Genomic DNA, 144,179 nt, shown 5'->3' with positions numbered 1-144,179 from the left:
CGAGTTGACCCCTTTGACTTAGGGTTTTTCTTTCCTTTCTGGGTCTTCTATATTCTGGGTGTTACAGAGTGTCCCTAACAGGGCTGGCAAGGGAGCGCCAGGCGAGGCTGGCATGCTAGAGCTGTGTAGGCCATGCTAATGGAGCATATATCATCACCATGCATATATGTAGAAACTAACAAGAATGTTGTTGTCATCTTTGTGTTGTATGTTGATGAAATAGTTCTCATGGTAAAGAGTGTCCATACTTTGCAAGGAGTAAACTCTTGGATACAAAAAAAGTATTTATATGAAAGAGGTGAGATAAGGAACTTACATATTAAGCATCAAGATCTATAGAGATAGATTTAAAAAAATGTTATTGGTTTAAGCTAAAGTACATACATAGATAAGGTCTTCGTAAAATTCAAGATGAAGGATTCCAAGAACAGGTCCTTACCTTAGGTATAATGGTTTGGCATTGAGTATATCTCACTGTCCTAGTTCAACTGAGGACCAAGACTAGGTGAGTCGAGTCCCATATGCATCAACTTTGGGATGGATCATGTAGGTTAAGATATGAATGAGGGCTAATGTGTCGTATGCCTTTAGCATGACGATTCGATATTAGGCCAATCCCAATGAGGCTCATTGGATGGCGGTTAATAGAATTCTAAAGTGTTTGAGAAGAATTCAAGATATATTCTTGATCTATGGAGGTGGGGAAGATCTTAAAGAAAAAGGTTACACTGGTGTTGGCTTCCAAACTGATAGAGATGATTCTTATTCATAGTCGGGATTCATGTTCTTATTGAACGAAGGAGTTGCAACTTAGAAGAGTTCCAAGCAAGACACCATAGTTGATTTGACAATGTAACGAACCAAAAATCGTGATAAAATTTTTCATTTTTAAAATCAACAGTTTCGATCATCAAATTGTTCCAAAACATCCACAAAATACAATATCAAAATAATTAGTGTAATAGTATCCAAAAGATGCATAAATCATGAGGGGGGGGGGGTGTTGTGCCATCACGCCAGACTCTTCCCCTTCGTACCAGAAGTACATGAAATCATAAACATAAACTGTAAACCCAAGGCTTAGTGAGTCCCCCCCGAAGTACCACATACAAAACATATAACTGGGCCTCGCCCTGGGGTATATTTCAACCCAATAAACAAATATGGGCCCCACCCTGGTGTATATTTCAACCCGACCATGCCATAGTGGGCCCCGCCCTAGGGTGTATTTCAACCTGACATGTAATAGTGCTCCTCGCCCTGGGGTGTATTTCAACCCGTACATGCCATAGTGGGCCCCACCCTCGGGTCTATTTCAACCCGATCACACACACACACACACACACACACATATATATATATATATATATATATATATATATTACATAATAGCTAGCATTTTACATAATAGAATAATCGGCCGACATTAGTGCCTTCGACCCATGGATATAGTGAGGAGACTTACCTCACGAACAGATGAAATACCTACAACAACACATTGCATCGAATACCGACTCTACCGTTCACCTTTATAAAACACAATGACCACTACTCAGACTACAGTTCAAAATACCCAAAATACCCCTAGGTCAAACTTAGTCAAATCCTGGTCAAAGTCAAAAGTCAACCAAGTCAAATCCATCAGACAAAAACCTAATATTGGGTCTCACGTCGTGACCAGTCCATGGTCATGTCGTGAGATTCGACCAGGTCCAATCCCTACAAATCGCTCCCGACTCAGATAACTCAATCATGGATTTCTTACCGGGCTGACCTCACGACGTGAGAATCACAAAGTCACATCGTGAGTTCCATGAACTCAATGATTTGCAGGCTTAATTGTTGTCACGTCGTGAGACCTTATATCTCACGTCGTGACTTCATTCTGAAGCCAAAAGTCAAGGTTTTTAAGTCCTTATTTCATTAAGCCATTGAATCCATCTCATATGGAAGCTAAAGGAGACCCATAAGGTCCGTAATTTTTTTTTGCTTTGTGGTCATGCTTGCACCATGCATGACCCAATCCAATCTAGGTCAAAAAATGAAAAAATATGCATCAAACTCTCATGCATGGCTCTCATACCTTACCAACTTCCAGATCTAAACAATGTGATGATCAAGGAACCCTTAGAATCCATAAAGTTGTTAACTTTATGGATTTACTTTACTCAAGAATGCTTAACATGAATAAGTACAGACGAAACCCTAGATCTATCCATAATATGCAATAAAGTTTGAACCTTTGATACTTATAAAGGTCCAACAGCAAGAAGAGATAATGATGATGATGCTACTTTGCTAACTCCATCACTAGATATATAACACCCTGATTATGAGATACTTCTAATTTTAACCCTGTAATTTATTTATGTTGCATTTTGGTCCCTAAATTCAAGAATGAGTGCAAAAGGGCACTATTGGCATTTTCATAAATTTAGCCTTGGGGGAGTGTACTAGGGCACGCCCTAGTACGTTGGGCGTACATCACGTACGCGAGGCGTACTTGCTAGAGATGGAAACCCTAATCTTTTGGGGTGTAGCTCATATTTAAAACCATTATAGCCTCCTTTCCCCTCACTTCATTAGCCCCCATCCTTTTAGAACGTTTTGCAACCCTAATTCACCTTGTGAAGCAATTCCAAGCTTAAGATAATGTGTGTTTTGTGTCTTGAAGAAGAAGGAAGAAATTAGAGCTCATATTGGAGGAGTAAAGAACTTTGGATATGGGATTTCTACCTCATTTGCAACCTTTTGAAGGTATAAAGCTTGCAATTTTACCCCTCCATCATATAGATCTAGAAATGGATGTTTTAATGATGCTTTTTGGTCCCAAAATGTTAGAACTTGATCTTGGAATGTTATTGACCCATTAAGTTGTCCTTTCAGACCTTAAGAGGTGGCTTAAGTCATAAAAATGTAGTCCCGATGGTTGGTTTTGTCCCATGTATGTTATGGAGAGTCTTAAGGCATTAAGATGTTGGGTTTTTATAATACAAACGAAAATGGAAACGGTGTTGACAATTCAAACCGTAGTAACAACCAAGGGAACCAACGAATGCCAGTCATCAAAGACACCCGAGACCACAAACCTAAGAGCAAGAAAAGAAAGTTTTGGAACAAAAAGGAGCGTAAATTATCTCAAAGATTTGCCAAGAGATAGCAACGTGTGGTAGCGTCTGCAATCACAACATCTGACACTCCAACACGAGCCCATCCATATGCTGGCATACTTACTAAGTGTAACAAGTGCAACTTCCATCATAAAGGAGTTTTCCATCATAAAGGACTCCGACTCAACACATCACATCAACCACCGATGTTGGTACATGTCAAGTATGCCATGCATGTGGTGAAACGGGACATTTCAAGAGAGATTGTCCAACAGAGAGGAATGATGGGGGAGTGGGAAGAATTGTAACATCTGCTCATGAGGAGACAACGAGGGACTACACTGAGCTTTTTGGTACGTGTTTTATTAACAATTCATATACATACATACCTTATAATAGAGATACGAAGAGGAGTTTCACGAAACACTAATTTCAAGGAAATATTCTGTTAGAAATTATAATCACTCATCGAAACACATACAATAGAATTAACAATTAATAGAACCAATAACATTAAAGTAACATATACATAGTATACACCCCAACACTAATGCAATCGATCCTTTAATTCGGCCTTATATCGACTAAAATGGGAGGTTTGACTAAATCCCTAGTGCATTTTAATTTAGTCCCTATCGTACTGATATCCCGTGATACAAGAAAACCATTCAACTTAACATACCAACTAACTAAAATCCTTGTAATCCCTAATGATAAACTCGACACAAACTTTCGAACCGTCTTTTACAAGCAAAACCCCAGGAATACCTATACAAAAGGTATCACGCCTTCTTGGTCCATGTTGTGGATGAGAAACAGGAAGTGAAAATCACCAAGAATATTCCAGATGGTAGGATTTCCCGATGTAACCGCAGAGAACCTCCAAGAATATCAATTGTATGACCAAGGAATCAGAATTGTTTTCCTACCCAATTTAACCATTTCATTTGCGTAGGATCTATGATCCAAACTAGTAAATCTATGATTACTAAGTGTATATATTAAAGTCATATATAATTAAGATTCTACAGGCTTAGAAATCGATGATTCTATTTTAACTCCTTTTCCTTGTTTGGATGTGGGCTTAAAGCAGAATCATTGATTCGACTGCCTTTTCCATCGTAATTATATACGACTTATATACATAAGGTGATGATAGATGAACCAGGCATGGATCATACCACGAACTTCACAACAAGTTACCCGAGACAACGAGTGGATACATTATCTCTTGAACGATTGTAAACAAATTAACCTAACCCACACAACTCCTCTCGACCAAAACCACATAGAGAAAGAATAGTTGACAGGACCTTACCACAAGGAGATTGTGAAACTAAATAGTAAGCTATAGTCTACCTTAGGAGACATTCAATTTGCCTCACAGTTTCGACAGTCGTTACAGAAGGTTTTGGAACTAGGCTGAACATGAGTACAACCTACCATCCACAACCCGATGAACAGAGTGAGAGAAGGATTCAAACATTGGAAGACATGCTAAGAGCTTGTGTGATCGACTTTGGTAACGCATGGGATACCTATTTGCCACTATTCAAGTTTTCATATAACAATAACTATCATACTAACATTAAGGTTGCTCCATACGAAGCCCTCTATGCTCGTAAGTGCAAATCAACTCTACGTTGGGCTGAAGTGGGAGACACGCAACTGGCTAGAGGCCAAGTTCCTGACAGCACTCTCACTGGTATGGAGATCATTCGAGAAACTACTGAGAAGATAATACAAATCTGGGAATGACTTAAAGCTTCCAGAGACAGACAGAAAAGCTACGCAGTGTAACGCCCCTTTTATTAAAATAAATTAATAAATATAGTTCTGAGAATAAAATGTGAAGAATTTTAGAAGTCGGGGGTTAAAAGTGCAAGTTCCAGATTAGTTTTGTAATTATTTAAGAAGGTAGGGACTAAATGGTAAATTATGGGACTTCTTATGAAAACAACTTAGAGGTTAAGGGGGCTAATTGGTAATTTCGGAGTTTATTTGTAAAGAAATTCAGAAGATGGGGTTAAAAAGGTAAAATTGGGACTTAGATTGAAAGGAATAAGTTAAGGAGGGGCTGGAATGGTATATTATGAGAAGATTTGAAGTAACCGGGTATATAACCCGTCACCACTCCCCAAAACCCTAAAAACCTATGATATTTCATCAGCCGCCACTTCCTTTCTCTACCCCTCTCAACCGCCGCTATCAGCTCCGGCCATTAGCGCCACCGAGGAACGGAAGCCACCCAGCCGCAGTTGCGTGTCGAGGATGCTACCGCCGTCCTTCGCCATCGAAGAGCCACAATGTCGATACCGGAGACGCCGAAGATTGAAGGGCCGAAGATCCGGTTGTTGGGTGTCGGGACAGAAGAGGATGAAGAAAGAACCACGAAGTCGCCGTCATCGTTTCCCGGTCGGAGAATCGCGCGCATCCCTCGCCTCCATCCTTTCCGCCTAGCGACCGTCGCTGCTGAAGACGAGAACGGAACACCTCCTGCCATCGCTTCTGTCGCTCACGGATCCACGACCCCCCATTTCGTCCATTAGCTGGTGACTCGTTCCAAACTGTGGTCGCTGTCTGTCGCCGCTCAGATTGGTCACCAAGGGTGATGCCAACCACTGGACCGCCGTTGTCGTTTCTGCCTTTTTCTGCCGCCACCAGCCACCGTGGGAGATGGCTGTGGGTGTAGTTTTGGGTGTGTATTCATGTGTTATCACTATCCCAACAGTTATGAGATTGTATGTGTTGTATGTAGTTTTGTTTAGTCGGAAACCCGGGAATAGCCACCGCCACCACGAGCCACCGCCAGCCACCACTAGGGTGGTTGTGTGTGTGTTAGAATAGTTAGTGTATGTGTTTATTTGTGGATTAAAAGCTTGTAATTGTAATTAGCAAAATATGTAATGAAAAGAACCATAACCACCACCGTAGGGTGGTGGCTGCCGTTGTGAGCCGCCATTGACCACCACTACCCGAGGCGGTAGTGGGTGGTGCCCCACAAGCAAACCCTAATGGGACTAACAAGATACTAATGGTCTTAAATATTAATTTTGGGCCTATTGGGCCATGTTTGAGTGGAAACCCTAAGTAGGGTTTAGAAAACCCTAATTGTGAGTAATTGGGCCTTAGACTTATTGGACCCATCTTTGGGCCATTGGGATTGGAGTGTGTATTAAGCCCAAATCACTCCATATCACTTATCTAGTAGAGTAAAGGACTTAATGGATTAAGTCCTTAATGGGTTAAGTAAGAAACACTTAACCCTAGTTATCATTTTATGTGAACCCTAATTTCACTTGGGCTTTGTGTTGGGCCGTCCAAGAACAAGCAAATGGACTAGAATAATTAGTTGGGCTTTAGAGTAAGGCCCATATGAAGGATTGGGCCCAATTTGGAAAATTGGGCCATAGATGGGCCATAGTTTGGGCCTAGATGGTTGTATGATATTGGGCCCTTAGAATGAGACATGTTTGACTGGACTGAACAATTGGGCCTTAAGGGAAATCCATGTACTCCCTCCGTCCCAAAATTATTGTCCACAGACAAAAAACACATAAATTAAGAAAAGCAATAATTAATTTTGTTTTTTTGAGTAAAATGACTCCCTTGCCCTTTTTTAAAACCAATGGGAAATGTGTATTTGTAATTATTATAGTTTACTTTATTAAATGTTAAGGGCAACATGGTAAAAATGTATATCTATTTTTGGTAGTGGACAATAATTTTGGGACAAACTAAAATAGTAAGGTGGACAATTATTTTGGGACGGAGGGAGTAGAGGTTTGGGCCCAATTTGGAAAGTTGGGCCATAGGTTGGGATTTGATCCCTAGTTGACTTTGGGCCTATGGATTGGGCCTTGGGCTTAGGTAAGCCAAGCTAGGGGTAATGTAGTAATTACCCAAAGTATGTATTTATAGTTATGTGTTAGAACCCAATTATTAATTGGGTGTTATTTTGGTGTTGAGAGTTCGGGAATCTGTCATCCAGCAGCTAAGGCTGAGTCTGCGGGACTTCAACAGTATGAGATTGTGTCTGCGGGACTTCAGCAGTGTGAGGTGAGTTTTCTTCCAGTAGGAACGGGTCTACGGCCACAATGCTGGCCCATTTAGTTAGCAGTAGTTCCGGACTACAGTCTGATGCAGTAGTTCATTATGCTTGGTGTCTTTGTGATAAAGATGAGTTATGTGTTCCGGACTATGGTCCGATGCAATATGCAATATATGTGTTTATATTATATGCTATGATTATGTTATGCTATGTTAAGTTAATTCCGGACCTCGGTCCGATGCAGTAGTTAGAGTGCTTGATGTCTTTGTGATTCAAGCATGTTTTGTGTTATGCGTTCCAGACTCTGTTCCGATGCAGTATGCAATATATGTATTCATGCTAGTTGATATGTTTATGCTATGTTATGTTCAGTCAGTTCCAGACTTCGGTCCGATGCAGGGGACAAGGTCCCAATCAGTTCCGGACTTCGGTCTTATGAAGTTTGTTCCGGACTTTGGTCCGATGCAGAGGGCAAGGCCCTAGTTAGTTCCGGACTCCGATCCGATGTAGTTTCCGGACTTCGGTTCGATGCAGTTTTCGGACTTCGGTCCGATGCAGTGGGCAAGGCCCAGTAGTTGCTTTATATGTTATTGTATGGTATGTGGTAGTTTGGGGGAGCTCACTAAGCTTCGTGCTTATGGTTTTCAGTTTTGGTTTCAGGTACTCGTGTACAAAGGAAAGGAGCTCGGGAAGATTGCAGTGCACACACCATTTGTTTAGGCTGGGATGTTTATACTCTGATATATTTGAAAGTTGTTATGATATTTTGAGATACATTATTTATGATTCTTATATGACGTTGATGAATATGGTTTTATTACTGATTTAAAACGAAATCTTCAGACTGTATTTTTGGGATGTTACACGCAGATAAGAGAAGAAAACCCTGGAAGGGTATGATACGCTTCGGAAAGCGTGGAAAACTAAATCCAAGGTACATCGGACCATTTGAAATTCTTGCTAGAATCGATCCAGTAGCTTACAAACTCAAACTACTTCAAGAACTCAGTAACATACATCCTACCTTTCACGTGTCTAACCTAAAGAAATGCTTATCCGATGCGACTCTTGTTATCCCACTTGATGAAATCTAGATATATGCGCGCCTCAACTTTGTGGAAGAACCAGTAGAAATCCTAGATAGGAAAGTCAAGAGAACTAAGCAAAGTCGTATCCCGATAGTGAATGTTCGCTGGAATGAAAAGCGGGACCTGAATTCACTTGGGAGCGGGATGATCAAATGAAACAAAAGTGTCCACATCTTTTTTCCCTTGTCATAGGGTATCTCTATTGTCTTAATTTTGGGAAGAAATTCCCTTTAACGAGGGGATAATGTGACAACCCGTTATTTTTCAATCTTGTAAAAGTCAAACAAAACCAACCAAAGTAAAACATATCAAATTAAAGTCAACTTTGTGTTTTGATTAATTTAATAAAGTTAAATTAATGATTTTGGTTAGGATAAATCTTGTGTTAAAGTGTGTAAAGTTAAGAAGGAAAACCACCCATGAAACCGAGGATTCTCGCTCCGGACCGAAACCCGGAGGACCGAAAACCGTTTACGGCCGATAACCACAAACCGCAAACGTGCGAGGCCAAGAATTGCCCGCAACAGAAAACCACTCCGGAAGGTTTCCTCTTTTCGGCCGACAACCTCGCATCTTATCCTCTTCGGACCGCAAACTCCTTACTCGGTTTGTGTGTTGGGCCGAAACTCTTAAAATATCTAGATATTTATGATGAAAACCGTCACATATTACCCTATATATATATATATATATATATATATATATATATATATATATATAGACCAAAAACCTTCCTCATTCTTACAAGATTCAGCCAAAAACTCACCCTTTTCTCTCAAGAACACAAACCGAAAACCTTATTTCTCTCTCAAGTATCATGCGGAAAAACACTTGTATCTTTATAGGATCATACTGACTTCATCAAGTGTTCTTCATACTTTCTAGAAATCATCATTCTATCTCCTTAAACCCAACCGAAAACACCATATTCCTCCTGGTTTCACCAAGAACACAAGAACACAATTGAATCATCATCTGACCGAAAACGCCAAGGCTTACCTAAAACTCCCAACAGACTCACGATTTACTTCTCACACGCCTTATTTGTAAGTAAATCTTACATCTTAGACTATTTCCTTAATATGATTTCCACTATATTCGCTAATTATATATATATATATTGCGTGAGCATACTATTAGGACTCGGTTTTGTTACGGGATCTAACCGTGGAAATAACTCTACCAGTTCAAATCTTCACTAGAATACTCACATAAGGTGAGTTAATACCCCTGTGTTTTTACTATTTTTCACTGTTTTAGAGAGGTGGGGGGGGGGGGAACATAAGTCTAACACAAGGATATTGTGTTTACAATTATATGATTTCTAAATATTACTTAAACGATTTTTAGGTTACTGAAACTCTTTTAAATATTGTCAAATTCCTTTAAATGTTTTAAAAACTCTTTTAAAATTATATTTTGCCAAAATCATATATATATATATATATATATATATATATATATATATATATATATATATATATATATATAAGATTTAAATGGCTTAGGACTAATAATTCGCGTTATTTCCTTTTCCTTGTTTGGTTGTGGGCTTAGGGTAGCATTATTTGTCCGAATGTCGTTTCAATTTTAATTATAAATGTTATATATATATAAAGTTACTTCAATCAGATTTATTACCCTTTGTAACATGCCGAGCAAAGGGGTACTTTCACGAATAATTCACATCAAACAGAATACACATATAAATTATAATAGGTATAATTTATGGAACTCTTACACTATTTTCGCTAGTCAAGTATACAAGGTTTAACTACATACTCTCGTACAAATTACTTTACATTTGAAGTATACTAGAAAAAAACATGCTAACAGTTCAATTATTTACCTAAAAGATATGAACAATACGATTAATGCATGAAAGTTTACAACAAAAGGGGTACAAATACAACGTACCGGGTTTACACTAACGGGGTATAAATACAATGTACCGGTTTACACTAATGGGGTACAAATACAACGTACCGGGTCACATTAAAGGGGTACAAATACAACGTACCAGTTTACAACAAAGAAAACATAACAATATAGAAAATAGTCTTTTTATAGTTTTATTGTGAAGTAAAACTATGTTATGCTATTTTATAGTACAAAAATATTTACACATAACGGTTTTATGGTATTAAAAACTATTTTACAGTTATATTAGAATATATTGGATTTCTGGAACAATAAACATACTCAATATTTCAAGAAACAAATGACATGCTTCTAAACATAAATACTTATAAACTCACCAACTTAAATGTGATACTCTATTTTTCAAAACACTTGTATTCTTAGGGAACCAGTAGACAGGTACATCCTCAGGATTTTGAGAAGACGGTGCAGTATAGAATCATGTCTTCTAGCTTTTTGCTATATATCTACTTTTGATGTCATATATACAATGAGTTGAACACTTATGTAAAACTTATACATTATTAATTCAATGGTTGTTATACTTTGATTACTATGATGCATGTGTTGTGATACTTAAACATGAAGTCATCCACCCCCAGACGTTTCCGCCGTTCAGGTTTGGGGGTGTGACAGATACCAACTTGCAACGTCCCAAAAATTCATAGCAAAATTTTAATTTTTAAAGCAATAATCCATACAAAAAAGTTGTTCCAAAACCGATCAAGGTGAGTATATTATTGAAGCATCAAAGTAAATATTGAAAACTGACAATGCGGAAAACTCTGGACGATGCGGTGCAGTCACATTGAGTCATTCCCTTCTGAACCAGAAGTACCTGAAACCATAAATATAAAATATAACCACAAAGCTTAGTGAGTTCTCCAAATTACCATATACCACACATATACAAATATCACATGTAGCCGTGTCGGGTCCGTATCAACCCCGAGTTCGTAATGACTCTATATAACAACTTAAGGTCCGTATCTACCCGTTGGTCCATTTCAGCCCTCATACATAAGCATACACATATATAAGCATGGGTCACATAGACACTAAACACATACAGGAATATCAAAAAGTGTCACAAAGACAACCATCATCCTATAATCCAATGGGTCAGCATTGGTGCGTTCGATCCACGAGTACAGTGAAGAGACTCACCTCAAAGTCTGAAAGAATAGTTGCACCGATCACTAATCTAAAGTATATCTCTACCGGTTACCTATTCAATTAAAATGAACCCAAATATAAAACTATAAATCAATTACCCAAAATGCCCTTAGGTTAAACTTGGTCAAAGTCAAAAGTCAACCGAGTCGATCGGGTCAACTTAGTTGAGTACGCTAGGTGTACTCAATACATACGTGGGGCGTACTACGCATTGACCAGAAGTCGAGGGGCTAACCATGTACGCTCAACGTACCATTTGGTATGCCAGTGTACGTGGTTGCCATCCACCCAATCCGTTAATAACTTAATCCTTTAAGCTATTTCGTCCAAAATCCAGACCTAACCCTCAAATTATATCCTTAACCATAAAGTTTCCAAATTTATGGTCTTCCATGGCTATTAAGTCTTCAACATCCAAAAACCCTAACTTCTTAACCCATTAAGACATCTAAGACCATGCATGGAGGAAAACTAGCGACCAAGGTCACATTTTTATTGTTCCTAGTGACTCCATAATGGATAAAGTTTCCCACTTTATCCATTAGAATGATCCAAACAACCAAGATCTAGTACTTAAGTCTCAAAGGGACCAAAAGTGCATCTTTTTCAACTTAATCCATAAAGTCTAAGTCTCCGAGCCTTAGATCTGAATCAATATGATGTTTGGATGGATAAAATTTCCAACTTTATCCATAACAAGGTCACAAACTTTCAAGATCTAAAATTTATGCACTAAAGTGACCAAAAGCTCATAACACCCAAAACTAGCTAGATCTAACAAATGCATCATCAAGATTCGAGCTTTTTAGAAGAAAGATCAAGGTGAGCAAAGTCTAGATCTACAAGCTTCAATGAAACCAAAACTACTCCAATGAGCTCCTTCTTCTCCAAGATGCACCAATAACACTCCAAAGCACTTAAAAACATATTCTTTTTGCTCATAAGGCTCAAACTAGGTTAGGGTTTCAAGGGAGGGTGTTGGAGAGGTGGAGGTTGATAATGGAATGGGTTTGGGGAGTTAAGGAGTTTAAATAGGGCTCATACCATGAAAATAGGGTTTGGGAAATGATTTCATACACCCAGTGTACTCCAGGTATGCCCAGCGTACTCCAAGAATGCCTAGTAAGCCCAGCATACAAGTTGAGTACGCCCAGCGTACGCAGCTTAACCCAAAACCGCCTTAACTTCAAAAGGTCATAACTTCTTCGTTTCAACTTTGATTTCGACGATCCTTATATCCAAAGAAAGGTAAAGAGAATCTCTACAATCCTATCAACTCTCCTTTGCCTTAAACGTTCCAAACTTAAATCCAAAATTCATAAAAGGCCCGAACTATCACGTTACGATTATACTCTCGGGATCCAAAATACCAATCGAACTCTTGGATCACCTAATCTACATTACCCACATCCAAAGGGATCTAAATCTCTCTTTCCCCCAAGGCCTGAAGCCTTATGATAACTGATCTTCGAGTCACGACCCCAAATTATGAAACGATTCGAAATATGGTGTTACAGTTTTCAACCCACAATAATTAAGTTCTTCAATTATATATTTCATCAAATAACTCACCCGATTACCTATTACCGTTATTCTCACATACGAATCCAAAAATACAGATCTCAAGGGACCTATGCTAAGGATCATCATTAGCAATTGGTAGACAATACCGCTTGGGGGATTCATTTAGCAATATATGTCGGTAAGGTAATCATGGGGGATAGAGTACATGAAATGAACAAATAGGTCATTAACACCTATAGGTTGTGAGCCTGACAATGTTCAACTGGACGGTGTAGAATAGTCCATGGTCGTTATCTATACTCTTCTAGATGAATGGTTCATCAATAGTCAATGTATATTATCATCATCTCATCATTTCATATTTCATCACCCATCACTACCCAATATATATATATATATATATATATATATATATATATATATATATATATATATATGAAAATACATATACAATTATAACCAATAAAATCATTTTATTTCATCTAGCACAAAACACAGATAATTGGCACACATAGCATTTAATCATTTAGATACTATATATATATATATATATATATATATATATATATATATATATATATATATATATTTGAGGTGAAAGTAATTGTACACTCACTTGATAAAGTGGGTGACCGGAAAGTTGGGCAGCGCTTCGCTTTGGCACTTAGCTTTTCCTTTGATATGACCTAGGTTCATATCAATAACTCTTAGTTTATTATTTATTATGACTAATGATACTCTAGATTCCTCAACAATCTCAATGTCTACATCAAGTTCTATCAAGTAAGTAGCAACTAGGTAAGATTATATCGGCGGTAGGATACGTTTGGAATACAGATTATACTGTTTGAAAATCCCACATTAAACACCTCACTAAATCTAGCCTAGATATCACCTCATTAAGTAGATTAATCAGTATAACGAATTATAATTTCATAACAATGACTACAAATATAAAGATAAGTTACACTAAAAGCAATATAAGTATAGCTCAACTTATAGAGATTTTCCTAACAAAAGTACGAAAATTACACTGCTAGAACTTCGACTCGATAGCTTCTATTTACCAGGATCTTAGGGACCTCAAAGCTTCGCCATTTAATCCTAAATACTAAGAATTTATGAGCCAAATGTAGAGAAATTCGAGAGAGAGAGAGAGAGAGAGAGAGAGAGTTAATGGAATGATGTGGGGGAATAAAATGAGCATCAAAAGGTATTTATATGCTGAAAATATGGGAGGGACTTCGCGCCCTGGCTCTGGTCGACCGCCCTCCCCGTGACACGTGGCGTTCGTTGGTTGGAGCGGGGCGGAGGCTTCTAGAAGTGCGCGTCGTGCAGTTTGGAAAAAATCAAAAATCCATAACTTCTTCATACAAACTCTGTTTTTTACGTTCTTTATATCCATGCGTAGATATCGACGAGATCTATAACTTTTGTTTAGACTCTGTCGGCTAATTCTCACTTTATTTTTTGTTCATTATTTTTCGAAGGCTTAGACTACTAAACTTCGTTTAAAATTCAATTTTTTTTTCATACGACATCCGTTCTCGGCTGCTTTATATCGATAAACTCTTGTTCATGAGATCTTCGATTCTCGTTTAGGTTATTTAGACTAAAACTCGACCAATTTGAATTTCGATTTTTGTGTCCGCACTATTGCGCTGAAACTTTGAAAATTTATAATTTCCTCATATGAAGTTAGATTTGGACGTTCTCTATATGCACAACTTTGCTTTTACGATTACTTCGACTTTCGTTTGGATTACCTAGGCTCATAAGTAACCTACGTCCAATTCACTAGATACGACGTACTTTTTTGTATCGGGTTGAACACAAAACTTCGACGAATCATAACATCTTCATACGAAGTCAGATTTAAGCATTTTTTATATTCCCCAAATCCTCATCTCAATTACTTCGACTTTCATCAAGGTTGTTTATCCTAATTAGTATATATTTTTTAATATTTGTTTTTGCCTTATTAAGTTTTCACCTAATATTCTATACACATAGTACAAACACAAAATCACATAGATTCAAACAACTTCCTATTATTTATTCATCAAATGATTACAATCGTTGACCAACGTCAATTACACATATTATTAATGTCTAGCAGGAAACACAGATGTTACAATAAAGTTGTTTGAAGGACATTTCTAGACTTAATGAGGTGAAAATAGAGTATGTATGAGCTCTCTTTGATCCATGCAAAAAAACTAAGGGTGGCAAATCGGGCCATCGTGTCGTATTTTTGTCTGACACGACGTGACACGACAAGGTTTTTTGTAACACGAACACGACAGAACACGATGTCGTGTTTTTTTCAACCAATACGAAAACGAACCGATTAAAAAACAACAAACACGATACAACACGATAAATATGCCATAATATTACAATTAATTTATTTAGTTAATATTTAATCATACATAACACGACAAACACAAAAAACGTGAATGACAAATGCTAAATCGTGTCAATTTCGTGTCAAATTTTGAACACGAACACGACACAACACAACACGTCGTCGTGTTTTTCATACTTGACACGAACACGAATCCGAATTTCAGTTTTGTCCCAATTTCGTTTCGTGTCGTGTATTTTTGTCGTGTCGTGTCATCAATTGCCATCCCTAAAAAAACTCTAGCCTTTTTGGCTGTATTTTGGATCTACGGATGGTGTTTAAAATGTTAGAGGTCCGTATATGGTTAAAATTTATTAAAAACCTCCCTAACTGGTTTATGGAAAGTTATAGTCTCTTAATTAACGAATTAAGCACTTAGTAATAAGTTGTTGTTCCGCCCAAGAAGATCGACGCGACCAAGGCTTGGTCATGGCTATTTTGGATTTTGGTTGTCGGGACACGATCAAATGGTTGGTCGCAACACGTAGTTGTATTGACAGTTAACTTTGTGACTAGTTTGACATTTGGTCAAACTTTGATGGACATGGAGTTTTGGATTGAGGTTGGACCTCTGATTGGTAAGAGTTATTTAGTTGCATCTAATGGTAAATTTTGATGGTCTATGCTAGTATGTGAATTTGATGAGTCTTGCGTGTGAGAGTTGGACTTCTAGCTTCAGGTGAGTTTTCTCACTTATATGTGACATTATATGTCTTTTGTGTGGTAGGATGCATGGGTGACTGATTAAACTGTAGTTGGACTATAACATTTGTATGTTGGTGAAAGACTATAGTTAGACTATAACAATTGAATGAAAAACTATAGTTGGACTATAACATTTATACAAAAGACTATAATTATACTAACATTTGTATGGAAGACTATGGTTGGTTGGACTAAATTATTTGTACAAAAGACTATAATTAGACTACAACATTTGTATGAAAGACTATGATTGAATTATAGCATTGGTATGAAAGATTATGGTTGTACTATAACATTGGTATGAAAGACTATAAGTGGACTATAGCATTCGTATGTTGTTTTGAGACTAAAGTTGGACCATATCATTTGTAAGGGTATGTATTCTATGTGTGGTGAAATATGTGGTTTATTGGGGAACACATTAAGTTTTGTGTTTATTCGTTATATTTAAATATTTTTCAGGTTGTTTTTGTGATAAATAGAAGTGTGTAGCATGACTGTACTCGCATATGGTTGACTTTGTTTTTGAGACTTCTTCTAAATTCTGACTTGATACTATGTTTTTATGATGATCAAAACAAATGGATGTTTATGATACTTTTCAAAAAGATGTTTCGGTTGTTTTGAACATTAATTAAAAACAATGGTTAAAATTAACAATTATACCAACAAGTTTTTTTCTAACGCCATGATACTTAGATTAAATATATAGTTTCATTTTGGTTGGTTGAATTATCCATATTCTTATTCAGCCAACCAAAGGTTTATAATAAAGATGATGATAATTTCATTTAAGAAATTAATTCATTAAATACTAATTTTAGCTCTTATGATTTAGAGACCCGACATCCCATATAAATATTTTTTGAGAAATCAAAAAGAAAAGGTAGAAGAATTTTTATTTTTTCCTATTTTCCACAATTATAGATATTAAAACATTTTCTTAATTATCCGAAATCATGTATATTTTGCGAATAAATGTATATTGCTTAAGAAATCACAAAATTTACTTTTAAAGACTCATATGCAAGTATCGTTTATAAAGAGTCGTGAAAAAGATGTAGGATTCGTCAAACGTCAACGTTTGCATAATGTATTCTTCTTTTTAGGAAATTTTGATACTAGACAAACATCAAACTATTAACTTAAAGTTTAGATACTAGACAAAACATCAAACTGTTAGCTTAAAGTATAAGGGCAAACATCAAACTATTAACTTAAAGTTTAGATACCAGACAAAACATCAAACGGTTAGCTTAAAGTATAAGGGGTTGTTTGTAAGAATAATTAAATATTTTCTTATTTTTTTTTACCTATATTCTTATCAGATGAAGAAAAATATAATAAAATTTTATTAAATTTATTAGACATGACAAATATCACAATTTTAAGTAGATGATAAAAAATGATATTTGATTTAATAATTATAATATCTTTAGAAAAATAATAATAAAAGCACGGAAAAAGAACACAACACATGAAAGTTTTGAAATTTGTCTAATTTGATCACTAAACTTTTTTTTGGTACATTATACCACTAAACTCGTATATGACTTGTCAATTTAGTAATTTTCTCCGATTTTAAACGATTTCTCGGTTGACATTTTATATGTATCAATTAATATTTATTTTTTTGGCTAATCCGATGACACGTGAGATATGTCATGTCAATAAATGATATACGATGCTTAAAACCTATCGTATTCAGCTGTCGAACTTCTTTCGTCTTCATTCTTCAATTGTAAACAAAACTGAGCTAGGGTTTGTGAAACATTTATGTGATCGAGCTGAAGTACCAAAGAAGTCGTAGCAATGACACAATCGGAACCTAATGGACTGTTTGTGATGGTGGGACTCAACTACCAAGGGGTATTTACTCGTAATCCTTTCTCTTACACTGGTGGTGTGAAAACCATGTTCAATGATGTCGACTTTTCTTCTATGACTTATTATGAGTGTGTGACCTTCTTCGAATGTTTCATGCATGAAGATTGTAAAAAGTTATACTACTGTGAACTAGACATTTCCCTGATGGAAGGGTTAATCCCATTTCAGATGATGTGGAATATGTTACTTTTATTTTTTATGCTTATGGAACAGATGGTTTAACTTCAGTTTATGTGGATCATATTGGGGTTGGTGTTGATCGGTGGTTTGATGATGAAGATAATGATGATGATGGACGTGAGTCTTGTATTGATGGTAAAATGAAGATAACATAGATGAACTTAGGAATGTTGAGTTTGAATTTAATGAGGATATAGTGCATATGAATAGGACATTAAATGATCATTTCTTTAGTAAGTTATGTGTTGATGAGGAGGATAACAAAATTATAGATGATGATGATGGGAGAGAATTTGAACCTAACATCCAAACTCATTCCATATTTAATGAGCTATTACACTGGAAAATACAAAAACCAATTCTAGGAATGAGATTTAAGGGTCCAGGGCAAAGTAAAATGAATGTTGTGCAACTATGTTGTGGCTAATAGATATCAACTGTGTTTTGAAAAAAAGAAGATAGGAACAGACTTTTGGTGAGGTGTAGCAAGGGTGCTTTCACATTTAGATTATGGGCTTCTTGGATGAGTGATGAAGAGAGTTTCCAAATCAAGTCACTAAAAGTTGATCTTAATTGTGCTAGGAACTTCAAGTTTGGATCACTGGTGACATATGCATGGATTGGGAGTCCCTATACCAAAGAGATTGTACAGAGTCAAAAATTGAGTGTAAGGAAGCTTAGGGTAAAGGTAATGACCAATTTTGGTATCCAAGTTAGTATGGGTCAATGTAGGAGAGCAATGAAGTATGCACTGAATCTTATTGAATGTAGTCTTGTTGAACATTATGGTAAGCTATGGTAATATGGTCATGAGATTTTAAGGACAAATCCTGGGTTAACTGTAAAACTAGATGTGGAGGATGGACTAGATGGAAAGAAATATTTTAGCAAGTTCTATGTTTGTTTTCAAGGAGTTAAACAAGGTTGGATGGAAGGGTGTAGAAGGATAATAGGTCTTGATGGATGTTTTTTTGAAAGGTGTTTGTAAGGGGGAATTGTTGTGTGCAGTTGGGAGGGAGGCAAATGACAAGATATATCCTATTGCTTGGGCAGTGGTTAGTGTGGAGAACAAGCAGAATTGGAAGTGGTTTTTGGAGCTTCTCATTAATGATCTAAACTTGAATTTAGGCAATGAATTCGGTTTAATGTCAGACCAACATAAGGTTAGTATTTTACAAAGTAATTCATGTATATTTATTTTAGATAATTTGATTTAAACCTTCTTATTAATACAAGGTTTGATAGAGGTTGTTAAATAGTTGCTTCCATATGTAGAGCACATGCAGTGTGCTAGACATATTTGCCAAAATTTGCAGAAGAGATTCATTGGTGCCATATATCATACCTTGTTTTGGAGAGCATCTAAAGCTACAACTGAGCATGATTTTAAAGTTGTGATGAAGGAAATTGAGACATCAAACCCAGAAGCCCATCAATATCTCATGGAGGAAGATCCAATAACCTGGTCAAGAGCTTTCTTTCAACCTGGCAGGTGATGTGATGCAGCTGAAAATGGCTTATCTGAAAGTTTTAATGTTGTAATAGTAGATTCCAGGAAGAATCCCATAATCATCATGTTAGAGGAGTTAAGATTGTACATGATGGACAAATTATACAAAATGAAATTAAAGGGACAACAATGAGGAAATCATATTTGTCCAGAGATAAGGGATAAAGTGAATTTTCTTAGAAAAATTCAGAGGCATTATCAGGTACTACCTAGTGGATTAAACCAGTTTGAGGTTAGGGGAGAAACAGATGCATGTGAGGTGGACTTAGAAAGGAAAACATGTTCATGTAGGTTGTGACATTGAATGGATATGGATATGCTCATTCTGTAGCTAGCATATCCTATCTTAATAGGGATGTAGAAGCCTATGTAGACAACATGCATAGCAACACCGCATGTAGGAAGGCATACAGTTATAGAATTTCCCCCATGAATGGCAGTGATATGTGGCTAGAGACAAATTATACTCCACCATTGCCTCCTATTAGTAGAAGGATGCCTGGTAGGCCAACTACTAACAGGAAGAAATCCACTACATAGAATAAAGGAAAACACAGGGTTTCTAAGGCTAGAAAGAAAATTAAATGTAGTATATGCAAGGAGATAGGTCACAACAATGCCAATTGTCCAGAAAGAAGACCCCAAAAGTTAAATATGAAGAAACAGAAAAAACAAAAAGTTTGTGTGAAGCAAAATGCAGGACAGGTAAACAAATTTCAAATTTAAATTTATTTACATATGATTTGCCACTAACATTATTATATCATGCCAAGTAGGGTAGTAGAAGTGAACCTCAACAACATGAAGAGGTTGAAATGACTCCAATTGAGATGGATACTACTCAAAATGATATGCAAGCTACTCCTAATGATGTTGAATCTAGTAGTGCAAGGGATTTTATTTAGTATATGCAAATTACTCCACATAGAAGTTATGAAGGTGAGGAGGGTGTTGTGGGTGAGGACGTTGTTGAGGCTGAGGAGGCTGTTGGTGCTAATGTTCATGTTGATGAGGTTATTCCTAATGTCCATGTTGTTGCTAATGTTCAAATTCAGGAGGTTGTTCCTATTGTCCAAGTTCAGCGGGGTAGAGTTAGACCAATTTCAGAGATTTTGAAGTGGATAAGGAGAAGAAAGTCAAAGATGATCTTGAAGCTGAAATTAGACAAGACAATTGATGGTGTTGAGGATCCAGGAAATTATAAGGGAAAATCTCTTCTAATTGATTAGTGTTGAATTTGTATTTGTGTTATTTGGATTTAATCTATGTGTAATAGGATGATGGTAGTTTTCATTTGAGTTTAATGTGTATGTATCTGGATTGTTCTTTGAATTTAAGGTAATTGTCTTTGTTATTTACATGTGATGTGAAAAGGTTATGTTGGTCATTTTTATTCCATGTTGTTGTTATTAGTAAATTAAGGACAAAAAAGGGTAGATTGGTAAAGTTTAGAGTGAAGTTTTAAAGGATATTGCATTTTGTAAGTAAACGTATTTTGGTCACTTATGAATGTATGTTCCTTTTTAAGTAAACTCATGACATAAAAGGGTATTTTGGTCACTTATGAATGTATGTTGCCTTTTTAAGTAACCTCATGACATAAAAGGGTATTTTGGTTACTTATGAAAGTATGTTGCCTTTTTAAGTAAATTACTGTCATGAAAGGATATTTTGGTCACTTATGAAAGTATGTTGCCTTTTTAAGTAAATTCATGACATATGGCTTTGTATATTTCTGCATGGAAAAATTTGGAATAATGTGCATGTGAATGTGTTATATGGTCCCGGATATGGTTCTATAATGGGTTGAAAGGTCCCATTTTTCCATTATAAAAACATTCGCTGACTATTAACTGAAAATGGTCCCCATACATAGTGTACTTTCACATGGACCACTTTCTACTTTATTCCTAATATAATACCATGCACTCCAGCCAATTAATTATATATAATAAAAGGAAAATAATCCATGCATGTTTCAATAACATAAACATTTACAACATCGGATTATACAAAATTCCCTACAATTAGGACTTTCAATATGGCTTTACAATAGTTATAAAATGCCCTTTCATTAGGGACTTACAAGCTTCCAACATCAACACACCAAGGTTGACACCCCCAAATTCTAACTAAAAGCAACTTCCAAACATACAAAATGCCAATCATTATTGAGTTTTCTATTTTGCCTTTACACAAACATACAAAATCTTACACCAACCCCCTAACTAACTACAATCACTCCCTAACTTCAAAACACAAAAGACCAAGCTAACAAAACAACAATGCAACTATCATCTTATACCTGCCTGTTTCCTTCCTTGAATCAAAAACATCTTTCTCACTCTTTGCCACCTTACACTTCTCCTGTGACAGTAGGAACTATTGGATTAGGTGTCTAAGCCCATAACTATAATTGGTATGTACTTGACCCGGTGGTAGCATGGTCCTTTTGTGTTGCCTTCACCATAGCAACTTGATTAGATAAATTATGGGAAAAGAGGTTAATTGTGATTTATTAATATATTATATTAATAATATGTTAATTGAGAAATCATATTATTTAAGTAGTATTGATTAAGAATTAATTTGGAATTAATTTTGTGATCAAAAGAAACTAATTAAATTAAGGGGAATGATATTGTAATTAACTGTTAACTGCAAGATGGTATGTGGACTCCCAATAGAAGGGATGGACGAATTCTATGGAATCCCATAGAAGAATTCGTCCATATGGGGCCTTCTGGAAGGGTCTACTGGATTGCTTAAGGCTTAAGCAGTCAAATTAGGGTTTTGACTGAAATCCTAGCAGCTCAGCTATATAAGGAGCCCCTAGGACTCCAGATTTCGGCCACTTGATTCCAAGGAGAACCCTAGCCGATTTTGACTACCTTCCAACCTCTCTCATATTCTTCAAACTTTTTTTTGGTTTTTGTGACTTATTAGAGGTATCGCATTTGAGGTACTAAGCTCTTAAAGGCCAAGGATTACTAGCTACTATAAAAGGTATTCATCTAATCTTTGTTTTATGTTTTAGATCTAGAAAATTATATGCTAGTTAGGGTTCATGATTTGGATATTTAATATTGTATGATAACTTGAGAAAAACCTAGATCCAAGGCATTAGGGTTGCATGTGCACCATAGGATTGTTGTAATGCTCAAAACCCATCAGTGGTATCAGAGCTTAGGCTATTTTTTCTGTTATTTGATGCATTGGTTATTTGTTCAAAGCTGAAAATTGTCGAAATATGGAAATCTGTCTGATGAACTCGACGAGTCCATAGTAGGACTCGACGAGTTGGGGCTACTCGACGAGTCTGTTGCCTGACTCGGTGAGTCGGCTCGTCTGTTGGCAGATTTTTCAGGATTTTGACCAGAATTGGATTAGGATCATTACCAAAAACTGCTTTGACTAATAAAATTCGATTTTTATGATATGGTAATGATTATCCCCGTCCAATTAAAAGATAATTGTTAAATTCTAAGATAATTACTAGATTATATGATAAACTAATTATTTGTATTATTTGATTTGAATTAACTTGCCATGTTAGTTGAATTAGGTCAAATTGGTAATAGATAAAATTTATGATTATTTTATTAGTTTAAAATTTGATCTAAAAGATTTTGAAAAGTTTCAAAATTTTCCCTCAAGTTTTGGAATTTAAAATTTAATTAAAAAATTTTAATTTTGAAATATTTAAATTCTAAACCCTAGAGTTTTAAAAATTTAAAATTCAACCCTTATACTATTATAATATTAAAAGATTAATTATTATATATATGTATAAGATGAGTCAGTCTTACCGTTAGTAGACCTCATTCACGAAGCCGATCTATAAGGGGGTATAAGGAAACTGCCTATAAAATGGCGGTTGAATGGGTGTCCACTCTCACCCACCGCTTCCTTGATTGGTGGAAGGTCGTTATCCGAACAGGTAGGATAGGACAAACTAATTCCTCATTAGTAAGTATAATGGTCTTATAAAGTAACTAAATGTTTTCATAAATTCCCAATCTTAGTTAGTTTAGGAAAAATGTGAAATGGTGTTATTCCATGAAACTGCACTTTGCACCTTGCTAAGTCGTTAGTGGAGCATGTGTGGTTAACCGACACACTAATTTGGACTATCAAGGGTGGCAAAGGGTAGCTCGATAATTATCATAGATCAATGGAGCGTGTGTGGCTAACTGGCACATTGATTAGGTGTTAAATGACATCGAGAGTACCACGCACATTTGCATGGTTATTCACACCTTGTTTGTGATCTTCGGTATCCTAGTCACAAACTTGAAGGGCATAATAGAGATTGAAACATGCCATTAAAAAGTTCAATGAATCTCAAAGAACTAGGAATTTCATAAAACTTAATTCTTTCAAATTACGGTTTTTTGGGTGGTGAAATTGGTAAATCATCATTTACCTCCCTTCAAATAGTTTGCAATTAGATTACGACATCCCTTTTCTGAATTGTGAATTATTGTGTTTGGATCCTAACCTTGATATTTCATTTGGGTGTTATATTACGAATTTTGTATCTAATAAAACTTGTTCTTCTTTCTCAGATGTCTACCTCGAACAACGCTTCAAACTCAAACTCTTCTGTCTCTTTCTCCCTCATGAACTTATGTGGGAAGGTCATTTTTGATGGGTCGAATTTCAATGATTCGATTCGGAACATTCGCATGGCCACTCAATATGAGGAAAAGGAATATGTCCTCGACAAAAAGACGAAGGAAATTGATGAATCTACTGCCACTCCTGAACAGATAGCTGATTTTAGGACTCATGAGAAGGACGCGACAAAGGTGTCATGCATCATGCTAGCCACTATGACTCCTGAGCTTCAAAGTTCCTACGAGGACTTCTATCCTTTCGAGATGTACCGAGACTTGATAGAAAGGTACCATGAAAGTGCTAGACAAGAAAGGTATGAGATCATTGCCTCCATGATAACAACAAAAATGAAGGATGGAGATTCCATTACGACCCACTTGCAAATGATGCAAAGGTATGTGGACCGCTTGCTAAAGCTGAATGTCAACTTTGATGAAGAGTTGGCTATTGATATTATCCTACACTCCTTGCCTCCTTTTTATGATCAGTTCATAATGACTTATCGTATGAACAAGGAGGAAGTCACTCTAAGCAAGCTTCAAGGCCTATTGAGAACTGTTGAACGTAGTTTAAAAGACAAATCTGTTGCACTCACTCCTACCACTGCAGCCCCTATCTTGGTAATTGGACAAGGGAAAGGAAAGAGAGGAAGGCTCCTTCTAAGAGCCACAAGGTAAATTCTCATGATGGATCCTCTTCTAGTGTGACCAAAGGTGGTTCTGCTGCTCCTTCTTATAATCCACAGGATGCAGAGTGCTTCTGTTGTCACGATAAAGGGCATTGGAAACGAATCTGCCCTAAGTACTTGCAGGACATCGATAAGAAGATAAAGCCCACCTTCACATGTATTTACACTATTCAATCTAACAACTCATCACATGCTAGTTCTTGGGTCCTTGATACAGGATGTGGTTTTCACATTTGTTCTGATTTGAATGGTCTAAGAAGAAGTAGGGATGTGGAGCATTGGAAGATAAACTTGATCATGGGGAATAGCCGAATAGGAAAGCGTCGCCTATCACCAAGATTGGAGTTTATTCTTCAATGCTTAGTATTGGGGTGAGGTCTAGAGTTGAATAATTGTTGCTACTTGTTGGATATGGCGAGAAACATTATTTCTTTTCATGGTTTGTATAAACAAGGTTTTAGATTTTCGTTTAATAATGAAATTGGTTCTATAAATGCTTTCTATAATGATAAGTTTTATTTTGAAGCATTACCTTGTAATGGTATATATGAAACTGTGATGGTTGTAGACAACTTTGGAAATAATGTATTGAATATTGATTCGTCTAATGGTTTGGACAAGGCATGCTTGTGGCATTGTCATGTTGGACATGTTAACAAGAAGTGCATAGCCCAATTCCATAAGGATGGAGTGTTGGAGTCATTTGACCTCAAGTCTGATGACGTGTGTAAATCTTGTTTACTTGGAAAGATGACTAAGTTACCCTTCACTGGCACTTATGAAAGGGGTGAGGGATTATTGGATCTCATACACACCGATGTGTGTGGGCCCTTTAGATCCACTACAAGGGATGCAAACCGCTTCTATGTGACTTTTACCGATGATTATAGCAGATATAGGTATATTTACTTAATCAAGCATAAATCTGAAACTTTTGAAAAGTTCAAAGAGTTTAAGCAAGAAGTGGAGAATCAATTGGGCAGGAAGATAAAGATGCTCCGATCCGATCGAGGTGGTGATTTTCTTAGTATCAAGCTCCACGACTATCTTAAGGAATGTGGAATTGTTACATAATTGATGCCACCTAGGACACCGCAGCTGAATGGTGTAGCTGAGAGGTGCAATCGAACCTTGTTGGACATGGTTCGCTCCATGATGAGTCGAGCTTTGTTACCTATCTCATTTTGGGGGCATGCTTTAGAGACTGCCACCCATATCCTTAATCTAGTCCCAACTAAGAAGGCTGCTAAAACACCTCACAAGATGTGGACAGGGAAGGTTCCCTCGATAGCACATATCAAGGTTTGGGGTTGCGAGGCTTTCGTAAGATAAGAGACTCACGACAAACTTGAACCTCGTAGCGAGCGATGTATTTTCATCGTCTACCCACATAAATCCTTTGGATATCTCATATATAGACCGAGTGACAATGTTGTCTTCGTTACGAGGAAAGGGTTTTCTGAGAGTGAGAGAGAGAGAGAGAGAGAGAACTAATATGCCAAGAGGACAGTGGGAGGCAAATTGACCTTGAAGAGCTTCAAGAATCAAATGATGAAGGAACCTCAAACACTAGCGCACAACCCGAGGAAGAAACTCGTGTTGAACCAATTGACGAGTCCTTACCTCTGAGACGTTCCAGTAGAGTTAGTGTTCCACCTGTGTTGTATGGTTTTCATATAACAAGTGACAGTGATACGTTTATCAGTGATAGCACACTGATAAATTTGGATGAACCTAACAACTACAAGGAAGCCACGACGTGCCAAGAGTCTGCAAAGTGGAAAGAGGCGATGGACAGCGAGATTCAGTCCATGTATGACAATCAAGTTTGGAACTTTGTTGACAATGTGCCAGGTCGTAAGACGGTCGGATGCAAATGGATATTCAAAAAGAAGACCGACGTGGATGGGAAGGTACACACATATAAGACGTGATAGGTTGCGAAGGGCTTTACTCAAACTTATGGAGTTGACTAGACGAGACCTTCTCACCAGTAGTGAAGATTAAGTCTATACGTGTTATGCTAGCCATAGCTGTGACATCCCCAATTTTCACGGCCAGAAAAGACCGATTTTGTTTATGCTTTGTTAAAAATCAGAGTACTTCTTTTCATAAAAATGTTGCGGAATTTGTTCCCAGTAAAACATGATAAAGACGTTATCAAAGCTTTTCTGAAGAAATGTATTTTTATTCATTTTAAAACATTTGGGATGTCATCGTTAATACAGGAAGATAAGCATAAACATAACTTATATTTATTTACACTAGTGATCTACATCTCTTTTAAATCTCTCAATGTAAAGTAGCTTCGTATCAACACCTGTGATACAAATAAGCTGGAGTGGTTCAGCTTGGGAAACCTGGTGAGTACATAGGGTTTTCAACCCATAATAATATAATTATTATATTTAAACATCAAACAATCAACCCCATTACCCATTCCCATTATCTTTTTAAGGATTTACCCTAAGGAACAACTATTTTTCATTAATTCATTCCTAAGGAATATGTACGAAGTCCATTGTTTTCAATGACACAGCTGTCAAGCACAGCTGCTAGTTCTATCACTTAGGCACAGTTGCTAGAATTGCGACATTTTCTATGAGGCGCTTCTGCCGGTATTGACCTTTAAACGCAACTTTCATGGTCATAAGGCTCCATATTAGGCGCAGCTGCCGATACTGTCCTTAGAGCGCAGCTTCTAGGACGTTTACCGTAGATCTAAAATATCTACGGGTCATGGCGCATCTGCCAGTGCTCATCTATAGGGTACTAGGTCCATTGCTGCCAATGTTTACCTATAGGGCACTAGGTCCATACTACTAATGTTCCTCTATTTCAGCTTTTATCCCTCATCATTCATCTACCCATGTTTTACCCAACATATTTTGTAGATATAAAATACTTTATACAGTTTACATCATTTAAAACATGTATAAAAATCTTTCACCAGCATAGACATCAAGTATTCAGACAATATGCACACATAGCACGTAATTTACATTACAATACTTCATATCTATGTGTAAGATGAAAGAGACTATGCACTCACCTGGTAAAGTGGTGAGTCGACACTCGGACAACACTTCGTTACTCTTAAAACAATTATCCCTTGACGAAACCTAGTATCATTACCACTAGAGTTTAGTATAACGTTTGACGAGACTAATTTAATAGTCTAGCTATTATTACTATTATATAAGTTTTAAACAATACTTATATAACCCATAATAATAGCCCAAATACTCCTTATAAGGTCCTAATAATATTACTATATTGAAACATAAGCTATACTAAAGATATGGTAGGCATAGCTCACTTACAGCGGGTTTTTCGCAAAAAACGGGCTTCGCTGGAGCAGCGTTCCCGAGCCGAAAGGCTCTTTTCTCGGGACTCCAGGAGCCTCGGGGCTTCCTTCGTGTGCTAGGGGGTTTACCTAGGCTTTTAGGGGGGGGGGGGTTAGGGGCTAGAGAGAGAGTCTAGAGAGAGAAAGAATAGTTTAGGAAGGTGTGAAGAATGAGGGAACCCGACACCTCTATTTATAGGGGTGTTGACTGATGGACTCGCCGAGTAGGAGGACCTACTCACCGATTTGGGGCATGTGGCAGCCTTCTGGTGGTGCCACGTGTCCAATTCTGGTAGTGCCACGTCACCCCTATCACGTATCAGCCTTCAAAATTAGAAAAATCATAACTCTCGCATACTAGCTCCGTTTTTGACGTTCTTTTTTTCAACGTGTAGGTAAAATCAAGATCTACAACTTTCATTTAGACTCCATTGTCTAATTCTCGACCGATCTCAAATTTAACAGTAGGAGGCATTTAGACTTTTAAATGACCGCGAAGAATTCATAACTCCTTCATACGAACTCCGTTTTCGTCCATCTTTTTACCGTTGAGTTCCTATTAATGAGATATTCAACTCTCATTTAGGTCGCGTAAGCCAAAAACCACTCGAACTAAAATTCGAGTTTCGGGTCGTGCACTGCTAAGCCAAATCTTAGAAAAATCATAACTTCCTCATACGAAGTCAGATTTGCGCGTTCTTTTTTTGTATGTTCTCGGTTTAACATATACTACAACTTTCGTTTAGATTGCTTAGGCTAAAAGTCGCTCCATCGTAAATTTACTATTTACGCTTCTCGGTGTTGTGCAGGTTTTGCCGTAAAACTTCGACGGGCCATAACTTCTTCGTTATAACTCGGATTTCGGCGTTCTTTATATGTACGAAAACCTTGAGACATATTCTAAAACTTGGTTAAGACTATTTATTATAAATAATCTTTTGCCGAAAAGTCATTTTCGACACTTATTGTCTCTAAATTGACTAGCCTGGATCTGCGGGCGTTACAATAGCTGCATTTCATGATTATGAAATATGGCAGATAGATGTCAAAACTTCTTTCCTTAATGGGAATTTGGCTAAGGATGCTTACATGAGTCATCCAGAGGGTTTTGTAGATGCGAAGTACCCTAATAGAGTGTGTAAGCTTGAGAAATCCATTTATGGATTGAAGCAAGCGTCTCGTAGATGGAATCTTTGTTTCGATGAGAAGGTTAAAGAGTTTGGTTTTTCGAGAAGCGAGGATGAGTCCTCCGTATATGTCAAAGCTAGTAGGAGTATAGTTAGATTCCTCGTGTTCTATGTAGATGACATACTTCTCATAGGAAACGACGTTCAAACCTTGCAGGAGGTTAAGTCCTGGCTTGGGAAGTGTTTCGCTATGAAGGACCTCGAAGAAGCTGCTTACATTATCCGGATAAGGAGATTGAGAAATAGGAGTAAAAGACTAATAGGACTTAGTTAACGTTTCTACCTGGACAAGGTGTTGAAATGTTTCAACTTGGAGAATTCAAAGAAAGGAGAATTGCCTATCCAGAGCAATACCAAACTAACTATGACTCAGAGTCCAAGTACCAATGTCGATATGGCAGAGATGATTTGAGTACCATATGCTTCCACTGTTGGCTCGATCATGTATGCTATGACATGTACTCGCCCTGATGTGGATTTTTCCTTAAGCATGGTTAGTCGATATCAAGGGAATCCTAGTAGAGCGCACTGGATTGCAGTAAAGAACATTCTTAAGTACTTACGAAGGACTAAGGACTGGGTCCTTACCCTTGGTGGGAGCGATGACTAGAGAGTGATAGGGTATAGTGACGCCATTTTTCAAACTGAACGAGATAATTTCCGCTCTTAGTCGGGCTGGGTGTTTACCTTGAATGGAGGAGCAGTGACTTGGAAAAGTTACAAGCTGGAAACCGTAGCTGATTTAATGTGCGAATCAGAGTACTTAGCAGCGAGCGAAGAGTCAAAGGAGGCAATATGGCTAAAGAACTTCATTGGAGACCTTGGGGTTGTACCTACCATAAAGGAGCCTATGGAGATTTTCTGTGAAAACGAGGGTGCGGTCGCCTTAACCAAGAAACCGAGGGATCATGGCAGATCTGGGAACATCGACAGAAAATATCACTTCATAAGACATCGAGTAGAAGAAAGACTTCTCGTAGTGAAAAGGCTATCGTCAGAAGAGAACCCAACAGATCCCCTTACGAAGGGACTGAGTAAGGTGAAGCACTTGCAGCATGCTAGGAGTATCGGGCTAAAGGAAGATATTAGTTTTAGTGATTAGATAGTTGTTTAGAAATTTGTAATAGATAAAATGTAATTGACATTTAATGATTGAATAAAGGAGTTTTATTTATGAGTAAAGTTACTATCTTGTGTCAATTGTTTACTATTGTTTCATTTTCGCATGTTTTGACTTCCAGAATAATATGATTATTCAAATTATCCACAGTCGATCATACTTTGGAAGTAGGTTATAAGCTAGAGTGTCATGAATTGGTTTGTAGATTGTTTAAGGTGTTAGACAGAGCAAAAGTTTGCTATAACGTTCATGAGTGCTTTTGAAATAAGATTTGAGTATTGGATTAAACCCACGCTCACATGAATCACTTCATGGAATCTATCACGAGTGATTGTGAGATGATAATATCTTATAGACTTTAAACCGAGATATATGAGTTGTTGTTTACGAGTTGGTTGTGCATTGATAATGCGTAAACATGTCAGTAACTTGATGTTATAAAATGTATTGTTGTGTATTATTTAATGAGTAAATAGTACAAGAATATAAATCAAAGTTTAACTCTTCCTTTTTTCCTAAGAGTATTAAAAGCGATATCTTGGGCCCCTCGATGATTTTGTGTTGAATTATGTGTCGGGCCCGGTCAGGATTGAATTGATATGTTCAATTAAGTTCTATGTCAGACAAATCAGAAATCGGGAAACAAACTGCTAGACAATATGTATGACTATGTTCCATGTATTTGTCCACGTGATATCTTGAGAACGGAGGACTATATGATCCCTTATCTAAAGGACATGTCATTGACTAGGTCAGAGTTCGACGACGGCTATTTGAAAGCTACGGTTGTTAATCGGATTTTGAAGTTGCATTGGCAGTTATAGGTATTAGACTTATCCAAGTGGGAGACTGTTGGATTAGGTGTCTAAGCCCATAACTATAATTGGTATTTACTTGACCCGATGGTAGCATGGTCCTTTTGGGTTGCCTTCACCATAGTAACTTGACTGGATGACTTATGAGAAAAGAGGTTAATTGTAATTTATTAATATATTATATTAATAATATGTTAATTGAGAAATCATATTATTTAATTAGTATTGATTAAGAATTAATTTGGAATTAATTTTGTGATCAAAAGAGACTAATTAAATTAAGGGGAATGATATTGTAATTAACTGTTAATTGCAAGATGTGTTGTGGACTCCCAATAGAAGGGATGGACAAATTCTATGGAATCCCATAGAAGAATCCGTCCATATGGGGCCTTCTGGAAGGGTCTACTGGATTGCTTAAGGCTTAAGCAGTCAGATTAGGGTTTTGACTGAAACCCTAGCAGCTCAGCTATATAAGGAGCCCCTAGGACTCTAGATTTCGGCCACTTGATTCCAAGGAGAACCCTAGCCGATTTTGACTACCTTCCAACCTCTCTCATATTCTTCCAACTTGATTTTTGTGTTTGTGACTTATTAGAGGTATCGCATTTGAAGTACTAAGCTCTTGAATGCCAAGGATTACTAGCTACTACAAAAGGTATTTCTCTAATCTTTGTTTTATGTTATAGATCTACAAAATTGTATGCTAGTTAGGGTTCATGCTTTGGATATTTAATATTGCATGATAACTTGAGAAAAAACTAGATCCAAGGCATTAGGGTTACATGTGCACCCTACGATTGATGTAATGCTCAAAACCCATCAGGAACTCCACTTCATCAATCCTTTTCCTCAAATTGTTTATCTGAGACAGATCCTCTTTAGCATCCAGTTTCTGCTTCAGAGAATATAGAAGGTTTTTGTAGTACCCTTCTTCATGTTCATCATCTTTACATTCAAAGAAGTTAAATTTCTTGAACCTAGTCTGTAAATAGCCAATCCATTAAAAATGAAAATGATTTGATTTAGATAGTGAATAAAGATTAAGGAAATCAACTACCTTTAATGTATTAACGAAATGGGTTTGATTCACGATCACAAAGATTCCTCAAGAAGAAAATAAAATTAGGGTTTTTTCAAAATAAAAATCTAGCATGATTGGATTTACACGAAGAAGCACCACATTCAAACCCTAAAATACGAAGGTAGCATGATCAGGATTATCAAGACCTACCAAACTATTTTGACATTTCCAGAAATACCTCCCAGTCTTTGTTATCTTCCAATATGTTCGTTCTTTAGCTGGAACATCACAATCGCAAAGCTGTACCCCTTCTCACACTTGAACATAAGTCACATGTAGCCGATTCCTTGAAGTGGACGAGTTGGAAGACATTGTTCTTGAGGATGGCAAGAGTCGATAGAGAGGATTTAACTTTTCACAAAAGGGTAAGTAACATTTGAATAATGTTATGATTCTTGTTTTCAATTAATACGGGTTGTTGGATGAGTCAGCTTCTTCAACACATCAGTATCCCACATACGTGTTACACGTAAGCTTATTAGACACATCACACAGTCACATAAGCATTGAAACTAGTAAACCGTCTAATTTTTTTGAATAATGGTGTAATTAAAAGATAAAAATGGATTTTAGTGGTCTAATGTACCAAAAAATAACTTTAGTGGCCAAATTAGACAAATACCAAAACTTTCATTTGCTACAGTGTCATTTTCCCTAAAAGCACGGGACCAAGTGAAGACTAGAGACCCCACTACTCCTTCTCTACAACTCTTCATCGCTTATAATTTTTTTTTGTGAAAATCAAACTCTACAATGATGTAAAACTCATCTTAATAAACTGAAAATATGTGAATTATATTTTTCAAAAAATAACTTTTTTTTGTCGAATTAGCACATGGAATTCAAGCAACAATGAACTGATATCATGTAAGATTGTAGTTAACGAAGAACTCAATATTAAATCAAGAAACTCTTGAATTCCGGTGGTACCCAAGAAGTGAATCAATTTGTATGGATAGCTTTATCAAAAGCAATAGACAAGAGTTTAAATAGGAAGCTATCTAAACAAACAACTTAAACAATACGAAGAGATAAAAATGTAAGTATGTAAACCATATCCATGCCATCAACATCCAATACTCCCCTTCAAGATGGAGCATGTGGATTAACAAATCTGTAGTTGAGCTCGAGTTAGAATATAATGAGTATACTTGGAATGAAAGAGTAACAAATTTGTATCTGTAACGCCTGTGTTTCTGGGCCTGTCATTAATGTTGATATAATAGTCTAGGTTAACCTTTGTAACCCGTTTTGAAATAATAGAAGTATATTATTTGAGTATTATGTGTTTTGTGCTTAATTGCTTAATTATGTGGTTGGATTAATTAAGAATAAAAATAAGCGTCAAAATTTAAGTGTAAAATAAACTTGATATCTTTGGATAATGTTGTAGTAGTTGAAACGAGGTTTCCGAATATATAAAGAACGCCCAAATCTGACTTCGTATGAGGAAGTTACGATTTTCTGAAGTTTCGGCTTAGCGGTATGCAGCCTGAAATACTCGATTTGAGATCGAGCGGTTTTTAGCCGAAGCAATCTAAATGAGGATCGAAGGTCTCGTTGTTGGTATCGAAGCGATAAAAAGTTAGGCGAGAACGGACGTCAAACGAAGAAGTTATGAATTTATAACGAAGTTTTTCTGTCCCGGCCTATTAAAAATAAATAATAAAAATAAAGTTAAAATTAGCCGATGGAGTTTAAACGAAAGTTGTAGAGCGTAGTCTCACCTACGCGTGGATATAAAGAACGTCGAAAACGGAGTTCGTATGAATAAGATATGAATTTTCGAAGTTTATTAAATAATTAATAATTAAATTTAATTATTAAATCCGGCATTATCCAAAGAGGAGTCATCGGACTCATCCGAAGTACGCCCAGCGTACTAGCGTACGCCCCGCGTACAGCGAAGCATGACACGCCTCGCACTCGAGTTCTTCGGATACGTAAGCAATGACGATTCTGAGGCAGTACACCCCGCGTAACGCAGTACGCCCCGCGTACTCCGAGGCTCCAGCCTCCTATAAATAGGATGCGAGGGCAGCCGACTCCATTGCTAATTTTCTCTCTTCTCTCTCCCGTTTTGCATCGATTTGCGTGCCAGAAATACCCCGAAGCCCCGGTAATATTCTCGAGCCCCGAAGCAAGTCCCGAGATCCCGAAGATCCCGAGAAGTGCGGTTCCCGAGCCAAAGCTCTGCCCGCGAGAAGTTCGATTTTTGTGGAGATCTTCCAGATCTACCGAAGAATACTACTTCTACAAGCCGTAGTGTTGTCCGATCATCTTCTGATCAAGTGAGTGTATACTACCTTTCATAAACATGATAATAATACAAGTATGGTTTGAGTGTATTAAGTATATTGTTGTTTATGTGTATAATTTTGTTGTTATAAGTGTGAATGTATATTCATTCTCTTCTATCTCATAGATCTGATTTACTTTCTATGAAATACGTGTTATGTGGGTGTGCCTCATCTGTTATGTGGAATATGTATTGAATGAAAATGATATACAGGTTTTAAACTATGTATGAAAATATATATTTTTATCTACTAATATGTTGGGTAGAACATGGGTAGATAGTTGGTGTGTAATAAACAGATGAGAGGCCTCGATGTTGTTGTTGTTGTTGATCTAGTTATTCAGCGGAGTATGGATAACGACCACAGACTCTTTCTAGACAATCCAGTGGAACGCTAGCAGGTTCATAACATGTAGGTGTTGTGAACGATGTGTTCACCGGTGTACTCTATCCCCCTCATGGTTGCCTTTAGGATATCTATTGTTGAGGAAACCCCTTAACAATAATGTCCGTCCCGATGAAAATCCTAGATTAGGTCCCTTGAGATAGATGTTATTTTAGGGACGTAAAGTGAGGATAACGGGGAATGAGTAATCGGGATAGTGATTGGTTGGTGAAATTAAATATAATTTATTTATTGTGGGTTGAAAACCCTATATGCTCACCAGGCTCCCAAGCCTGACCCACTCAGTTTTATTTGTATTACAGGAAGTGGCGCAAGAGCGTAAGATGGATGAATCATCGAGTTGTTTTGTTTACAAGTCTGTATATGTATATATTTGTTGAATGACTTGTAATGTTATCGTTTATGCTTTATGGTCTGTATCGGAACATGACATCCCGAGTTTTGATTATATAATGAAAATGCATCTCTTGATGAAATGCTTTGATAAATATTATTTTATCATGTTTTGTTTTGGGAACAAATTCCGCAACTCTTTCAAATCAAAAGGATTTACTCTGAAATTATTTTAAAAGCATAAATGAAAATCGGTTTTTTCTGGCCGTGATTTTGGGGATGTCACAGTATCAGTGTAAGATACTTCCAGTCCCAAGAAGTAGTTTAAGCGACCAAGATCAGTAATAGAAAATTCCTTGTTTAGACGTGTAATAAAATTGCGCATGATAGAGTGTAACCTACCCCTCCAACACATATCATAATATTGTCCGCTTTAGGCTCCCGGCGCGAAAACTTCCCAGGGGGTCACCCATCCTTGAATTGCTCTCGCCCGGGCACACTTAACTGTAGATTTCTTATGAGATGTATTGTGCTCACGACTTTAAAACGTGTTGTGACAAGGAAGGTATCAACACCCCTTATAAGGAATGCTTAGTTCTCCTTCCCAACCAATGTGGGATCAGGTGTAATCCACCTTCACCCCCCATTATAGGGTTTGAGATCCATGTCGAATACATCGACCCATGTCGCAGTTCTGATACCATTCGTAACGTCCCCCTCTGGCACATATCACAATATTGTCCACTTTGAGCCCCCGACATGAAAACTTCCCAGGGGTCACCCATCCTTGAATTGCTCTCGCCCGAGCACGCTTAACTGCAAAGTTCTTATGGGATCTGTTGCCCTCACGACTTTCAAACGCATTGTGACAGGGAATCTACCAACACCCCTTATAAGGAATGCTTAGTTCTCCTTCCCAACCGATGTGGGATCAGATAGAACCCACTTTCACCCTCCATTATAAGTTGTAATGCCCTGTTTCAGATTGTTTTGTGATTCGGGATCGTGGACCGCAATTCAGTTATATGTAGGCTTTGGGGCTTTTAAGGAAGTAAGGTTGGGCTTGATTGAAATATTTTATTGTTGGTAATAGGATCAAGGCCTATGAATTGTGTATTTGAAACTGAGGATGGACTGAGGAAAGTTATGTGTCAGGCCGCTTACGAGGGTTATGGTTTTAAGTTGGTCATTAGGTGAGCCAAAAGTATCGATATAGAAGTGTAGAGCTCTTCAAGACCTTTCCATGGATATAAAGAACGCCGAATTCGGAGCTGAAACGAAGAAGTTATGACTGTTCGAAGTTGGAAAGGATTTGGGGAAAAAATGAGCTCACGAAATGAGCAGTTGGAGCTCACGACGTGGGTATTAGGAGCTCACGACATGAGAACTGTGCAGCCCAAGCCCACACGTTTTAGGGTTTTAAACATATATAAGGTTTAGTTTCATGTTTTTAGGGCATTTTATGAGCCCCCCTCTCCTCTTCCATCCATTTTATGAGCCCCCCCCATCATATCTAGATCATTTTGACAGAAACTCTAGCCTGTGTTTCACCATTTTGAGCCCCCCTCTCCTCTTCCATCCATTTATGGAGATTCTGGTGCTTTGGAGAAGAAGAAGATATTCTTGGTGATTAGATCCAGAAACCAATCTCCCACACCACCTTAAAGATCATACCTTGGACCTTGGTAAATCCTCAAGTTCCAACCTTTATGTGTTATTCTTCTTGATCTAGACTTTTATGCCTTTTTCTTCATGTTGGAGATGGTTTGAGTGGTTGGATTCCTTAAAGTTGGCAACTTTATGGATCCATGAGGTCCCTTTGAGGTTTGTTATGCTAGATCTATGGTTTGGTTGAGTTTTAGTCCCATGAATGAGATTTTGATATCATTTTCACCATTTTGTCCTAATCAAGTTCAAAACATGCATTGGAAATTCATGCCAATAAAGCTAAAAAATTTATGTTTCTTTTGATGTATAAAAGTCCTCTGGAAAGTTGGAATGGATGACTTAATGGATTATGGACTTAAGACATTAGTATTTAGCATCAGACGGGGCTCACAACGTGACACAGGGAATGTCACGATGTGAGAGTGGTTTTACGCGATTTTTTCGACTAACTGACCTCACGACGTGGCCAAGGAAGGTTCACGTCGTGAGGTCTGCTGAGTGGGTCATCCGGGACCGAGTTGACTAAGTTGAAACGAGTTGAGTTGGAATCTGGCCAAGTGTGTTCTGACGTGACCAAGGACTGGTCACAACGTGAGTGTCAACTGATGGAAATGTTGATTGTTGACTTTGACTTTGACTTTGACTTTGGGTATTGACTTTTGGTGGAGTTGAATTTTGGTTAAATTGCTAGTTATAGAAGTTGGACTAAGGGTTTATCTTGTATGGTTTGTTAGGAAGTGTATGGCATCCGTTCGTTGGCTATGTGAGTTGTTAGCTGTGCATTTTGTCAGCGAGGTGAGTTTCCTCACTATGTTTAGTGGGTCGAAGGCACCAATGGCGACTCATGGTTTGTGATGATTAATATGCTAGTAGTCTGCATGACTCTTGCATGTGTTATGTGCTTTATGTGTACCGAGCGGGGCCCGATGCCAGGCGGGGCCTGATGATTACATTGTATGTAATTTATCCTTGTTATTTGCATTTATCTTTGTGATCTTTGCATGTGTTTATGTGTTTGCATGTTTACCGGGTGGGGACCGATGCCAGGCGGGGCCTGATGACCGACAGATCTGTTTAACGAGCGGGGAACAAAACTGATAAGCTTTGTGCTTACGGTTTTTAGTTTATGTTTTCAGGTACTTCTGTTTCGAAAGGAAAGATCTCAGGATGACTACATTGCACATACCACATTGTTCTACATATTACATGACTCTGATGTAGTTAGATGTTTATTGATACACTCTGATTCACTATGGTTTCATAATATTGTTTTGGATAATAGTTTTGTTCATTTAAAAACCGAAATTTTTAGTCTTGAACTTTGGGACGTTACACAGAGGCATGATTACCAGTAAGGATTATATCATCAATGTATACTAAGAGGTAAAGAACACATGAGTCATGTTTGAAAACAAATAATAAAGTGTATGCACAGCTACAAATGAAACCAAGAGAAACAACAAAGGTTGCAAGGCGTTAAAACCATGCTCGTGGGGCTTGTTTAAGACCATACAATGCCTTTTTAAGATGACACTCATAATTGGGAAATTTGGGATCAAGAAATCCAGGAGGTTATTCCATAAAGACGGTGTCAGTAAGGATGCCATTTAATAAAACATTTTTAACGTCCAGTTGATGAAGCTCCCATTTATTTAGCATAGCAAGTGAAAGAACAATACGCATGGTGGAGGCTTTAACAACAAGACTAAAGGTTGCCGAGTAATCATCCCAAGGACTTGAGTAAAGCCTTGCACAACCAAATGTGCTGTAAGCTTGAGAAGTCCATTTATGGACTTAAGCAAGCGTCTCGCAGATGGAATCTTTGCTTCGATGAGAAAGTCAAAGAGTTTGGATTTGTACGAAGCGAAGATGAATCGTGTGTATATGTCAAAGCCAGTGGGAACATAGTTAGCTTTCTCGTTTTGTATGTCGATGACATACTACTCATAGGAAACGACATCCTGACTCTGCAGGAAGTTAAGTCCTGGCTCGGGAAGTGCTTCGCTATGAAGGACCTCGGAGAGGCTTCCTATATTTTGGGAATAAGGATAGTAAGGGAGAGAAGTAAGAGACTAATAGGACTTAGTCAGAACACTTACTTAGAGAAGGTACTAAAACGTTTTAGTATGGAAAACTCGAAGAAGGGAGAATTACCGATACAAAGTAATGCCAAGTTGAGTAAGACTCAAAGTCCGAGTACCGAAGCTGAAATAGCAGAAATGAGCCGAGTACCATACGCTTCCGCAGTTGGCTCAATCATGTACGCTATGACTTGTACTCGCCCTGATGTAGCCTTTGCTTTGAGCATGGTTAGCAGATATCAAGAAAATCCTGGCAGAGCCCATTGGATTGCGGTGAAGAATATCCTTAAGTACCTTCAGAGGACAAAGGAATGGTTCTTAGTCCTCGGAGGGAGTGATGACTTGAAGGTGCGAGGGTATAGTGATGCCAGTTTTCAGACCGACAGGGACAACTACTGTTCGCAGTCGGGCTGGGTCTTTACCCTGAATGGAGGAGCAGTGACTTGGAAAAGTTCCAAGCAGGAAACCGTAGCTGATTCAACGTGCGAATCAGAGTACATTGCAGCGAGCGAAGCGTCGAAGGAGGCAATATGGCTGAAGAACTTCATCGGTGATCTTGGAGTTGTACCCGCCATAAAGGAGCCCATGGAGATTTTCTGTGATAATGAAGGAGCGGTTGCCTTGACCAAGGAACCGAGAGATCATGGTAGATCACGACACATCGACAGAAAATACCACTTTATTAGACATCGTGTAGAAGAAGGACAACTCGTAGTGAAGAGGATATCATCAGAAGATAACCCAACAAATCCGCTTACGAAGGGACTGAGTAGGGTTAAGCACTTGCAGCATGCTAGGAGTATTGGGCTGAAGGATGATATTAGCATAGATTAGATAATAGTATAAGAAACATGTAATAGATAAATGTAATTAACATTTGATGATTAAATAAAGGAGTTTTATTTATGAGTAATGTTACTGTCTTATGTTAATTGTTTAACGATTGTTTCATTTTTGCATGTTTTGACTTCCAGAATAATTGAGTTTATTAAGAATAATCGAATTATTCAAATTGTCCATAATCGTTCATATGTTGGAAGTAGATATGAATGAAGATTGTCATGAATTGGTGCGTAGATTGTCTAAATGGTATTAGACATAGCAAAGGGTTGTTGCGACGTTCATGAGTGCTTATGAACTGGTTTTGAGCATTGGAACAAACCCGTGCTTGCTGGAATCACCTTATGGAATATGATATAAAAGGGTGATCGCAAGACGATAATATCATATAGTCTTAAAACCTAGATATATGGTTTGTTATTTGTTAATTGATTGTACATTGATAATGCGAAAACGCATCAGTAACTCGGTGTTATAAAACGCATTGTTGTGTATAGTTGATTAATGAATAAGTAAATGCATATAAGTCGAAGTTTATCTGTAACTTTTATCCTAAGAGGGAAAAAGCGATATCTCGGCCGCTCGATGATTTGATTTGACTTATGTGTCGGGCCCGGTCAGAACTGAATTGATGTGTTCGATTAAGTTCTATGTCAAATAAATCGGAGATCGAGAAACCTAAATGCTTGACTAATCATTCCATAGAAATTGTCAGCATGATATCTAACAGAGGACTGTACGATCCCTTATCTAAAGGACAAGATTGATTAGATCAGAGTTTGACAAGCGTCTTTGAGAGCTACGATTGCAAATTGAAGTGTACTTGTGCATATAATTGCTAGACTTATCCAAGTGGGAGACTATTGGAATAGTGTCTAAGGCTGCAACTATATTAGGCAAGTATTTGATCCGATTGTGCATGGTCCTTTTGGGTTGCCTTCACCATAGCAACTTGATAGGATGATTTATTATGAGAGAATAAATATTATTAATATATTATGAGAATAATATAAGGAATAATAATATTGTTATTTGATTAATATAAGTCATAAATTAATTAGTATTAATTTGGTGATTTAAAGAGATTAATTAAATAAGAGGGTATAAACTGTCAATTGTATGATAGTTACACTTTAGACTGTAAATCCTTAAGGGATAAGGAATGGACGGATTCTAGGGCTTAGGATAGCTCAAAATCGTACAAGGCTTATCTAAGGTAAGGATTTGGATTGCTTTAAGGAAAGATTATCCAACTAGGGTTTAAAGGTGAAACCCTAAGGAGTCTACAAGTATAAATAGATCCCTTGAGCAAGGGAAACGGGCATCTCATCTAAAGTAGAGTACCCCTGGCCGAATTTCCTCCTAACCTCTCTCTCAAATCATCCTCCTTGCTAGTTGGTGTTTGTAAGCCATTAGAGGAGTGACAATTGTGACTCTAGAGCTCCAAGACAACAAGATCAAACAAGTGATTCAAAGGTAAACTTCTAGATCTGATTTTGTATTGTTCTTATACCTAATTAGTTATTAGAAGTCTTGGATTCAAAGCATGTTTAATTAGAAAGCCTAGATCCAAGCATTAGGGTTTTGCATGCGCACATAGGAAAGTTCATATGGCTAAAACCCATCAGAGTGGAATACCCAATGAACACACAAGGGGGGCTTTGAGGTTCAAGTTTATGAGTAGAGTAATCTCAAAGATAGGGGTAAACATAACTACCAAAAACTTTGATGTTCTCATAATTTGGTGACGAGAAAAACAAAAGCTCATATGGAGATTTATTATCCAAAATCTTAGTCGGAAGATGATTTATGATGTATGTTGCCGGACTAAAAGCATGATCCCACATGGTAGCCGTAACATGAGCATTAAACATCATGTCAAGATTGGTTTCGATGATGTGTCAATGCTTCCTCTCAGCACACCTATTTTGCTGAGGTGATTAAGGACAAGATAAGAGATGATATGTGCCATTGCTTGTAAATAAGGTGCTTACACGGTTATTAACAAACTCAATGCCTCCATGAACGTGAAAAACTTTTATTTTACAGGAAATTTGGGTTTGAACGAGGTTGACAAAGGCTTGTAGAACCTCATAGGAATCATATTTAGCCTTGAGAGGGTAAAACCATGAGAACTGTGAAAAGTAACCAATAAACACAACATAATAGCGATACCCATCTCTAGAGATAACAGGCGCAAGACCCCATAAAAAACTATCTATTATATATAATACATGCAAGGATCGTTTAGGATTAAGATCAAATAGCAAACGTTTACTTTTAGATAATTGACATGAAGCACAAACAAATGGGTGTGGTAAAATAGAAGTGACAAATAAACATACAATTTTATTAAGTAAAGAAACAATAACAAAAGAAGCATGTCCTAAACGGCGATGCAAAAGATCATAAGATGCCTTTAAATTCCTAGAAGAAATACTCGCCAAAAAAGCATGTTGACCTTGATGTAGCACATATAATCATCCTTACTTTTTCCCTGAGATAAAGGTTCCTTTGTAACCCGATTCGGAATTCTAAACACGCCATTAGAATATAATACATCAACAAGATTATCATTAGTAAGCTTGTTAATCGACATGAGATTTTTGGTAAGTTTGGGAACCACAAACACATCAAGTAAATTTATTCTGGAAGATATAGTGGATGTACCAATATGAGAAATGGAGGAGGAATTACCATTACCAAAAATGACCATGTCATTACAATAATAGGTGGAGACCAAAAATGACCATGTCATGTGTGATGATGCACCCGAATCAACGAACCAGTCAGGAACATTTGTTGAAATATTTCATTGTGCATACGATGATTGGGCTAAATTTTTATCAAGAGATGGAGAACAATTTGAAAATTTGTGCTAATCAGGGCCCTGATTGGCATAATGACCATCCTTTCGGCATAATTGACAATGAGGGAGTCAGCGAGAAATTCCCCAAGGCCATGTCCACTTGAAGATCCTCCTCGTGAAGAACCACTACCATGAGTGTTGGTGGAATAACCACGAACAGAAGATGTAGCATTAAATGTAACATGATAAGGATTTGTTGGAGTAAGTATGGCTAAGAAAAGTTCATGAATTTCAGCCTTAAAAACAAGATCGCGAAAAGAAATACCTCTTTGTTGATAAGAAAGCAATCGTTGTGTAGTGGAGAACATTTCAAAAGAAGAACCAAGACTAGACAAAAACCAATAGAGGAGCCCTTTTGAATTTGATGAAGGGGGTCCCTTAACGTTTGTGTTCTTTCAACCGAGTCATGGTTGTAAGTTCTCTCTAAAGCAGTCCAAACTGTACTGGCAATTTCATGGCCAAAGGTCTCGAGCATGGATTCCTCCGATAAAGATGATTGAATGAGAATAAGAGTGCGTTGATCAACAGCTAGCCAGGAAGTATACGTTGGATTTATGGAGGAGGCGTCATTGGAGCAACACCAAATCCATCAATATAGCCAGTAAATTTTTGTAAGCCAGAAGTGGCAACATTTGGCGCCACCACAAGAGGTAGTTGGAGGAAGAAATCTTAATATTAAGCATGTGTTGAATGGTATCAAGGGGAAGAGGAGCATTGGTTGAGTCAATGGTGGTCATGGTGGAAGACAAGAGACGAAGAAAGCGAAGAAGAGAGAAGAAGACAACCAGAACCTTTGGTTAGGCTGATACCATATTAAGGTTATATAAAATCAACGTGAATGGTATTTGATATATTAAAAAGTATTTATAAGACAAGTTTACAACAATAAAAGGAAATACAAACTAATTTCCTAAGTTATAGGATCTTAAGAATATCCTATTATATCAGATTTAGTTGTTCGTAATGTAATATTTATGATCCTCAGTTCAATCTTGGTGGTCAAATTATTTTTATTTCTACGTTTAAATCTATAAATGACATTAATAAATGAATAAGTTTATTCTCCTATTGACAAGTTATATAATATTAGAAATTTTCATTAATATTATATGCAATATTTTAAAAACTGGTTTGAACCGGTTGGACTGGGAATCGGGAAATGAAGCGGTTCAACTATCACCGATTTTATGTCTATTTCTGAACCGGATCGAACCGGCCGGTTTTTACAAAAATCCTGTTAAACCGGTTAAACCGATTTAAATGAATAAAAACACATGGAATTGAAACCTTTTGCATAATAAATTTTGGTAGTTTTTTCACATTTATTAAAAAATTTCTGAGTAAAAGTACGTGATAAATGTTATGAAGTTTTTTGATACATTTATATTCATCTAGGATTTTATTTTCTTTTTAATGCAATGGATTGATATAAAACTTATGGTTATGAGTTATTTTAATGTATTTAAAATGATCTACAACTTGTTTTCATGTGTATTTTAATGTTTGAACTTGTGGACATCATATTCTTGATTTGTGTATGTAGGTATGTGTACGAAAATACGAAAAAATATGAAAATTATAGAAATCGGTTACTCAGCGGTCGAACCGGTGTTGAACCGGAAATCGGTCACCATACCGATTCAACTAAAAAACCTGTTTTGAAAACATTGATATATGTCACCTATCATGTCGCATATCAATATATTAATTCCCCGTTTTAAATTTTAAATTTCTCACTTTAATTACATTAAATTAATAATTGGTTCTTAATTTCAAATTTTAAATTTTAAATTTCACATTCTAATTACATTGAATTAATAACATTAGAATAAAAAATAAAATTAAATTAAAATATATTATAAGGTGATATAATTTCATATATTTATTTAAATCAACTATTATAATTTTATATAATTAAAAAAATATTTCTTAAATAATAATTTATTTAAAATAATTGATTAATAACTTTAAGTTTTTACTCTAAAAGTTTAATTAGTTTTATAACCATAATTCTAATGGGTTATAAACTAGTTAAGTTAATATTTTAACAGTATTTCACTTAACATTTAACATCATATATATATATATATATATATATATATATATATATATATATATATATATATATATATAACGTTTATGATTTTATAGTTAATAGTGATCCTATTAGAATATCTTGAGAATGTTTTGTTAATTGTGAATTTAAGATACTTTTTTCTTATTTTAATTGTTTACAATCAGGTAAACGGATAATAATATGACGCAAATATAAAGAAAATAAAATAAAATGAAATGCAAATTAAAATTATTAATTTTTATCAAAAAGATAAAGATATATTTTGATCCGCAATTTGATCCAAGTAATAATTTTTTGAAAAGTTTTTTAAAGTTGTAATTAAAACCAATTGTAATCTATCATCAGATTTTTGCTTTACAACCACATGGCCATCAATTACCATAGGACCAACATTATTTGCCTTTTCATCCATTACCATTTAAGGGTCTTCCTTTTTTGTGTGGATTCTAAACGAATTCAACTAACAACAAATACTTTTGTTTAGCTTTAGCCGGTTAGATTTTAGTTTCAAAATTTAGGGTTTAGGTTTAAGGTTTAGGAGTGATGATGTAAAACATATAAATATAATGTTGTTTTGATTTAAAAATAGAAGTATGTTTCTATTTTGAATTAAAAATATAAGAACATATGATATGAGAAATCTTCGGAAAAGTCCCAAAATTTTAGGCCAATTGGACTAGTCTCAAATTAATTTTTATTTACGAAACAATACAAAACAACGGATAATTTATTCGAAAAAAGACAAAATACCAAATAATTTATTCGAATTGACCCATTTTCACCGGTACAACTATTTTAGTCGGTCACCTTGCTTAGGTGGCCTCATTTGTATGACCTGAAACTCGATCTTCATTATTCACCTATACCCCTTTATTTCAAACCCTAGACAAAATGGAAAAGGCTTAAAAAAAACCCTCGGGATTCAAACAGTCAATTGTTTAAAGGAAGTGAAGTTACTGGAACCAAAGTAGCAATCGACAATCTTCAAATGGTAAGAAATTGCAAACACGTCCACGTAATCTTCCATTTTCTTGCATCCTGTGCTTCATTAGTTTAAGTTAATTTTTGTTTAGTGGTGATAATGGAGATTGTTGAAGACTTCGACACGATAGACGTGGAACTTGATGAGCTATTCATAAAGAAACAAACGCCTAGATGCAAAGATGAGTTCTTGAACACTCTCTGTGAAGAAGACCTAGAAGATTGCGCCATCCCCAATGTTTAAATCGATGAAAGCGATGGAGATGAGTCCCATGATTTGAAGCCTGCAGATGAGACAGATGATGAAGAAGGTGCTTTGCAAAAAGGGTTACGTGAAAAAGAGGATGAAGATGGTGCTGATTTCCAATACAGTATACATGATCCAAAGGTGAAATTGAACAAAATGAAGCCATTTTGGGAGAAAGGTATGAATCACCATAACAACTTAAACTCTGTTTAACCAACTACTCCATAAAACAGGTTTATCAGATTAGGTTCGAAAAATATGATTGTGTTAGGCTTGTAGTTGTGTGTGCAAATGAGAAAGTAAAAGTTCAATGTCCCTTCCTGATTAGGGCTTCCTGGATGAGAACTGAAATATCATTTCAAATTAAGAAATTTGTTGATAAGCATAAGTGTGTTAGGACTTTTAATAATGCAAAACTTATGGATCCAACATGGATAGCTAGAAAATTTCTGAAAGAGTTGATTAGGAAACCAAATTTAAAGTGTAAGGAAATGCAGGTCATTATCCAATTGAAATTTCATTTCAAATTGGTCAAAAGCGTATAGAGCAAGATGTAGGGCCATGTCTTTATTGATGGAAAATTGAGTGACCACTATGCTAAGGTATGAGATTATGGACATGAGTTTATGAGGTCAAATCCAGGTAGCATAATTAAAGTTGTTGTGAATGTAAACCCGAATGGAACTACTACTTTTCAAAGAATATACATTGGTTTTAAAGCTATTGCAAATTGATGGAAAATTGGTTGCCATAGGGTGATTGGTCTTGTTGGTTCCTTTTTGAAAGGCCCATGTAAAGGTGAAATTTTAACTGCTATAGGAAGGGATGAAAATAATCATGTGTATCCCATTGTTCGGGCTATTGTTGACATTGAGAACAAAGCTAACTGGAAGTTGTGACAACTCGAAATTTCTATCTTACAACAAACCGTGCATTCAATCAAAGTCAAACTTTCTTTTGCTAAAATTTTAGCAGTTTTGGAGTCAGACTGAGTGTTTTAATCATAAATACATCAGAGGTAATTATAGGAACTATACTCTAGAGTTAATTGTACAACACTTAAGTCTCAAAACTCCAAGAGTTTGGAGTTTACGGCCATAAAATGGAGTTTACGATCGTAAAATCTAGGGTATAAATATGACACTTTGTCATTTTCACGCCTAGAACTCATTCTCTCTCAAGTATCATCCGAGTTCTTCATTAGATCTTCAACTTGGTAAGTGTTTCCTTCCTTGATTAGTTGATATAGTTCAATATCTAGTGTTTGTGTATGATTTCATCCACGAAATCTCTTGATTTGATAGATCTTCAAGTGTTCTTCATTTCACCAAGAACACACACTAGTGTTCTTGGGCCTTAAACACCCTTTCAAGCTTCTATATTGTAAGTACTCTTGTATTAGCTTGTTATATACTTGAATCAACTAGTTTATACCTAGAAATCATCAAGAAAACAAGATCAAAAGGGATTTTACAGCCAAGGAACCTCCTTGGGCCGTTAACTCTATTTAAGGGTGCAAATGAGCCCTAATCCCTTCCAATGCCTTGGGACCAAGTCTAGAACACTTCTAACATGAGATTAGGACCTTAAACTTTGAAATGGTACATAATACCATGAGCTTACGGTCGTAAACTCATGGAGAAATGGTCCTTAGGCCGTAAACTCTAGTTAGTGATGCAATGGTGCCACCATTCCTTCGTAAGGTTTAGACTTGATCATATAACACTTCATATTGACTTGTAAGACCTTATAACACAACTTGGTACTTAGTACCATGAGTTTACGGTCGTAAACTCATGGGGAAATTACCCCTTGGCCGTAAACTCATGTGGTTATTACCATATGGGCCATAAACTCCAATGAGAGGCCCTACACCCTTATATGCAACCCTATGTGGTTTAACACTTCAGCACAAGTGTCTCCTAGCCCCTAAGGTTGTTCCATTACATAATTAGTTATTATAAACACTAATTGTAAGCATATATGTGTCATTATATGTTAAATATGACCCGTGTGTGCTCAAGTCTTCACTTTACACTTAGCATCCTTTACCGATCTTACATTCGCATCACTCACTTCAGGTGAGTTCATACCCCCTTAATCTACCTTTTAAATGATTTTAAATGCTTTTATGGGGGGGATACAAGTAGAAACATGCTAGTTATATAATCAATCACATGTGATTTATAACTGTGTTTCAAACAAGGATTTCATATACTTCAAACTGTGTTTCAAAACAAACTACTTTTAAATCGTTTTATAAACTGACATCAAGTCATTATTTATTTATTGTTCAAAACTCTTTAAATGTATCACAAAACCTATTTTTAACTTATATATACTGTCAAAAGCATGTATATATGTATAATTATATACATAATGTTTAAAGGACTTAGGACTGCTAGCTCGCTTTATTTCCTTTTCCTTGTTTGGATGTGGACATAGGGTATCGGCCAGTTGTCCGAAGGTCATCTAAATATTAGATATATATTATGTATACATATGTAGACATAAAAGTTCTATTCAATCATTTCAGTACCTTTGGGTAGCAAAGGTATACATTCATCTATTCATATACATAACTTACTAGTAAACTATAATAGGTATAGTTTAGGAGAATACTATCATATACAAATACTATAACAGAGAATATTATAACAGAGAATACTATAACAGAGAATACTAGACAGAGAATACTATAACAGAGAATACTATACCAAGGATACTATACATAGAATACTATTACTATAACAAGTATACTATAACAAGATTCATAGATAACATAATGTGAGATACTACTTCATGACACATCGACCATTTCGTTATGTCACGTTTTGTAACCAGAATCTCCTGGAGGGAGAGCGTGAGTTTGCGTATAGATCTATACTGGATTGACTATCCTACACCTTTGATGTTCGCTATAGTGGGATTTGCAAATCTACGGGTGCCAAATGTCATTTCTTCCGACATCTTTCATCGTCGTGTTATAGTCAGATTAGTATGGTAACAATCATATAATATTTTGCCTTAATTAAACCATTGGTTTTAAGGTAGTTATTACTTCAGTGATTAATACAAATAATACTGTAGTACACATATACATTTTCCCACTATATTCAAATTGTGATATTCTCACATAAAGGGTAATATAAAACTATATTTTGGTAATGATAGTCATACTTGGGAAAAGCATTCACTTTTACAAAAGAACAAACATACAATACAGTCGGGTCTTGGTAGAAGACTACTTTTTATACTAGTAGAAAACATAGGATTTTCTAGGAGTTTTCAAACATATACAAATATTTACATTGTTTAATTACAAATATTTTCATCAAACTTATAAAAACATTGACACTAAACACTTATGAACTCACCAGCTTAAATGCTGATCTACACTTTCAAAATAACTTGTATTCTCAGGTCACCAGTAGACAGGTACCGATGATCAGGTTTTGAGAAGACGGAGCATCTTCAAGACTCGTCTTTTATTTTGATTATTCATTTTTGGTGTCTTATTACTATTAAAGAACACGCTTGTATGAAATTATACTATTAATGCAATGGATGATATTGTTGCTTATTTACTACTTTGCATTATTATGATACTGTACATGAAGTCCTTCGCCCCAGAACGTTTCCGCCATTCTTGGTTTTGGGGTGTGACAGAAGTGGTTCTTGGAGTTACTGCATGATGTATTTGGATTGGAAGAAGGCATGGGTATATGTGTCATTTCTGATCAACACAAAGCAAGAATTTTATTTATCTATATTTGTACTTGTATATGTATTTATTTTTATTAACAGTATGTGTTCATGTATTTTATAAGGACATATTGAAGCTACAAAGGAAATCTACAACATGTAGAGCACAAACAATGTGCAAGGCATATCTATGCCAATTTCAGAAAAGTCTATAGTGGATTAGAATTCAAGAACATGTTTTGGGCAGCTGCGAAGTCTACTGTGGAAGGGGACTTCATCATGAATATGGATAAAATCAAGGCTATCAATCCATCTGCTTATGAGCATTTAATTGCAATGGAACCTAAATCTTGTTGCATGGCATACTATCAAGCTGGACTGGCATGTAAGGCTGTTGAAAATGGAATGGTTGAATGCTTTAATGGAATAATAATATATGCAAGGAAGAAGCCATTTATTGACTATGCTTGAAGAGATAAGGATTTATATGATGGAAAGGTTCAACAACCTCAAGCAGACTGCATAGAAACGGAAAACTAAAGTGTGTCATTCATCAATTAAGAAGATGGATGTGTTGGTGAATACCTCAGGTATCTTATCAATATAACTTATGAACTTTTTCATCATCATTAGACTAATGTGTTTGCATTTGTGTTTGTAGGAGTTGGAATGTACATCCTAGTGGTGTATATGCTTTTGAAGTGAGAAATCGATTGCAATCATATGGAGTATGCTTACAAGGGCATTATTGTTGTTGTAGGCTCTGGGAGTTATCAGGGATGCCATGTGTATATGCACAGGTTTCTATTCTGTACACACAACATGATCCGGTATCCTTCATCAATCACTAGTTTAGTAAGTAAAAATTCTTAGCTACATATAACTCTAACATTCTACCTGTGAATGGCAGTAATATATGGGAGCAAACTCCATATACCAAACCCCTTCTACCTATAGGGAGAAGGATGCCAGGAAGGCCAAGTATCAAAAGAAAGAGGCATGTGTTTGAGCATGAAGACAAGTTCTCCCAAGTCTCATCTAAGGGTAGGACAGTCCAGTGTATGAATTGTCTACAAAAGGGTCATAATAAAGTGTCTTGCAAGAATCCCACAGTCACCTATGGACCTAAGCCAAAGAAGAAAATGGGTAGGCCAAGGTTAGACCCTGAATTAACCCATTGGAGTAAATGAGGTAAAGGGAAAAAAAAGGGACTAATAGAGGTGGAGGAAGAGGGACGATAGGTGGTGGAAATGGGCAAGAGGTGGCGAAATAGGGATAAGAAGTGATAGAGGTGAGAGTTCAACTATGCACCAACCAACTCCTGTTATTGAGACTCAAGAAATACACCAACAAACACTTGATATTATGACTCAAGAAATGCACCAACAAGGACCTGATATTGAGACTCAAACTGTGCCCGAAACACATCATAGTGAAGATTTCCAAGATGAAGATGATGGGTGTGATCTTTCTGATATGGATCATGTACTAAAGACAATTAATGATTTGAGATGTTCAAACTACACTAATCAACAAATCATCAGTACTGTAGGTTTAACCGAATCTCAACTTCAGAAATGCCTAGCCTTCAAACCACTCCCTGTGGACTCACAACGAATCAAAGTGGTACGTTTTAACTTTATTTTACATGTCTTTTACAATTTAATGTTGAATAATATTTTTTATGTGAAAGGATCTACATGTGGAGAGTCAAAATGTTCCATATAATGATGTTCAAGAATCAAGAGCAGTTCCTGAAAATCATGGTCTGGAAGATGAAGAACTTGATGCAGTTAAGGAAGATAAGCAAGTTGAGGAAGGTGAGGAAGATGAGGAATAGGGTGTGGAAGACACACAAGTGATAAGAAGGAGACAAGTGCTGAAAACGATAAAACATTCAGAGAGGATCATAGAGAACAACTTGAAAGAAGGTGGCGATGGACAAGTATGGGAGAGGCGTGAATGCAAACAAGCCACTAAATCTAGATTAGGGTGTTGAATATTCCCTTCTTTTGTTAGGACTATGCCAATATGTTGGCTTTTGGGAAAATATGTATTGCAAGCCCCTTTTGTTAATATAGTCCCTTTTGTTACTATGCCACTGTGTTGGCTTTTAGGTGAATGTGAATTGAAATCCTCTTTTGCAAACATCTTGGCTGGCATAATTATTATTTGAAAAACTTTGGCTACATGAATATATATCAACCATATTAACTTAATTATGGCTTCTTATAATGAATTCTATGTATATCTCTTGTTTTGGTCAAGTTTTGTCCTGTAAAATTCAAGTAAAGTTATTGTTAAATGCTTTCAAAAGATAACATTCAAACTACCATTACATCTTCTACTTGTTACTGAGATTACATTGGTCAATTGTAATTTCAAAAGATGAAACCTAAAACACATAATATTACATCATCATATACAATAAAATTGCAAACAATGAAGCCAAAACACAATCATGAAATTAACACCAACTAAGCCATCTTGACGTGCCATAGGAACACCTTGTGCCACAAGTTCCCCCACTACTTCTGCCACATGTTCTTCTACATATTCTTCCACAAAATCTTCAAATCCATTATACTTGAATCCATTTCCATGGTGGTAAAAATCAAACAACATGTCTTTGTACCACTGGTTTGGTAATGCAGGGTCTACCCAAGCAAAGTATTTGCAATCCATTTCAGGGTCATGCATTACACAAAATGAATCCAATTTCAACAGAAATGAGGTAGAATCATGAAAGAAAGAAAACTACAAACCCTGAATTTGGGGCATCCAATAAAACTTCGTCCATGATTTTTATCACTTCATGAAGTCCATTTGCCAACAGGATCTTCACATAAGCATTTTGACCTTAAGCCTCTCCTCACTGATCGATTTCTTTGTCTACTTCCAACATAAGACGAAAACGCCATTTTTTCTTTCTCGGTAGGTTCTAGGGCTTAAAGGAGCATAACATGTGCTTAAATACAACATATTCGGCCACATAAGCAAATCATTTAACGACATTGCATCCACCTAAGCAAGGTGAGCGACTAAAATAGTTGGACAGGTGAAAATGGGTCGATTCGAATAAATTATCCGGTATTTTGTCTTTTTTCGTAAATAAAAATTAATTTAGGACTAGACCGTAAACTGGCCCAAAACTTCGAGACTTTTCCGGAGATTACCCATGAACATATTTTAGTTTATAAAAGATAAAATTGTAAAAATGATCCATATGGTAAGTGGTACCCAGGGTCGGACGCAAATTTTCATAGTAGGGGTGATACAAGAAATTTAAGTAGTGGCACGATATTGGAAAAAAATCGAATTTTTTTTGCATTGCGTATGAAATATCAAGCGGTGTCGGTGCCACTACGGGCACCATAACAAAACCTCCCCTGATGGTACCGACAATCCCATCGATACTTCTTCATCATATATTTCTTGTCCAACCTTTAACGATTCGCCTTTAAGTAGTGAAATGTTTGTACCTATTCCACGTTGTCTAACTAGTTTTTCAAGCAAATGCACACTTCCATCCACAAATGGTGAGATTTGTTCTTTTTGGTGATATGATTGTGCCACTAAAAAACGATGGATTTCGAAACTACTGTAGAAGCTTGAACGGTTAGTAGATCATGGACAATTGCAGTTAGAACTGTAATTTGAGATTCATTTTCTTTCCACCAAGCCAAAACATCCAAATTCTCAAACTCTTGCACACTTATATGTTCCAAAAAATCAGAACCAATGTACCTTTCGAGCTCGCTACCAGGGGTTCTAGACTGAGCTCGTTTGGTATTTTCATTCCTTAAAGTGTTATAGAGTCGAATTGTTTCGTTATTTTGTGAGAAGTGGATCTGGATGCCCCGCATATTGCATAATGTTATGAATGTTTGTTGAACCATATTTTCTTAAATAAAATTTGAAACAAACTTTGGAAACCTTTGTTAAATTCTGAAATTTCTTTTGATGCAAAATATCTATTTTCTTCCGATAAATCCAAATCGTAAGAGATATTCTCAAGTAAAGTCTCAACCCTCCAACATTTAGAGACGGGTTCAAAGTGGCGACGTAAGTTATAATGGAATATATATTTTTTAAATATTTTACAATGTTGTAAAAATCCCGATTAATCCCTGTGCGCTACTCGACCGATTAGAGGACGATTAGCGATTAATCTCTGCATACATAATGAGTGAAACATTATAAAACGATGAAATTTTAACATTTTGAAGAAGTTTTATTTCAATGGAAACTACTTGAGGCATGATTAGTGTTGTATTAATCATATTAACCTATTTTGTTATCATATTAGTGGTATTTACGAACTTTGATATGATATTAGTCATATTTAATTTTTTAAAATTCAACAAATTATCAATTAATGGTCCCCGATAAATCACCGCCTATCCGATTAATCTCTTTACCCCAGTCCACGGACCAGCTAACGTCGAACGTTTTTTACAGCCTTATTATTTTATAAACTTTTTTTTTATCCGTTTCACCATTTGTGCAAACATTTCGCCTTTAATTTCAAACTCGTTTATTTTCGAACAAATTATAAAGATTTGGTTTAAAATTAAAAACTTGTAGGATAATAAACCCCCAATAAGAAGTGGTTGTTTTGTAAAAAAACTCTAAGCATTTCTGAAACAAGTTTGATAGTATGTCAGCTCGACTCTGGATAAGTCGTAACCCCGCAAGGTTGTCCTGAAACATTTTTAAAGTATCTTTTGAATGTAAGGCACATTAAAACATGTTTCAAGTGGAGTTCCATCGAGTAGGTACGTCCCAATTCGAGCCTAACCAAATGGAATTTGCATCGGTACAAAACTTCATATATTTATGATATCAAGAATTACTAGAACTAACATTATATTTTAGCATTTGTATGAAAGCATCTTTTACAAGTTCAATGCAATGTAGCCATCTTGCACATCCAAATTAATGCCACACATTGGCTACGTAAAGAAGCACCGTCGCAAACCAGATTATATTGTAGTTTTTGTTATCCAACCGTGGTGGTGGTGTTCGATGCATTATCAAAAGATATAGAAAAGAACTTTCCATTGAAGTTTATAAGTTTTGATCACATAATCTAAATTTTATATAAGTTATCCTCGATTTGCGGATATCCAAACAATTCAAGTTTAGGGATTTACCAAATGAGTTGTAACGCAAATGTACGAATCCGGTGATCAGTGAGCAACTGTCCAAACATCACAAGTTAAATTTACACCGGTTTCTAGATTTTGAAATCCTAAAATCATTTCATTTTTTGCAAGTTTCCACATTTCGATACACGCGTCTAAGAGAAGTACGAATCACATGACAACATCGCGGTTGGAGTGTATCTTGGATGAGTAAAGTCAATCGTTTATTGTTGAAGTGATCAAAAGACAAGCATTCTTGAATCACGAACCACACCATCTTATCCCTTACTCAATCTGCTTCGTACTTCCACAATGTAGTATCATTCGTCATTGTCGTTTGACTATGCCCCGGCCTCTCCGATGGGCAACTCTTCTTCATATGAGTTTTCAAATTTGAACTCCCGTCTTCCTTGAAAAAAATACCACATTTCGTGCATCATGATTTTCTTGGACCGTTTGACATTATACACAAATCATAATTGCACAAAATCATCGAGTTTCTAGTTTTTTTTTTTGATGCCAATAATGGTAATAGTACTTGATGAATCTCCAACATCAGCGGAAGCTTGTGATTACCCACATCCGGAACCTGATTCCATTGCTTGACTTAAGAGCGTTTTTTCTTAAGAGATTTTTTTAGTCGTTTGATTAAACCTCAACATACAATACCTATATATACTATCAATGAAGGTTAATATGGATAAAAATGACAAAATCGAGCCTAAATCAGTCACAAACGGCCTCATTACCGTTCAAAGAAGATAAAAAACCCAAGCCGGATCCTCAATCAAGTTTACGCTAAGTGGTCCTAAACTGGTACTAACGACTCTTTTCTCGAACAAGTTTAAACTAACTGGTGGTTTCGATTCTTGATCCGGTTTACCTCGAATTGGTTTTTCGATTTTTCAAACCAGTTTCGGTCTCCGAATTGGTTTTTTTGTGCACAACTACTTTTGGGTTAAGTTATTAGTTTGTGTTTTATATTGTTTATGTTTTTGTTGATTATAAAACAATAGTAAAAGGGTCAAATGCCATTTATCTAATCTCTACACACTAGAGTTGCACACTTGGGGAGGCCCATCAAGTTTTTTTCGGACCCAACCATTATTTTCTGTTGATCCATACGATTCCTGCCCACACGTGTTTAGACAAATTTTATTTTTTTTGTTTTCTCTCCACTTTAACAATATAAAATTATAAATAGTTAGTAAACAGCACTGATATATTATTTTAACTATACTTTGAATGTATCATGTTATTCAGCCATCAATGCTACAACAGAATATCGTTGATCAGTTCACAAATCAATGCATATAAAAACAAAATAAAACTAAGTATATATACTATGAACAAATACTTACAAATCCCACTTCCTCAATTATAATTTGTAAACTAACCAATAACCTAAATCAACAATGTTTAATTACATATTTAATCACCAATTCCCTTCATTCTTCCAAAACCCATTTCACATAATCCTCTCTTTCCGTTTCTTGCAAATCCCAAAAAATATTCACTCTTTCATCCTCCTCTCGTATTTTCGTAATTGCTTTAAACTTTTCCGATCGAATCAACGACTCCATTTTTGAAATCTCACAAGTAATCATACAACGTTTCTTATCAAGTTCCTCTTCTCTTTCAATATCTTTATTAATTGTATTTGCTATTTTCCCCATAGTGTCTGCAAGACATGTAACCGCATCATTAAATCCTTTAACCATAAGATCCACTCTCCCTTTTCTCTTGTTATTACGCACACTTGAAGTTTCTTCATATTGCATATTATTCACATTCATAGGTGGAATATGACTAGATGTCATATCATTGGAATCATTACCCAAATGTTGTGTTTGTTCTTCTATGTTCGCCTCCTCTTCCATTTCGACTAAATCTCTAACTGTATTTCCTTCAACCCGATCTTTTCCAAAAACAACACACAGTTTTTCATAGTAAGGGAATGTTTTGTTCCTCCACTTTGATGCCCCTTTATGAACCTATTTCATATAATTATATTACGTATATTAAACTTTAGGGGTTGTTTGATAGTTACTGACCAAGTCAGATCAGCCCTCAGGCTTCCAAGTGTGATATCAAACAGTCTGAATCTGACCTGACCTGACCCAACCTCTTACCAAACCTAGTAAGAGACAAATCAAACAGTCTCTAACATAAGAAATTAAGAATATAGTAATTTCTTTTACCTGAAGATATGATTCCCAAACTTGATCGTCTGCAATCATGCAATGTTTTACAGTGTCATAACTGAATCCACTAGTGTGTGAGCTATTTAACATGTCATGTACAGCTTGCCAATCTCTTTTCATCACTTTTATCTTTGATTCTATATGTGGTTTACCTAAAATACCCGAATTTGGCATTGATTTTTTTAATAAATGTTCAAGATGAGTTAAATATCCAGACTTGAAGCCTTGGTCTGCTCTAAATCCTCCTGTATTCACCATAATTACTAAAGCCTCTACAAGTTTGGTTTCTTCAATATTTGTCCAAGCACGATAATTTCTACTTTGACTCGTCATACCTATAAACATAAATAAATCTTTTATATATATTGTGACTTGAGAAAATTCATTGGATTAGGTTAGGTTAAGCCAGCTCTCAGAAGCCTAATGAAATACGAACTCCAATCTTGTTGTTGTGTTAAATGAACTTTACAATCAACCAGCTATGTTACATTGTCCCATTTAGCATCACCACAAATTAAATGGTCCATTGGATTAGGTTAAGTATTCCAAATTAAGCAACTATAATACCACTAAATTCAACGGCGATCATGAAGTTCCCAAACAAAATTCCGAGAGTGAAAAAAGAAATTTGAACGAAAAAGATATATATGATGAAGTAGGAACACAGACAGATGGAACTGTAATACCAATTGTAAGTCCGGGAACTCGGATAGATTCATACTCAAACATATACACATGTACGTGTGTGTGTGTTTTCTGAAAGAAAAAACAACTAACCTGACTTAGATTTCTCTGCAACGCTATTGGCATTAGATTGAGGTCTCCCTCTCTTCCGAGCATCCATGGCTGGCTTAAGTGAATTATAGTGAATTGACGACGCGAGGTGATACGATCTGAAAATGAAACAGATGGTAACCTCAAATCCCAAAAACCCTAGAGGAGGATTCAAGCCAAAAGGGGTCGAAGAAGCATATCAATTTCCGATTATAGCGTATTTTCATTTATTTATTTATCTTTTATTATAAAATTAATTGTATAACATATCTTTATTATCTTATAAAAGAAATCTCATTATTTCCAAAAATAGATTGAATAAAATAATAATATTTTTGTAAGACGTCCAAATCATTAAGCTAATTGTACAACTAATCACTAATAAAATAATATTAAAATTTAAACAAACTCCTATAAATCTTCTCTTCCAAGGTTTTGACAAGATCTTTTTTCATCCAAATAAATACTCAACACTCTATAATTTGGTCATTTCATGAATTTTCTTTATTTTTAATATGACATGTTTCCAAAAAAAAACTAATGATTGAATTGAAAATAATCATTCTCCATCGAAAAAAATTAATTGTCGAAACAAACTATTTGTCGTCCGCCGCTTTGCGCGGGTAAACGGCTAGTATGTATTAATAGAGTTAATTAAAAAAATTAAATATAAATGTCTAAATATTTAAGAACTTTGAATTTATATAAAGAATAAATGATAATGAATTATTAAAATTTATTTTTTTATCTTTTAAATTTAAATAAATAAACAAAATAAACTAATGAGCTTTAATTTGAAATTTTAAAATAAGAACATAAGTCCATTAATAAAATTAATAATCATTTATTATTATATTTATTGTAATTATTACATAAAAGTATTATGCGGAATATATTAAAATAAAAAAAACTCATAAAATGAAATGTCGAAAATAAATTATTTCAAAATAACCACAAAATGACATTTGGCAAATTGAATTAGAGTGTGACATGTGGCAAAAAAATCTTCATTTATTATAATAGATTTATTGTAATTATTACATAAAAGTATTATGTGGAATATATTAAAATAAAAAAAACTCATAAAATGAAATGTCGAAAATAAATTAATTCAAAATAACCACAAAATGACATTTGGCAAATTGAATGAGAGTGTGACATGTGGCAAAAAATCTTCATTTATTATAGTAGATTTAGTTTTTTTAATCATATTTTTTTAACTTTAAAATCTAATAAATTTAATTATATTTCTTATATTCAACCTCTTATTCATATCGTGAAATAGAGCCCCTCTTTAGTATTCGGACGAAGTCACATATATTTTTTAAATGACTATCATACTTTCAATGCAATGTTTGAAGAAATTAAGTCATCTTTTCCACTTTTTATTAGAATCCGTGGAACCCACGTATGTTAATTTTAAATAGAATTTAAAATTTAATTAATTAAGTAATAGAATAATATATCATTAATTTAGAAAACTTATGAATTGTAATATTGTATTTTTTTTTTAATAACTTTCTGAATTGTAAGTATTTAATTACACGGTAAATTGTAAGTATTTAATTACAAATAGAGATTTTTCAAACCCTTACTTTTGGTGCATGATTCTCGTTGAACATACGGAGATGATGACACAACCACAAAGCAGCGAGTGGGAAGAAAAAAACGTTTGTTGGCTAAAACGTCACTTTTGCCATTATAACTTACAATCCCAATAAATCTTCAACTCTACTGATTACGTGAGATTAATAGAAATTACTACTGTCTTCGTCAGTTTATTTTCAAATTTTTATGTTGATTTACTGCGTCATGTGTTTTTTTTAGGCTTACTGACCATAACCTTGAAATTCGTGCAATGGCGGTGTTTTTCTTAGGATATGTTCTCTATTTTTAGTAACTTTGTAAAATTTAAGTATTTAATTAAAAACGTAAATCCACCTATTTTATAAAAGTCATGACTTTATATAATGCAACATATGTTTGAGTAATGACAAAAAGACACATAAAAAACATCGAAATTGATTTGATACAAAACAAACAAAACATGTCTATAATGAAATTGACATAAAAAAATACAATACATAATTATAAATAAATTAATTAATATGATGGATGAAGTGTGATTTTTTAAAAATGAGTAAAAGATGCTATAAAAAAGTTGGTTATAAATTGTGAAAAACTTCCTTATAAACAACATTGGAAGTTTTATTTGTGAGTCTACCATCTTTATCTAAAATTAATAATTTTAATTCCTCTCTGCTTTGAACTCTAAATAAGGCAACATACAATTGTCCATGTGAAAAAACTGGATCTTTGAGAAACAAACCAACCTTCGATAACGATTGTTCTTGACTCTTATTAATAGTCATTGCAAAACATACGACCAAAGGAAATTATCTTCTTGTGAATTTGAACGGATTTTTTTTTCTAATGGACTTAAAGACATTCTTGGAATAAAAGTCTGGTTTCCAATATTAGTTCCAAATATTATACGTGCTTCAATAACACATTTGCCAAATGATATCACCTGTAGTCTTGTGCCATTACATAAGCCGTTTTTCTTATCAATATTTCTCAGTAACATTATTGGAACATCAATTTTTAAAACTAACTTATGATTTGGTAAACCGGATACTTTGAGACCATTTAATACATCAGGCGAGTATAAATTTGCATCAAACTAATCATGGACAAATTCGGACTCACATATGCTATCTGAACTTAAATATTCAACCTTATTTCCTGGAAACTTCTTAAGCAAAGGGTTGTTTATTTCCTAAACAACTTCATTCTTTGGAACAAGTATCACTCTTTGTTGGAGATAATATGTACTGTTATACTTATACAAAATTGAAGGATACACAAACTCAATTAATGAACCTATAGGATCATCTAGATCGTTAATGAGAATATCGTCCGAAATATCGATAATCATTTTGTCATCGTTCGGACCACTGAGTTTGCCTTCCCCTGTATCCAATAGCCAGTTTGCAAAATCTCTTATTTTTTCTATATCAGATTGATCACTTCCCATAGTTAATCTCATGTTTTTTTTGTTAATCTATAGACTTTGCAATGTTGCCATAAATATGAAGAACTCAAAGAAGCATCAACAATGTTTTGTCTACTGCCACCAAGAACAACAGGTAGAATTTGTCTGAAATCTCCTCCAAAGATAATAACTTTCCCTCCAAATGTAATATTTGAGATGCTAGAATTTCCACACCTTAATACATCTTTCAAAATTCAATCTAAAGCTTCAAATGCATGCTTACGGACCATGGGTGCTTCATCCCAAATTATCAAAGAGGTTTTTCTTAATAAGCTAGCCAACTCACCATCTGGATTTATTTTACAAAGAGAATCCTCTGTAAGTTCAAATTGAAGTATAAGTCGAGAGTATATTGTTCTACCATCGGGTAATAATAACGAAGAAATACTACTTGAAGCAAAATTTAAAACAATATGACCATCATATCTAATTGGTGCATATATTGTCCTCCATAGAAAAGTTTTACCCATTTCACCATAACCATAAACAAAGAAGACATCTCCTTTATTTTCTTTAACAACACTCATGATGTTAAGGAAAATGTTACGTTGCTCATTTGTTAATGCGAGAAACATACGATCAAACTCATTCTTTATAACGGGAATGTTGTAATCTAGCTCATCGGTGATAAGTCAATTGTTTGAAGAAGAAACTCATTCAACATCTGGGTAAGGCATCTTTGTGAAGTTTTTGAGAGTGGAATTGTTTCGAAGTAAAATTTGTTCTATTTCAAAAAAATTTAAGTTCTTAAGTTCATTTCACTAAGGGATAAGTTTGCAGCATAAATTTTAAACTAATTACAAAATATAAAATACAATATTTAATAACATTTTTAATAATTATTTAATGGGTATTGAATAATAAAAAGATTATTTTAAATACAAATGAAGAAAAAAAATTAATACCTGGAGACTTGAACCTTTGTCGTTGGTTATATAGAATTCCATCCGCCAAATATTCCCATGTATTTTCTCAAACGACCTCTGGTTTAGACATACTATTACACATCAACAATGTAACAAATAAGAAGCGTAGATAAAACCAGATCCAGAATGACTTGCTTCTTTAATTGCATCGATGTATTCCTTGTCATCATCTAATAGCCCGAGTGCATAACAAGCATCTCTAAAAGAAGAATGTGTTTCACCATTTACCGTGCGAATTTAATCAAATGATGTCGGACCTTTAACTATATTTAAAAGAATCCTTAAGAAATAAGCTTCACCAGGATTAGGTGAAACCGAATGAATTCTACCAATGGCTTTTCCTACTTTCCTTCGCTTCCAAAACCTACCATTTAATATCCAAACAAGCTTTGTAGGAAATTCAACATATGTAAGTTCCCGTGCTTCACTATTAATTGCATTACACTCTATCCAAGATTTGAACTTTGAAGCAACAACAAAAGGTTTGTCCATAACATCGTCAATATCATCGTCTTCACCATATACAATTTGTTGTTGATTAGGAAGATGAAAAGGTAGTCTGACCGCAGAAGGATACCTGCAATGAACATCATATTTAAATATTCGCTATGATGCTTCACATGCAGATAAATATCTACAATCGTAATATTCAACTATTTCATCGACCGAATCATTATTTTCACATTCATTGTTGGCTCGTACAACAACTGTAGCTCTATCAGGAACCTTGTTTATGTATTTAAACAAATACTTTATAGAAGATCCCTGATTGCAGCATTCAACATTAATATGTGCCCGATATCTTTTCAATAGATATTTGTTGTATGGAACAACATTTCTATTATCCAACTTAACACCCGATTTTTCTACAAAATGACCATCGTTTCTTCTCCTATATAAAGGAAAATCATTTTGATCAACAGACAAATGATTACAGAATTTTTTTGGAAAGTTTTTAGAGCACTTTATATCCACCATGCATGGACAATTGATATTTCAGCTCCACATTGTGACATCTCCTAATTTCTCGGCCAGAAAAGACCGATTTAATTTATGCTTTTTAAAATCAAATCAGAGAAATCTTTATAAAAGATGTTGCGGAATTCGTCCCCAAAACAAAATATGATAAAAGTTTGTCAAAACCTTTCTTTAAGAAATATATCATTTCCTTTTATATCAAAACCTCGGGATGTCATTTTCCGATACAGATCAAAAGCATAAACAAGACATTATAAGCCTTACGACAGTTATTTGTAACTACTGGCCTATAATCCAAAATTCACTCATCATCATCATCCGACTATGCTCGGGGTCCTCTACCTGTAATATAAACAGCTGAGTGGGTCAGGCTTGGAAGTCTGGTGAGCATATAGGGTTTTCAACCCACAATACATAAATTTATTATGTTTAAACATCAATCAATCAATCGAATTACCCCAAACCCCATTATTTTATTTATTTCTTAAGGGTTTACCCTAAGAATCAACTATCACTCCTTCCTAAGGATTCATCCTAAGGAATAGACACAAAGTCAGCTCGTGACCGGGGTTTATACAACGGGCACTAATTCCATAGCTGCCAAGGTTTATTCAACATGTGCTAAGTCCATAGCTCTCATTTATCAACAGTATTATTTACAGGTATTCTCTCCTGCAATACATGTCAATGGGTTTTTAGAGTACAACATTACACCTACAGGTTGCGGGTCTGCTAGTGTTCCATAGACTGTCTAGAATAGTCCATGGTTGTCATCCATACTCTGCTGAATGACAGGGGCCAACAATTTGGGTAAGTGATTCTCTCAAATTTTCACCACTCACCCTCAACTCATGATCAATATTATTGATCATCTCCTTTATCCAACTCACCTTTCATCATACCCACTATTTCATCTACCCATGTTTTACCCAACATTTTTCGTATATAAAAATACATATATAGTTTAAATTATTTAAAAACATGTATAAATCATTCCTTCAGCACCCATCTCAAATAAACAAACAATATATATTCACACAACACATATTTTATGTAAAATACTTCATATCTATGTGTAAGGTGAAAGTAACTACACACTCACTTGATTTAATGAAAACCGGGCAGCAATTCGTTTCCTAAAACGATCGTTTCTAATAAAACCGGGAGTTTTATTGAGAAACCGGGCTCTGCGAGGGTCGAGCTTCGAAACCGAAAAGATAAATTTTCCGGGCTTCTTGGGCACTTCGTGGCGTATTCCGGGGCTTACAATCGATACCGGGGCTTTGGGGGATTCTAAGATGAAGAAAATATGAAGAGAGGGGCTAAATATGGCAAAACTCCAAAAGTAACCGAGAGCCTTCGCAGGTACCCTTCTATTTATAGGGTCTGAAGTCCTGATCCAACGGCTGAGAAGCTTCTGATCCGACGGCTGAGAAGCTTCGCAGGGGTGGCTCGCACGAGGGTAGCATGTGCGAAGGGTTGCTGGCTTCTTGTGATTGGTCTGAAGCGTGTGTCCGATGCGCAGGTGGTCAGCATGTGCGAGGGTCTCGGTGGCACTCGTTGATTGGACCGCGGAGTCGTATCACACATGCGAGGCTCGGAGCTAGGGTGCGAGGTTCGGTCCATATGCGAGCCTCGGATTGGACCTCCCTTCGGTCAAATCAGAATCTGACACGTGGCTTCGCATGACTCGGCAGCTTCGGTGACTCAGCAGCTTGGTGACTCAGCAGGACACATGACACTTTTTCAACGAGGGTGACGTGGCAACTCGTGACTATGCGAATTTTCTCGATTTTCGCGCCAAAACTTTTAAAATCCATAACTTTCGCATACGAGCTCCGTTTTTGACATTCTTTATATGCACACGTAGCTAAAATTACACTCTACAACTTCCGTTTAGACTTCGTCGGTTAATTTTGACTTTAAATTTTATATTATTATTTTTAACAGACCGAGACAGGAAATCCGTTAAAAATTCATAACTTCTTCATCCGACGTCCGTTTTCGTCAGACTTTTTACCGTTGTGCTCCTAATGACGAGACCTTCAATTCTCGTTTAGGTTGTGTCGGCTAAAAATTGCTCGATCTAAAATTCGAGTTTTTAGCCGTCTACTGCTAAGCTGAAACTTCGAAAAATCATAACTTCCTCATACGAAGTCAGATTTGGGCGTTTTTTTATCGAACTTCTCGGTTTAACGAATACTACGACTTTTGTATAGATTACTAAGGCTAAAAAGTAGTTTATCAAAAACTCACTTTTTACGACATTCGGCACCGTGCCGGTTTTGTCGCGAAACTTCGACATGTCATAACTTCTTCGTTATAACTCGGATTTCGGCATTCTTTATATCCCCTAAATCCTTGTTTCGACCACTACAACTTTATGTAAAGATATCAGACTTATCTCACTCTTTAATTTTGACGCTTATTTTTATTTTTAATTAATTAAACCCTAATAATTAAGCATAAAACACATAATTCACATAATTCCTTTTCATTTCTTCTAAATGAGTTACAAAGGTTAACCTAGACCATTATGTCAATATTAATGCCTAGCCTAGAAACACGGGCGTTACAACTCGCTCCCCCTTAGGATGATTCCGCACCGGAATCACACAACGACAAACAACTACGGTTAGCGACTCACTATGTCACTCTCCGTTTCCCATGTGGGATTTGGCCCATTAATAAGTTTCCAACGTACAGGCACTAAATCGACTATCTTACGTTACAACTTCTTAGTCTTACGGTTAACGATTGCCTCAGGTTCTCCAATTAACCTCTTGTTCTCGTCCAACCTTAATTCAGAAATGGGAATTATGCCGGGCACACCTCCCGTGAACTTTTTCAAATAACACATATGAAAGGTGTTATGAATACTCTCTAGTTCTTCCGGTAATTCTAGCTTGTAAGCTTGATTCCGGATTCTCTGAAGAACTTTAAATGGTCCAATACACCTTGGACTCAACTTTCCCCTTCTACCAAATCTTATAAGTCCCTTCCACGACGAGACTTTAAGTGAAACCGAATCTCCAACTTCGAATGATATCGGTTGTCTTTTCTTGTCAACATAGCTCTTTTGAGCAGCTAACATCTTTTTCCCTAATCACTTACAACTTTTCAGCAATCTAATGGACTATTTCAAGTCCCATAAACTGCTTTTCCTCTTATAGACTCCTCCAAAACCTTGAGGTAAAACGGCTGTCACGATCGGATACAATCGTTAATGAAACACCGTGAAGCCTCACACTTTCCTTCACATAAGAATTCGCAAGTTTATCCATAGACCATTTCTCGTTGGCTTCTATGAAATGCGCACTCTTAGTGAAGCGATCAACGACCACCCAAATCATGTCGTGACCGTTCCTTGTTCTGGGCAGTTTAGTCACAGAATCCATAGTGATATCTTCCCATTTACCCATGGGTATAGGTAAAGGTTCTAAACTCCCATACGTTTTCTGATGTTGTGCGTTAACCCTGGCACAAGTTACACACTCAGCCACATACTTTAGCAACTTCGAGCTTCATCGTCGGCTACCAGTAATAGGGTTTTAGATCTCTATACATTTTCGTATTGTCAGGATGAATCGAGTACATGGTCTTGTGAGCTTCTTCCATCAGAAGACCTCTTATTCCTCCCATCCTAGGTACCCAAATCATATCTTTGAATACCTCCAGTCCTTGACCGTTTGTATCAAACACCAACGTTTTACTCAAACGTTCCTCCTTTCGGTCATTTTTCTCTAAAGCTTCCTCTTGAGCTTTCTTTATACTTTTCACAATTGTCAAGACAACTTTAATTCTTAACACTCTTGGCCCTTTTCTTTTCAAGACTTACCTTCCGACTGAGAGTATCAGCAACAACATTTGCTTTACCAAGGTGGTAAAGTATCTCACAGTCGTAGTCCTTGAGTAATACTAGCCAGCGTCGTTGCCTGATGTTCAATTCCTTCTGATCAAAGAGATATTGGATACTCTTATGATAAGTGAAAAGTTTACACTTTGTTCCATAAAGATAATGCCTCCATATCTTTAGGGCGAATACTACCGCTGCCAACTCCAAATCGTGAGTGGGGTAGTTCTTTTCATGCTCTTTCAATTGCCTCGATGCATACGCTATCACCTTATCCCTTTGGGTCAGAACACATCCTAACCCAACTCCAGAGGCATCACTATAAACTGTGAAGTCATTAAATCCTTTAGGTAACGAAAGAATCGGTGCTTCACACAACTTCTTCTTTAACTTCTCAAAGCTTCCTATGCTTCTCATTCCAAGTATAGACAGATCCTTTGTGGGTCAAAGCTATCAATGGAGTCGCGATCTAAGAAAAGCCTTGGATAATTCAGTAATAATATCCAGCTAATCCTAAAAAGCTTCAGATCTCCATAGGACTTTCAATTGTAACCTTCGAGTTACAAAATAAATCCTTATTGAGGACTCCTCCTTCTTCTTGGAATAAGTATTTTCCTTCATTTATTGTAACAGACCGATGGGTCATGTTCTAATGATCTCTCATTGTATACTGCACTACTTAGACTCAGATCTCCAAGGGACAAATTTCAGAAAAAAATTATACCTTCCTTCATGTTCTAATGTGATACAATCACAGTTCAACATGTATCATTTCTAACTACCAACTTCTTTAACAATGAGTGCGATACTTCTATTGATCACCTTGATCATCTTTCATTTCAATCTTCTGGCTTAAGTCAAATGTTACATCGAACTTGGTTCTCTGAACCACATAATAAACTCATCGTAGTCGGACTCAATTTGATATGACCTCTAAGGTCGGAATAACAATCATCTTCTTAGTCATTACCGAAACGATGGTAACGACATACTAGAACAAGACGGAATCAAATAATAGCTTCTTGGTAACCTTGTGACTTTCCCTGATCCAAGTGCGAGTCCTGTGCTTCCAGTAGTATAGATCTCTACTACTATTCACACCTACTCATACTCGTCCCAAGTACTGTCTCGCAGTCCCCAAGTCCTAAAATCACAAAACAATTTAACACATACAAATGTGTCCAATTAATCATAAAATTTTCCTAGACTCTACTAGGACTTCTTTCACGCGTATCTTCAATGATCAACTCTACTTCAACTTGGTTGGTGATGGAAATTCCAGATGATTGGGACAACTTCAAAAAAATTACACCAGCCATTCTATTCATCAGACAACAAAACCAGGGTTTATTTTATTTCCTTGAAACGATTACACAAAGGTTCAAGTTAACCCTATACTATGCCTCTCATAGGCTAAACTACTTGTTACTATTCACATTACTACTTCGTAACTTGATCTTCGGGTATCAAGTCTTGACTTCTACTTCCTAGTGTTATTAATCGCTTCTTCAAGGATATCCTGAAATTCCTTTGGCATTGATGGTGCACTTGGCCTTGTTACTTCATTGTTCTTCGGACAATTCTTAGAAATATGGCCTTCTTCTTTACATCCGTAGCACACCTGCTAGGGAATCGTACACTTATTGGCGTAATGCCCTATTTCTCCACACTTAAAGCACTTCACCTTCCCGTCACAATTCCCAGAGTGTTTATTTTTGCACTTCCCGCACCATTTTCCTTTATCTCTTATTTTGCCAAACTTTGAGGATATGTTGCTCTTGTTGGGCCTTGAAGACCCCTCAAATTTCCTCTTCTTGCCAACTTCAACTTTGTTGGCGATTGTGTCATTGATCATTTCCTCAATAGACTTAGCAACCCTAATAGTTGCCTCAAGAACAGATGCCTGACGTACTGGCACAATAAGTTCATCCTTACTTTGTTGAAGTAAACATTTTGTTTCTTCCATCTGTTCACCTAACATCGTACGTACCATTACCTGCACTCCAGTCATCGTGATTGGCTCAGGCTGTTGATTATCACTTCCGAACCCACTTTGAGTACTCACCATTTCGATCTATACACCAATCGTAGGTGAATTTAGATCTTCATTTTTGTTAGATGTTAAGTCTTCGAAACGTTTATATGTTAGTTCCAATATCCTAGTCATACGTTTAGAATCCTACACACATAGGTTTCCAGATCCGGTCGGCAACAGACCATAGATCCGAACAAATAATAACATCGTTATAGCTATAACACAAAACATTTAGCACATAAAAGCATTTTAGGCATCCTTCCTAAAATAAACTAGTGCTCGTGTCTAAATTATGGTAGACACTCATCTCACAATCATCACTTAGCATTCTAAGTTTAAGTCTAGAAATCGTAGGATATTTCTTAGTTCGCTTAAACTAATGCTCTGATAGCAACTGTGACATCCCTTAATTTCTCGGTCAGAAAAGACCGATTTAATTTATGCTTTTTAAAATCAAATCAGAGAAATCTTTATAAAAGATGTTGCGGAATTCGTCCCCAAAACAAAATATGATAAAAGTTTGTCAAAACCTTTCTTTAAGAAATATATCATTTCCTTTTATATCAAAACCTTGGGATGTCATTTTCCGATACAGATCAAAAGCATAAACAAGACATTATAAGCCTTACGACAGTTATTTGTAACTACTGGCCTATAATCCAAAATTCACTCATCATCATCATCCGACTATGCTTGGGGTCCTCTACTTGTAATATAAACAACTGAGTGGGTCAGGCTTGGAAGTCTGGTGAGCATATAGGGTTTTCAACCCACAATACATAAATTTATTATGTTTAAACATCAATCAATCAATCGAATTACCCCAAACCCCATTATTTTATTTATTTCTTAAGGGTTTACCTTAAGAATCAACTATCACTCCTTCCTAAGGATTCATCCTAAGGAATAGACACAAAGTCAGCTCGTGACCGGGGTTTATACAACGGGCACTAATTCCATAGCTGCCAAGGTTTATTCAACATGTGCTAAGTCCATAGCTCTCATTTATCAACAGTATTATTTACAGGTATTCTCTCCTGCAATACATGTCAATGGGTTTTTAGAGTACAACAAATGAACATATAGTTCATTACACCTACAGGTTGCGGGCCTGCTAGTGTTCTATAGACTGTCTAGAATAGTCCATGGTTGTTATCCATACTCTGCTGAATGACAGGGGCCAACAATTTGGGTAAGTGATTCTCTCAAATTTTCACCACTCACCCTCAACTCATGATCAATATTATTGATCATCTCCTTTATCCAACTCACCTTTCATCATACCCACTATTTCATCTACCCATGTTTTACCCAACATTTTTCGTATATAAAAATACATATATAGTTTAAATTATTTAAAAACATGTATAAATCATTCCTTCAGCACCCATCTCAAATAAACAAACAATATATATTCACACAACACATATTTTATGTAAAATACTTCATATCTATGTGTAAGGTGAAAGTAACTACACACTCACTTGATTTAATGAAAACTGGGCAGCAATTCGTTTCCTAAAACGATCGTTTCTAATAAAACTGGGAGTTTTATTGAGAAACCGGGCTCTGCGAGGGTCGAGCTTCGAAACCGAAAAGATAAATTTTCCGGGCTTCTTGGGCACTTCGTGGCGTATTCCGGGGCTTACAATCGATACCGGGGCTTTGGGGGATTCTAAGATGAAGAAAATATGAAGAGAGGGGCTAAATATGGCAAAACTCCAAAAGTAACCGAGAGCCTTCGCAGGTACCCTTCTATTTATAGGGTCTGAAGTCCTGATCCAACGGCTGAGAAGCTTCTGATCCGACGGCTGAGAAGCTTCGCAGGGGTGGCTCGCACGAGGGTAGCATGTGCGAAGGGTTGCTGGCTTCTTGTGATTGGTCTGAAGCGTGTGTCCGATGCGTAGGTGGTCAGCATGTGCGAGGGTCTCGGTGGCACTCACTGATTGGACCGCGGAGTCGTATCACACATGCGAGGCTCGGAGCTAGGGTGCGAGGTTCGGTCCATATGCGAGCCTCGGATTGGACCTCCCTTCGGTCAAATCAGAATCCGACACGTGGCTTCGCATGACTCGGCAGCTTCGGTGACTTAGCAGCTTGGTGACTCAGCAGGACACCTGGCACTTTTTCAACGAGGGTGACGTGGCAACTCGTGACTATGCGAATTTTCTCGATTTTCGCGCCAAAACTTCTAAAATCCATAACTTTCGCATACGAGCTCCGTTTTTGACATTTTTTATATGCACGCGTAGCTAAAATTACGCTCTACAACTTCCGTTTAGACTTCGTCGGCTAATTTTGACTTTAAATTTTATATTATTATTTTTAACAGACCGGGACAGGAAATCCGTTAAAAATTCATAACTTCTTCATCCGATGTCCGTTTTCGTCAGACTTTTTACCGTTGTGCTCCTAATGACGAGACCTTCAATTCTCGTTTAGGTTGTGTCGGCTAAAAATCGCTCGATCTAAAATTCGAGCTTTTAGCTGTCTACTGCTAAGCTGAAACTTCGAAAAATCATAACTTCCTCATACGAAGTCAGATTTGGGCGTTTTTTTATCGAACTTCTCGATTTAACGAATACTACGACTTTCGTTTAGATTACTAAGGCTAAAAAGTAGTTTATCAAAAACTCACTTTTTACAACATTCGGCACCGTGCCGGTTTTGTCGCGAAACTTCGACATGTCATAACTTCTTCGTTATAACTCGGATTTCGGCATTCTTTATATCCCCTAAATCCTTGTTTCGACCACTACAACTTTACGTAAATCGAAATATTCTCTCATTGTACATTTCGCCCGCTTGCTGTTGGCCGTAAATGACACACCTCTATGAAGAGTGTAAACACTGTAACCATCATCCCCATATGGAAAAAGCAGTGAATATTGGATAAGAAGGTACAAAGGATGCAATTCACTTATACGTTGTAGCAATCTAGTTTTTGTTTGAACAACAATATCCCTCTTTTCAATTGAATCACAAATGTCACCGACAATTAAAGCGGCAACCTCAGAAGCAGTTGGTAGGTTATATGTTCTTCCATCTCGCTCCCTTCTCTCGATAAGTCGTAATTTCATATCAACTTCAGGATTTTTCAGAAAAGTATCTCTTACCATTTTATAAGATCTAACCAATAAATTATTTAACTCCAAAATCACCTTAATATCTTCAATAATATCACTATCAATTGATGTTGATCGATCCTTTTCCCCACTAAAAAAATTGAATTTATACATAATATTAGTAAAATAAAATAAAAATACTATAATTAATTATGAATAAAAAGTTTTAAAAAATACCCAAAGCATTTTTGTCTATTTGAAATTTCATTCTCAGTGTCATAAATGTATAACTGAGAGAATTTTGGTTTCGATCCGTTTGCTAGTAAAAGACTTCCAATGCTATGATAATTTTAACCACCTAGTCTGAAAATGTACGGAGCGTTTCCTCTATTGATTGAAGAATCAATTTTACCGCCCATCGATGTAAAAGAAAACATTGAATTGTAACGTCGAATGTTTTTCATGAACTGTTTACTTTTAGAATATGTTGCTCGAAACATTCCTTCATAACTTGGGGGTGCTTTCTTTAAATCTGGAAGTTGAATTTTGTCATAACCACAACATAATGAATAATCCGTGTTCCATTTTTCTTTACCTCTAATGGATTCATTTCTCCATAACTTTGCGTTACATGTTTGACATACAACATTTTGATCACCATGATCTAAATATTTTGTAAAATAAAAGACGTAGAAAAAATATTAGTTAATTTTATAAGTATATACAACACAATATTCGAATTGTAAAAAAAATGAAAATGAATATTATTATTTGATTGCCTTTTGAGATACCACCTATTAGGTTTTCATATATGACTTGATGTATATTTTTTACATCTTCTGTCAAATCAATCAACGGGATAAGGAATTAATGTTTCGACTTCCTTTTTAATTTATGACATCCTGGATTTAACTTCGTTGATGATGAAGAACCGGTTATTGTAGATGCATTTTTCGATGTCATATCATTTGAAAGTACATAGTATTGTCTTTTGTTTGGTAAGTTGGAAATGTCGTAGTTATCGAAACTAATATTATCTGAACAAAATAAATAATATATATATATATATATATATATATATATATATATATATATATATATATATAGAAAATGGATAATAGTATATTTTTAAAACAAAAAATTATTACCATTTGTAATGTTAGATAGCTGATTTCTAACATTTGTAATGTTAGATAACGGAGTTCTAACATTTGTAATGTTAAATAATGGAGTTCTAACATATGGAAAGGAATGACAATATTGTACTATTGTATTTTGGATTCCAGGCGAATTAAAGGAAATTAAAGGAATTGACATTTTCAGTTTGACGAACAACGTTGGTTGATTGATTTGTAAGTAACAAAAACTTATGAAAATAGAAGACATAATATAAAATAAAGTAATAAGCTGAAATCATCTAATATTGCAGGCTAATAAAAAAATGAGAAATCATATATTGTATATAAATGTAAATTAAGCGTAAAACATGTAATATAAAATAAGAACTTTACGGTTATCCATAGTTTTTAAAAGATGTGGTATTGATGTACTTTGAACGTTGGATCTTGTATTTATTTTCTTCGATCTTTTATTTTCCAAATATAATTTTCTTTGTTTTTTTTAATCTCTAGCTTGAAAGTGGTGCATGTTATTGTTGTTTTCTGCATAAGTGATAATACGATAAGTTATAAAATGTATAATTAGCTTAAAAAATATATTTTTATAATAAAATTGAAGAAATAAACGTACATCAGTAACCAATCTCGAGGAATATTGATTTGCAGCGGATAAAGAATTTGCCGATTTATCTATTTTTTTATGTTAATACTTGTGGTAGGTTATTAAAATATATATTATATGAGTTAAAAGATAAGAAATGATAATAAAAAAAATTTGTATGATAAAACATACATTTGTAAATCGAAATATTAACAGTTGTAGTTATTGAAGATAGATGTGTTGATGTAGTACTTAAATTAATATTATTTGTATTATCTAAGTAAAAACTATTTATGTTTCTAGTCTTTTTAGAAGAAAGTGAATGTATTTATTTATGCAACCTTAACAGATAACTCGAATTAGTTTATAAAATAAGATGCGTAAGAGGTAACAATAAGTAATTCATATATAATGTTTATATGTTGAACAAATGGGTAGAATATCATTTTTTTTCACATATCGACAAATTATGAGTAAATTACATAGAACTAATATATAATCCTATAATATGGTAATAATATGTAATATCTAATTGCAATATTTTTATACAAGTTTGTGATATGGCCCATTAGTTTCACATATATACATGTTCATATATTTTTATACAATTAATATAACATAATAAAAAATATACATATTAAATATTAAATTATGATATGTTTAAGTATGTCTAAGTTATGTGTAAATATTTATAATGAAAATAATTGAAAATAGTGAGATTAGTTTATATTAAATATGATATGTAATAAAAAAATAGGCTGAAACTTCCAGAAAAATAAATTAAAGAAAAGTAAATATATTATACAAATATTGTTATTATATCATATAAATATTGTAATTAACAATTATGTAAAAGATATATAAAATTTTAAATAATATTTATACAATTAGATAAAAATAACAAATCAAAGTCAAATAATTATGTTAGTTATTCATAGATGTATACGGTTTTTATATTTATTTTGGTTGCATTCGTAATAAATATATAAATATAATTTACCATTGGTGATATTTTCGTTTTTAATATTAGAAAATAATTAAAATCATTATTTAAATATTAATAAGTCATATCATTCCCAAATACCCTCAACGTTAGAAGATACATATACCAAGGGTTTGTGGACTTGATGATAAGCATTTCAAAAAACTCTCTTCTTCCGACCTCGTCTCTCTTCTTCCGTCCATCGAACACCAAACCCCCATCTTTTCTGCCTCTGCATCTTTGACGTCACAGAGCACCGGCGACGCCCTCGCACCGCCAGAGCCGACGTCGCACACCATCCCATTGCTGAAACCGAACCTTAGCCAAGCTCTAAATCGAAGCCCCCACTGAGATAAATGGTCGAAATCGAAAATTGTTGTGAGTTTATTGTATCAAATATGAATGCGATTTTCTGAGATGTGAAAACGGAAATCAATTTCATATTCTGAACTATCAAACGCAATTTCCTCCATTTCATGGTTTTCCATTTTTCTATGAATATCCATAAATAAGAACTCTTTGATTCTCTGTTGTCACTTTTAAATCTGAGTATTTGATTCCGTTTTTACTTCATTTGTGTAATTTGGGTTTCGTTCAAAGGTTTATGTCATTTGGGTTTTGTTTAAAGGTTCATTTACTAGCTGGGAATTTTTAAGCTTATCATTATTTTAATTTACATATTTTTTTCTGGTTGAATTTTCAGATACAATTGGATTTTATGGAAGTACTTCTGTGCTCATCTATTTGTTCCTTTTTGTTTATGTTGATGTATGCAGATGAATTTGTTCCTTGTTGTTTATGTTGATGTATGCAGATTTCATCACTAATTATGTAGAGCTTTGAATCATATTTGATTATGCTAATCTTTCTTCATAGACCATCAATATTAATTAAATACATTCATAACATGTTTGTGTTAAACATTGAGAATCAGAAAGTCAGCCTACATTGTATCAGGAACTGACCTTCTATTTTGTTGATTGAATCACAACAAACAGAGTTGAAGATGAAGCTTCCTGGAAATATGAATCTTCTATGAGTTTCACAAAGTTTGCCATCATTGTTCAACCATAATCCTTATAACTTGCGAAAGCTGATCAAAAGGCTATAGCTATATGAATGAACTCAAATCCCCAATATCTTCGCCTGCTTCAAAAATGTTCAACCATGGATCAACTCAAACGAATCCACGCCCAAACCATCACCACCGGACTTGCTCGATTTACTTACATAACCAGCAAGCTTTTAGCTTTCTCCGTGACGTCCGACATCGATTATGCGCACACAATTTTCAACCAAACAAACACGCACACGCCTACCATCTTCGATTACAACTCTATGATACTGGGTTACTCTAAAACCTCAAAACAAGAAATGGGTATTCTACTTTACACTCAAATGCGCAACAATCGTATCAAACCGAATGCTCGTACTTTTCCTGTTTTGATCAAAACATTTGACTGTATATCTTCGTTGCTTCAAGTGCATGGACATGTCGTCAAATTTGGAAATGTTTGCGATGTTTATCTCACCAGCTCGCTTGTTTATATGTATTCGAATTTCAAATCCGTTGAATTAGCTATACAGGTGTTCGAAGAAAGCTCGTATAAAAACGTGGTTTGTTGTACGAGTTTGATAACCGGGTGTTTCAATAACGGCCTCGTTGATAAAGCATGTAAGGTGTTTGACGAAATGCCTGAAAGAAACGATGTATCATATAGTGCAATGATTTCTGGGCTTGTGAGAAACGAACTTTTCAACAAAGCATTCGACTTGTTCCTCCATATAAAACACAAACACAGTGGCTTAGTGAGTCCCAATAGGCCTCTTTTACTAACCATCCTTACTGCTTGTGGTACAATCCGAGCCCTAGAAATAGGCCAAAACATCCACCATCAATTAACTGAAGAATCTTTTACTTTTGACCTCGAGTTTGATACTGCACTTCTAGATTTTTACGCTAAATGTGGAGATATAGAGAAAGCCGAAGATATATTCATCAAAATGCCTTATAAAGATATTGCTACATGGAGTTCCATGATCATGGGGTTAGCTACAAATGGAAGAAATGAATCAGCAATCACGCTTTTTGAAGAGATGACACATAAAGGACCTGTTCCTAATGACATTACATTTGTTGCTGTTCTTGTTGCTTGTAATCACAAATCTTTAGTGACAAAAGCATGGTGTTTAATTGGAAAAATGTTCAAAGTTTTTGGTATTCAACCAGGAATTGAGCATTATGGATGCATGGTTGATGTATTGGCTAGATCTGGACAACTGAAAAGAGCTGAAATATTGATAAATTTGATGCCAATGAAACCTGATGAAGCGATTTTGGGATCTTTTCTACATGGGTGTTTAAGACATAGTGAAATATGTTTAGGAGAAAGAGTTGTAAAACGGTTGATTGCACTTGATCCTAATCAAAGTGGAAGATATGTTGGTCTTGCTAATATGTATGCGGATATAGGAAGGCGGGAAAATGTGATTAGATTGAGGAATATGATGGTAGAGAGAAAAGTCGATAATACCCCTAGTTGGAGTTTTATCGAGGTCGATGGTGTTGTTCATAAGTTTTTTGTTCATGATCAATTTCACCCTTGAGCAAATGACCTCCGTGAAGTCCTACAAGTAGTTAATAAGGTATTAATGAATCAGTAATGGGTCACTACTGTTTACCTGATTGACCCATGACATGATGTTCAGAAGATTCATACAATTTGAAAGGACAATGTGGAAATTAAGAACAGTAGATGAATCGATCTCAGATAAATAAGGAATCAGTGAAATATTTATGTATAATAAGGAATAAGTGAAATATTTATGTATTCATAAGATCTAATTACAATGAAATATGATCATCGGATCTAATTACAATGAAGAAACCTCACATGAACAAGAAAAACTTTCACTTTCTAAGTCTATCATAAAAACGAAAATTGAAGTGGAAAATGAGGCTCTTTTAAGAATAGAAACAACCTAAACTATTTAGTCATTAGGTGTGAGATCTGTATACTACACGAGTATATTAAAAAATAATATCAATGTGTAAACATTAATATTTTTTAAAGGAATAATTTGTACATAAAATACAAATAATATGACAAATATTGACATTTTAAATAACGATATTAAAAATTAAGATAAACATAATATATTTTTTAAAGTAAACTTCCGATAAAAATACAAAGGGAATGATGAATAAGTAAATGCTTCAATTTATATTAATAAAAAACTATTGACATAGTTAAAGAATTGTCGGTAATCACAAATTTCCAAAGACTTCTTTATTAGTATTTTTTAACCAATCTCTTATTTTAACTCTGAATAATAATACAGCATAAAACCGTCGATTAATGAACACCGATTATCTCAAAAAACAATTCCATATTTGATAACCGCCCTTGACTCTTGTTTATTTTCATTGCAGAACATACGATCATTGAAAAATGACATAACATTTAGCAACAACGAAGATTGATGAATTAGAGTACCCTACATAGAAAATCACTTAACAAACCACTTGCACAAAAAACTATTAAAAAATCAATGACAATTACTCGTCTACAATGTTTTCCTAACATGCGCGTACAAGTCCACCTTCTTTGTGAAATATTTATGATATGTTTTAATGAATACAAGTAGAAAACTTATGGAACTAAATAAAAATGATAATTTTGTCTATGTTAAAAATAACATAAAGTAAGTAATTCAACTTGGAATGTTTCTTATAAATGAGGTGTTCAATCCTGGCAAGGTAAAACTGGGAACGAATATCATTACATATACAAAGACATACATTGAAATGACTACCTAATTATAACAATGTAGTTTCAAAATATATTTGCTAAAATAATATATATATATATATATATATATATATATATATATATATATATATATATATATATAATACTAAAATATGACGAAATATAAAATATATGAAAGAATATAAAAGTATGATGATAAAAAAGTATGAAATGTGACTTTTGATAATCTTTATTTGTTTGTATTATAAAATTTTATTTTTAAAGTAGAATGGTAATGATAGTATTTTTTTTTATTTAATTGTTGTACATAAATCTATTCAAATAAATAAAGGTTTTTTTTGTCACATATGACACTCTCATTCAATTTATCAAATGTCATTTTATGGTGATTTTGAATTAATTTATTTTTCAAATGTCATTTTATAAGTTTTTCTACTTTAATAAATTTCACATAATACTTTAGTGTAATAATTACAATAAATATAGTAATAAGTGAATATCAATTTCATTAATGGACTTACTTTTTTATTTTAAAATTTTCAAATTAAAGCTCATTAGTTTATTTTGTTTATTTATTTAAATTTAAAAGATAAAAAATCAATTTTAATAATTCATTATTTTTTTTATTTTCTTATAAATCCAAAGTTCTTAAATACTTAGACCTTTAAATTTAATTTTTTTTAATTAACTCATGTAATACATGAGTCTTACACCTAGTTAAGTATAATAATAAAAATTAAAGCACATTATACTGTTATGAAATACTTAAGATGTACATTATTATAGATACTCCAATCGGTTTTAAGGTATTAATTTTTGTTATTGTATACTGAATCTTTTTAAGTAGATATACATGAGTCTTACATCTAGTTAAGTATAATAATAAAAATAAAAGCACATTATACTGTTATGAAATACTTAAGATGTACATTATTATAGATACTCCAATTGGTTTTAAGGTATTAATTTTTGTTATTGTATACTGAATCTTTTTAAGTAGATATGGGATACAATTATATTTGATAGAATGGAAATGTTTAGATATTACATTTGGATATGATTTTTATTATCTTATTGAAGTTGATTAGAGTCTTAATATTGTTGTGAGTTTGATCCTAAATAAAGTATACAAAATTACATGATAAAATTCATTTTAAGCGATTTGCTTGATTTTTAAAAATCACGATAAGAAAGTCAATACCAATCATATCACAATGCTTTCTTTGGCTTTTTATATAATACTAGATTATGACCCGCGTTAAATGCGGGAACACATAAATAAAATATAAATGTATATAGATATTGCAGAATAATTATAAAAAAATCAGGGTTATTGGTATTATTGAAATGTATAGAAAATACACTGAAATCAGTAAATATATATAGTCGTTGAATGACCTCTTTGTGAACAATTTTTCTGTTTGATTAGTTGAACGACCTTTCTCGTCACAAAGTATCTTCAAACCTTTTTTACTTGTGACACGGAAAACAACTACATATAGCTGACCATGCACGAAAACAAGTCTACGCAAGTATAATCCAACATTTGACAATGTACTTTCAAAATACATTGTTATTTCATGGTATATTGCAAAATAGAATTGATTATTTCAAAAATTAGAAACGTATTTATGTCTATTCGAAATGAACCACATAAACCCCCCACAATATTAAATATAAAGAAACTCTAATAAATAAATATAAAAACAGTTATGTTTGCTCGATTTAGATTTTGCTCGTGATTCATTGAAAATGTCAAAAATACATAATTAACACACAAATTACTTGTTATTTTGTTACAAATTAAACAATAAACACATGAGGATGTTGTTTTTTATTATTTTTTATGATAATGATAAAATAATGGAAAAATGAATGCTTACTTCAAGACATTTGCAGACGTTTGTGTAAGGTCTATGGTCTTAATTGTTGAGTATTCATATCTTTTACATATAGCTATTAAATGGTTATTTAAAGATGAATTAAAATTTCATTTCTATTTCTTGCAGATTTAGAAGTATGTTTCGACCATTTTTGCATCAGATAAAAAACATATAGGTTCTTTTAGTATTACTGCAATCCTACTTTCATATAAATTTACTTTTTCGCATCAGACCAAACTCAGTGTTTTTCAGCATTAGTATCATCCTATATTATACATTCTTGATGGTTTTGAAATTTTCGCTTCAATTTCTCATTTCTTTTTAAAAGTTCATTGTTATTTCTTGTTGCTTTTAGAAATAAGTTTTAGACTATTTTTTGTATCAGACCAAATTTGAAGGTTATTTTTGTATTATTACCATCGTATATGTTCTATTTCATTTTTATTATTTGAATAAAGTTTTTGTAGTTAAAAACCGATACGAATATAAGAATACTGACTATATATTAACTGATTCGCTATAATGTATAATTAAAAATCAAGACAATATAATCATAATTTATTGATGTTAGTTAAAATGTAATTTATTTGACGATGAGGTTAGTTTTTGGTTATTTATTTGGGAAGTATAATATGTATTCTGCATTACAAGTGTCTATCTTTCGAATTTAGCATTTGTTACTTTAGAATTTTATTTTGGCTTTAACATAGGCATGATCATCTTATATTTAATACTTTGTTCTTCTTGCACCTTTACTACCTGTTGACTTGCATTCATTAAATCAAGATTTAACATTTTTTTTTAAAAACAAATATAGACAAGAAACTATTAAACTCAATGGATACGCTAAAAGAGATATGAGATTTACCTTTTGTGAGATCAATAATACCAAATTGGACCATTTTCTACGAACTAATTTTAGAATCGAAGAGAACCTGATTGCCCAAATATCTAATATCATTATTTAAGTCATAACTTGTTATATGCCGACAAAATTGAAAATTTCAGCCAAAACTCTGTTACATGTCATCAAAGTTGAAAAAAGATCATTTAAAGTTAGACGAGGGTATTAATATAAAAAAACTGTCTCTCATTTTTTGTTGGATGTATTTTTTTGATGACATGAACAATTATCAGTCCAAACATAATCCGTAAAAACCATCATAGCCAAATCATAGATTGCTTAATCAACAAAATAAAATATTACAGTCGTAGATGGTAATCCAGTTAGAACATCTTTTTCTTAAAGACCAAGAAATGGGCAATTTATTAGAATCATATCATGCTGATAAAAGTCATAACAAAGTGCAATAGATTGAATCGATAGTTTACAATAAATATACAAAATGAAGCCCTATCAGAGATAGAAAAACTTGAGGACGAAACAAAAAAAAACATGTAACACTACAAAGTTGCAAACATCAAAAAACACATGATGCTAATAAATCTAGAAAAAAAATAAAAGCAAAATTTATACCTGGTTGTAAGATTAGCGTAGAGAACTTGTGTTAGATTCTTTGTAACATTTCGTCAAACACCTAAGGTGCATGTTCTAATAACCCATCTTTTGAATGTAACATGACAAAAAAAATCCAATGTTATAGGAAAGTATAAGAAATGAACTAAACTAACATGTATTTAGATTATGCAAATTATTTTGAACAATCTTCCTTCAAAAATATACTTATTGTTGTTTCATACTTACATACAAAGTTTAATAAAAAAAAATGTTAATTGTAATTATGCAATTTGTTTCTACCATATAAATACAACCACATAGAAAGTTTAAGAATCAAATAAAAACTTTGTCTGTAATACCGTAAATCTGATATTCAAGGATGTTGATATGGTCCATGTATTAATATTTAGAGAAACAGGTAGGCAAGGATGTTGATATTAAGTGTGTTATATTGTTGTTACCGATAAAAAAAAAAACTAAGTTGTAGTTTACATTAAAAGTTCTTATTTCATGGTAAGTATGTTGCTATAATTTGTAAAAAAAAATCACATAGCTATTTCAGTTTATAGAGGTTGTTGAGGATCGAGTCCAAGTTAATAGGTTAAACATTTAATATGAAAAGTTGTACATTGTTGTTTTGTTTGACTTAATCTAGACTGAATGATGTAATATGTTAAACCAAAAAAGCCTTATGTAATGTTTTATTAGATTTCAAAAATAGAAACATAATTTTGTTAGCCATAGAAAACAATCTTTGAAAGGTTGTATTTACTGTACAGAAACATATACAAATTAGAATAGTTATAGTTTAACCCTTTATGGATTAAATTGTTTATAAAATTCATCCCATTAATAGTGAATAAAAGATAAATTAAAAGACATTTACAACACGAAAAAATCACAACATGTTACTGTTAAAAATGGTATAACAATGTACTTTGAATATACATTCCTAAAAATAGTATAATATGAAGTTATTATATTCGAAAATAAAGTCAAAAACAATAGCCAAGTTGAGATAATCAAACAAACATAAATAGTAGCAACAGCCGATTTGATCTATTTTTAAATGAAATTACCGATTTACCCTTTTGATGAACATAGTCCATACTAAATTAATGATTTAGACTTTGGATAAAAAAAGGAAGTATCATGCTAAAAGAATCATTTTAGTATACGTGTCATCTCAATATCTATTGTTGAGTTGCTTTTCCATCCCAATGCTTTTATAGTTTCTTAAGTCGAATTACCCTTTTGCCCTTACGTTTCCTTACTTAAAGGTTTTCTGCATCTAATTTGCTATCAAATTAAAATAAATCACATAAATTTAGGAGTTTATTGATACCTTCAAAAGGTAAATTCGAATCTCCCATCTTTATTCTATCACAAATAAATTTACCTTTCTGCCCCTAAACCTTCAAATCATACTTAACAAAAAATTCATCCAACAATATCAATAACCTTTAGTTATGATTTCAATTTAAAGTTAGAAATGTTGTAATTCAACTATCATATTAGGATATTAATTTACATTCAAACACTAAAAAATATATCTTTATTAATTAAACGAAAGAAGGTACTGACCTTCTAGTGCACAACAACGAAGGTTTGAAGCAGATAATGATGATGAAAGTTATAAACAATAAGAATGATGTTGTAAGAGAATGTTTGAAGCAAAGCAACGATTGAAAATAAGTGTGAGCCACAAATTCAAAGATAAATTGTATATTTATGTCATAATTTGAATTTGATTTTTGGTATTAATGGTTTCCTAATAAAAATGGATTTTATATTAATAGTTTACTAATATAAACAAATTTATATTAATGGTTGATATTTATTTCCTTAATTGAAATGTCTTTTGTAATATGTTTTTAATGTTGACCATTTTAAAACCTTTATAACCGGAATTTTAAGATTTAAAATATGGGAAACTTTTATTAGAATTAAATACATTCCATTTCAATGGATTTAAGTTAATTTTGTTTGACAATTAGAAAGTTTTTATTGGAATTAAATACATTTCATTTGGAGAATATGATGTCATCAATTTAATCTAAGGGTGGAAAACATATGATTGAAATACAATCAATGGTCCAGATTGTTTTAATATATAATAAAGATAACAAATTATTGATATGTTTATTTAATGAGTTTTAAAAAAAGAAAAGAAATTAAACATGTTTGAATTTTGAAGCCAAAAACTATAAATAAGGGAGTTAAATTATAAACAAAATTAATTAGGGTAAATGATGGCATAGATTGTCAAAAGATGGAGATGCTTACTTCGGTTTGTAGAGATTTGTGTGAAGCCAAAACAGATGTGTGATAATTGGAGATGCAAGGAAGAGGCAATACGCAAATTCTAAGAATACATGAGCAAAAAGGAACCAACTTATGGTGCTACATTCTATTATGAACACAGAAAGCATCAATTGAAGCACAACCATTGACATGAGGACAAATAAGATTAGGGAATTATGGTTTAAGAGAAAAAATAGAGGAGAAAGATGGGGCGGCTATTCATGTTTTTGACAAGATTTATGAAGATACCTAATATATAAATAGAATGATATGCTTCAATTGATAACATAATTGTTGGTTTTAAAGATTCTATAATTAAATGTAATTGTGCTCGAATTGTGAAATATATTTTAGAAAGTATGATATATTCTATAATTAAATGTAATTGTGATTGAAATTTAGTTGCTAGATTTAAAGATTCAATAATTAAATATTTGAATTATATTTGGATGAGATGATGTCACCAATTTTATCCAAGGGTGGAAATCATATGATTGAAATACAATCAAAGGTCATGATTGCTTTATTGATGAATTAAAGGTTGTCTTTTAATAATATTTAGGGATTGTCGTAATTTCGAGATATGCATCTTGAATAATATGTCTTCAACAAATAGCATAATTTCCTTCAACTTTGTGAATAACAATTGCAAATTAATTTCTATTATGATTCTATGCAAAAAAAAAAAAAAAAAAAAAAAAAAAAAAAAAAAAAGTTTATTTGTTACTCTGATTTTAATGACCCCGATTTTCCATAACCAATAATTTTTTTAGTCATTTCAAATTTCAATTTAATTTAACTTTAGCAGCTTTAATTTCCTAAGAAGATAATCATCTAATGGCTAAAATACATCCAACATCTTCACATTGAAACAATTTCACATTCACCTCAACAAAAACCTTGATTGATTAAGTCAATTGTCAAAAATTCACAGCAACACCCTCCAGTTCATAGAGTGCACATCGTGGATGTCAATTTTCAAAAATAACAAACAATTATCAAAATTGTACAACACCACCCATCGTAAAAAATAGACGTCCCTCCCTTTCTTTCTAATCCACAGTAATTCGTACGAAGTGTCCAATCTGATTTAAATCTCATATTTTTTAAATGACTATCATATTTTCAATGCAATGTATGAAGAAATTATGTCATTTTTATCACTTTTCATTATACAATAGTACTTACCGCATCACGCATTCACGATGCGTACCCTCAAAGATATAAAGCTGAACACAAAACAATTCAACAATTAGATATATAATAATTTTAAAAACTTATTTTTTTTTAAAAACAATCTAATTTACTCTTAAACTACTCATATATTCACTTAGGTGTTGTTTGTTTTTCTTAAAAACTTCTTCAAAACTCTTATTGTTGGCGCAGCACACACAACACTTTTTGTCCCGCAGCAGTTTGTTTTTCGGAAGTCTTCTGAGCTTAAAACCTCTGCCCGTGTGCTTCTTGGAGAAGCACTTGTTGTACCTCTTCCCACCTTTTCTCACCCCTTCAAACCTAAACTTAAAAAATCCAACCAAAAAACAATAGGCACTTTTTTTTTCCAAAAAGCTAAGAACGATAATACGTTGTTTTTTAGATATTACGTTTATGGTCCTTGAAATATATTTAATATTACATTTATGGTCATTTACTTATTTACTATATTTTATTTTCATCCCTTTAACATTTAATACATTAAATTTATATCTCTGTTTTTTCCTATTTGATTTAAATAAGTTAATTCATTTTAATGTTGTTTTTTAAATTAATTTATTTTAAATTTTTATTGTCTGCAGCAGTATGTAAATGTTAAAAAAAACAAACACGTTTTTTATTACAGTCTGCAGCCGTTTGGTCCACCTCTTCTGCTGCAGAGGTGGTCCGCAGACTTTTTGAATTTTTCCTTCAGAAAAACAAACAACACCTTAGGCCTACTGGTATACAGACCACGGTGGGTCTCGTGGTCTAGCTGGCCACGACCGTGGTCCGTGCACACTAGCCCGAACCACCGTGGTTCTCCGTGCTCGTGGTCTTCAGTGGTGGGCATCACGAATCAAAACGACCAATGAGATTGGATTGCTCATTTGAAGCTGAAACTGTGAAAAAATAGGACTGCGAGCTGGGTATTTTGGTCGGGGAAGAAGACATAGTTTGTATGTCTTAACAAATTTTACCCCTGAGATATAATAAATTGATAGAAAATACCCCTGATTAGAAATCCTTTAACATAAATAGTTTTTAAAATGACAAAATAAACCTTAGATTTATAATTCCTAATTATTTAAGTAATATGATTTATTTAAAATATTATTCTTATTGTTATTATTAAATAACTTATTTTTATAATTAGTATTTTAATATATATATATATATATATATATATATATGTGTGTGTGTGTGTGTGTGTGTGTGTGTGTTTTAATGTATTTTTGAATTAAATTTAATTAAAAAAATGAGGTGGAGTGGTGTGTTAGTGGTAGGTATCCCATGTTAGTGGTAGAGGAATGTGATGCTGATGTGGCACCCACCACATATGCGGTATGTGGTGGGTATAACGGATGGTCTTAGTTTCACAGACGGACTTAAAAAAATAAAACATCCCCAGGTGAACTAAAAAGCCGAACTCAAAAAATTAGAATATATATATATATATATATATATATATATATATATATATATATATATATATATCCAACTTGGCTATTACGTATTACCTTATATCTCATTTGTGAATAGTACTTATTAGCAAAATTTTTGTAAAGAGTAAGGGTGGTATCTGTATATTTGGCTACCACCTTATAAGACTCAGTAGAGTTGATCGCCCAAAAACATCAATCCTTCGATAAAAACGCAGGCGAAATGTCGCTGTCGCAGGCAGTCTTCTCCCCGGGGCATGTGATCATTCCGTCCTCACGTGTCAAAACATCCTCCGACGGCCTCCACCTTCCTTCATCAAATGTTCACTTACTTCGCCGGACGAACCACCGGCGGCTGCCAACGCCTATTCGTAGCTCAACCAATTTTTCCTTTGATCTCAAAGGTAGCAAAGGGTAATTACTAAACTGATCCTATTATTTAGCCTACAGTTTCCTTAGTTGTTGCTTTGTCATGCAATTACAGGGTAATCATTTTTCTTTCTTTAATTAATTGCCACTGTTTGCTTTCGAAATTTAATGTCCATATGAATAATTTTCTATTGGTAGATTGAATCCATTTTTGTTGTTAATCCTTCTTTACAGAATGAGTCAATTTCACGAGATTGAACTCTGGGTTAAAGATTACGAATTGGATCAATATGGAGTTGTGAGCAATGCAGTCTTTGCTAATTATTGTCAACATGGTCGGTCTTTAATTCACATGATTCAATTAGTTATTTAATGAGATTAAAAAGTTATTATCTTGACAATTGTTAAACAGCTCATCGTGAACTTTTGCAAAAGATTGGCATAAATATCGATACAATTGCTGAAACTGGTAACGCGATAGCGCTGTCAGACTTATCACTCAAATTTCTTGGACATTTGAAAGTATGTATTTATATTTTTGATAATTCGAAATTTATTTTCAAATCTCAACTACCCTTAATAGTTTGGTATTCTGGTGAAAACAGATTGGAGATAGGTTTACTATGAGAGTGAGGATATCTCACACATCAGCTGCTCGTGTATACTTTGAACACTTGATCATGAAGATCCCAGATGAAGAGGTTACAGACTTTTATATATTCTTAGTGTATTTGGCTTGTTGCTAAGGTGTTAAAAGACAGAAAAGCCCTTTAATGGTTGTTTTCTTGATGTAGCCAATTTTGGAGGCACGGTCGACCGTCTATGAACCTAACAAACAACTATACTTGAAAAGCCCTTTAATGGTTGTTTTCTTGATGTTAATCCTATATAGTATGTGTACTTTAATAATTTTCATAAGTAATGGTCATCGATCATCATGTAAATGTAGGCCTTGTTCTTATTAGTATATATATATATATATATATATATATATATATATATATATATATATATATATATATATATATATATATATATATATGATCAATCTCAATCTCTCGACAAGGAGAGACTGATCAGCACATATATATATATATATATATATATATATATATATATATATATATATATATATATATATATATATATATATGATCAATCTCAATCTCTCGACAAGGAGAGACTGATCAGCACATTCTACATAAGACGTCTATGAACCTAACAAACAACTATACTTGAAAATAAAGAAGGAATTCAAAATAGTAAAGAAGACTCCAAGAACTAATGGAGAGATATGAAGGGACTTGATAAATTGAAAGAAGTTATATTAAGGTCAAATTAAAACCAATTTTTGCAATAATAAGCCTCGAACAAGAGTACTACAAAACCTTAATTAAGCTATCCGATTTGATTCACAACTTAATAATCTGATTCAAATATGACCTATTCGTTTACACAAGAACCCTAGCTGCCAAAGTTGATTATTCTTTACAAATTTGTAACAATTAAGACCATGTACAGCATAATTTTATGTACATTCTTACTAGTTTTTAAGTTATATATTTAACATCCACTCCAAAAATCAACATACACAAACTTATCCCATATATTAAGGTTAGAATATACTTTAACAATGGCCCCAAATGCTCGACTCTACTTGTTTTAACTAATTTCCTCACTTAATTTGCTTCCAAATAACTACTACATCTATTACTCTCTTCAGTTTAGATAATATGATAAAAATTGGAAATTTGCAGACATGTCCCCACATGCTTTACAATGAGACCTATCAACTTTGCCTAACTACACTTTTGACTCCCAAACTTAAGAAAATCACATGTCCTGATAAAACAAACTTTGGACCAATTTTATTAATTTATACTTAAGTTTTTGATAGTGGATTTGGAGATTTTTGACATAAGTTTTGATCTAATGTATATTATTCATTTAATTAACAAAATGATTTTTTTTTACTATTTTAAACATATCTAATTAAGACTCATAAGTATCAATTAAATACGATAAACAAATAAATAAATAAAAATTTTAGATTTATGGTGAATATATATATTAAAGGATGCGAGCTTAGCAATAGTGAACCGGGGTATTGTTTGGTAGAAATGGTCCTTTTATTATAGGTTACGTTTACCTGGGCATTTTATGGAAATATTTACATTCTTATACACACGTGTTGATCATCGTTCGGATTTATCCGCTTCCGGATTCTTCCCACCGCCTCCTTATCAAATATCTTCGGTCAACCTTATTCATAAGACAAAACTACACAAATGGTCCTTATAGTATGCTGAAAATTGTCATTTTGGTCCAAAAAGGTTAGGTCTAGCACCACAGGTCCAAAGTTTTTATTTTATTGCGAGTTCGGTCCAATTTACTTTAAACTTTTTTGAAATGACGATTTTACCCTTCTTTTTTTGTTTTATCAGTTTATTTATTTATTTATATATTTTTATGATTAAAATATTTAATAAAAAATTACCTCTCTCTCTCTCTCCCTCCCTCCCTCAAGATAACTAGGGTTCACTTCCTACTTCATCCAATAAACACCACAACACTCTATGTACTCTTGGAATGTCCCTTTGTTCATCTTAATATGTTCAGAAAAAAAAATCAATCCCTTATTTTCATCATCTTTCTTTACACATCTCCTTCTCTATCAATAACCCATAGAAGACACACAAAAAAATGACTGGTGTCGTTTGGTAGATTGTTACATCGGAAAGCAACATACGTCGTTGGAAACTATCAAACACCACAAATTGGTTCTTTAAAGTCTTCGATATAGAGAAAATCAAGCATGTCGTTTGGTTTGTGAGTTTTAGATTGGAGCATTTCTCAGATCTGCGATAGGAAAAGGTTTCCAGATAGCATTATGGTTAGGGTTTTTCGTTCTTCAACTAGATCAAAATCAATTGTTGGTCCATCTGACATATAACAGAAACACTAACTCAGATCAATAAGAAGGTATGAAGAAAATCTGGAAACATAAACTAGAGTTCAAGATTCCCACATGATGCTCATACACTTCAAAGAAGAATACCTTTGGGTTTGAACCTGAATTTTCAGTGAAGTCTTTGTGCAACAAAGAAGTTGAAAGCTAAAATTGGGTGTATTTGGTGTCGACCTACATAGCTTACCAGATCCTTGTTGACTACAATGGATGAAGCGTCGTGAAAATTTCTATGAATGATTTAATTTCTCATGATCTGATCGATTTCAAAGGAAACACCAATCTGTAATAAAGGAGATAAGAGACGATTTTTACAGGGTTTATTGGGATTGTTTTGGTTTAGAGTTACCATTTTGTGAACCAAAGGGATGAGAGGAAGAGAAGATTTGGAGAATGAATCGGAAGCCTCCTTGTGGATCTATGTGTTTGTGGAGAAAGAGAGAGAGAGAGAGAGAGAGAGAGAGAGAGAGGTAATTTTTTATTAAATTTTTAATCATAAAAATATATAAATAAATAAATAAACTGAAAAAACAAAAAAGAAGGGTAAAATCGTCATTTCAAAAATTTTTAAAGTAAATTGGACCAAACTCACAATAAAATGAAAACTTTGGACCTGTGGTGCTAGTCTAAGGGGCTGTTTGAAACCCGTATGAGTCAGCAATTTTGGCTGACTCGGTCAGTCGGATGTTGTTTGAAATGTGTTGTTTCGGTCAGCAGGTATAGGTCAATCGGTTGAATAGGTCAACTTGGGAGATGCATCTGACTGGGAAAAAAGACCTCCCTACCCCATGTCTATTGTTCCCTTCGTGACCTAAAAAGAAAAGCGGCAACCATTCTTCTCCCTTCGACAGGTTTCAATCAACACAAGATCACCAGCTTCTTCCTTTAATCGTCGTCTTCTTCCTTCAGCCGGAAAGTTGCCCTCCTTCCGTCCAAGCTTCGTCCGTCTTCTCCGACCAGAATCATCCCATCTTCTCCGGCTATAATCTTCAACACACGTAAGCAAAATCCGAAAACCTCTTAAATAGTTTATGAAATCTGAAAATGCTAGGGTATAACATCTTCTCCTGCTTGTATAATCTCTAGAATCTTAATTGTGTATAGTGTAAGAAATCAGAAAAAAAATTTGTGCATAATCTCTGAAATCTTAATTGTGTATAATGTATGTATAGATTATGAAATCATAATTTTTTTCATTGTATAATCTATGAAATTATATGTATCAAATTGCAGCTAGGCTTTTCTTTCTTGTCTGCCATTGTTGTTCACAAAGTTGCAGCTTTCCTGTATCAAATTGCATAAAAACAACTGAAGAAGAATCATGTGTATAGTGTTGATGATGCATCAAATGACTCATTCATAACATTATATATGTAATAAATGATGAGTAACTTGCAATTATTGTTTTGAGTTGTTGCCCTTTCTGTGAAATCAAAAATCAAAAATTGGTTTTGAAATAAAAAATTGTTCTTGGTCTAATGTTATGAAATCTTAAATTGCTTATGAAATCAGAAATTCATGTTGCTATAATGTTATGAAATCTGAAACTTGGTTGTGTATAAGCTATGAAATCAAAAATCACACTTTTTTTTTTGTTTATAAGCTATGAAATATAAAAGTTATGATGGCAATATTGGTTTGGAACAAAATTTGAAATCTTTTTTTGTGTACAAGCTATGTTGGCAATGCTGTGAATTTTTTTTTTTTTGTTTATAAGCTATGAAAGCTGGATTTTTTTTGTTTATCTTAATAAAACTTATGATAAATTACTTTAAATATTAATGTTTTAGGATGTTGGTTTGGAACGAAAGTGAGGACAAAACTTTTCTTGATGCATGTATCCATGAACTAACTACTAATGGTCGTGAGGGTTCTGGGCTTAAGTCTAGTTCATGGAAGATAGTACGCGAAAAATTGATGAACGAACACGGTAAAGAGGTTGATCAGAAGCAAATGAGAAACCACTTTGACTACTACAAATCAAAGTATGTTGCTTGGGTGAAACTGAAAAACAAAACCGGCAATATATATGACCCTATAAAAAATAAATTTAACCTGACTGATGAACAATGAAAGGAAGAGGGGAAGGTAATATTTCTATAACAAATACTATTATAATTATTTTTATAAAAAGTACTAATATTTATAAAAATTGTAAACAGTTAAACAAATTCGTGTTGTCATTGAAAACTAAACCCCTGTTGTTTCCTGATCTTTGCACCCAACTATTTGAAGGGTCGACCTCAACCGGCTTTCAAAGTTGGGGGCCATCTTCTACACTCCCTCGTCTTGTAGAAGAGTTTAGTGCCCATGATTTTGATGATGATGTTCCAATGGAAACCTCTACACAACACGTAGGTGCAAGTGGAGAATCTTCGGGGAGTTCAAAAAATACGAAAGTTGGTGGAAAAAAGAGAGATGCAAGGGGATTATAAGTTGAAGAGGATATTGTCAAGCTTGCAAGGTCGTTAGTGGAAAAAAATGAAAGAATTGAAAAAAGTGAAATGGATAATGATGTTGATGCGTGTATGGAGAAATTAAACAAAATGGAATAGGGAGAAGAAGATGAAAGACACAAGACCGCTCTTTTGCTATTTGGTGAAAGTGTCGATGTTAGAAAAGTTTGGTTACGACTTCCGCATACTAGTTGTGAGTCATGGGTAATGGGTGCGGGTACGAAGTATGGTTACCTTTGATGATGTTTACTAGTTTTTTGTTGTGTGACTTTTTGTTATTTGCATGACTTTTGGATCCTATGTTTGATGACTTTTTTGGATGTTACTTTGGATGATGTGTACTAGTTTTTTTATGTAACTTTTGTTACTTTGGATGATATTTGGATATTGAATATGACTTTTGTTATTTACTAGTTTTTTGTTATATGACGTTTGTGTTATATGACTTTTGTTACTTTAACATGTTACCTAATTGTTTGTAACAGGTCAAGTATGGTTTCCGGTGGTGAAGTTGTAGCTTTTCTTTTACTTGTGTTTTATTGGTTGAGGTCAAACCGGTGCAGGCTAATCAGAATTCATAGAATTAGAGATAATGATTCAAGCGGGTATGCGTATACGCAAGATTTGATGTATGGAGACCCTACACAATGTTTCGATCTGATGCGTCTTACACAAGATGCATTTGCTTTATTATGCAACCACTTTACCCAAAAAATTGGTTGCAAGCTAGTAGGACAATAAGCATTGAAGAGAAGATGGCTATATTCTTACATGTTATAGGACATAATGAACGTTTCCGCGTGGTTAAGGGAAGATTTCATCACTCCACACAAACGATTCATCAATGTTTTCACGAGGTCCTAACAGCAATGATGTGTTTTGCAAAAGAAATTATAGTACCAACAACTCCTAATCTAACAAGACATAACTCGGAACGACATAGACGGTTAAAAAATACTTTTTCCGGAGCAATAGATGCATTAGATGGAACTCTTGTCCATGCGGTTGTACCTGTTGCTCAACAAACTTGTTATAGAGGAAGAGGAAAAGGAGAATGTTTTCAAAATGTAATAGTAATTTGTGATTTTGATATGATATTCACCTTTGTTTAGGCAGGATGGGAGGGTATAGCACATGATTCAAGAGTTTTGAAAGAAGTTGAATTCAATTCGACTTCTGGATTTCCATTTCCTCCACCAGGTTTGTAATCTTTATATAATTTTATTATCTATCTTCTTTATATAATATGTGTCATTATATAATATGTCACATTCATTTGCAGATAAATATTACCTTTGTGATGCCACATATACAAACACTCGTGAGTTTATGGCTCCATACTGCAATACTAGGTATTGGTTAGCCGATTTTCGAAGCGGCAGACCTTTAACTAGAGAAGAGAGGTTCAGTTATGCTCATGCACAACTTAGAAATGTTATTGAGCATCCTTATGGTGTATTGAAGGCGAGATTCTCAATCTTAAAACAAATGGCTCCTTATCCTTTTACAGTGCAAAGAGACATAGTCATTGCTTGTGTCGCAGTCCATAATTTTATAAGGAAATACAATATAGAAGATGACTTGTTTAGAAATTTTAAGGAGGACACTATGGTTATTCCTGACGTCCAAGGTAGGGGAATTGATAGAGAAAACATACAAGGCATAGAATGGGGTTCAGAAGTCGTTGAATATATGCGTGTTTTGCGTGATCAGATTGCAAATCAACTACTTTCACCTACTTTACATTAAATTATTATGTTATTTTAAATTTCATTATGTTTTTATTTGGATATTAAATGATTTATGTTTAATTTACATTTTGTACGACATTTTTTATTTGTGTGTAATTTACATTTTGTATGATAATATGTATGTTTTTATAATTATTCAGCTACTAACCCATCACTATATATAACAGCAGGGTAAAATGGTCATTTTTCATCATTCAGCATATTCAGTCAGATGTACAATCAAACAATAGGATTTCTTACTCAGTCATGATTTCTTACCCAGACAGACATTTCCCAGTCAGCACTTTCTCAGTCAGCAACTATCAAACGGGGCCTAAACCTTTTTGGACCAAAGTGTCAATTTTCAGTAAATCACAGGGACCATTTGTGCAGTTTAGTCTATTCATAATTATTCAGAAGTTTCTTTCTCTCAACTCTTCGGGGTGTTTGGATAAAAAGTTTTTAGCTTATTGCTTATTTGCTTATTTGCTTATTGTGGTGGGAATAAATATTTTTTTTTAAATGTGTTTGGATTAGCTTATTGCGGTGGGAATAAGCAATAAACAATAAACATTTTAAGTGTTTGGCAAACAAAACAGCTTATATGAGTAAAATGACCAATAAACAATAAGCAATAAGCAATAAGCATCCCCCCTTGCTTAGGGGGTGTTTGGATAGGGAAAAAATAGGTTGCTTATTGTTTATTGCTTAATCCCACCGCAATAAGCAAATTTAAGTGTTTGGATAAGAGTCTTTAAAAATCAGCTTATTGTGGTAGGAATAAGTCAAATAAGCTGATTTTAATAAGCAATGGGGGAATGTTTATTGCTTATTGGTCATTTTACTTATATAAGCTGTTTTGTTAGCCAAACACTTAAAATGCTTATTGTTTATTGTTTATTCCCACCGCAATAAGCTAATCCAAACACATTTTAAAAAAATGTTTATTCCCACCGCAATAAGCAAATAAGCAATAAGCTAATAAGCTAAAAACTTTTTATCCAAACACCCCCTTATTAAAATCAACTTATTTGGCTTATTCCTACCGCAATAAGCTGATTTTTAAAGACTCTTATCCAAACACTTACATTTAGCGGTGGGATTAAGCAATAAATAATAAGCCTCCAAACACCCCCTTCATTTGGTTTACAGCTTCATCTTGATTTTTCTTCTCCTCTCGATCCTTTCTCAGTCTGGCATTCTGCATTGATTAAAAATCCACCACCCGCTTTACTCAGTCAATACCTTCATTATTTACCCGACATGGAGCAATTGTTGTGACAGTGGCCATCGGCGCCGACGTAGGCGGAGAGCTGCTCATCATGCCGAAGAACGAAGAAGCCCCACACCCAACATCATCCTCTCCCACCTCCACCGTCGCCTACGTCTGGTAGGGTTCACCATCTGACCATCATCTCCGTAAGCATTTACTTGGAGTATTCTCTCTGGAGAGGCGTTCAGATCATCGCCGCTCAAGTCAGTCTGTATCTTCTATTTCAGATGCGTAGTCGATTCCCAACTTTGACCGCAGATGGTTTCCCACCGTATCGATGTCAGCTTCCAGACACCCGGATCGAATTTTCCGTTTCTGACTCCATCACCGCCATCAGCCACACCTACAAACTCCATAGATGACTTTGAAGCACCAAAGGAGCCAAAGAAATCCGGAATGTAGACGGACGTTTTAATCGGCCTTCTTGCTCTCTTTCTACCACTTCCCTGCACCTTGGTTTCTTAAAGGTAACTTTGCTCTTTCAATATATGAATTTCTATTTAAATTCTTCAGACTTTTAACCACTATATGAATTTTCTTTTTGTTTTTCTTTTTAATTATTTCCTGGATGGCTATCAAGCTCTACAACTTTTGTTTGCTCTTGTATTATTGCAATATTGGCTCCCATCAATGTCAATCTTCCCAAGGTATTCTAATCATATGTTTCTATAGTTTTTATTATTTTTTTTCTAATAATAAGGATAAGGAGGGTATTTACCTTTTTCCCACAATGTTGAAGATATTAAAAATATAAGGTTACTTTTGCACTATTTTGAGTCGGTTTATATTGATTCATGCTATGCTTCATTAACATAATGGTGAATACATTAAAAATAGTTTTTGCACTATTTTATGTTTGTTGTTTTCAGTAATGTCAAATGGTTTTATGCAACTTAAAACAGTTTTATGTTATAACTTCCATACAAATTATGTATGATATGTTTTGCTGATAATATTGTTCTTTGTTTACTCTATTACAGAAAGAAGTTGCTCAAGTTACTTGTGAGTGTTAAAGACACTTTGGGACACAATCTGGTGGAATGGATCAGGTATATACATATAATATTTCCCATAAACCAATGAACTTTTCGAGTAATTACATTTTGTGGTTAAATGCAAAAAAATAACATCATACTTTCCTTTATAATAAATGAAAGTGGAATGGTATAATGAACGCATAGGAAGTAACTTGAAAGTACAATGTTATAATTTGTATTTTTTTTTATTAAACTAGGTAATATCCATAATGGAAAAAACGGGATTCGCTGACCTGATAGATTTCAACCCTGTTTGTACAATTGATGTGCAACTGCCAGCTGGCAGAACTTTTCTAATTGCTCATTCATTGGGTGAATCACAGAAAGTAGTAATTGTTGCAACAAACTACAATAATTGTGTTGTTGAATGTTGTTTAGCTTCTGTAAGATTAAAGAAAAGTCTTTTTTTTCATTATTTTTGTGTTGCTTCAATGGTTTGTTTGGTTTGATGGAATGGAATGACACAATACATTCCGTTCAACAAAACAAATAGTTTCTTTTCTTCATTCCAGTAGAATGAATCATTCTATTCCTTTTCCAATTTCATCGTCGTATGTCCCTAATTCCTCCATAACAAATGGGGCCTACGTGGCAAGTAGCCGACTAATATTCTATATTTACCTCTCTTACATTCTAATTTTGCTTTTCACTTTCCACCTATTTTCCTATTAATCATTCTATTTTTGGAAACTCTTTATTTATTTATTTATTTATTGCAGATTTTATTGGGCATAAAATTTGGAATGGAACCTGAAGAGGCAATTTAAAAAGTGAAAACCCTTTGTGATGTAGAAGCTTTATGTGTATCCTTTGCTGGGGCTCAAGGGTCTTCCAACCCTACCCTTGTTGTTAAGGTATTCATTCGGCTACCAAAAATGATGGCATGGCATGAGTGTCACCACATCATCATCTAACTCCTATAATATATTTATATTTGACGTTTTGCTTTAAACGGTAAAAAACATATAACTTGGTTGCTATCTTTGGTTAAAAATAAAGTATGTTGCTGTTTTTTACATTTTACCCTTTTTTTACTATGACGGGAATATCTGAAAGAAGAGCCTTATACAGCTAATGAAATTGAGATAATCACCGGTAAAAGCTTGGATTCCATAATTCTTGACTCCGCCTATTCACTGGATGTGATAAAAGCTGCCACGCATTACAAGTTATTCTAGGTAACCTCACAAAATACCAACCTACTTTCTCATGTATTCCATCGGTTACGTTTTTTTAATTTAAAAAACTTTCATTTGTAGTTATTTTTTGTACCACTATATAGTTAGTGTTTTTTTTTTGTAAATTTGTGTTACCAGCGCCTTCCATGTGTACTCGGCACCGAAACGTGTATATGCTTTCAAGGATGCGGTGTCATCAAATTCTGAGTGAGTCTGATTATTTTCTACGATGTTATATTTTTTTATAAATAAACTTTGTTGATATCTTTTTAAAGTCCGGAATATGGGTAATATTGGAATTGTTTTTGCATTGAATAGGAGAAGTTGAAGAATCTTGACGATCTTATGAATGACAATCACCATAGTTGCAGCGGGACCCCAGCCAGGGGCTCTGCCCCTTGGACCCCACAAGGGGCGCTGCCCCTAGACCCCGCCAAAGGGGCACTGCCCCTTTGGAAACCCCGGACCCGGGGACGCTACCCTCGACTAGTCGTCGAACCGGTTTCTGACTCGATCTTATACATGTGTGCACTCCGCACAACCCCGTACATATATTAGAGTACAAATCATGAAGTCCCTTAGCTCACATGTTAGTTCCAGTTACTTAAAATGACATTGTGACACTAAAATCACCAACAGTTTAGTTTCACCGACCGATCTCAAGGGTTTGGATTTGTCATTTTTGTTAGTGAATAAGTTATTAATGAAATGTAATCTAATGGTAAGTTGCATTGTTGAGCTAGTGAAAGATGACAAAAACTACGAACAAATCCACACCCTGCGGTTCCTCAACCTAGTTTAATGTTAAATAACTCTTACTTGGAATTTGAAGAATCATAATATTAAAATATTCAATTAACCAATTTCCAAAATATTAATATGGTTCAGTGTAGATATTTATGTTGAACCACATGAAAACACTTAATTTTTACTAATCGTTTATTTACTTACTAGGTATGAGACCCGTGTATTACACGGGTTGATTTAGAAAAAAATTAATCATTAAATTAAAGTGTAAATATAAAATATTTTTTAATGTACAACTTTTAAAATAAAAAAGGGAAGAAATATATTTATTGCAATTTAATATGATATATATGATATTTAATACTTTACATATATAAGTATATGACTTTAATTTTAAAAATTGAAACAAATCAAAAATTGACAAGTGGATAGTATTTATTTCAAAAATACCACAAAATGATAAGTGTCAAAACTCATGAGAGATTGAAATGTAGCAAAAAAATCTTCATTTATTAAGAAGGATTAATAATAATTGATACTTACTTTTTTTAATATGAGACAGGTGCAAAGCATATAAAATTTGCTACCTAAACATATTTTCTTTTTAGCTATTGTATATTAAAGACTAAACTGCACAAATGGTCCCTGTGGTATGTCGAAAATTGTCACTTTTATTCAAAAAAGTTTGGACTTGCACCACAAGTCCAAAGTTTTCATTTTGCTGCTTGTTTGGTCCAACCTGTTTTGATTTTTTTCAAAATGACATATTTGCCCCTGTTAATATGATTTCTCTTCTTTCTTATTTGTTTTTTTTTTAATTTCAAATTTAAAAAAACAAGAAAATAAAAATAAAAATAAATCTCTCTATCTCACACACACACACACACACAATTTTTCTTTCCCTCTTCGTTTGTTCTTCATGGTCGCCAAGTACCCTTGATCATCGACTCCACCGTCGTCGTCGCTGTTACCCACCACTGCCATCAGCCCCTATCGTCTCCGCCACCGCCAACCTCCGATAAATCTGAAAGCCAACATTACCTACAACAAACCATAATTGATTCCACCACTTCGTCTTCTCCATCGAAAACCATCTCCTTAACCCCTATTTTTGACAGAAACCATCACCAACTTCTGAAACCCTAGCACCGCCACCTTATCTCATATGGATTAGGGTTTTCAACGAAGAAGGACGACGGCGACAGAGGGTTTTCTTCGAAGAAGAAGGATTTGAGATAGACGATACTCACCGAAGAAGAAGAGAGAAACGCAGGCGGCGTTTGTGGCTCGAGTTTCCAGACAAAGCCTCCGTCGAGGTGTGAAGACGACGACGTTTATCTAGGTTTTCAAATCGGGCCTACTGAAGGTTGAAGCCACCTTCGACGTTGATATGGGTTTTCACATCTTCGCCGCCCTTCGTCTTTTTTAGTACATCATCTCCTCCTTCTGTATCTCTATTCTTTCACCGACCGCGCCATCTATTCTTTGGATTACCATCTTGATTGAGTTACGATTCTGCTGAGAAAGATAAAGAAATAGATAGGTGGTGTTGTTCCGACCGACAATAAATTTGTGGTGGTCGGAACCTCGAATCGCTGAAAGTCAATGATGGAGGTGGCGTTAGTTTCTTTTGGTAGCTACTAAATACACAACCTATAAACACCCTATTTTTTAAGTCAACCATTTACTACTAAAAACACACCTTAAATCTGGGAAAATGTGTAAAAAAACTGTAACCTTTGTGAGCATCGTAATCTGTGAATTTAAAAGTAAAAAGACTGAAACCTTTGTGAGCATCGTAATCTGTGAATTTAAAATACAAACAATTATTTATTTATTCCTTAACGAAAAAAACCGAAAAGTCTGAAAAATATGTAGTCGACAAGTTTCGAACCCTTCCCTACTATAAAGCAGGGCTGCGAAATTACCAACAGGCTAAAAAACTTTTTGGCTTTATGAGCTGAAATATTCTATGTAAAGTATTATACTACTAAATCTATTATTAATAATAATATAGTTATTATTATTATTAATTATATTATTTCTATTATTATTATTATTATTATTATTATTATTATTATTATTATATATACACACACAAATAAACATATTTTATAACGTATAAATTCACTCAAAAATGCATATATCTCGTATTTGATGGTATTTGTATCCGTATTTAAAAGTATACTTACTCTTTCAAATATATATTTTCAATATATAAATACCTTATACCTTTAAATTTTATTTATACCTTTAAACATATTTTTATTGTTTTTTTATATATAAAAATAACGTTTTAGAAGATTACCTTTTTTTAATAAAATTATATTTATTAAAAACAAAAACAATATATATATATATATATATATATATATATATATATATATATATATATTAATAAATAGATATTAATTAAAAGGTTAAAAGTTAAAAAGTATGTTTTAGAAGATTGCGTTTTTTTAATAAAATTATATTTATTAAAAACAAAAACAAAAAATATATATTAATTAATGGATATTCATTAAAAGTTAAAAAATATGTTTTAGAGATTAGGTTTTTTTAATAAAATTATATTTATTAAAAACAAAAACAAAAAAATATTAACTAATAGATATTAATTAAAAGTAAAAAGTAATTACTATTTATTTATTAGCTAATAATTACATTTGACTAATCATAATAAAAAAGTAACTTTTTTAATTATTAAAGGGTGTTTTTTTAATCTAGGTTGTTTTTTTAGTATTTAGGAGTGTTTATTTAGCCATTCCCTTTCTTTTTGTGAAAGTTCAGAAGAGAGAGAGAGAGAGAGAGAGAGAGAGAGAGAGAGAGAGAGAGAGAGAGAGAGAGAGAGAGAGAGAGAGAGGGGTATGAGAAGGGAAAGTGCAGGTGGGGTTGATTTTCTTTTTTAGTTATTGTAATATAAATAAATAGGAGAGAGAGAGAGATTTTTATTTTTATTTTCTTGTTTTTTAAACTTGAAATTCAATTTCAGAAAAAACAAATAAGGAAAAAGAGAAATCATATTAACAGGGGTAAATATGTCATTTTGAAAAAAATCAGAAGAGGTTCGACCAAACAAGCAACAAAATAAAAACTTTGGACTTCTGGTGCAAGTCCAAACTTTTTTGGACCAAAGTGTCAATTTTCGACATAGCACAGAAACCATTTATGCAGTTTAGTCTATATTAAATTGTAAAACTAATACTCTACATAAAACACCCAACAAAATATTATTAGCATTTAATAACTTCCAAATACAATCATAATGTCCTAGAAAATACAAAAACGGACACATTCTACATAAAATAAATTATAAAATATTTAATCCGAAATCCAAATATATGAAATCTACAATCTTATATTGTTTGCTGGAATGGAAGTTGTTCGGAATCGGACAGTCCTTTCGTAAATCCTTTGCTACGAGTTTTGGAACTTGTCAATGGTTTCTCCCTTAAAACCTTTGCATCTGTTAACTTGGAAGCACAATTGAGCTTGTTTTCTTAGTGGTTCTTTTTCAATAAAGGATAAACAGTAAAAAGTAAAAACAGAATGACAGTCTAGCACACATAAACGATTCCTCGGGTTTGCTTTTGATTGGAGGGTAATTTTGTAAATTATAGGGTGGAAGTCATCTTCTAGTTAGGGATGTCAACGGGTGTAAACCAGACGTGGATTGCACCCCCGGTCCCACCACCAAAATTTCCCCCTTCCTCCACCCTGCCCTTGAATTCATGGATTACCTCCTGTTTTCCCGGCTTCTATTGATTTTGGAATATTTTTTATTGGGCTAAAAGAAGCTTTCTTTTTTTTTGCTTAAAAAACTTTTTTTTTTTTTGATAAAAATAGTTATTTACAAAATAATTTTACATGTTAAAAACAAAATTATTATCACATCTCAAAACCATTATACTAACAACTTAAAAACATGATTTTTTTTGTTGACGTTTGGAAACTCAAAATCGTTGTTATTATTATTATTATTATTATTAGTATTATTATAATATATATATATATATATATATATATATATATATATATATATATATATATATATATATATATATATATAGGGCCCCCATGGGTTTAGGGACGAGACTGCCTACCCCCGTCCCCGCCCCCAAAATAAAATTAAAACAGGGATTAACATTTCCCCCGCCCCCGAATTTTTCAACAAATATCTCGTATATAGGATTATGGCCCTACAGGTTCGAGGTCTCACGGGACTTTTCGACATTCCTACTTCTAGCAAGGTGCATGGACCCTACTAGGAGATGGGTTCCACCCCATAATTTATAAAAATACCCTCCAAATATTCCTATTTTGCTGGAATAATCCCTTTCGACACCTTCTTTCGCTAAAAATCCTCTGTTTTGTACCATTTTTTGTTAAATAAAGGCCAAAAAATCTCAAATATTCAGAAAATTTTTTAATTGTTTTATTTTTCTTTATTATTTTATATAGACAAAATTGCAAAAATGGTCCCTGTTGTTTGTCAATTTCTGTGGGTAAAATCCAAAACAAAGTTTATTAGTAAAAAAATGTCCTTATTTGATGGTTTTGTTGTGGTTTTGGTCCCTACCTCGTTAAGTATAATTGTTAAATTTTTTAAAATAACGGATTTACCCCTAAGGACCATTTATGCAGTTTTATCTTTTTACCAAACTACAAGGACCATTTCTGTAGTTTTTCTTTTTCATTTTATTGAATTATTATATATTAATTTTTTCAATTAATTTTCTTTTTAATTTCTTTCTTATTGGATTATTATATATTAAAAAGGAGAAATTAAATATCCTCCTACCATTTGTTCCTACTTTTCCTTCTACCATATTAAATGTTAACATGTGTCACATTTAATTAGACATTTAATGAAATTAATAATCATTTAATCCACTTGTCAACATTTGATATAGTAGGAGGAAAAGTAGGAACAAATGGTAGGAAGATATTTAATTTCTCATTAAAAAATATTATTTTTAATATATTATATTTATATATTAATAAATATTATTTCATTATATTATTAATTTTTTTAATTAACTTTTGTTTGAATTTATTCTTTATTGGATTAATTTTTTTCATTGGATTATTATATATTAATAAATATTAATTTTATTATATTATATTTATATCTTAATAAATATTACTTTATTATATTATGAATTTTTTTAATTAATTATTTTTTAATTTCTTGTTTATTGGATTATTATATATTAATAAATATTTTTTTAACAGATAATATTTTTCTATTAATAAATATTACTATTGTATTATGAATTTTTATTATTTTTTATTAACTTAATTATATTTGTTGGATTATCATTTTTAATTTATTATTTTTATATATAATAAATATCATTTATTGGATTAATAATTTATAATGTATAATATTAATTCTTTTTAGTTTTATTGTTTCCACCACAAAGTCATCAGAATACGCAAAAGTGTCCCGTCCCATCGTCGAAAATCGGCGGGACAACCGCCAATCACCTTCATTGGTTGTTCGACGGAAACCCCACCAACTTGTTACACCTAATTCCGCTAATAACCACCTAGGACAACCTCATCACAATCCGTCGGAATCCTCTATATCAACCACTAAGCCGCCCATATTTTGCTACAACCACCAGGAGGTTCGAACCAAACACCTCTAGTCAGCTCCTTCATCCGTTGCCTTCTACCACCTTGCGTCGTCGTATCATCTCGTTGGAAATCGTCGATCATCGCCTATAGTCGGCCGTTCTCGACGAAAACTACATTGTTCGACTACCCACACAATGTGCAACAAACCCTAGAAAACATACGGCCTCCAGCGACCATTCATTACCGATACCGCTATCAATGGCAAAAATGTTAAATTGATGGTTTTCAAACCACCATATCTACTACATACAGGCAGGGGTGTGATAAAAATCCAAAATCGAATAACCGAACTGAACCAAATGATGTTTGGTTTATTTGGTTCGGGTTATTCGGTTATTTGGTTAATTCGATTTAGTTAACCTAACAAGGATACTTTATTTGGTTTGGTTTTTGTTAAATATTTATTATTTAGGTTAAACCGAAAAAACGGAATAAGCTATTTAATTTATATATATTTATAGTTTATATCTATAAATTAACATTTTATATTTAAATTGATGGATTAGTTATTAAAAAAGATTTTGATAACTCATTATTTAATTATTAAAAAAATAATTAAAAAAATTAATAATCAAATAAATTAATATATATATATATATATATATATATATATATATTAAAAATAATAATTATTAATACATAATAATCCAATAAAAAGTTATACAATAATAAAGAAGTTAAAAAAGAATTCAAATACTGTACAATAATTCAATAAAAGTGAAAAAGAAAATTTGCATAATTGGTCATTATAGTTTGATAAAAAGATAAAACTACAGAAATCGTCCCTAAGGTAAATCCATCATTTGCCAAAACTTAACAGTCAAGCTGTTAAACTTAACGTGGTAGGGACCAAAACCACAACAAAACCATCAAATAGGAACTCTTTTTGCTAATAAACTTTTTTTTGCGGACCTTATCCAAAAAATTTGACAAACCATAGGGACCATTTTTGCAATTTTGTCTTTTATATATGAGGGGCCCTGTTAATTATCGTTTTTGGATCGACTACTGGAGTCTAAGAGACCTTTATTTTCATGAAAAATAACTACATTCCTGCTACAAAGTGGATATGACTGTATCCCTACTCAATGATGAGGGAGGTCTGATAGGAGGTAAAGTGCAAGTGTGTGACCAAATGATAAGCTCAAGTTCAGTTAAATAGGTAGGAGTCAAATTTAGAGGTTTAACGTGTGGCTTATTGATTTGATATAGAACAAGCCAACCACCAGGGTGGGGAGCATAGACAAATTTATTAATTTATCAAGCTGTTTAATTAAATACATCTAACACTCTTTTAATCATTCAGACTTTTGGTTACAACAAACAAATCTCTGCAAACAAGAAATAAAATGTACTGAATAGCTCAAGCCCAAAGATATACATAACAAGTAAAGACCAACAAGATGTTGAATATAAATTCAGAAACAGCTAAAACACATTTTAAACATATAGTGCCACAAGATATATAGTATTAAGAATCTAGTCAGAATCAGTGGCTTAATGCCACGTGTCTATAGATATATTACTTTACAGTTTACCTAACCTTCCTCTTCCCTTTACGAATAGCACCACCACCACCACCTCTTGACCCTGAATCACCACTTTCCGGTGAGTCTTCAACAACTGTGTCCTCTTGTATCACCAGACCACGATTCCTTGAAAATTTCCTAATCGGAGTTGTTGGTAAAACACCTTCATTTTCATTTTCATTTTCATTTACTTTTTGGGAAGAATTAGGTGACGTGTCAACTGGAATCCTATGTGGCATCAGTTCTTCTCCAGCCTCAACCGCATCCAACATTAACTGTCAATCCAGCACAACCATCAATAAAAGATACAGATAAAGGTAAAGGGTTAACTAATATTTTTATGGAGTTACCTTCCAATCTTTGAAATCAAATCTGAAGAGGAAATGAGTGTAGGAAACCTCCTTAGAAGCAACTGCATTAGCAGCTGGAGCATTCCTTGGTGCTATAAGAAACAATATAAATAAGTGATTTATGAAACGATAGAAGAAGGTTTTTGAAGAAATATTATTTGTTGAAAACTTACAAACTAAATGGTCTCCTTTATCGTTGACTTTTATTTCTGCACGACCATCTTTAACAAGAAAGGACAAGGCAAAAAGATTTTCAACGGTTTGAGCAAATGATGTTCTGTTCACGACTAAAGTTTCAAGCTTTACAGTTCTGTTCCTTCTCAACACATCAAACATGGTTGACATGTTCTTATCAGTGTCTGTTTTCTCTTCTGTAACACTTGAAGCAAGCTACAAAAATCCAATAGAAAGTACACGTGTTTATATGATATGCATAAATGTAAATTAAGTCTCAAACTGTAAGCATAATTACCTCTTCAGGGCGAGCTTTTTCAGTTAATCTTGCACGCTTTCTTTGCTCTACAACCTTTCGTTGCTTGATTTCACAGTTCATTGGCCCAAGCCTGCAATACACAAACATAACTTTAGAGATCAAGTGTGTGTGTGTGTGTTAGAGAGAGAGAGAGAGAGAGAGAGAGAGATTGGTGCTTACATTGTGCAGCATCCATCAGCCTTGAGAAAAACATGAGACACTGCAATACCAATGTCTTTCCACCTAACAGAGTTCCTAATTTCATCAGCACCATCGCTTCCACTACCAATTCTACCAAAGTTCTTTAGTATACAAGATACAAAGTCAGATGGAGTCACTCCTTCGTTACTTTGTGCTTTAACAGAACTCATGAGTGTATTAGTGATGTCCAATAACGCTTCTGCATCAGCAACTTGCTCCCTGGGCTTCTGAACTGGAAACGGAACAAAACAGAAGACGTGGTCTATCAGAAACACAAGAAACTGATTATGTAGATATGAAGAATCCAAATGTTCTAGATTCTTGTTCAAAATACATGTCTGGTTAACAGTTAATTGTATATGTTTAAACACATCAACGAAGTAATATGGTGGCATAAAATACCCAGTTGATGCAGGCATTCGACTTCATCAAAAATGAACCTGAATTTATCCGAATCTGCCTTCGTTATATCATCTCTCTTGGCTGCAACAAAAAAAAATACGAAAGCAAATGAAAACCTCCAGGATTGACTTGAATCTCATAAGGTTCTATAAAACAACATGCAAAAACGATGGTGTAGACAGCAATAAAAACCCGTAACAAAATGAACGGGGATTACCGCTTATTAGATTCTTAACAGCAAGATAACGAGACCGAAGAACCCTGCGCTCCAATCCATTTCCCTCGTTTTGATCATCTCCTTCGTTATGATCACTCTCTCCCCTGTTTCTGCGACTAGCACCGTTCACCTTACTGCCGCTACCACTCGGTTCGGCTTTCACATTTCGAACCATGATTGAAGAAAGGAAGCCGATACCAGATTAGTAAATCTTCTTGAAAGACTATCAAAAAAGGAACAAATTAATCGAAGTAAATAAACCCTAGAATTTATGATAGGGTTGTGGAATCAACTGATAAGTGATTAGGTTTTAGGGAAAACCCGAAGAATTTTGAGGAATCGAGTATTTAGGGGGAAGACGGTTCGAAACACAAATTCGAGCCCTAAAAATTTCAAAATTTTGACGAAACGAAATTTGGGGCCGCCATCGTCTTGATGTTTTTTCATCTTCCCCCCAATTTATAGTTTGCCGCCCCAAAAATCCCAAATAAATATGAATCCCTCATAGTTTGTTTTAATTCAAAATCTCCACAAAAATTCATTGATCTCTTTTATGTTTTTCTTTCAAAAGACACATAAAAATATAAAAATATTGTTATGTTTTACAATTATTTTATTATATATTCATACAAATCGTCATCAATAATCCATATGCTCATATGTCATACACATCTTTTAGCTTTTATAAGATGTTTAGGATGAAGTGTTTCTCATGCTATTTTCGTGATGTTTGAGGTAAAGGTCTAGCTTTCGTAGTTTTTATAAGATGTTTAGATTCATTGATATATCTTTCACGTCATCTACATGATGTTGACAGGTCTCACAACGACATAAACACCACCTCTATATGGTGTGGTGCCACGTAAATCAGGCCACCTCAAAATCATTTTTTCTCAAAGTTCACTCATATAAATACTTATTTATAGACACGTATTTCATACAACCAAACATACATTTCATACTACGAAAAATTCGCATTCATTTCAAATTTACTCTTATAACTAAAAGATGATAGTATCCTAGAGATAGCCAAATTTTACATTGTTCCAAAAGTGTACAACTGTAATTTGTTTTTGGCATTACGGTATCACTCTCGAAGCAACAGATGAGTATTTAAGGATGTATGAGAATGATGTTACAATTTTGTGATGGTATCATCGTGCTTCACATAAAAACTTGTCGAAACCTACATATAATGATAATGAATAATTGTAAGCGATGAATGGAACCAAACATGGCTTCCATGGAATGCTTTGAATAGATGACTATATGCATTCGGAGCAGGAGAATTGCCCAAATGAAATGGTGAGGTCAATATGTATGAGGTGATCATGGACAGTGGTTATTAGGGGTAGCATAAGGATTTCTTGATAAATGATAATAAGTATAATTTTTTTTAATATGATTGCATTAGATATATCAAACTAGTCCAAAAGTTTTATATTTTAAAGTTGACATCTTAGTTTATCCATTTTTCGAATACACTCCACTACTTTTCTCATTACTACCATTGTCAGCATCCAATTTTCTTTTAAAAATATTTTGGATAAAAAACCCTACAAACAAAACAACTAATTAGCTAATTTTTTATTTTGATTTGAACAACCAACTTAAACTAAAATAAAAAAAACATTAAAAACCAATGTAAACTAATTAATAGATTATACTTATTTCATTATGGAAAAATAGAAACCAAGCCAAATAAGCAATTAGCCTAAGCTAGCCGTGAGACATTGGGAAGAAGAAACCTATATGCCAAATAAGCTCTTTGTCTTGTCCATGCATTTTTTCCTTTGTAAAAATATTGTATACATTCCACCGGCAAGTAGGCTGCTCCATTAATTTAGTGGTCATTCATTAACTGGAAATAGTTTAGAGTTTTGAACTTTTTACTTAGACTAAGAGCACTATTAAGCACTATATGTTTATATAATAAAAATCTAAGTTTTTAACATATGTAGAGAGAAGTGAGGGGTGGCAGTGGCATCAATTGATCAATGGTTTTGGCATTTATTTTTTTGGTGTTACCGGTTACATCAACGTTCTTTGTGAAATATAGATATTTGATGACATCTACAATGGAAAGGCACAATAGTGCTTGTGTTGAAGTAAATGTAACATAATTCAAACATGGATTTTAGTTTGTTAATATTATATAATAGAGTATTTTACAATAGGCAACTCGTCTATATGTCCAGAAGTTGAAAACGAAAAATGATCAAAGTGTTGCAAAAGACGTCAACGAAAAATGTGGAACGAGAATTTGGAATCCTTAAGATTCATTGGCACATAATTCAAAATCCATCGCGAACATGTGAACCAACAAAAATAGATGACGTAATGTATGTTGGTATCATATATTCATATTATATAATAGAGAAAACTTCAAAAATGGTCCCTGTGGTTTCCAAAAATATCAAGTTTAGTCCCTAAGTTCAAAAAACCTCACAGATGGTCCCTGTGGTTTCAAAACTTTTAACAAATGATCCTTTTCGCTAACACCGTTAACATTTAACCGTTAAGTCAGGGGCATTTTTGTCATTTTACTACAGAGGGACCATTTATGAGGTTTTTAATTACTTTTTTTTTAAAATAAATAAATAAATAATATTTAAAAGGGTCTCTCTCTCTCTCTCTCTCCCTCTCTCTCTCTCTCTCCAGTTACCGACGACCATCAATAACCCAATCACACACACTCTCTCACTAAACTTTGAAGGGATCCGTTCACTGGAAAATCAGATGCAATGTCTCAAGATTCTGAATGTGGGCAAAGATGTTCTCTCAAGCAATTCGTCGAACACCTTCAATGCACGACTTATATTCCCCACTTTCCAACCGATTTATTAAACTATCAATATCGACATCGGAAAGCTTTCCCCGGTATGGTCATATCTACTAGTGAACAAACAAAACACCCTGTTTCCATCCACCTCACAAATATCATCAACAAAATCCAACCAAATCAAAATCAAACCTCACACTCTTCCTCAAATGGGAAAGAAAAACTCAATTCAAGAATTACAGTTGCAAAATCCAAATCCAATTCAAAATCTAAATCTAAATCCAAATCAAAATCCCCAAAAAATCTTTACTACCATGGCAACAAGTTCTGTGATGTCCAATGATCGCCTTTTTTGCCACAAGTTCTGCATACCATGAGTACAACGCTGCCTTTGCTCAGCTATCCTAAGCCGTCTCCGGTAGCCTTTTCTTCTCCTTTCGAACCTATCAAAATTTCAACACGAAAAACACAGAATTAGTCCATTTTGAAAAGCGAAATGCAAATACAGATCGATTTTTTAAGGTTTAACACCAAATCCGATAATTATATTCGACTGATGAATTTATCGCAATCGGAGGAAGAGGAATGTATACGATTTCATGAAACTGAAACGAATTTGACAGTGGAATTGTCGATGGAAATATAAGAACACACCAATTTCATAATTCATCAATGAGATACCAGAAAGTGTTAAGAGGTTGAGAGACAAACCAGGAGCCCTAGGTCGTTCAAGCAAGATCTCTTCGTTCGAAACCATGGTGAGCCGAGAACCGACTTCTTCATGAACGGCATCGCCAAACTTCGCCCACGACCGACGCTCGATGGCGCGCTTGCTTAATCGGGCTTTAGCGAGCTTCCGGACTCGAATAGGAAGATGAGAGGGAAGAGGTCTTGGCAGTCTAATGAAGCAGAAATAGGGACAAGAATAGGAAGTATTGGGGTGTGAAAACGGAGAGAGAGAGAGAGAGAGAGAGAGAGAGAGAGAGAGAGGGGTGGGACCCTTTTTAATATTATTTATTTATTTATTTTAAAGAAAAGTAATTAAAAACCTCATAAATGGTCCCTCTGTAGTGAAATGATAAAAATGCCCCTGACTTAACGGTTAAATGTTAACGATGTTAGCGAAAAGGACCATTTGTTAAAAGTTTTGAAACCACAGGGACCATCTGTGAGGTTTTTTGAACTTAGGGACTAAACTTGATATTTTTGAAAACCACAGGGACCATTTTTGAAGTTTTGTCTATATAATATGATTTCTAGCAACGGAGAATAATATAAGTTCAATTATGTGATATACATAACATTTTCATCATGATGTGATGGAACGTATATACAACAATCAACAAACCAACAACAATAATGACGAATAATTGTAACTTTTATTATGTAATTTTTTTTAGGAATTACTAGAATATTCTCAATGTTAATTAATCATATCTTTATATTTATAATTAGTTGATGAATAATAGTTGTATCAAAAGAATAATAATTTTGAAATGATGCAGAGTAAGGACGACACCCATATATATATATATATATATATATATATATATATATATATATATATATATATATATATATATATATATATATATATATATATATATATGAGAGAGAGAGAAAAAAAACTAAGTTTATTTGTTTAAAGTAAGTATTGTGTTATTATATACATAAATGTGGATCAATCAAAATTAAACAAAAAATTAAATAATTAAATAAATAAATAAGGGTAATTTAGTAATTTGTTTAGTAACTTCCAAAATTAATCCCTATAATCATGGTATTGACCTAATCTCTCCAATTTAAATCTCGTTCCCGATCTGCAAAATTAGAATGGACTACAAAATTAATCTTGAGTTCCCTCCCCTGCGTGTTTTGCTACCAGACCAGTCAAAAAGCGGTAGGAAACAACCCATCGCCACCACTGCCTTTGCCTTCTCCTTGTTAAAAAAAAATTAGGCACTAGAGGTGCTTTTCCGATCCTTCCCGTCGTTGTTTCCATTATTCTTCATCCTTTCCATTGACTAAATCAGCCAAATGCTCCCCGAATCATCAACCACCGTTGTTGTCATTCCCGATCGGTGTTTGTCGATGACAAAATCATGAGGCCTAAGAAGAATCGACGACCTTGACGACCCCTTCTCCCTCTTCTCCACGATGGAATTCCCTCATAGAGCCATCCGATTCGCCTCTGATTTCCTCTTCCCTCCGCTCGACAGATGAGCCATTGGAGGAGTTTGTCTACTTCATTCGTGTTTCTTTTGTTCATCTGTTCCTCTTCCCTTATCAAACCCAAGGTTCGATTTCATTTCTTTCTTTTAGCCGTTCAATTCTTTTCTGCTATTTTGTTTTAGCACCCAAGGAGTTTGTCTGACGCTGCCCTTATCTAAGCAAAAACCGACATTTCAATTGAAGAACCACCATGCAATTTCAATCTAAAAATTAGGGCTTTTTGTTTTCCATTCCTATATATATCGTTGTTTCCTTCTTCTTTGTACAATAGTGTTGAAAGTGATTGATCCAGATGAATTTACTAATCTTGTTGGTGGTTTCGTTGAAGGGTTTTGCTCCTGGAGATCCGGTGAAGATTTCCCTTTTCTTTTTGTTATAGAGCTGAAAATACTGAAACAGAGCTAGTTGGGGAAGAAGATAGAATGGTGAAGTGAGAAAACTCGGATGAAACAGGGGGTTGTCGCCGACTGGTTTTGCTCCGGGGAAACACCCACTTTGGTAGGTCTTCTCTCAGTGGTTGAAAGGTGTGTGGACGGGGGCTGCTACGGCAGCTCCCCTGTTCTTTTTCTTTTTTTTTTCTTGATATAGTAATAACTCCATTGAAATATCAGTGAAACAGATGAGCATGTGGTAGCCTCGTTTTTTTTTTGGGGATATGAATCAATGTAGGATAAAGATGGATGTTTGGATTTGTTTTTAACATAAATTGATAGAGAGGAACAGAAGAACAATGAAATTTCCTTTTTCATTGTTTGTTTTGACACAAACTGATGAAGGAATGGATATTTGGTGTTGATGTTTTATAGTGAATTGATGGATGTTTCTTGATCATCCATATCTAACAAAAAGTTTTTATCATTGTATATATTATTTTAGAATGGAGTGTTGATTTTATTTGAGTTTAATCTTTTATTGAGTGTTCAGGAGGTAGAACGGCTACAATGGAAGGACCAATAGGAGAAACAGAATTTGAGTGTGATTTTGGTCATAGTGAAACTTGGAATAATTCTATGCTTTAGCTGTTATATTTTACTTGATTAGCTGCTACATTTTTTTTTATTTTTTTTATTGTTCGAACAAAAATCATTGGGAGGAATTGGTGTTTGATTTTGATTTTTGACAGGAAAATATAGAGGGAAGAGGGGACATCGAATGAGTTATTCTACGGGATGAAGATGAACAAGGACCACCATCTTCCAAAAATAATGGATTATTCTAGCAGAATAATAATATATTCTGGCAGAATAATAGTATATTCTGGTAGAATGATTTATATTTGTATTTCTTTGTTATTAATAAGTGTAACATTCTCATAAAATAATATATAATTTTTTTTTCTTTTCTAAGAATGTAATGATTTTTTTTTAACTTGTATCCAAAATTTTGTTATTCTTCAAAAAGTTCATTAAATCAAAATATATATTACATCAGAATGTGTATTCTTGTATGGTTCAATAATTTTTGTTATTTTTCTATATGTTGATAAAAATATTCCGTCAGAATTTCCGAATTAGAAGAATTATCATCCATACAATCAGATTTTTAAAATTAATAGAATATATATTTTCCCTTAAAATATGCAATTTTCCTTAAAATATGCAAATTTCCTTTATTAAATCTATACCCATGGCAGTAGACTTAGACCATGTGGGGGTTCCCTTGACATTAGTGTAAGACCTTGGAGGGTTTCCATGGCATTATAGTATATTTGCATGTTTAGCTCGTATGATATTTCTTGGTAGTAAAGACCATGTAGGGGTTCTCATGGCAGGAAGGGCATGTGGGGGTTCCCATGACAGGTAGTCAAGACCACATGGGGGTTCCAGTGGCACTAGGTATAAGACATTGGATGGTTTCCATGACATCCTTATATGTTGTATGCATGATTTATGTAGTTTATTTGGTTTTTATAGCTAATATGATTATGTGATTATATGGATTGTGTGTGGTATGGTCTGGGGAACTTTTAAGCATTAGCTTACAATTTGTTGATTGTTTCAGGTACTTCTGAGCCTAAAGGCAATGGCAAGACTTGATGGCGCGACATGCACTCTCTCAGGCGTTTTATGGGACACTCTGATATTTGAAATAAAAATGTCAATTTTAGTCCCTCTCATTTTTATTTTATACATTTATAGTTTATTTTATCTACAAATTATAATTTAAATACAATATGTAATATTTATAATATCATGTTATATTTGACAATATATATAAGTTATAAAAATAGAATATTCTAAAAGTATACTTTTCGGATAGAAAATAGGATAAAAAATGAAGTAGGATTGAAAATGAAACATTATTTACTCTATTTATTAAGGGAAAAATAAAGATGGATTGAAAATGGTCTTAAGCCGAACAACCGAACAACTTTACAATTATAAAGACTTTTTGAGTTTTTTTAATAAATAAGTCGGTTTTTAGATTAACTAAAATGATATAACAAAAAAGGACACCTTATTTAACACAAAACCATATAATTTAACAAAAAACGACATGAAATTTACTCAAAAATACTACACAAGAAAATCAAGGTAGTAATACCACATGAATGAATGACCTTCATTATGAACCACAAGATACTTCAAAAAATCTAGAATATTTAAACAAAACCTGCAACTTTTATTAATTATCAGAGATACCCTTAAAACCATTCTTCTTCGATTCTTCATTCACAATCTCATTCTCCATAGCCTTCCCGCAAAAACGAGCATTGACGTCTCCGCCGTTAAATCTAACGGCAGAAAATTCACTCTTCAAGTTATCCATGGCTTTCTTTAATCCCACATTTTCAGTTTGTATGATCTCCAGCTGTTTCTTGACGCCCAAAAAGGCCTCCGCCGCGTCAGTGGTTGCCGGTCCCACCTTGCTTGAATCCTTGCAATCGGCACCCGATTTGTGCTCGATCCCGATCTTGTTTATGATCAACACTGGAAGCTTCTGAAACGAAATCCCAGGCATTGAATTGTTGTTCTTCTTCATTAGCATCATCGCCGAGTCTTCCGCCTCCGGGAGCCAAACGCCCCAACGGAAATTCAGCATAGCGTTTTTCCTCAGCGGAACGGTCGTCGTGGCGGTCATTTCGACGTCGGATAAGGCGCTCTTCACTAGACCGGCGGCTGGAGATTCCAACGGCGAATTGGAAAATTTCTTGCCGTTTTCGAACAGATCAACAATCACCGGTGCATCTTCCTCTGCAGCTCCGCTAACACCGTTAATTTGCTTCTTAAACACTGATGATTGAACTTTTTTGATAGTGAAGTCGCCGAATTGAGGTTTGAAGTGAACAAAAAAACTAGGGTTTTGACTGCCTCCAATCAAGTTGAATTCAGCGCTCATGTTCAATGAGCTTGAAATCGGCGATCCGAAATGGCCGATTCCGGTTTTGAATACGAGACTAAACGGATTAAGGGAATCATTTGGACGATAAGCGACCTTCAACGAGGGCCCTGATTCAAAGAAAGTGCTGAGATTCAAGGAGAGCTCTTTCGATTCACCGGCTACAATCCCTGATTGAAACGGGAACCCAAGGATATTGAGAGGCACTTTTGCTCGAAACAGAGGCTTTTGTTCATCTCTAAATTTGATTGAAGCTTTCATGGCTACTCTGTGTGTGTGACGGTTACGGCGGCGGCGAGGGTTTAAGAAGGGGAAGAGCGGGTATTGAGGTGAGTTTCCCGGCGACAGTTTCGCTCAATATAAAGGATGGGAAACTGGATTTTTTTAATTTGTAGAAATTGTAATTTTGTCAACATTGTAAATTATTATTGTCAATAATACCCTTTTTTGGATAAAAAGATAAATAATTGTTGGGGGTATATATGTAAATGAAGTTAAGGTGGCAATCAAAGAAAATTTAAATTTTCGAAATTTTTTAGAGCTTTGATAGTTCAAAAATTTTAAATTGGCAATGTTTTGTTTGGTTTGATTTTATTTACAAAATAAATAAAAGTCCAAGTTTACGATTATGAGTATTAATTCAAATTTGAATTTAAATTTCTTTTAAGGAATTTTATATTCAAAATATCTATCATAAAGATATGATGTATTAACCAACGTTTAAAAAATAGACATGAAATGGTAACAAAATTCAAATCTTACAATGGTTGTGTACAAAACTCGTGGAATAAATTTCAAAGATTAAAATGATTGTGGATAACTTAAATTCATCAAGTTAGGTAATATATTTATGTCTGGGTTTAATATGTGACCTTCAATCTAAGAGGTGTCCATGTCTACCAAGTAGATTTGAACCTGAAACCTCCAATCTAAATCTAAAACCGTAAATCTTTAGTATAAAACATTTCATTACCTTTTTAAGTTATCGCCTCCATCAAAATTGTTTTCGGCTACTATCATTATTTCAGTCATCACTTATTTTCCAACGACAAAACTCAAATAATAAACGAATTTATGATAACTCAATTCAAGATTTTCGAATAGCATGGTGGTCTTCTTGTTAGTAGTTTATTTCCCCTCAATTGGTCATTTTTCAATCCAGTTTGGTGGTTTCATACCGACACAAATGTCTTTTGGGTGAGGGTGGTGAAGGCTATTTATGAGGTTAGTGGTTTTATCGATTGTATTATGAGTGGTAATCGTTTAATTGACATTCCACTTGGTTGTATGTGGTTCGAAGTTCGAACTATAGTCCGCTTACGTGACAATAGTGTGAATCTTTATGCTTGGTGTAAGAAGATGTTTTGTAATGGCTCTTTTACTTATTTGATGGAAGAGGTTTGGTTAAGAGTTAGCCTTTTAGAGGTTGAATTTAATAGAGTCTATGTTGTTGAACCGGACAACATAATTCTATGCATTTGGAATTAGTTATTGGGCCATATCACTTTGGTGACTTATCTTTGGTAAGACTTTAGACCGAAGGAGTGGGAGAGAAACTTCCCTCATTTTTGGTGGATCATACTCCTCTTTCCCTCATTCTTCTTTCCCTCACCTAAAAGCCAAGGAGTTGGTGGAAAGTCCTTCCCTCACTTTTTTTTTTTTTTAAATAAATAAAATTAATTTTTTTGTTATGAATTATAATTTTTAAATTAATATTAAACATAAAACTTAATTAAAAATCAAAAGCATTTCATTAATTAAAATAAAACTTACATTAAACCTAAAATATAAAAAAGTAGAAAATTAAAACACACACACACACACATAAACTAAAAATCAAACAAACCACCAACGACCTACGGAAAATATTTTTTCAGAATTTTTTCCGTCTTCTTCATTACGAGCTCGAGAGCCCGTTCCGAGAGATGATCGATGTTTTCCATCAAAAACTTCATGTCTTCCATTTCTTGTCTCTCCGCCCGCTCATTTTTCCTTGTTTCTTCTTTTTCTTTGTCGAAAGTCAAACGTTCGGAGAAATTTAGATTATATCGATCAAACGACGATGTTATCTTCCGCATTTCGTCAATGTCCACGCTGAAATCAGATGCACTCGAAGAAGTCCCTTTTCCTTTTCTCTTCGCTTTGTCGCTACCCATTGGGCGTTCAATTTCTTCTAGCTCGATTTCGTCGTCCTGATTTAAATCTTGACCGACCCGAGCATCGGAGGAGGTTATGTAACCACTAGAGTCCGTTTTCGTTCGCTTTGATTGTTGGACTCCAAAAATAAAATCTCGCTCATATTTTTTCCACCTAGGACTTCGGACCAATAATTTCCAACAATCGTGTCACTTGAATGGTTTTCCAACTTCCTCAAAGTAAAACTGCAACGCTTCTTGAAGTATTTCTTCGTCGCCTTGGCCGCTTTTTCGTTGGGTTTTTAGGTTGTTGTACAACCCGTTAATTTTTGAAACCCCCTTGCTATTTCTCGAAACTTCAAGTTAAGTTGATGTTTCGTACGGTAGTCGTCACATTTTTCTAGCTCCTCTCGAAATCGTTTTAAAATGCGAAACCAAAAATGTTCTCCCGGTTGTGTGTTTCCCTGAATCGAATCTTCAGAAATATCAACCCAAGCTTTGACCAAAACTAACTCTTCATGTGGAACCCATAGTGTCGGCTTTTGTCTTCCCGGTTGTGCGACACCCTCGTGCACTTGTTTTTTCCCTTTACGTCTTTGTGGTGATGCTGTTGGTTGAGTTTCGGGAACCATGTCTTCTTCTTCCGCGTCATCCGATTCATCGACAAGTTGGTGGTGGTGTTGGGTTTGAGTTTGAGTTTGAGTTTGAGTTTGGGGTTGAGGTTGATTTGGCGATTGTTGATTCGGAAACACAACAAAGTTTGAAAACATTAATGACGGAACATTTGGAACTTGCATTGGGTAATATTGGCCAACATTTTGGTATTGTAATTGTAGTGGGGATTGAATGGGAGCATCGAGTTGGGGGCGGTAAACTCCTTGCGGGGATGAATCGATAGCAAAAATGTTGCGAGGAGGGATGTTTATACTCGAACCATGGCTTTTTTTCCGTCGATCGGAACTTGGGGTTTGCTTGTCAGGATTCATTTTTTTTTTGATATAAAGTAGAGCGAATAGAGAATAGTGTGATGTTTATAAATTATTTGTATGCATTTATAGTAGTGGTAAAAGGATAAAAAAAATAAAAATAAAAAGAAAGTAGCTGTTACAGCCACCCAAAAAAAATAATAAAAAAAAACACTTTTTACCATTGAATAACATTAGTTTTTCAAAAAAAAAAAAAAAAAAATCGGCCAATCACAACAAGAGAGAGAGAGAGAGGGAGATGCTCCCCTCTCCGTTTCCCGCACACGGCTTCCCCGCGCCGACGGTGCGGTGTTCCGCCGGGCGGGAAGCGTCCCGCTTCCTTTCCCCGCACCCGCTCCGTCCGACCTTAGAGGGAAGTCAACAATGGGCTGGTATCATGCACATATTATCCATAATCTCATTATCAAATCGGGTTAATGACCTAGGAGGGTAATAATGTTTTAACTTTGTCCACATAAGGTCCTAAAGTTTTTTTTTATACATATTACACCAATATATGGTTGTTATAAACCGTTTAAAAAGGGTAATAAGATTTTTAATTTTGTCCATATTAGGTTCATAAGGCCTTTTTTTTGTACATATTACACCAATATGGTTGTTATAACCGTTTAAAAAAAGGTAATAAGGTTTAACTGTCCGTATTAGGTCCCTATTTTTAATATTTTATCATTTCATCTAATTATTTTACAATTTATATTAGTATCTAGTTAGATGATTTCATCTTTTCATTTTAGTCGCTCATTCATTACAACAACGATTTCAATCGAAAGGTTACATAACATTTTTTTTTCATTTTTATGAAAAAGCTAATAATAACGAAAGTCTTAATGATTAAGACTATGTTTGACGCAACAACTAACTTATAAGCTACTTTATTTTTTCGATATTTTTTAAGTTGTTATGTTTGGCAAGCTAAAAAGTAGCTTATAAACTAGCATTTTAAAAAGATACTTAGACTATTTTTTAAAAGTTTTTTTTAAATTTCCAAATATACCTCTTAATTAATTAAGAAAACATATTTTTTAAATGTCATTTTATGTCATTATATAAACTCTGGATAACTTATAAGCCAGTGGCAGAGTTAGAGTTAAAATAAAATAGTATCCCCGACAAGTAATGAGGTATCCCCGATAATTAATTGCCTATCGTAGATACCCAATTGGCAGAGCCATTACTTATCGGGGATATCTCATTTCTTTTCGGGGATACTCTTTTACTTTGACCTGGCTCCGCCACTGGCTTGCGTAACCTTTTGATTGAAACCGTGGTTGTGGTGAATGAGTGACTAAAATGAGAAGATGAAATGATGAAGTCATCTAACTAGATACTAATATAAATTGTAAAAGAATTAGATGAAATGATAAACATATTAAAAATAGGGACCTAATGTGGACACAATTAAACCTTATTACCCTTCTTTAAACGGTTATAACAACCATGTTGGTATAATATGTACAACAAAAGACGTTAGGGACCTATTGTGGACAAAACTAAAATCTTATTACCTTTTTTAAACGGTTATAACAACCATGTTGGTGTAATATGTACAAAATAAAATCTTAAGGACCTAAAGTGAACAAAGTTAAAACCTTATTTACCTCCTAAGTTATTAACCCTTATCAAATCTCATCAATCGTTAGATGTGGTCTTTGTTGGTAGAGGTGCACAAAAAACCGGTTTACGATCTGAATCAATCACTAAACCGGTTCACTATGAAGCGAATCGATTCAAGAATCGAATCGTTGGTTTGCATCCGTTCGAGATTTTAGGCATTGAAACCGGTTTAGAATCGGTAGTCGAACCAATCGAACTGGTTTAGAAGCGATGTAACCGGTTTAGATAGGTTCGAGGTTTTTTATGATGAAACCAATTCAGTTTGAACTTAACCGATTTATGGTTGAACCGGTGTTGCTATTATTGAATCGGAACCAAACCGGTTTACTGAACTGGTTTAGTTTGAAAAAAAAACGGTTTGTACACCTCTATTTGTTGGGGGTCAAATGACTTATAATTGGTAATTAGAACGATTCCTACACGATAGGTATGGCTTCTTCCTATAAAATGTTTTTACTTGGCGCTTAACCGTAGATAAGCTTCCTACTAGGTTTAACCTAGATGATTGAGGATTTGATGTTTTGTCTCTTCTTTGCTTGGTGTTTACTAAGGAAGTGGAATAGGTAGTGTAACATCCTCATTTTGGGCCTAGAATTTTCAGTCAATTTTGTTTAAAAAAATGGAAATTAAAAATAAAATAAAATAATGACGTTGATAAATAAAAATGAAATTTATAGGAAGTTATGATGAAATTTTAAATTAGAGATATTGCGTACTAAGAGTGTAAATTTTGTGAAAGTTACACTCCGCTCCCAAGTTTATTAAAGGAAATGAAAGAAAAGAAAGAGAATAATGTTCCTTTCCTTTCTCTCTGATTTCTCCCGATTTGAGAGGATAGTTTCTAAGGAATATAAGCATAAATCATCCTTCCCATTCCTTCATCTTCATTCCAATAAATAAACTCGGGAGTAATGATTTTTTTTTTGAATCCTTCCGCTTCATTTCTTTTCTCAACTTTGGAGCAATGTGTTATGTTTGACCTTGTAATTGACTTTAAACGTGTTATTTTTTCAGTTTTCGATTTAATTGATTTAGTTTATTTTTTTATATCTTAAAACGAACTATAATAAAACTTAATAATGTTCGTTTTGATCAGTATTGGTTTATTCGTTTCGGTTTACTGGTTAAACCAAATACAAATTTGAATGTACAAATATATGTTAAACTAAAATATAAAAATATTTATAATCTGAATATCTTATTTGGTTTTTTCGTTTTAACCAAAATATTGAAATGTTAATCAAAACCAGACCGCATAAGACATCATTGTCTGGTTAACCCAACCGAATTAACCAGAAATAGAATAACCCGGAACAAAATAAACCAAACATCATTTGGTTCGCTTTGGTTATTCAGTTCAGTTTTTATCATACCCCTAATTGACTTAGTCATTTACTTTAAGACATTTCATGTAGGATATTTGATGAATATGGGTTATTTGAGAAATATTGTAGGTTGCTAGTAAGTTTTTGTAGTCAGAAAAATTGAATCTGAAGAGCTTAAGTGATAGTAAACTAAGTTAATAAGTTAGTACCTTCCCTCTTAATCCATTTTCGTTAAAATTTTGATACATTAAGAGATATAAAAAAAAGGAATGGTATTTTTTTCATGCAGGGGGGGGGGTGAAGATCTTTTAATGTTTTTCTGAAGATTGAGTTCAAATCTTATTATCTCTAGCGCTCGGAAGATATAGTCACTTTGTAATCTCATAGACATGGTTTGAGCTTAAGCTCGATCAAATTCGATCTTTCATGATCACTAAGGGAATCATTATAGTTTCTAGTAGTTATTCGTTATTTATAACATCACTTCATAAACAACTATTTCCTTTGTTGTTTCTTTGAAGATATGAGTAAGATTTTGGGGTATTCCAACCCTAGCTTTTTGATTGCTATTTCGAATGTTGCTGAAGAAGGACTGCGTGAGGAATATGTAGGTAACAAAAATGAGGATTGTAACGCCCTTTGTTAGGTATTTTATTTTCATCCCTTGAAGTTTGTTATAAATTGCATTTTGGCCACTTACATTGGGCGTACTAGCTTTGTATATCGGGCGTAAGTCTTCAAGGAAGTCAAGGCGGGGGAGGAAGTACGTTGAGCATACCTGTGAGTACGTCGGGCGTACTCGCACAGATGCTAAAACCAAAATTTTAGGGTGCGACCCCTATTTAATCATCTTATCCCTCCTTTGGACATTCTCTCATCCAACCTCCACTCCCTCTAAACCCTAAAATCGAACCATAGTGTGTGAATGAGAGTTTTAAAGCTTGGAAAGTGATTCTTGTATGCTTGGTGTTAGAAGGAGGATCTTTTAGGTAGAGGTGGTGCATTCTAGTTTATATATCCATAAACTCCATCTTCTTGTGCACCTTTTCAAGGTATAAAGTTTGAATCTTGGAGCTTCTCTTAATAGATATTGCTTAGTCTTGTATCTTGGTCCTTTTGTCCCAAAGCTTGGATCTTTATGAGTATGGAGTACTCCAGAGCTATTAAATTGTCCTTTCAGACATTCTAAGATGTCTTGAGTCAAAAAAATTCTAGCTTGACAATTTCCTTTCTTCCATGCAAGAGTTGGGGGGGGGGGGGGGGGGGTTATGAAGTAAAAGTTATAGGTTTTGGGGTTTAGCTCATTATAGCCATGAAAAGGCTTAAATTCAGAGACTTTATGGATTAAGACGTTCTTTAGGGTCCATATATGTGTTTGGAATGGATTTCTGAATGATTAAGACGTTTTGCGTGTAGATTGTGGGAACAACTTATGTACACTGAGCGTACGCTTGGCTACGCCCCGTGTAGCCTTATACGAACCCGTTTTTCTGGTGCTGCGCCCTACGCCCATCGTAGAGTCAAGTACACCGAGCGTACTGGAGAAGGTGAGTTTTTTTTTTTTTTTTATATATACTTTTTTGGAATTTGAACAATTTAGTATTAGGTGGACGGTAAGGGATTTGTGAAGGGTACAATGATATTTTATGCTAAGTGTGGATGAGACTTGACTTGGGCTTAGTAGTGTGTGTGTGTGTGTGAAAATAACATAATTATTTATTATGGTTAATTGGTGTATTTAATTAAGCGGAGTCTAGTTCCGACAGTTCGGGTGTGAGTTTTATCGGTCATCAGTTCAGGTGGTCTCCTCACTTATTCTTTCCTGTGTGGTAGAATAGTTGTATCTATACATGTGATGAACATCTGGGTCTAAGTGCTATTATTGTGTATGTGTTGTTTATATGTGTTGAGACTTCAGGTAGTCTCCAGGATTACTAATAACCCATAACTGTTTTATGTGTTGTGTTGTATGTGATATCTTGGGGAACTCACTAAGCTTTGTGGTTACAGTTGTTGATTATATGTGTTTCGGGTACTTCTGAGGATCGAGGGAAAGTGAAGGTTTGATTGTACACACATGTTGGGAGATTATGTTATTTGACATTTTAGGACACTTTGATATTAAGATGTGAAATTGTATTTGACATTATGACTTTTTACGATGATGGTTTTTATGAAACTGTTTTATTATGGAACTAAAAATGAAAAAAATGGTTTGAAATTTGGATGTTACAAGGATGCTAAGGTGGACTTGTGGTTTAATGTTTGTGGATAGAATAACAAATGGAGCTATAAGAAACTTGTTGGGAGTGGCACAGATTAACGAAAAACTGACATCAACAATATATTGTGAAAAAACAAAAAGGCTAGTCCACAAAAGAATGAATCGAAACAAGCATATCAAACTCAAACAACTCTATGCAACTTAAAGAACACAAAAGAATGAATCATACATTTGCTTTCTTTGTGGTTGTTTTCTTTTTTTTAGTCAGCTGACTGGAATAGGGAACCGAAAAATTTTGTATCGCCCTATTTTGAATCATTTTTCATTTGGAGGTAGGTGATTTAATTTGGATGATCTGGTTGTTCGGTTTGTGTTTTGGAGTCAAGGGGTATTTCGGTAAAATGTCAGTTCGGGTTTTATGGAGATAGGATTCTTTTTCAGGAAATTTGATGGCAGATGTGAGTTGATGAAATCGTAGATCTTCTCGTTACCTTTTCATGGATATAAGGATTGTCAGAATCAGATTTGTAATAAAGAAGTTATTGCCTTCGAAGTGTTTTAGGGTTTAAGAGGAAACCCTAGTACACGGGGCGTACCTAGGGAGTACGCGGGGCGTACTGCTACAGAGGATAATACGTGAGGCGTAATGTGGTGTACGCTTAGCATATTGCGAATGGTGGATCGGGAGTGTGAGGCCTCGTACGATGAGCGTACGAGGAGTACGCGGGGCGTACGAGGAGGGAAACCTTATTTTAGGGTGTTATACCCTATATAAACACCTTAAGTCATTAGGTTCAGCCTCTTTACCAGCCTCCAAGCCCCCAAAACCCTAGAAATACTCCATTGACATGCATTTGAGCTCTTGAGGAAAATTTGGTGTTGTTTTGATCATTTTTAAAGAGATTGATGAAGGAGGAAGGTTCATAGCTTGGTGGGGAACTTAGAGATCCATAATCATTCTTCACTTTGCAAGCTCCTAGAGGTATCAAGTTCAAATATTGACTTCTTAATGCTTAGATCTCTTTTTGTCTTGATTTTCAAGCTCTTGGGGTCCCTTTTTGGGTTGTTTGACGAGTTAAGATGTTTGAAGGACTTATTCTTTTAGATTTGAGTTTGTTATGTGGTTCTTATTCATAAAGGTGCAAGCTTTATGAGGTTTAAGGTCTCATACATGGGTTAAGTCACCCAGTAAGTCCCTTTGAGCTCTAAGAGCTTCATTTAGTCATGTATGAATGTAAAGTTAGCAACTTTACGTGATTATCCAGCTCAAGGAAGTTAGATCTATGTTTTGGATCAATGTTTTAACATATTAAGAAAGCAAAATGAGTTTGGGCTGAAGGGAGGAGTACGTTGGGCATACAAGCATGTACGCGTATGTACAAGCCTGTACGCGCAACGTACAAGCCTTTAATCCAGTACACTTAGCGTACAAGGTGAGTACTCCCCGCGTACTCAGTAGGAATAGATTTCGGTGTTTGGGCTTAGTTGCTTTGAGCCATGTTGGGCCATCAACTTTTGATCTAATATTTATTTGAGGAGGCCCAATATGAGATTTAGGGCCCAATTTGGAAATTATGACATATTTGGGCCTTGGGTGTTTAATTGGAAATTGGGCCAAGTTATGAAGAGGGTAAAAAGTTCTTTTACCCTAGTTTGGACACTTTGTATGGGTCAGGTCCAATTATTGATGGATGCTTATCTTGTGATTGATAGCGTAGGCATTTTAGCGGGCTAGCAGTCAAAGATTTATTTGCGGGATTCAGAAGTGTAAGGTAAGTCTCCTCACTGTACCATTGGGTCGAAGGCACCAATGTCAGTCTATTGGTTTATGTATTATAAGAAGACCAATGGGTGGCCCTTGGAACTTGTATGAAAGACCAGGAGGTGGCTCCTAGCAAATCTTTATGCAAGAGCAGAGTTTGGACTATGACAGTTAAGTAGATAAGTAGTTGTAATGCTAGTTGTCTTTGTGACACTTGCATGGAGGACCAGGAGGTGGCTCCTGACACTTTTCTGTAAGACCCATGGTTTTGGTCCCCGACTTGGCAACGAAAGTCCATGACATGGATCGTGGCATAATGGCAAGACTATGGTTGGCACATAGCACCTCCTATTAAATGTGAATATGTTTGAAATGTATGACTCATATGATATGTAGGGTATGTGGTATTTGGGGAACTCACTAAGCTTTGTGCTTATAGTTGTTGTCTATGGTTTCAGGTACTTCCAGTTCGAAAGGGAAGGGCCGACTTGATCGCAACGCATACACCTATATTTTTCGCAACCTTGAGATTTTGGGAGTGTAATCTGATAACTGTTTTTATTATAAAGTATCTTTAAGGATTTGTTTAAATGATAAATGGGTGTTTTGATTGTTTTAAAAATGAACTTTTTTACCTTTGTATTTTGGGATGTTACAAGTTGGTATCAGAGCCTTGGTTATAGGGATTTGGGCATACTCTCGGGTATGCCTGGACTCAAACTGAGGGTTTGGTGAAAATTTTCATAAAATAAAGTTTTACTAAAAGGGTCTCTAATCAAAGAAAGGGGTGTGATGCATGCAACCGGCCGAGCTCAGGTAAGCGGTTCCCTGAATACTAATACATGTTTATTTTGATATATGATATGATTATGAAAATTGCATGCTAGATTAGGGCTAAGGATCTGCTCAAGATTTTATGATATGAGGGATGCCTTTATATGCCTGATTGTATGAGCTTTTAGAATTGCATGCTAGTACGAATTTCAGATCAGTGGTTAGAATGGTTTAAGTAGGGATATGCTGGTTAGATTTTCCGTTGCCCGAATGTTGCTTGCTTTGTGCTTTAGGAGACTCTTAGTGATGTGGATCAATTACTAAGTGAATATGTTAAATCACAGGTTGCACACGTTAAATAATATCAGAGTGATAGATTTGACCCTATTGCACAACTCTTGTCTGAGTCCAACCGTTCAAGGGTTGAGTCTTTTACTTGAAGGATTATCTGATCTCTGTTGCATGTGACTATATTCATGAGGCAGTTTGGTGACATCGGTGAGAATCTTTTAGCAACTGATGGCAAGGTGATATCGGGAACCTAGGAGAGCCTAGGAAGTGATTATGTGGGTTAGCTGCCATGTTTAGTGAGTATTTGGTGCATTGGTTGAGAAGGTGACTTAGAGGTCGGGATGATTCTTGAGGAAAGTATATATAGGTGTGGAAGGTAGTATTGGGTCCGTAATTCTGAAAGCATAGGATCCATACTCGAATCGGGAAGAGTGTTGGAGAATCTAGGAAGCTTGTGGGAGGAGGATTCTTGGGTATGTTCTGATCATTTGCATATTGTATTTCAATTTGGTGATGAGCTCTTAGGGAGGTGGTTTCATATCTGGTTCTGGTTCTGGTTCAGGTGAGATTACTGTGGTGATTAGCGAGCAGACACGGGAGTTCATCTCGTTGGAGCAGACTCCTATGATATTTGGTTCGGTCAAGGATGGGATTATGGAGATCTTGGATGAGCGCTTAGGTGCATTCTGTGCTGAGGTTATGGCTATCGTTGGAGCTCGCACTCTTTCTTTTTGTGAGGTTCGTGCTTGTGGAGCTCCCACGTTCTCTGGGGAGAAGGACCCCATTGCAAGTAGGAAATTGTTAGCGAATATGGCTAACACATTCAAGACAAGTTTCTATCTTGAGGAGTCGAAGGTTAGATTTGCTTCCTGCATTTTGAAGGACAAGGCACGGGACTGGTGGGATGATGTAGGACGCGAGGTGGGTGATGATGTTGTTGATGTTGTTAATGTTATGATGTGGAATGATTTTTCGATCAGGTTCTGAGTTGAGTTTGCACTGATGATTGAGGTGCAACAGTTGGCACGAGAGTTTCAGGATCTCCACCAGACTACTGAGACCAGGGTAGAAATCACTGCCAAGTTTCAGGAGAGGGCTTTATTGGTTTCGCAGCATGGAACTGATGAGGAAATGAAGAAGGTAAGGTATCATGATATGATGAGGGATGACATCAAGGAGTTTGTGAGTATATCAAGGTGCAAGACCCTGAATGATATGATTTCTATATCCTGAGAGCGGGAAATCGATTCGGAGCACCTAGGGAAGAGGGGACCAGATCAGGTGCATGTAATGGAGGGTCCCGGGAAGAGACCCAAGACTTCAGATCAGCGATTGAGGGTCCAACATAGATGGGATCAGTGCAACACGTGCAGGAAACTGTACGATGGGGTTTGTCATTCTAGGGGTTCGGGCTGCTTCAAGTGTGGCAGGGCTGGTCATGTCAGCAGGGATTGTCCTTAGGGGGCAAGCCCTTTATGTTTTCACTGCAACCAAGTGGGCCACAAGAAGGACGACTATCCAATAACGAGGGGAGGAGCAGTGAGTGCACCTGTTCCTGTTATTTTGAGGAGCACTGATGGTCGAGAGGGTGGGACAGGAGCCCCAGCAGGGAGGATCCGAGCATTACAGTCTCAGACAGGGGAGGTCAGGACTCCAACAAGCGATATTGTAGGTATGTCTCCTTTTTCCTTCTGATTGGTTATTATCAGTATTTATATAGCTTTCGGATTCTGTATCGGTTTGGGGTAAGCGTTATCTTTGGTTTAATTCTCTGTTAATTGTTTGGGAAGTATCATCAAGAAGTGTTATATGCCATTTTTGCAAGCCATGAATCATTAGTGGGTCAGTAAAGGGTTATATCTTGTTGAGCGGATTTCAGTGTGTTCATTTGTTGTTCCGGTTCTTTGTTGGGTTAAGTTCAGGGGTATTGTTTGGAAGGTCTATAATCAAGTTCAGCGGGTTAGTCTCCAGTATAGTCAGGGTTCAGTGGTTTTAGCAGGTGAGCTTGGTTGGACACCGTGAGTGTCAGGGGAATTGATCTATTGCTGAGATTTCATGGAGTGTTTATATGGATTTATAGAGCTGTGCAGACTTTAGTTTGGGCTACTGAAGGAACAGTAGTTTTGGTAAGCGCATGTTGTCGGCGGTTCGACCATAAGGAGGAAAGATGGATTGGGAATCCATCAGACTTTATGGACTAGGAGAACTTCGCCGAATCAAAGTTGGTGAGGACCATTCAGTTTTCAGGGAGTAAGATTAGTCGTGAAACTAGGATGAGTTTCACATTCCCGTTGGAAGAGGCGACGACCCAGGTGGCTGTTTGGATTGAGGATGTGCGAGTTAGGACTTCAGGAAATTTCCAACAATGATTTGTGACTTATTGGTGATAGATAACAGGTTATTGATGGACCCGGGTTGGGGTTCCAAGCATGACCCAGCCCCAGTTTGGGCGCATAGTCTGGGGCGTGCTCGACTTTGTATGAGTATGTAGGGATTGATAGATGAGCGGTAAGACCATGGGGAGTGGCCATGGAAAGATATGAGTGTTGTAAGATTGCGGGGTGGCCCGTAGCATCCACTGGATTGGTAGATAGCGTGGGAGTGTTGTAAGACTGCGGGGTGACTTGTAGCATTTACCGTTCCTTGTGCAGCGATGAGGGCGTGACAAATCCAGGATTGGTTATGTATTTCTTTGGATGGATTAGACCAGAGATGGTCGATTTTAAAAATTATGGGAAGGCCACAACATTCATGGATTTAGGAAAGTGGTAGGTCGTTGGAGACTAGGGGTGATCTAAGACTACGGTTGGTCAGGTAGCATTCACTTTATCATTGGATTTGGTGGTGTCAAGTTTGTCAAGCTGATATGATCAGTTGGAGCCATAGGTGGACCATGACGTGGGAACTACACTTTTGGCACTTTTGGGTTTTTGAGGATTTCGAACTTTGGTGACTGAAGGGTATTTTTCACATATACCTAAACGAGTTGACTCCCTTTATATAAGGATGTGATTTGAAACCTTAAAGATAATTACCAAATATAATTGTAATTATCTAGATATTTCAAATCATTCTGGAATATTCCATATTCCATTATTTTCTAATCAATTAATTAAACTATGAATTAATTAACAAAACAAGTTCCTCATATAAATATATTTTCAGTTTTGCTTTATTTTGTTCTTGCATGTAACCCAAAAGGACACTGCTATTTATATTAATATTACCAGGTTTATTATGGCTATGATCACTAATATCCATCAAAAGGTTCATAGGATTTTTCTGTAACAAAACCAATTAAATGCATACAATTTAATAGTATCAACTATCGTATATTTTTGGTACTTCTTTGATCCAAAGACCAGATCATTCTCAAAGCTCCATAGAACCTACAACACCATCATTGCAACAGAAAGAATGATATCACGCTTCAATAGTCGTAAGTTTAACCCATCAATCTAACCATGAAACTCTTCCAAGGGCTCGAAAATAAGGATAGTCACTTCAATCCATTAAGAAATTCGCTACCACACATGTGAAACAATAGATCAAACAAAAAAAGGATGTTGACTTCTCTCAAAATCAACATCACAAATGTGTATCTCGTGAAGTCCAAATCAATACCTATACCCAATTTAAGTTGAGTGGGAAGTCTATCCCTAGCAATGCGCCTCAAAATATTGACTTTAGTTGGAGCAAATTGGTTTTATTTGGTGACCGTAGGACTCGATGATAACTAAGTATCATCAATATGCATCCGACCACATCAAACATAAAATATTTTATTAGTATCCAAATCCCACCTCCAAGTATCTCAGGCCTTCGTACACCGAATATGCTCTAAATCCGAAATTATTCTCGACTCCCCCTCTTAACTCATTGAGCTACTGAAAACCTAACCATTCGAAGACCAAAAGTTGTATACAACACCTTGTTTCACAACCAACAAAGCAAATAGTTTATCATACTTGATGATAAAAGTTATCGAGAGTCGCCAATTATCCCACCAAAACCGAATCCCCATGCCATTTCCTAGAACTTTCTACATCACATAGTCACAAAGACCCCTTTAATCATGTAACTGATTAACTGACCCCACAATTAATTCTAAACTTTGTTCCCTCGAAACATTCCTTGGAAGCTATAATAACCGGATTGAGCACCATGAACAACTTGAATCACCTTAACCCATAAGGAAGCATTCTCATTATATAATGTTTGTTTCCATTTATACAATAATGCTTTGTTGAGAGCAGACAAACTCGCAACACCTAAAATTCCTTTTCCTTTTGAGTTAAATATCAAAACCCAATTAACCCAGTTGATTTTATTTTATGTATGATCACCTCTCCAAAAGAATTTCACTCGATTTCTTTCCAGCATATGGAAAATCTAATAGGTTTATGGGGTTACAAGTTCAATTCCATAAACAGAAAATAATCAAAAACAATTTCAATTAATTAGGGCACATGCAACATAGCTTGATATATGTCTTTCAAGTAAAGCAACATACTATGAACCCTAGACTATAAAACTTTTACTATGAACTAACAAACTCATAAGAACAAGAAATCCTAACCTTGAAGATTGTTGTAGTAAACAACCTTGATTTCTTCTTCCAAAATTTTGGTAGCAAGTGCCAAAAGTGTCGCGCCTTTAATGGTTCACACCCAATGCAATCAACTTAGGATTATGGAGAGAGATAAGGAGATTTTTGGCCAGATCTTCCTTATGGTTAGGACTTAGGAGTTTCGAAAATGTAAAGGCCAAGTCTCCTTATATATGTGAGGTAGCTCAGAGCCAAAGCTAAGGTTTAAGGGTGGAAACCCTAATCCATTTACTTGGTGACCAAGTAGGCACATGCCTTCATCCAAGAGCCTTTGGACGAAATTCTAGGCCTTCCCTAGAAGATTTCGTCCAATCTCTCTTAATGATGTTCTAGAGTCTTTTCCTCGACTATCAATAAATTGTCAAACAACCCCTGTACTATGTAATTAATCTAATTAATCCCAAATATAATTCTAATTAATTTCTGATCAATTATTAATTAAATATTATGATTTCTAATTAATATATTATTCTCATAATATATTAACACATCATTTAATCCAATTTATTAATAAAATAATAAATCAACCTTCTCTCCAATATAATCATGTTCAATTGCTAGCTTTGAGGGCAACCCAAAAGGACTGTGCTATTATCAATTCAAGTTAATACCAATTATAGTTATGAACTTAGACACCTAATCCAACAAAATCTTCTTAGGAAGTTTGTATAAAAACATATAATATATTCCTAAACTTCTTAATACTTATTTTAAAAGAATGAGACGTCCACCAAAAGATAACTTTTAAGTTTCTACCTGGATAATCTCTTATGAAATCGATCCACTATCGTACGCCATCCATGTACCCGATTTATATAGACTCCAATAGGAGTTCCAAGATAAGAAAAAGGAAATAAAACAACATTGCATCCAAATAAAATCGACAAAGTATAACAAGAATGCTCATCCACTCCAATCCCTATCAAAGTCTACTTCATTAAATCAAATGTGATTCTGAAATCATATAAAAACATCTTATTGTTATAATTAGACTCTCGACGTTTTATGCATCCCAGTCTACTATGAAAAAACACATCATAAACATAGAAAATATGGGAAAACTGATAAGGTGAGGACATTTAAGATGGTATGGACATGTCATAAGGAGACTACCATCAACGACAATAAGGAGGTAAATTCGATAGTTTTCTAATTATTTATTTATTGTTTCACTACTCTCTATCACTTACTCCCTGTGGTTTTTTTCCCTTTTTGTAGGTTCTCAGATCCGTACGCTTCTTTGAGAAGTACCCATGTTTATGGCTTACTGCAAATTACGTTTCCTTTGTTTGCTCAAATTTACAGGTTTTTGGTGTGTACATTTTGTATGTCATCTTAGTGACATAATGTCGACTTCTACCTCCCTTACCCCATTATAATTTTTAGGGTTTGTTATTGTTGAAGTTGATGTACAATCTAGGTCCTTATCTATATAATTATATAAATCTGTCTCACTCCAATATATATATATATATATATATATATATATATATATATATATATATAAAACATGTTTTCGATCTCAAAATCAATTTTCTTTATATCATTATAAAATAAGTTTTTTTTTCTTTTTACTATTACAAAATATGTTTAGCGTTCACCTGTACAATTATGATATTTCAACTGACGTTCGAATGTACGTGATTTTTATAAATTGTAGGTAATTTTCTGTTAACTCAATATCCTTAAATCACTTCAGTGGAAAACTAGGGTTTTGACCACCTCGACTCAAATTAAATTCGGCGCTTATATTGAATGAGCTAGAGATCGGTGAACCGAAATAGCCGGTTTCGGTCTTGAGTACGACACTAAACGGATTTAGAGAATCATTTGGACGATAAAAAACCTTCAACAACGGCCCCGATTCGAAGTAAGTGCTGAGATTCAATGAAAGCTCTTTCGATTCCCCATCTATAATGCCCGATTGAAACGGGAACCCAAGAATTTTGAGAGGCACTTTTGCTCGAAACAAAGGTTTTTGTTCCTCTCTAAACTTCATTAAAGCTTTCATGGTTGGTCTGCGTGTGATGATTACGGCGACAACTAGAATTTAAAGGGAAATAATTTGTACACAACATTTTTTTTATCCGAACACAACATTTTATGCTTAATAGAGTTGTACAAATCAGCTCCCGAATTTAAATGGGGGAGGAGCGGTTGTTTAGTTGAGTTTCCGACGTAGTTTCGCACGATATAAAGATGAGAAAATGGACTTCAATTTATAAAATCAAACTAAATTTTCCTAAAACATTTACGCTGTGTTAGGCGCACCACAACTAACTGAAAAACTAGTTTATTTTTCGAGCTTTTTTAACTTGTCATGTTTGGCAAGCTAAAAAGTAGCTTATAAGCTAACCCAGCTTATAATCTAGCTTTAAAAAACGCTACTTAGACTAGCTTTTTAGGAATTTTTTTTGCAAATATACCCTTAATTAATTATGAAAACACATTCTTGTAAATGTCATTTTATGTCATTTCAAAATTTTCAGTTAGTTTTACCAAACGTCATTTTTTATCAGCTAGTTTTCAGCTATCAGTTAGCTTTTTATTTAACAACTAGTTTTTGAGCTATTGGCTAACAACTAGATTTTCAGCTAGTACGCCAAACAGTCTTAGGTTGCGTTTAGTTAGGGAAAAATAGTTTTCATTTTTCGTTTTTCGGTTTCCCTTTTCAGTTTTCGTTTTCCGTTTTCATTTTTCAGTGGAAAATTTAGAAAACGCTTTTAGTTAAAATTATTCATTAATCATTTTCTGTTTTAGAAAATTAGAAAACGTGTTTAGATGTGTATTTTTCTATCAGTTTTCATTTTTATAAAACAGTAGGGGTGGTAGTGTGGGGTGGGGGTGGCAGCAGGTCAGCGGCGATGGTGGTGATGACAGGCGGTGGTGGTGGCGTCAATTGTGGAAGTGGTGATGATGGCGGTGTTGGTGGGTGGTTGTGATGTGGTAGTGGTAGTGGTGATGGTGATGGTAGGTCGGTGATTGTGGTAGTGGTGATGGGTGGATGTGTTTGTGTTTGTGGGTGTGTGTATGTGTGTGTGGGTGTTTGTGGGGGTAGGGGTAGGGGTAGGGGTGGGGATGGGTGTGTGTGTGTGGGGGGGGGGGGCTTGAGAGTGGATGAGTGTGAGTAGGTAGGGGTGTGGTGGGTTGGGGGTGTTAAGGTTGGGGCAGATAGAGGTGGATGGGGTGGGAGTGGGTTTGTGTTTATATTTTAGAAAAAAAAAATGGAATTAGAAAAATATGGAAAACAATAATTATCAATTTTCCAAAAATTTCAACTTTTTTGTAATTTTAGAAAACTTAAAATTTTCATTTTCCGTGAAAAATTTAGAAAAATAGACGAACTAAATGCGTTTTCAAAATTCTCATTTTTGTTGGAAAATTTTCCGGAAAATGGCCAATTTTTCGCAACTAAACGCAACCTTAGGTTTAATATTTCAAAAGTTTTTGAATTGGACAATGTTCTGGTAGGACTTCAAGGGTTAATTCTAGCCCATCTAACTTTTGAAGTTTTGTTTAAAAGGTCACTCATATACCTTTTTAGTAGTGTAAGTTGTAACACCCCGACTCTCAAGTATTAATTTTAAAGCTTTATTTTCATATTTAAATGTCTACTCGACGAGTTGGATGCCCTGACTCGTCGAGTAGGAACGTTTTGGCCACGTGTTTAAGTGACCAACTCGCTGAGTCGGAGGCATGACTCGACGAGTTGGAGCTGGAGGATGAAACCCCAATTTCTGTGGTTTTTGCACCCTATTTAAAGGGTCATTATCCCCCCCTTAGCCTCCCTTACAGCCTCCTTTGAGTCCAGAAACCCTAAAACGCGTTTTTATCTCCATATTTGTGTGTTTTAAGCTTGGAGGGTGGATCTTGGTGAGAGGAGCTTGAGGACCAAGAAGCTTTGAGCAAGGAACAGTTGGGGACCTGAACTCTACTCCATTTTAGCATCTCTTGAAGGTAACAAGTCGTTACCTTGACTTTCCTCCTTCTAGATCTCTTCATGTTTAAGAGTAGGGATTTTGTAGCATGTATGATAACCATTTTCGGGTATGGGCTAGGGTTTGAAGTTGTAACTTTAGATCTGAACTTATAACTTTAAAGCTTCCACCTTTAGCATGTATGAGTTATTCCCTTTGAGTTAAACCCCATTTTAAGCTTGGATTTGGTATTCTAAGCCTTTAGAGCCTTGCATGCACGTAAAGTTTGCAACTTTACATGATAAGCATGCCTTAGGAAGCTAGATCTACCATTTGGAACCTTGGAATGGCTCAAAATCATCTGGAAAATAAATGGACTGTATGAAATCGACGAGTCAGATAAGGAACTCGACGAGTTGGGAAGGGTTTTCCCGTTGTTTGGTTTCAACATGGAATTGACGGGTCAGCAGAGGACTCGACGAGTCGGTTAAAGTTTTCCCCCACCTGCTGGACACACATAGACTCGACTAGTTGGTCGGAAACTCGGCGAGTCGGTGAGAGTTTTATGACCTTCTGAACTCTTAAGGATGAAACCCTAATTTTCGGGGGGTTTTGCACCCTATTTAAAGGGTCTTTAGCCCCCCTTATCCTCCCTTACAACCTCTTTTGAGTCTAGAAACCCGAAAACACGTTTTCTCTCCATATTTGTGTGTTTTAAGCTTGGAGGGTGGATCTTGGTGAGAGGAGCTTGAGGATCAAGAAGCTTTGAGCAAGGAACATTTGGGGACCTGAACTCTACTCCATTTTAGCATCTTTTGAAGGTAACAAGTCGTTACCTTGACTTTCCTCATTCTAGATCTCTTCATGTTTAAGATTATGGCTTTTGTAGAATGTATGATAACCATTTTTGGGTATGGGATAGGGTTTGAAGTTGCAACTTTAGATCTGAACTTATAACTATAAAGCTTCCACCTTTAGCAAGTATGAACTATTTGCTTTGAGTTAAACCCCATTTTAAGCTTGGATTTGGTATTCTAAGCCTTTAGAGCCTTGCATGCACGTAAAGTTTGCAACTTTACGTGATAAGCATGCCTTAGGAAGCTGGATTTACCATTTGGAACCTTGGAATGGCTCAAAATCATCTGGACAATAAATGGACTGTATGAAATCGACGAGTTGGGAAGGGTTTTACCGTTGTTTGGTTTCAGCATGGACCCGGCGAGTCAGCAGAGGACTCGACGAGTCAGTTAGGGTTTTCCCCAAATTCTGGACACACATAGACTCGACGAGTTGGTCGGAAAATCGGCGAGTCGACGAGGGTTTTATGACCTTCTGAAATCTTAAAGTACTCCACGAGTTGCTAGTTGCAGTCGACGAGTCGAGTCAACATGGACTGTTGACTTTGACCGTTGACTTTGACTTGGACCAAGGGTTGACCAGTTTACTTATGGGGGTGTTTTAGTAAATTGGAAATTTATGGAAATGATCCTATGGTAAATATAGGTGGTGGAGTCCGTGGCGGTGATTTGAGATTGAGCTTACCACTTCAGTTCGACAGTTGTGAGGTGAGTTTTCCTCACTATACTCAAGGGTCTAAGACACCAAGGCCGACCCTTTTGGATTGCTATCCTGATATGTTATATGCTTGAGTATTGTATGATCCTTTAGATCGGTATCCTAGTAGATAGGATGTTATATGTTGTTATGATCCGTTAGATCAGTATCTTGGTAGATAGGATGTTATATGTTGCTAAGATCTGTTAGATCAGTTTGTCTGTCTATAGACTGTTATGTGATTAGTTGATATATGTGCACATGTTTGATTGGTGGTTGAGGCTTATATGCTTTGTGTGAAAGCCAATAGACCTGGGCATTCCAACCCGATGGTTATGGGTCGTGAGTATTCCATCCCGAGGATGATTGGACTCGTAGTATGTGGGCATTCCAACATGTTGGTTGTGGGCCTGGGGTATTCCATCCTGAGGATGATTGGACCTATAGTATGTTGGCATTCCAACCGGATGGTTGAGGGCCTGTGGTATTCCAACCCGATGGTTGACTGAACCCATAGTATGTTGTTCGTGATAATATGTATATTTTTGTGTGTATGGGTATTTTGGGGGAACTCACTAAGCTTTGGGCTTACAGTTTCAGATTTCGTTTCAGGTACCTCAGATGATCGCGGGAAGGAAAGGCGTGATCGTACAACTCCTCACATTTTATGACTTTGTTTCTGGGATACTCTAATATGGAACTATTTTGAAAACATATTTGTAATAACTTTTAGTTTCTAAATATTTTAAAAGGTTTTAAATTGGCTTGAATTTTTATGGTTGTTACATAAGTAATTAAACTTTATATGACCCGTTAATTATACCAACCATGTATTTTTTACCAGGTTTTACCGAATAGCATATGGCTAAGGTGGCAAAAGTCTCAATGTCAACGTATTGCTTGGTGATGGTTTCCTCTCCTTTTGAATGTTATTAGTTTATAATAAGCTTATCTATAGAACTAAAAAGAGGAAAAACCAACGACCGATGAATGCAGATCCGCTGTTAATGCTATCCTATTCGACGGATGAAACACAAGCATGCACTACAGCAAATCCAATGTTGGAGGAACCGTTGCTGGGAATGTTGATTATGAGGGTGTTCGGTAAAAATAGTTGGTAGTGGGTAGCATGTAACTTCTAGTTGGCAGCATTTTGTTATACGCTACGTGAAATAGCATTTGTATTTGGAGCGTTTTGTTTAAATTAAACTCTAGAAGCTTGTAGTGTCAAATGAGGGTTTCTCTTCAAAATATAATGTTTTGTCAAACGATAAAGGTTAGAATCCCTCAAACATTCTCGAATGCTCTGTGTCCAACACGCCTTATTAGTTTCAGTTGGTTGATTCAGACACTCCGTTCCCGGAAAAAGTAATTTCCGACCGAGGATTTTGACGAAGTGCATCCAACTGCCACACATCAATGGAGGTCTCGTAGTTGTCGCACCATGAATAAATTATTATTCAATTTAAAACTCCTTAAATTTGTGAATTTGTATTAAATAAGAAAAGAGACATTTTATGAAGATTATCTAGTAAAAAAAATTAATTCAATTTTAAACTTCTTAAAATATGAGATTTATATCAACTAAAATAAAAAAATAAAAAAATATTAAGAAAATGACATGTGACATCATTGTGCATAAAAATATGTTATGTTTTAATAAAAATGTTTGTTTTCTTATAGGGAAAATGACAAAAATGCCCTACGAACTTTCTAGGCTTTACCCGTTGAGTCCTTAAAGTTTTTGTCGGTCTTTATGAGTCCCTAAACTAGGATATGACTTGCTATTTTAGTGCATGTCAACCTGTAATAGCCAGTTTAGTGACATTTTAGACAAAAAAAACTCACATTATGCCCCTATACAGCCAAAAAAGTAAGTTTGGGGATCAATTCGTACAAAAAAAATATTGTTTTCTTCTAAAGTCGATTCATACTCAATTCGAAGAAAAAAATAGATTAACTCTCGTTTTCTCTGTGAACCTCATCAAACCCACACATCCTTCTCAACACCGCATCCATTAAACCTACAACTCGGAGGGTGGAGGAGAGGTAGCTGGTGCGATTTTGAACATATAACAAAGAAGGAGGGGGTCGATTCCTTGAAGAGCTGAAATCGAATCAAAGAAAATAGTGGAAGGGGGCTGTGATCGAGAATTGATTAGAAGGGGAAGAGGGTTGTGATCTTCGGTGAGTGTGTGTGATGATCGAGGGTGAAGACGGAAAGAAGAGCAGCGATCGATTTCTTAGGAGGGTACGAATTGAGTTTTTTTATCTAAAAGGTCACCAAACTTATTTTTTTTGGCTTTATAGGGGCACAATGTGAGTTTTTTTGGTCTAAAAGGTCACTGAACCGGCTATTACAGGTTGATATGGACTAAAAGAGCAGGTCATATCCTAGTTTAGGGACCCATAAAGCACGACAAAAATTTTAGGGACTGAACGGGTAAACCCTAGAAAGTTCATAGGACATTTTATCATTTTCCCTTTATTATAACAAAGATGTTTTACAAACATATTATGTAGTCATACATATAGGTTTCTATTTTATGATATCTATAATTCGTATGTCAATTACTTTGAGTTTTATGCTTTCACATAGTTATTTTATAATTGTTGTGATATGTCTTCGAGTTAACTCCGTCTCTTTGAAGAATGGAACGAAAGGCCTGAGAATCACAACAAAGAAAACAAGATCGTCAGTCATCGTCCGAGAGGCAGTCCCGGAACGAAGCTCCGACGATCAAGTCAGTTGGTTTCTTAGAGAGAAGGTGATGAGATGTTGGGTGAGAGTGAAAGGGTCGAATTTTCGATCCCTTCTCTTGGAGGAGAAGGGACCTTTTTATACCTGTGGTTAGGGGGATAGATCCCCAACAGTATCTTCTACCTTTTTAGGTTTGGCAGGGACGGGTGGCATTCGATTGGTAGATCGTGCTCCTTGAGTGACTGGTTGCTGGTAGTGCTGGTTTGCTAGGAGCGGCGCCCTGAGCGCTACACCTATCGATCTAGGTGGCAATTGGTACTATTTTGTCCTGACATTGAAATTGGTGCTTGGGCGCCTAGGAACGAATACAGTATCGCAAGGTCGAGGGAGAGGGTGAGGACACGACGTTAGACATACACTATCCTTTTCCCAAACTGTCTACCAGATTGATGGTTCCGTTATGTTTGACGTATTACTGGTGGGATACGTTATCAAGTCCCCTAGGATAGTAGACATCAACGTTCAGTTAGGGTAGCCGAGTTGTTCTAGTTTAGATCTGGACATGCGTTTGGTGAGGATGGCTCTTTAATAACTTCTGACGTGATGGAAGCGTCTGCACAAGCGGTTTCCATCATCATAACCGCTTGAACTTCACATATGCATTTAAATCTTCCCTTTTTTGTGCCACTTTCTCTTTTATTCTTGCTTCTTCTTACTCTTGCTACTTCTTTCCTTCTTTCTCTCTCTTTTTCGACGAACAATGGCTGGCTTCGATACCGGAATTGTTCCTTCTCCAAGCGAGTTCACCAGTCTCGAAGAGCGGTTTGGCTTTCTCCCTAAGCATGGCGTGGAATACCCTCGTAAGGGGGCTATAATTTCTCGTCTGCCGAAGGGGAAAGTTGGAGTCCCCATTCCGATATTTGAGGCTGGTCTGAGGCTGCCAACAACAGACTTCTTCGTCGAGGTGATGCGTCAATATGACTTTTGTGTGGACGATTTGACTCTGAACGCTGTCAACAAGATTGTTAGTTTTGAACTCGTTTGTCCCGCCCATGGAGTTCTGCCACAGTTTTGGTCATTCAAAGCTTTCTTCAATTCTTCTACTAAGTCTGGTGCTCAGACTTTTTCCCAGAGGCGGGGTATTCACGCCTTTATCAGTAACCAAAAAGCTCGAAAAAAGAACTGGCAGGATCGGTGGCTCTGGGTGAATCGCAACCTTGTTGGTTTTGGCTATCCTCATTTTACTACTTTTTTCGATCGAGCACCAGAGTTGTAGGGTGCCAGTCCCACTTTGGCACAAGCATTGAAGGCCATTTGCATTAATGGCGAGGATTGGAAGGATCATACGTTGGTTGCTGTTGGGATGAATGCTGCTTGGAGGGCTTGGGGGATGATGCCTTAGTTCTATGTTGAGAAGGACGGTAAGTACCTCCCTTCCCGCCCCCTTTGGGATTGTTGTTTTCTTGTGTTTTCTTGTGAACTATGTTGGCTTGTTTCTTGTTTGAAGGTCACGAGAGGATCCTTCCCTTCGAGATGGTGTTGAGGGTCGCTTTCAGGGCACCTGTCAATATCGGGAAGTGCCCTTGGTTGAGACGCTCCCTCCACCAGTCAGTCCCGATCGTGCCTTGGCTCTTGCTTTCCCTTTTGTTTCCTCTCCACCCGGGTCTGATTCCCCCTTTGGTCAGGTGTTGATTAATGCGCCTGTCGGTGGTGTCTCTCGTGAGGACCCTTTCCCATCTGATACAGAATAGGAGGATACGTTGACTGGAATGACTAGGAGTAACAACCATGCAGCCTCCAAACAACGACTTTCCTGGCTAGATTCACCGCTTGCAGAGTCTGCTGAGGCCAACTCCTCGGGTCGGCGCCTGCTAAAGATGCGGAACGTGGACTTCCTTTTGAGGGAGGACATGGTAGGGGTTGACATCCCCGAAGATGACACTCTGAAATAGTCGGAGGGGATGAGAGAAGGGGCGAATGAACTACCCTATGAACCTAAAGAGGAGCCATTGGAAACTTCTGCCTCAGATGTTGCTTGCGAAGGTGCTCTGAACTCACTGGTCATGCTTCTGATTGGGGAGGATACCACCGAGGGCTCTGCTTCGGCTCCTCCGGTAGCACCGGCCATATATGTGCCAGGATGGGGGATAACCCGGGAATCTCGTCTTTCCCTATACTTGACGACATATGATTAGGGTTCTCATGTTTTCCCCCTGCTACCAAGTGAGGCTTTGGAGCTTCTCTCTAACTTACATATTTCGAACAACATTTTATATGCAGTTGCGCAAGTTGGTTTGTACATAGTGGAGACTGCCTCTCGCCTTCGTCAGAGCGAATCTAGCTCTGGTGAGCTTGCTTTGGTTAATGCCGAGCGAGATGTACTGAAAGTGAGATTGCTGGAGTTAGAGGGGGAGAAACGGTCGTTCGAGGAGCGCTATGATCTTTTGGCAGGGGAGAAAACATCTTTGGAGGACAAGGTGACTGCTTTAGATGGGTTGGTGGAACGATTTTCTCAATGGATCGATGTTTTAGCGGAGGAGAAGGGGGTGCTGGAGAGCCAGGCGGAATGTGCTAACAAGCGGTTAGAGGAGGAGATTGCGAGGAAGAAAGTTGCAGAGGAGGTTTTAGGGTGGTTGCTTCAGAAGGGCATTGTCTGGGTGGTGGATAAGGTTATTAAGAGTGCCGAGTTTTTGTAAGGGGTTAAGCAAATGAAGATAGAGTGTGTGACAACCCGATATTTCTATTCTGTACAACCATTCACTTCAACAGAAGTCAGAACTGTTTCTGCTAACTTTTAAGCTTTTTGGAGTCAGTTTGAATGTTTTAAAGCTTAGTAATTTAAGAGATATCTGGAGATAGGATACTTTAGGGTAAAGTGTGCAACATTTAAGTTCCATAACTCCAAGATTTTAGAGTTTACGACCCAAATGGTGTTGGGGTCGTAAACCCTAAGGACTATATAAGTGACACTTAGTTATTTTTAGCTCTTTTTCACATTTTCAAGTCTATAACCATTTCTTTCTCAAGTATCATCCAATTTTTCTTCAAGATCTTCAAGAAGGTAAGTGTTTTCTTCCTTGTTTAGTTGATCTCTTCCTTAATCTAGTGATCTTACATGATTTCATCCATGAAATAATTCCATTTGTTTAGATCTTCAAGCATTCTTCATTTCACTAAGAACACCAAGAACACACACTAGCGTTCTTGGGCCTTGAACTCCTTTTCAAGCTCCTTTATTGTAAGTATTCTCACCCTAGTGTGTTATAAGGCTAGTTCCACTTCTTATTCTTCTAGAAAACACAAAGAAACACAAGATCTAAAGGTGTTTACGGCCAAGACATGTTCTTGAGCCGTAAACCCTAATAGATGGGGCAAAGTGAGCCCTAGTCCCTTTCTTAGCCTTGGATACTAGTTTAGATCACTTCCTTGAAGTGTTTAGGACCTTAAACATCAAAGTGATCAAGAACACATAGAGTTTACGACCGTAAACTCATGAGGAATGGTCCATGGGCCGTAAACTCTATAAAGTGGTGCCACTGTGCCACTAATGCTTCCTAAGGCTTAGACTTGAAGTAAGGATACTTCTTTATGACTTATAAGACCTCAAAACACAAAATGGTACTTAATACCATGAGTTTACAGCCGTAAACTCATGGGGAAATGACCATGGGCCATAAACTCATGAGTTGTTACCATTTGGACCATAAACTCCTTTGAGAGGCCCTATACCCCTTAGATGCAACCCTAATGTACTCCTAGCACTTGAATCAAAGTGTTGTCCATGTTTTAGGTTGTCTTTGTTTGATTAATTAGTTGTTAATTGACTAATTGGATATATATATATATATATATATATATATATATATATATATGTGTGTGTGTGTGTGTGTGAATATATGTTAAATAGGATTCGTGTGTGTGCTCAAGTCTTCACTTGACACTTAGCATCCTATATCATCCGTTCATCCAAACCACTCACTACAGGTGAGTTCATACCCCCTTAACCAAACTTTTAAATGTTTTTACACGCTTTTAAATGCTTTTATGGGGGGGATACAAGTTGAATATCGTAGTTATTATATCAATCACATGTGATTAATAACGATCAAACATATGGATTTGCGATACTTTCAAACTGTCTTATCAAACAAACTACTTTTAAATCGTTTTATAAACTAACATCAAGTCATGATTATTTATTGTTTCAAACCCTTTAAATGTATTACAAAACCTCTTTTCAACTCATGTATTGTTAAAAACCATATCTATACACTTATGTAGTAAGTATATATATATATATATATATATATATATATATATATGTATGTATGTATTGATAGGAAAGTTGTGACTTCAGTTCCAACACTTTTGTGTAGCAAAGGCGTATAATCATACTTGGACATTTCAAACTACATTACTAGTAAACTATAATAGGTATAGTTTAGGAGATACTACTTGCTATTCGTAGTACAAAGGGAACATACAAGAGTCAGTTCATTCATGAGCCTATACAAATATGCTACATGCTATATGAAGAGATACTATTACATAGTATATGAAGAGATACTAATACATACTATATGAATAGATATTACTACATACTACATGAGACTGACCATCTTACACCCGGTTGGTAGCTACAGTG

At 35.0% G+C, this 144,179-nt stretch overlaps 7 protein-coding genes, 1 long non-coding RNA gene and 1 pseudogene across 11 annotated transcripts; 4 read left to right on the top strand and 5 right to left on the bottom strand.

Moving 5' to 3' along the window:
- Positions 1–56,385: 56,385 nt before the first annotated feature.
- LOC145055128 (uncharacterized) lies at positions 56,386–58,250 on the bottom strand. Its single transcript, XM_079003418.1, has 3 exons — positions 58,053–58,250; positions 57,273–57,610; positions 56,386–57,065 (listed from the first exon to the last, which is right to left on the bottom strand). Exons 1-3 carry the CDS (start codon positions 58,117–58,119, stop codon positions 56,520–56,522), a joined length of 951 nt encoding a protein of 316 aa, XP_078859544.1. The 5' UTR covers positions 58,120–58,250; the 3' UTR covers positions 56,386–56,519.
- A 3,048-nt stretch (positions 58,251–61,298) lies between these two features.
- On the bottom strand, positions 61,299–61,631 carry LOC145050918 (uncharacterized). Its single transcript, XM_078999099.1, has one exon. It carries the CDS (start codon positions 61,629–61,631, stop codon positions 61,299–61,301), a length of 333 nt encoding a protein of 110 aa, XP_078855225.1.
- Positions 61,632–62,267: 636 nt separating this feature from the next.
- Positions 62,268–75,720, bottom strand: LOC145050917 (uncharacterized). Its single transcript, XM_078999098.1, has 6 exons — positions 75,659–75,720; positions 75,391–75,530; positions 72,337–72,625; positions 71,801–72,112; positions 62,782–62,922; positions 62,268–62,607 (listed from the first exon to the last, which is right to left on the bottom strand). The coding sequence occupies exons 1-6, from the start codon at positions 75,718–75,720 to the stop codon at positions 62,268–62,270; spliced, it is 1,284 nt and encodes a 427-aa protein (XP_078855224.1).
- Positions 75,721–75,781: 61 nt separating this feature from the next.
- On the top strand, positions 75,782–77,544 carry LOC145055127 (pentatricopeptide repeat-containing protein At5g06540 pseudogene; annotated as a pseudogene).
- Positions 77,545–86,854: 9,310 nt separating this feature from the next.
- On the top strand, positions 86,855–87,918 carry LOC145051936 (acyl-acyl carrier protein thioesterase ATL3, chloroplastic-like). Its single transcript, XM_078999764.1, has 4 exons — positions 86,855–87,131; positions 87,321–87,421; positions 87,499–87,608; positions 87,692–87,918. Exons 1-4 carry the CDS (start codon positions 86,941–86,943, stop codon positions 87,830–87,832), a joined length of 543 nt encoding a protein of 180 aa, XP_078855890.1. The 5' UTR covers positions 86,855–86,940; the 3' UTR covers positions 87,833–87,918.
- Positions 87,919–93,379: 5,461 nt separating this feature from the next.
- Positions 93,380–94,259, top strand: LOC145050916 (uncharacterized). Its single transcript, XM_078999097.1, has 3 exons — positions 93,380–93,577; positions 93,623–93,635; positions 93,793–94,259. Exons 1-3 carry the CDS (start codon positions 93,380–93,382, stop codon positions 94,257–94,259), a joined length of 678 nt encoding a protein of 225 aa, XP_078855223.1.
- Positions 94,260–95,374: 1,115 nt separating this feature from the next.
- Positions 95,375–98,470, top strand: LOC145055126 (uncharacterized). 4 transcript variants are annotated; one of them, XR_013685085.1, is made up of 7 exons: positions 95,375–95,630; positions 95,741–96,160; positions 96,494–96,562; positions 97,270–97,404; positions 97,622–97,728; positions 97,867–97,935; positions 98,047–98,470. It is a non-coding gene; the product is annotated as an uncharacterized LOC145055126 (long non-coding RNA). The 4 variants fall into 4 exon arrangements; XR_013685084.1 differs by having other exon boundaries at positions 95,375–95,659; XR_013685086.1 differs by having other exon boundaries at positions 95,377–95,980; positions 96,094–96,160.
- A 6,978-nt stretch (positions 98,471–105,448) lies between these two features.
- LOC145055125 (Nse4, component of Smc5/6 DNA repair complex) lies at positions 105,449–107,740 on the bottom strand. Its single transcript, XM_079003416.1, has 7 exons — positions 107,290–107,740; positions 107,073–107,153; positions 106,650–106,902; positions 106,470–106,560; positions 106,171–106,387; positions 105,998–106,089; positions 105,449–105,922 (listed from the first exon to the last, which is right to left on the bottom strand). The coding sequence occupies exons 1-7, from the start codon at positions 107,462–107,464 to the stop codon at positions 105,653–105,655; spliced, it is 1,179 nt and encodes a 392-aa protein (XP_078859542.1). The 5' UTR covers positions 107,465–107,740; the 3' UTR covers positions 105,449–105,652.
- A 7,043-nt stretch (positions 107,741–114,783) lies between these two features.
- Positions 114,784–116,009, bottom strand: LOC145055124 (uncharacterized). Its single transcript, XM_079003415.1, has one exon. The coding sequence runs from the start codon at positions 115,901–115,903 to the stop codon at positions 114,929–114,931; it is 975 nt and encodes a 324-aa protein (XP_078859541.1). The 5' UTR covers positions 115,904–116,009; the 3' UTR covers positions 114,784–114,928.
- Between the last annotated feature and the right edge of the window lie 28,170 nt (positions 116,010–144,179).

This window comes from Lactuca serriola, chromosome 5, assembly GCF_051521515.1.
Source record: "Lactuca serriola cultivar US96UC23 chromosome 5, Lser_US96UC23_V15, whole genome shotgun sequence".
NCBI lineage: Eukaryota > Viridiplantae > Streptophyta > Magnoliopsida > Asterales > Asteraceae > Lactuca > Lactuca serriola.
This window is presented reverse-complemented; position numbering and strand designations above follow the sequence as displayed.

What these genes read in the sequence shown, in the direction of transcription:
- LOC145055128 (XM_079003418.1), bottom strand. Translation starts at nt 58,119, where the DNA reads ATGGATGCTCGGAAGAGAGGGAGACCTCAATCTAATGCCAATAGCGTT. An exon ending in TGCAGAGAAATCTAAGTCAG is followed by an intron (nt 57,611 to 58,052) that starts GTTAGTTGTTTT and finishes TTATGTTTATAG; the next exon opens with GTATGACGAGTCAAAGTAGA. An exon ending in TTTGGGAATCATATCTTCAG is followed by an intron (nt 57,066 to 57,272) that starts GTAAAAGAAATT and finishes TATATGAAATAG; the next exon opens with GTTCATAAAGGGGCATCAAA.
- LOC145050916 (XM_078999097.1), top strand. Translation starts at nt 93,380, where the DNA reads ATGATGTGTTTTGCAAAAGAAATTATAGTACCAACAACTCCTAATCTA.
- LOC145050918 (XM_078999099.1), bottom strand. Translation starts at nt 61,631, where the DNA reads ATGAGTGTTGTTAAAGAAAATAAAGGAGATGTCTTCTTTGTTTATGGT.
- LOC145055124 (XM_079003415.1), bottom strand. Translation starts at nt 115,903, where the DNA reads ATGAAAGCTTCAATCAAATTTAGAGATGAACAAAAGCCTCTGTTTCGA.
- LOC145051936 (XM_078999764.1), top strand. Translation starts at nt 86,941, where the DNA reads ATGTCGCTGTCGCAGGCAGTCTTCTCCCCGGGGCATGTGATCATTCCG. An exon ending in GATCTCAAAGGTAGCAAAGG is followed by an intron (nt 87,132 to 87,320) that starts GTAATTACTAAA and finishes CCTTCTTTACAG; the next exon opens with AATGAGTCAATTTCACGAGA. An exon ending in AATTTCTTGGACATTTGAAA is followed by an intron (nt 87,609 to 87,691) that starts GTATGTATTTAT and finishes TGGTGAAAACAG; the next exon opens with ATTGGAGATAGGTTTACTAT.
- LOC145050917 (XM_078999098.1), bottom strand. Translation starts at nt 75,720, where the DNA reads ATGGCAAACTTTGTGAAACTCATAGAAGATTCATATTTCCAGGAAGCT. An exon ending in GAAGCTTCATCTTCAACTCT is followed by an intron (nt 75,531 to 75,658) that starts GTTTGTTGTGAT and finishes TGGTCTATGAAG; the next exon opens with AAAGATTAGCATAATCAAAT. An exon ending in ACAAATAGATGAGCACAGAA is followed by an intron (nt 72,626 to 75,390) that starts GTACTTCCATAA and finishes CAAAATATTTAG; the next exon opens with ATCATGGTGATCAAAATGTT.
- LOC145055125 (XM_079003416.1), bottom strand. Translation starts at nt 107,464, where the DNA reads ATGGTTCGAAATGTGAAAGCCGAACCGAGTGGTAGCGGCAGTAAGGTG. An exon ending in TAAAGGAGACCATTTAGTTT is followed by an intron (nt 106,090 to 106,170) that starts GTAAGTTTTCAA and finishes TGTTTCTTATAG; the next exon opens with CACCAAGGAATGCTCCAGCT. An exon ending in TTGATTTCAAAGATTGGAAG is followed by an intron (nt 105,923 to 105,997) that starts GTAACTCCATAA and finishes CTGGATTGACAG; the next exon opens with TTAATGTTGGATGCGGTTGA.